This window comes from Antechinus flavipes, chromosome 4, assembly GCF_016432865.1.
Source record: "Antechinus flavipes isolate AdamAnt ecotype Samford, QLD, Australia chromosome 4, AdamAnt_v2, whole genome shotgun sequence".
Classification (NCBI taxonomy): domain Eukaryota; kingdom Metazoa; phylum Chordata; class Mammalia; order Dasyuromorphia; family Dasyuridae; genus Antechinus; species Antechinus flavipes.
In genome coordinates, this window is record NC_067401.1 from 214,553,415 (window position 1) to 214,697,593 (window position 144,179).

Here is a 144,179-nt window from a genome sequence, read left to right on the forward strand (position 1 = left end):
CTTTACTTAAAAACAAAATGTCCTGAAAATTAGAATGAGTCAGACTGAAAATAGTGTCTCATTAAGATAATTAGACCTATTAAAGCAAAATCAAAAGATCAAAAAAGTGATATAGGGACACACACACATGCACATATTTATTTATCCTCAAATTCTGGATTATATATCATAATAGATTATAAATTGTAACTTTCCTGAACTCTTAGAAACAAAAGGCAAAGTGAAAATAGAATATAGTTGTCACCTCTTGAAAGAAATCCCCAAAAGAAAATTTAGAGAACATTATAGCCAAAATCCAGAGCTTCCAAGTCAGAGAAATAAAAATGACATTTAATTGCAAAGAAAAAATTAAAGTATTAAAAAAGTCACAAAAAGAATCACAAAATTCAGTGGCTTACACTATAAATGCTCCAAGAATTCAGAATATGATATTCCAAAATACAAAAGATAAAGACAACAATAAAAGATAATATTTTTTAGCAAAACTAAGTACAATCCTACAAGAAGAAAATGAAAAAGTAGAATGAATTAAAAATAGTATACCCAACAAAACAATACTAAAAAGAACATACTTGAAATAAAATATTCACAGAGTTTAAATGAGGGACTACAGTATTTTCTATTAACCTTCAACTAAATTAAAAACAAAGGATAATAAATATGATTAAGAGAAGGCTAAATATAGGCCTAATATAAAGAGAAAAAAGGGAAATTTTATTATGTTTAAAAGTACCATTAATAATGAATTGATATCAGTACTTAATATATACACACCTGTAGTATACCATATAAATATTAAAATGAAAAGCTAAATGAATTTCAGAGAGAAATATCTTCTATAACTGTAATAGTATGTGTGTGAGAGACTAAAAAAACAAACAAAACATCTTTAGGCCTAGAAAAAATTAAGCAAGTAATTAGGGACTCTAAAAATATTAAAAAATAAAGACACAAAGATAATAGATCACTGGTGAATATTGTATTAGAAAATAAAGAATAACTTTTCAGATGACATCTTAAGGAAACACACACACACACACACACACACACACACACACACTTCCAAAATGTAGAAAAATAGATATTTTTATTTACCCAATTTAATGTAATTTATCCAATATAGTGTATTTACCCAATATAATGTAATACCCACTATGATTCACTCAATATAATATAATAGAATTGGATTCAATAAAGAGCCATAACACAATAAAAAAATAGATATTAAAATAATTTGAGAATAAATAGTATAATTATAAAGAACTTTTTGGCTAAAGAACAAAATCATTTCATCAAAGAAAATTAAAACAAGGAAATGATAAAAAAATGAGCTTAAAATAGAGCATGGGGAAATTTGTACTTTTAATGTTTTCATTAAAAATCAGACAAAAACAAATCAATGAATATTCACCTAAAATTGATACTTTTTAAAATTCAAAAATCCTCAATCAAGAAACCAAAGAAAAAATTAGAAAATCAAAAAAGACATTAAAACTGAAATTCCATAGAATCTTGATTTAATAGATAAACTTATAAGCTATATATAAAATATATAGATAGATAAATTATAAAAGATATAATCAGTTGACTAATCTGATTAAAAAAGAGAGAAGAAAACCAAACTTCATATCAAAAACCAAAGAGAGAGAAACAAAGGGAGAGAGAGAGAAAGAGAGAGAGAGAGACAGAGAGACAGAGACAGAGACATAATGACCAGGGAGGAAAGAAAGAAAATTATCAGAAACTACTATGCCAAATTACTTGCCAATAAAATGGCAACATAGAGGAAATATATGCATCACTAAAAATACAAATTATTCAGATAAAATATTATTTAAGATTTTTCTGAGAAAACACAATTCATTAACAAAAGTGAAAAAAGTTAATTAAATGTTCATTTAAAATAGGAAACTAATAATGAATAAAATGAATATAATAAGATACAATGTTGAAAATAAATAAACTGAAACTTCCTCTAAGTGGGAAAAATTTATAGCAAACACACAAATAAATAAAAGTTGGTTTTATGAAGATATTAATAAATTTATAAAAAAGCAGAATGTAGAAAATCAAATCAATAAAATAGCAAATAAGCAAGGTGAAATCACAAAAAGGGAGAAAGGTAAAGAATAATCATAATTGGAATATCAGTTCATGTAAGTCTCATGAACTGATGCTAAATGAAATGAGCAGAACCAGGAGATCATTATATACCTCAACAATGATACTGTTTGAGGATGTATTTTGATGGAAGTGGATCTCTTCGATAAAAAGAGCTAATTCAGTTTCAATTGATCAAGGATGGACAGAAGCAGTTACACCCAAAGAAAGAACACTGGGAAATGAATATAAACTGCTTGCATTTTTGTTTTTCTTCCCAGGTTATTTATACCTTCTGAATACAATTCTCCCTGTGCAACAAGAAAACTGTCCTGTTCTGCACACATATATTGTATCTAGGATATACTGTAACCTATTCAACATGTAAAGGACTGCTTGCCATCTGGAAGAGGTGGTGGAGGGAGGGAGGAGAAAAATCGGAACAGAAATGAGTGCAAGGGATAATGCTGTAAAAAATTACCCTGGCATGGGTTCTGTCAATAAAAAGTTATTAAAAAAAATAAAAGCATTTCTGAAAAAAAAAGAATAATCATAATTTATTAGACATGTATATATTAACAAAATCGAATTACAAAAGGAATACTCCTAAAATATAAAATATTTATACTAATAAATCAAATATAGTTCTAACACAATTCAGGTTTCAAAAGCAAATTGAAGTAACTATCAAAGAACTACCAAAAATAGGGTGAAGAGAAATATTAGTCCTGATAATGCCATCAACATTTTAAATAAAAAAATCAATATTTTATGCCACCCAAATTATTAAGAGGCAAAATACCAAAACCCATGAAATGTCAAGTAGACAACTGTTTCAGCCACTCCACAATTGATGGAAATCACATAAATTTCCAAATTTTGAACAGCAAGTGGAACTGATACAAATAGTTTTTTTTTTTATATATTATTTAGTTCAGTTTCCTATATATTTGAGATTTGAGACCTTTATCAGAAAAATCCACCATAAAAACATTTTCCCCATTGTCTTTCTAGTTTTGGCTACATTAGTTTTGTTTGTACAAAACCATTTTAAATTTAATGCCATCAAACTTATTTATTTCATCATACAAGAAAATCTCTATCTCTTATTTAGTTATATATTCTTCCCTTACCCATAGATCTAACAGTTATTTTTCCATGCTATCTAATTTGCTTTTGATAATCACCTTTTATGGCTAAATGTTGCACCTATTTTGAGTTTATCTTGGCATATAATGAGCTGTTGATGGATGCCTAGTTTCTGTCAGACTGTTTTCTAGCTTTTGGAACATTTTTTTAATAGTGTGTTCTCACTCCAATACCTTGGATCTTTGGGTTTATCAAACATTAACATACTCAAACATTCTCAATACTTTAATTAAAAATAACACAAAAAACTAAGTAAAATTAAGAAATCAGGAAGCAATTTAGGAAAATAAGCAAAGATGTTAATAAAACCAAAGTCTATTAGATCCTTGATTTACTAGGTAAAGTAAGCTATTAAATGGTTCCCTAGTCCTCAAGTCTGTATCCTCTCTAGTCTGTCCTCTACAGAAATCTCAGCTTGGTGAGTAAAGGATCAAATGCTAACTCTTAATTCTAATTAACTGTAATGTATCAGTAAAATACCTCCAACTTTTATACTAGAGTATATGTGTCCATATACATGCACATATATTAAACAGATAGATGAACATATATACATGCACATATATGTATACATACAGCATATAAACACAATTTTGTGCTGATGTGTGTATATATATATATATCAATAAAATTATACATATGCATATTTATACAATATAAAGGTATTATGTGTTTATAAAACAAATGTAACTAAAAATATGCTGTGTTCTCTTACTATATCACATATACTGTATAAATCTACATTTATAAATTTGTATATGTGCTATATACATATGTACATGGATATACATGTTAATGTATATATGTATATATATCTGTGTGGGTAGGTATGTATGAAAGAGAGGAAGAATAAGAGTAGCAATATCATGGTAAACACAATATTTCATTTGGCATGTACAAACATATCTAATCAGACATCAGATACATTTTCCAAGTAGTCATATGATAAAGTACTTCTCTCTGTTTTCTCCAAGTGGCATTTATTTTGATGAAAGCTGACATTCTCAAAGAAAGCTGCTTAAGATGGTACTAACTTTTGCATGAACCATTAACTATACATTCAGTGAAAATATTAAGCATTATAATCATTGGCAATATATTTAGCATATGAATAGAATGTTACTAGTGTTGATGTTAAAGGATTTACTTCACATTCACTGGTGTTTGGGTAATATCCACATTTATCTGCTTATTTCTTGTTTTCCTGAGCAGGAACTTATTGGGAATCAATAGTATCTCTAGTGCATAGATAGAATGCTACATGGAATGATCTCTAAACCCTCAATTTATACCTGTGGCAAAAGTCACATTCACATTTACTTGTTAGTTTGTGTTTTGGAGTCTCAGAATATCAAGAGTACCAACATCAAGACACGAAGTTTCATGAAGAATGCAATCTGTTACACAGTAGTTTTAATAGACAGACTAATGTTAGAGAGTAATAAGTAAATTAAAATTCATTATCTTCCCCCCAAAAAACCTCTTCTTTTATAAAATTCCTTATTAGGGTAACACCACCTTTCTAATCAACTCAGGATTCCAATGTCAATATTAATCCTCATGCTCACTCAATACTTCTAATCCACATCCAAAATATGTCTCCATTTTACCACCATACTTCCATTGTGTAACCTTTTGTTCACTCATACAGTCATAGCCCAACTTGAGGCCCTTATAATATCTTAGCATTAAATATTTCTTTAGACATTTAATTTTAAAAAATTAAGGAAAACTTTCTAAAAATAAAAATGGAAAATATATGTGGCCAAGGCAATTCGTATCTGTAATTTGTATGTGTGCAGCTATGTCTTTCCTGACTTTACTGGACATATTGCTTATATGGGATCCTTGGTTCCTTTACTTTCTGAAGCTCCACTTTGATAGAAAATCTCTCTCTATTTTTTATAGGTCACACTGCTCAGCTGAATTCTTCCTTGATGCAATTCCTTGGTTCCAGATTTCTACTACCTGTTAGATATCTGATGTGCCTACTAGTCAAGTTTTTTTTTTTTTTTTTTTTTTTTTTGTTATAAGATGCGATACCTTGTTATGGGCCAGAACTTTGAAACAAGAATTGTTACAAGGTGTTAATTACAAGGTGGAATTGATAAACACAATGGTTATCTAGTTTAGCATGGTGCTTGACAGTTCTCTAGTTCAGTACATATACTTAGTACTTAATATAGTTCCACAAGATTCACACCTATGATAATGGAGTATATAACAGCCAGCAAAGGCTGACACAGATTCATTCCATCATCCATCTTTGTGGTGAGTGGAGGGGAGGCTGAAGCACAAACCTTTGGACTCAGAGAGATTCCTTCTTTTCATCTGACACTCCCTTGGTGGCAGGTTCTCCTCCTTCACTTTTCCACTGAAACCAAGACTCCGGAAAACCTATAGAAAACTAGCTGAGCCCCAAGTGAAGGAGATAGGACTTTGAAGGAGACAGTGAACGATTTGGACTTTAACACCTGGCTGTTCTTGTGGTGATTACTTTGACTGAAATGAAGGCTATCCCAGAGAAAACCAAACCAAAGAACATTACAATACCTAACATATATGTGTGTGTGTGTGCAAAGAGAAAGCCCCAAGAGGCCAAAAAGGATTTCTTGTCAAGATCTACATTCTTCATCTACAGAAGTTTTACTTCTCACCTGCCAGATATCACTTTTCTTAGAATTATCTTTTGCTTTGAGTCTGATTGTTTTAGTAGAGTGCCTTTCCTATGTTTTAAAAGGGAATGGAAGATCTTTGGCTAAGTAAGGGGTAGATTTTTAAAAATTCAACTTTAATTTATGAACTTCTTTATACCTTATAAAAGGGTAACAAACGATGAATCCTTTTTAACTTTTTTTTAGGGTCTTAACATTTTATTCTTGTTTTTATTTTCTCCTTCTGTGAATTCATCAACTGGGTTGAGGAGAAAACCTTTGTAAAGGACCTCAATATCAACTCCCTTTCAACTACCTACTATACGAGGCTGGAGATGGCAGGTGCAAAACTCTCATCTAGCCCAAACTAGATTACTTGTAATTGGGAGATATTTAAAATAAATAAAAAATGCCTTTCCACATAGATGATATCAATTTGTAATTTTTCTAAGTCATGATATGTCTTGCAGAGATCTGCTTCTATTTGAGTTTGCTATGAATGCCACCATTAGACAAAGCTTAAGAATGCCAAAGTATGGCATGTACTGTCTCTAAAAAAGTACATTAATTGCTGACTCTATTGGTTATCCAAGAATTGATATTTTTCACCCTTGTGAGCAATCTCTCCAAGGTTCCAAACCTTTCTATTGCCCCAAATTGTACATTTATGCTTGAATTTTGTGACACACACACACACACACACACACATATATGTATATATATATTGCTATAGGTGACATTGAAATCTATGAGGGGTTTTATTTATATTATACTTGTCACAACCAATGAACATTATGTCATCAATACTGTGGACTGCTGTTATTTGGGATGGCAGGGAAAACATATTAAGTTTTTCTCAGATTGGGGTGTAATAGATAGGAAATGGGACAGTAAAGTTTTATTCCTATCCTTACCAGTGAATGGTAAACAATATGTCATGGTTTTTACCCATTACACTTAAAAAAAACATTAGCAAGATCAACGACTTTGAACCACTAATCAAATATTAGGCTTAATTGTTCTAACAATCAAAACATCATGCACATTAGGTCACATTGTACATCCAGAACTTGATTAAACATTCCATAATCTACTGTCATTCTTCAGGAAGTTTTGATTTTTTTTTTTTGCCATATTCAAAGTTAAAGGTTAAAAATGTAGGTCATAGCTTGTTCTTTACTTTACCATATTCTAAGCTGTCTTCTGAGATATAACATTGTTTTTAATTACAAGTTTCAGGAGGAAGTAATATCAAAGTCTTCTACATACCTTGCCCCACAATTTTTGGTAGCAATCTTTCCCTTACAAGTGTATTAATATGAATGTTTTGACAGTTCCTTAAAACATATGTGCTTATGCCAGGAACTAGATATATGAAAAAAGAAATTGGTATGGAGTGCCAATAAGTCCCATAGTAATTATTAGAAGAAATAGAACTCCTGTTATTATCCTTATCTCCATATGCCCCAACTTGTTTTGAAGATCTCCTAAATTTACGTAGTATGTTAAAATATACTCATACTTAGTTTCTCACCTCACTTAGCTTCTTTTCATATAATATATATTATATCATCAGATAGTAATATCCTTTAGGGCAGAGATTATCATTTTAGTTATATTTCTTTGTCTAATGCTTAACACAGTGCTTAGCACATGGAAAGCACTTTAAAAATGCTTACCAGCTAATTTATCTCCCTTGATAGAATATTTTTCTTCTCTCAGAGAAAAAAGTTATTCATGTTACCAACTACTATTTTATATCTCTCTATATCTCTATATCTCTATATCTCTATATCTATATCTATATCTATATCTATATCTATATCTATCCATATCTATCTATCTATCTATCTATCTATCTATATATGTACATATAATTCCCTCCCGTCTTTTCCTCCCAAACATCAAATTCTTTTCTCCCTCTCATTTAGAAGCTCCCTTTGCTGACCCTATCCATTCTACTGTAGCTCTTCTTCTTACTGATAGATCACCAGTTTGGTTTTTCACCCCTTTATCATTTTTATCACAGGCACATAGTAAGAACTGAACAAATACATTCTCCTTAAATAATTAATGAATTGGCTAATTCATGGTCAATAAACAAAATTAGCCCAAAGCAAAAATATTGACTGGGCGGCTACATTGAACAATGGATAGAATGCTGAAAGTGGAGTCAGAAAGATTAATCTTCCTGAGTTCAAATCTGATCTCAGAAACTTATTATCTGTGCAACTATGGACAACTCACTCAATTCAGTTTGCCTCAGTTTCCTCATATGTAAAATGAGCTGGAGAAGGAAATGGCAAAACACTACTGTATCTTTGCCAAGAAAATTCCAAATGGAGTTAGATGACTGATTGAACAACAATAAAATTATTGGCTTTGAGCATTACAAGGAAAATAGTAAAAACCATCCCCCTCATTCACATATCTTGGGCATATTATCACACAATTGCACATTGTGTGGTCAAGAAGAGTAGGCATTCACATAAAGTATATTTAAAAAGAGCTTGAAATATAGAAAATATATGTGTCCAAAGCATTTCACATCTGTAACATGGATATCTAACACTTTATGACTTCATCTGAGGTTTTCTTTGGCAAAGATACTAGTTTGCTATTTCTTTTTCCAGCTCATTTTTACAGATGAAGAACTGAGACAAATAGGGTTAAGTAACTTGTCCAGGCCAACATAGCTATTAAGTATTTCAGGCCATTTTTGAACTCAGGAACTTTCTGACTACAGACTAACCACACTTGATATTTGAATAGATATCTAATAAAGGGCTTATGGGCAGAAATACGGTAGAAGATATATAATGTGCACTCTCAATCCCCAGGACCCAACAGAGTCCCTGATTACCTTAAAAATCCAAGGAATTAGATTAAGAGTGCAGTTGAGGATTGGAGATTATTGGTGGAAGATCTTTAAAAGATCTCATTCTCTACTTCTCTGAGTCTTTCTCTCTCTTTCTCTCTCTCTCTCTCTCTCTGTCTCTGTCTCTCTGTCTTTCTCTTTCTATCTTTATCCCCCTCTTATTTCCTTCTTCCTTCTCCTTTTTAAAAATATTTACTGAGATGTATCAAGAAGAAGAGAAACAAATCACTCCTCCCAATACCTCATCTGTGAGTATATTGTCTATTATGTCAGTCCCTGAGTAGAGTAAGATCAAACCTTAAGCAGTTTCTATTTAGAATTACAAAAAAAAAAAAAAAAAAAAAAACCCAAAAAAATCACTTTCGAATTTAGTATGATCGACACATTAGTTTCAAGGGAAAAGTTGCTCTTTCTTCTTCTTTCTTAGATGCTTTAAATGCATTTCAATGCTGGTTGAATAAGTAGTAATTTATCATTAACTCCAGCTGACCTTTTAAAACTTACTAGATCACAACTTCCTCTTCTACTCTTTCAGTTTAAAGCAGAAAAAAACAAAAAGGTAAGAACAGAGAGCCCTGTATTTATGAGACACATGGTGATGGCACGAGAGAGGAAATAGCAAGGCAGTAGGGGACACTTGGCCCCATTGTGATCATATCTGTCATCAACAGTATGGCCATTTGCCCCTAGCTTTATTGTGCCTTTGAATGAGGGTAGAACAGAGATTCATTTTTCACCTGAAGGAAGAACACAATTGCTTGTACATTTTGCTCACCCCTAGAGAAAGAAAAGATTAATTCATTGATATGATCTGAAAGAACATAAATGGAATATCATGTACTTGTCACATAGAATTGTTGTTGTTGTTTGTCCTTCATTCTCAAAGAGGACCATGGATTTAACTAAGAGAGGACCTCATTTTTCTTCCACAATCATTTGGATCCAGTGGCAAAATATAAATGAGGATAACTGGAAGTGGCTCTGGATGTGATTGGAGACCTACTACAATCTGTAGTGGGTCTTTTTAAGTTAAGGTTTTCAATGAGTCTCACTTAGGAACAGCATGTTTGAATAACCACATTCAAAGATTACTGCCTCATCTAGAGTATTGGCCCTGAAGTCAGGAGGACCTGAATTCAAATCAAATGTGTGACTCAAAAGTTCAGCACTCTTTCCACTGTGACAACTATTACAGCAGCTATTTGCTACATGGAATCACTTAGTTACTTTAAGAGCTCAACTTTTTTATCCCAAATTGGACTAAATTGTGTTAAGGTCTATGCTAGCTCTAATCAAACCTTATTCTATGAATTCAGGATCTAAACTTGGAAGAAGTCTAGAAGAGTATTTTGGATTATCTCTGTTGCTCAGTTGTATAAATTTAAGATGGTACCTTTGGTTAATTCCCACAGAGAAATTAATTCTGTGTGATATAGCTTGATGATATCACTGCCTTAATAATAGGGCCAAAGGGACCAGGAAGAAAATAACTCTGCTTCCTTCTAGTGATTTTGTTTGGGAAATTTCTGTAATTCATTTTGATTATAATTTCTTGCATCCTGGATTCAGAACCCTGCAGCTCTTCTATTTCTGATGATTATCCTTATGGTAATAAGATCTTTACCCTTACCTTTAAGGTAAGGGTCATCATAGTCAGATAGCTTATATCCATATGGCAATTTGAGTTTTACATAGCCCTTATAGACAGAGGTGATATAAATATGGATACATATGCACGTATGTTACCTATATCCATTTTAATCCATATCATAATTTATGTTGCTACTTGTCCTAAATTTATACCCATTTGACTTGACTAAGCTTTAGGGAAAAAAAAAGAGGAAGAGAAAAATCAGCAAAATTGATTGATATATGGAAAATATCCAAAAACATGCAATAAAATAGGCAAAAAGTTGTGACAGGCTATACTAAAGGAATCACAATGTTGTAATGTTCTCTGGTTTGGTTTTTCTGGGGTCTCTGGGAGCAGCCTTCGTTTCAGTTCAATAATCACTACAAGAGTAGCCAGGGGTTAAAGTCCAGATTCTTTATTATCTCCTTGCCTTGGGCTGGGCAGCTTTCTTAGAGGCCTTCTAGAGTCTTAGTTTCAGTGGAGAAATGAAGGAGGAGAGCCTGTCACCAGGAGCCAGTCTGAAGATAATCTCTTGCCTTGGTTCCAAGAGCTTGAGCTCCCGCCCATAATCCTTTGTCTTCTTTGCCTCTGAATCTGGCTGAATTTGTCCAAGCTTATATGCTCTCTTATCATAAATGAATCTTGTAGAACTATATTAAGTATTAAGTACATGTACTGAACTAGAGAACCGTTAAGCACCATGCTAAACTAGATAACCATTTTCTTTATCAAATTCACTGAGTTAACACCTTGTAAGAATCCTTGTTTCAGAGTTCTGGCCCATAACACTATGTGAGTAGAGAGAAGCAATTAGATTATAGAAAATTTTTAAAAATGTTCTTTTATTTATTTTGTTACATCTTAAATTTTAAACAATTTCGCTCCCTTTTTTCTCCTACCCCATATTAGTACAGAAATGAAAGATTTAGAATCTTTTATGGAAATGTGGGATGAAGGAAAAGGAGAATTAAATGATAATACAAAGTTTCTAAATCAAAAAGAATGGAACAGTAGTGGCACTTGTGAGAGAAATAGAGAAGTTTTGGAAGAATTTAAATGTCATCACCAAACCTAATGAAAGCAGTTCATTAGTTCAGCCTAATAATATTGGGAAGGATGAAATAAATAACGTCTAAGGCATTAAAAAATTTTGTTTTGTTCTAATATAGCAAAGCAGCAAGAATGCTTAATTTTAGTGGGACAGAATCTCCACTATATCTACATGAGAATGTGTTTCTTAGGGCAGTATAGAGTGAGCCATATAGTCTCAAACATCCATACAATCTGATGGGCTCGGATTCTATGTATACAAGAATTTTTAGCCCTTTAAGTGACCATAATAGCAGAGATCAATCAGATTCCAGGAAAAGCTTTGTTGTCTTTTAGGAAGAAATACTCCTTGTTGCAATGAAATCAAGAAACCCTAGACCTATTATAAAAAAGAGTTCACACACACACACACACACACACGCACAAACACATATTATGGGAGCTGTATGAAACCAAAGTTACAAAATTAAATTCTTTCCACTATCATTTGGGTAGCATCATCAAAGAAGTAGATATATAAACTCAGATTTTAAATTCATAATAATGTTGCTTTCTTTATAGATGACAAATTAAGTGACTATCTCAGGATTATATAGTTCAATGTCAAAGGCAAGATTTGAACATAGCTCTATCACTCTATTATAGGAGCTAGCTGCCTGTCTGTGGGCCTATTTTTTCACCCACTAGCCTTATCCCTTTTATTCTATGACTTAAGAATCATATAAAGTCATGTAACTTAGAAGCAGTAGACTTTACTACTTTCTTAAAATATTCTCAGTAGTTTCTTAAGTCGTTCCTTGCCAGAAAACAAAAGGAATTAGAGAAGGTAAGGAATAGAATATGTCAGTTTTGAAGGGGATCAGAAGCAGGAAAATCTCAGGATTACTATCTTAAAGATCCAAGGGGAAGTGTAATGAATTTATGAATTGTGGATAAGGTAAAAGTAGTAGAGCTCCAAAAGGAGGAGTAACAAATGATGAAGATAATTTCTGTTCAATTAAAACATAGCATTAACATTGCACCTTATAGTTACAAAGCTCTTTATATACATAGTATGTTTTGTTAACAACCCTATGAAGTAAAATATAGTTACACCAAATTTAATGATAGGGAAACTAAATATCACAGAGGTTAAATGAATTACTCACTAACATAATCATAATGTGGTCAGAACTGTGAATCAAATTCAGGGCTTTAGATTTCAGATTTTCTACTGCAGCACAAACTATTAAAATTATGGTCCTGCCTATCAAACCTGTGAATAACATTGGTCCTGGATATGGTATCTTGTTCTCATTTAATTATGAACCACTCATGATTTTACTGTGGAACTCTGGAGACTATTCTTTTTATTTATAAACTGCTGTAATGGTTTATAAATAGAGGCAAAAGGTAGGACTAAATTTAAAATGAAACACACTGATCCACTAAAATTTAAATGTATAATGATGAATACTTGTGTGTGTATATTTTTGTTTATCTGTGTTTGAAAGGGAGAGGAAGAGATGGTAATAAGAAGGAAGGAAGGAAGCAAGAAAGTAAGGAAGGAAGAAGAGAGAGGAATAAAACAAAGAAGGAAAGAGGGGAAGAAAAAAGGATGGGAGGGAGCAAGAGGGAAGGGAGAGAGAGAGGAAGAAAGGAAGGGAGCAAGCAAAGAAGCAATCAAAGAAGAAAGGAAGCAAAGAAAAATGGAAGGAAGGAAGGAAAAAAAGAAGAAAGGAAAGAAAAAAGGGCAGAAGAATTCAACTATATAATAAAGCTTGTAATGGACTGAGATATACCCAGACATCAAATGTCTTATCAAGCCCTAAATTTTCTGACATGCTTTTTGGTGCACTAATGTGGGGTATGTTAATTCTTACTCTCAAGAAGAATTCCAAGAAAGGATGTCACGGGTCTTTTTTTTTCAAGAATAAATTATTGTGAGTATTTGTATATATACATAAATATTTTCTTTAAAAAATAAATTTATTTTTAGAATATCTCTTTTAATCCTGCATGCATTGGTTATCATGAAATTTAACTTTATCAGAATCTTCTTTATAAAAGTTAAAGTATATACTCTGATCACTGCTTAGGATAGGTTCTTCACTGGATAGTCCTATAATTGCCAAACCATGGTAACACTGTTGAGCCAGCAATATATACAAGGTTCGATAGAAAAAACTTACTGGATATCCTATGTTTAATGTAAATAAGGCAAGAAGCAAACAAAGAGTTTACAGGGCCCTATTTTACAGAGCCCTAAATGATTATCAGTTTTGTGTTAAAATATCATATTATTACCATGGCACAGGTATCTGGATTTATTGTCCAATGCAAAATACAAACACTGTGTAATCTGTGAGTTAGCCTTTCATGGTTTCTTCTATCAATGACTATGAACTTCATAATTAAATGATACAAAATTATTTTCATAATAATATAATATATATGTAATATATATGCATGTTATATACATGTATAATGAAAGAGAGAAACAAAGAAACAGAGAGATAGAGACAGAGAGAGAGAGAGAGAGAGAGAGAGAGAGAGAGAGAGCATTTCTCCCTTGAATTTAATAACTAATGATTATCTTGGGAACAAACATTTTTCCCTTTTCTACTTATTCATACAGAAAACAACCAGTAGGGGAAACCTCACATAGAAGTTTACCCAGGCCAATATCTAATCTGACATTAAAGGAAATTTGAAATTTGGGCTAGTGGACATATACCTGCTCATTGGGTATGTTCAGACAGATCTAGGAAAATGTTGATTCTCTCTTTTAATCAGACACTGATATGGATGATATATGATATGGAAAGTGATGTTTCTTTGGTCAAGATTTTGATGACCCCAAATTGCCCCAATATCTTCATTCTTATATAGCCCACCTTCCATTGTGCTAGTTAATCATAATTGATTGGCACCCTTCAGGATCACCTGCTCTTTGAAGGGCATATAAACCCAGAAGGGGTTTTTTGCTTAAGAGAAATAGTCAAATGACCACCCTTTTATTAATAAATATGATGGCCTTATTAATAAAATAATTCAATTACCCAGAAACTATTTCTTTTAGAATTTTTAAAATTGTCACCATATATATATATATATATATATATATGTATATGTATACAATATGTATGTGTGTGGATATATATATATATATTTAGAATTTTTAAAATTGTCACCATATATTGGTGACATGTACTGAATTATAGGAATATATTCTTATAATGTATATGATATATACCTATAATATAGCATATATTATATATACCCATATATTTACATATATTCCTATAATTTTCAAAGTATGATCCATGGACTCATGGTAGTATGGTGATCGCCAAGATCCATTTAGGTTTTCTGCAAGGTAAAAATCATTTATTTTCAAAATAATAAAATATATTTTAATTTATAATATAGTAGCTATTAACAGATAATGAATCATGTAAGTAAAATCTTTTGAAAATAATTTTCAAGTGTGTAAGGGGAATGTGAAACCAAAATGTTTGCACAACACTGCTAAAAATAATAATTATTCCTTAGCATATTTCTTATTGAAGCAAAACAATTAGACAATTTTTTTTGTGCAACCAAGGTCCAAATTTAATTCCTTTATACAAAATTTATTTAGTGAGATACAACTAGCAAGTATTTATTCAACTTCCACTATGTACTAGAAGTTAGAAAGTTAGTTAAGAGATGGAGTTCTAGCAGAATGTGCCTATAGAGATCTTATCCTCTATGATTTCATCAAGGAAAATAACATGAGAATATGTAAATTCTTACTGTGTGCAAAGCACTGTGACTTGTGAGACTCAGTGAGTAATTTTATCTTGTCAAGGCAAGAAAAAGAAAAAAAAGTTAGCATCTAATCCATCTGTGTATATACAAGATTAGAGTAAGCCAATCTAAATTAAAGGAAGTACCATGTTATTTTATTTCAGTTGTACACCTGCAACTAGCTTTACATTTTATAGCAACGAACTTATGATTGCAGTGAAGAAGACGTATAGCATCTGGACAGTTAACAAGGTCATCAACGTAGGGGCATGGATTGGCTGAAAGATAAACAGATTTGGATAAATTGGACATTATGTATGAAGGCAGAAAAATCCAATTCAATTTAAACCATTTTGACATAGCTACTATGTGTTAAGCATTATGCCCAGCATTGGTAGGTCCAATTAAAATTTAATAGGCAATACAATATAGTTGTATACATAATATACACATATATACATACATATAAATAAATATATACACACATGTATACACAGGGATAAGGGATATTCTGTGCAAATTAACAGAAATAAGATAATGTAGAACCCAAAGGAAATACATTCTTAATCAAATTTTGAAAAACATGGGATGAATGGAATGTTTGGAGAGGTAGGCCTCAATGAGAAGAGATATCATATCCCCTGAAAGTGGAAATAAGATAGAAAGATTAAAGATATACATAAATTTTGGGGTATAGAGAAGGTAGAAATAAACATTCAGAATAGATTCTATAAATATTTCAGTAAAATATGAAGACTATCTTATGAAATGGAAAAATAGGTGCCATGAACATAGAAAGCATGGACATGGAACATGAGTAAATTATAGATGATTAAAATGATTACTACATAGGTGGACAGAACCAATTAATAAAAATGGTAATTCTGCCTAAAGTGATCTACTTGTTCAACACCTTCCCAATTGAATTACCAAAAATTATTTTATTGAGCTAGAAAAATAATAGCAATCATTTAGAAAAATAAAAAGCCAAGAAAAATCAATGAAATTAATGAAGAAATGCAAAAGAAGGAGGTTTAAATGGTTAAAAGTGGCATATTTTAAATTATATGATAAAATAGTAATTATCAAAATAATCTGGGACTAACATATACAAAGTGAATCAGTAGAATAGAGTAGACGTGCAATACACAGTGGTAATTGATTATAGTAATCTTGTGTTTGACAAATCTAATGATTTAGGATTTGGGGATAAGAATTAATTATTTGGTAAAAAATGTTGGCAAATAACAGTTTGGCAGAATATGTCATTTACTAAGATAAGGTCAAATGAAAACAGGACTGAAAAAGAAAGAAGAAAATGGAACATATTATTTATTTGACTTAAAAAAGAATTTATGAATAAACAAGAGATAGCATTTTGAGATAGATACTTTTGATTACATTAAATTGAAAAAAAAGTTTGTTCAAATAAAACAAATGTAGGCCAGATTAGAAAAAAAAATAAAATTTTGGGAAAAATCTTTATAGACAATTTCTTATGTAGAGGTCTCATATCTCAAATGTATAGAGAATGTCAAATTTATAAAAATATAAGTAATTTCTCAATAGATAAGTAATAGATAAGTTTTCAAAGATTATGAACAGGCAGCTTTTTTAATGGAGAAATCAAATCCATATCAAAATTACAACATATACAAAGCTATGTCAAAATTATATAAATGCTCTAAATCATTACTGATCAGAGAAATACAAATTAAAACAATTTTGAGATACCATCCCACACCTATCATATTGTTTAACATGATGAAGAGGAAAATGATAAATATTGGAAGGGATATGAGAAAATTGGGGCATTAATATAGTGTGGTGGAACTGTGATCTGATCCAAACATTTTGGAGAATAATTTATTTTTGGAGAATAAACTCTATATGCCCTTTACCTACCAATACTATTATTAAGTCTGTTTCCAAAGTGATAAAAAAACAAAACAAAACAAAAAAAACCCCAAAAAATCTATATGTTCTAAAATATTTGTAACAGTTCTCTTTGTGGTAAGAAAGTACTGAAAACTGAAGGGATGCCAATCAACTGGAGAATGGCTAAGCATGTTGTAATATTGTAATGGAATATTACTGTGCTGTAAGAAATAATGATCTTATTGGTTTAAAAAAAAACATGAGTAGACTTACATGAAATAATGAAGAATAAAATGAAAAGGGAATATTGTATATACTTGCAAACAATATTGTTCTGTGAATAACAGTAAATGACTAAATTATTCTGAATATTATAAATGTTCAAATCAACTTCAGAGGACCCATGAAGCAAGGTATTATCCACCTCCAGAGAAAGAACTGATAGAGAAAAATATGCGTAGTATGACACATACACATGTGAAACGGTGGCCTTCTTTTGTGTAAGGTGGAGAAGGAGGAGGGAGATAGTTCAAAACTTAAAATGTAACAAAATAAATTAAGTTTTTTTTTCAATTGGTTAGAAGAGATGGGCATGAAAAAGGTCATTTCATGAATGGATCAAAGGATCATAGATTTAATGCTGGGAAAAAAAAAAGAAAACATTTTATAGATGAGGACCAAACTGAGTCCCCCAAATGTTAAGAGTTTTAAAAGATGAAAAAGTCCAAATTCAGAAAAATTAAATGGTGCCTATTTTCACAGAATGAACACAAGATTTGGGGGATAGAATTTGAACAAAGTATTTCCTTACTGTAAGTCTAGTACTCTGTTTACCACATACCATACTACTTTCTAACAAATTACTATAGGGACAATTTGGTGAAAGAAAAATTTTGGTTCCTTTGTGAGGAACACTAACCAAGCCAAAACCAACCAACCAATCAAATAAAAACCTTTGATTTCTTTTTTGGAAAAGATAACTAGACTGAAAATTTAGAGGATATATATACACATATATATATGTACATGTATGTGTGTGTATGTATATGTATATGTGTATGTATATGTATATGTATGTATAATTTATCTAGATTCCAGCAAAGTATTTATTTAATATTTCTTTAACAAAATGGGGATATTTTTTGAATTATTAAATCCAAGGAGGAATCACCAATAGGTTTAATAAATGAAATAAACTTTCTTGATAGAAGAAGAGAGGTAATAATCCTTTGGTAGCAAAATGGGAAATTAGATAAAGTATTGTATTGTAGTCATTAGTGCCTTATATTCAAATCCTTTTTCAGATATAGGGAGTCTTTGAGCAAAAAAAAAAAAAAAAGAGTATCTTTATCATGGAAATGACAAGATTATTAAATGGGATAGCATTGTTAAAGTGCTTTGTAATCATTAAAGCACTATTTTTGTTGTTGTTGTTTCTGATGATTTGGAAAGAAGTCTGTAGTGTAAAATTCTGATAATTTGTTTTTGTCCTTCTGCTATTCAACATTTTCTTCAAGAATTGAAGTCAAATTGAATCATATAATCAGATATTATAAAACTGGGACCCATGGCTAACATGCAAATGCCAGAATTGGATAAGAATGATTGATCAAATCTAAGATGAAATTAAATATGGATAAATGTAAACCGGTACAAAGAATCAATTGCATTAAAAAACAAACTGATCAGGGATTAATGGTGATGGATTGAAGATTAACTTGTCAGAAGTTTTTATTGAAAAGGTATGAATGGGTATAAAGAAGAATGCAAATCAATAAAGTGATATAGAAACCAAAGATATGTGTTAGGTTGCTTGAGAATGAACATTACCAGAGAATGTAAAGGATAATATTCATGTACAGATACAGGTAAGGAATCTCTGGCCATATTATTTCTTGAATATTTTCTTTATGGCAACCATGTTTTAGGAATGATGTTATAAAGCTAAAGTCTATCCATTGGAGGGTAATCATGATAATTAAGGAATTGGTTAACATACTATGTGAGACTCATTTGAAGAATTTTGGGAACTTAGCCAAAATTTTGGAAGTTTTAAGAAGGTATGATAACTTCAAGTATTTATAGATTTCTTAGGTGGAAATCAAGTTATTTTTGTTCTCCTTAGCCTGGAAAAGAAAAAAAAAACAGGTTTTGGTTCTATATAAGATGGAAAAACAAAACAAAACAAAACAAAACATTCTTAGAATGGTCACCATGATGAATGGATGTAGTATTTTCTTAATTATTACCTTTTCTCAAGGATTTTTCAGAGGGTATTCTTAATAATCTACCATTTGGACTTGAGGTTCTCTGAAGTCCTTTCCATATAAGATTCTATAAGATTATGTGATTTTGAGAAACTGAAATTCCCAGTCATTGTTTTTGGGTCAGGGTTTTATAACTCCAGGGTCCAGGGTTTTAAAGAGAGTTAGGCCAAGTGTCCACAAAGAAGAGTGGCAAACTAAATCTTTATTCTCATTAAATCTTTAGTGTTGATTATTTTATTTTATTTAATTGAGAATTCATAAATAAGAGATAAATATCATTAGAGATAGGAAAAAAAAAACAGGAAAAAAGGCTCTGATAGAAAAGTTGGAAATATGGGCTATTAATGGGAAGAACAAGAGACAGGTGTTTAAGATCAGAATACATACAATGGACAAAAGGGGGTTCAAGGAAGTGAGGAAACAGTGTTTAAAAGACATGAGAAGGAACAAAATCAACACTTATTTCATTATTGATTTTTATTAGCCTTGCTTATTAGGAACAAAAATTATAGGAAAGATGCAGGAATACAGTTCAAATTTCCAATCTATTATGGGATCATAAATAAAAAACAGAAAAAGATTTTGCAAGCCAAATGTTAAGCTTTTCTATGTTAAAGATCAAGAAAATGAGACCCATTGTATTTAAATGACTGATCAAAGGAACACAGAGAGTAGATACCAGAGTTAGGATTCTGAATCTAGATTTAGCACTCTTTCAGTAAACATATGTCTAGGAAGTAGGATGCTAGTGTTTTCCACAGACAATCCCCAAAATATGGAGAGCAAAAATGTTTAATAAGTCACAGATGTTTTGGGGGTTATCATTGACTTTATGATTAATTACTCTCTCTATTTTTCATTTGGAAAACTTACTGCAAAGTCCATCTTCACATTGGCCAGGGCAATCTCCACAAGGGATTCCTTTCTTATAAGGTGTAGTAAAAGTTACAGGATTATTTCCCCTAGAAAAATCAAATAATTAGAATGACTAAATTACAGTTACATCTAAGAGTTATGCACTGTTGATAAAAATTGCCATGTATACCAATGAGAAAAATCTATGCAATCATATGAACAATCGTTCATATAGAATGTAGGTGCTAAAATTCGCAAAATCTTATAGAGTGAGATTTCTCCAATTTTTACTATTATCCACAAATACTATTCTATATCAATGGTATGCCAAATATATTTTTCTGTTTGTGTTTTACTTTGATGCTTAGATTTCCATCCTCTGAAAACTAAGTGGATGCCCATCAGTTAGGGAATAGCTGAATAAGTTATGGTACATGAATGTAATTTATGTTTACTATGTCTACTTTATGTCATCTTGGCTCTGCCCCTTGAAACACTTTTTTAAGGTGATTTGGTATATGGTAGAACAAAAATAGCTTTACTACTTTCTATAGATAGCTTATACTTACAGGAAAAATTGCCTCTGTGGAATGAATTAAGGAACATTGATCTGCTTCTCTTGAAATAATCAACCGAAGGAGAAATTTCTGTTTCAAATTTCTTTAATAAGTATTTTTAATCCAATACACATAGGGAATTATGTATATATGTATGTATGTATAAGACTAAAAGCCATTCCCAAATAACTGATAAAAGGATATAAATGATGGCTTTAAATGAAGTATTATGAACTACTAATAACCTTATGAAAGAATGCTTTAAATCAGAAATAAAAGAATGCATATCAAAACAATCCTGAGATTTTTACCTCATACCTAATAAATCAGCAAATATTTTTAAAAGGGAAAAATATTGGTATAGAAATTCATTGCTGATGGAGTTGTGAAATCATACAATCATTCTGGAAAACAATTAAGAATTATGTAAATAAAATGGTTAGAAACTATACACGTTGGCCAAAATATTGATTTGGAAAGCATTTATTCCTGGGGAGTAATTTACAACTTAAAAAGCTCAAGATATGCCAAATTATGTATAATAGAACTTTTTTTGTATTAACACAGAAATTAAAACAAAGTAGATATCCTGTTATCAAAGAATGGCAAAACAAATTATTGTATATGAATATTATATAACATTATTCTTCTATAAGACATGATAAATATGACTATAGAGAATCATAGAAAGACTTACAAAGACAGATAGAAAATGAAATGAGATGAGCCAGAAAAATGATATATTCAATTAATATAAAAATGCAAATAAAAAACTATAAACTGAATGTTGCAAAAGTATAAAGAAAAATCCCCAAAGAAGAGATATGAAAGAAAGCTCTTGTCCTTGCAGTCCACAGATGTATGGTCCTAAATGAAAGATCTGAATTGTTAAATGTGTTGATTTTTTTTGGTGAGATTCTCCCTCTTCTTCCTCTTTTTGCCCCTATTTAGAAATTTGTTTTATGGGATTTTTTATTTGTTTGATCTGTGGGAATGAGAAAAAGGAACAGGAAAAAAGTAGTATCAAATTAAAATAGAAATAGATCTGTCTTGACTTTATATTGACTCAGAAAGCCACAAATTAACATCAATATTTTATTGTATTTTTAATTTTTAAAAACAATTCCCAATTGCATTTTAATTTAGCAATGGAAAGGAAGTAAGTTTGATATCTCTAAATTCAAAGTAACATTAAAAACAAAAGATAGCAATATCTATACTCTTTCAAAAGAAAAAAAAATTCTCCTGATCAGTCTCCTTCCCAGAATTCTTCTTATCTATCTATCTATCCATCTATCTATCTACTTATCTCTCTCTGTCCATTCATTTATTTAGTATTTTCCCAAATTACTTCTTTTTTAATTTTTTCAAATCATCGCTTTTAATTTTCAAAATATATGCAAAGATAATTTTCAACATTCACCCGTGCAAAAACCTCTTGTTCTATATTTTTCTCCCTCCTTTCCCTTCATTCCCCTCCCCTAGACAGCAAGTTATCCCATATATGTTAAACATGTACAATTCTTCTATATATTTACACTTTTATCATGCTTCATAAGAAAAATTAGGCCCAAAAGGGGGAAAAATGAGAAAGAAAACAAAATGCAAGCAAGCAACAACAAAAAAGTGAAAATTCTATGTCAGTCCCAACAATGCTTTTTCTGGATAGAAATGACTCTCTCCATCACGTCTATTGCAATTGGCTTGAATCATTCATTGTTGAAAAGAACCATGTTCATCAGAATTGATCATCATATAATCTTGTTGTTACTGTGCACAATGTTCTCCTAATTCTAATAACTTCATTTAGCATCCGTTAATGTATGTCTCTCCAGGCATTTCTGAAATCATCCTGCTAATCATTTCTTATAGAACACTAATATTCCATAACATACATATACCATAACTTATTTAGTCATTTCCCAACTGATGGCCATGCACTCAGTTTCCTGTTCCTTGTCACGACAAAAAGATTGTTATAAACATTTTTGCATATGTGGGTCATTTTCCCCTTTTTATGCTCATTTTAGGATACAGATCCAATAGACACTGATGGATCAAAGGATATGTACAGTTTGATACTCTTGATAGCCTCTTGAGTATAACTCCAAATTGCTCTCCAGGATAGTTGGATAAGTTCACAACTCCTTTAACAATATATTAGTGTACCAGTTTTCCCACATCTTTTCTAAAATGTATTATTATCTTTTCCTGTCATCTTAGTCATTTTGAGAGATGTGTAGTAGTACCTCAGAGTTGTCTTAATTTGCATTGCTTCTAGTGATTTATTTCATTTTTTTCATATGAGTAGAAATGGCTTTAATTTCTTCATCTGAAAATTGCTGTTCTTATCCTTTGACCATTTGACCAATTGACCATCAATTGGAGAATGGCGTGTATTCTTATAAATTTGTGTCAATTCTCTATATATTTTAGAAATGGAGCCTTTATTAGAACATTTGAATGTAAAATCCCACTCCCCTCCCCCAGTTTTCTGCTTCCCTTCTAATCTTGTTTGCATTTGGTTTTGTTTGCACAAAAGTTTCACAAAAGTTTTTAAATTTAATATAATCAAAATTTCTTCATTTTGCCTTTCATAATGTTCTCTAGTTCTCTATTGGCCTTAAATTCTTTCCTTCTTCACAGATCTGAGAGATAGACTATTCCTTATTCTCTTGATTCACTCATATTATCATTGTTTTTGTCTACATCATGAATCCATTTCAACTTTATCTTGATATAAGGTGTTAAGTAGTGGGTCATTGCCTAGTTTCTGCTGTACGTTTTCCAATTTTCCCATCAATTTTTGTCAAATAGTGAGTTCTTATCTCAGAAGCTGGAGTCTTTGGGTTTATCAAACATTAGATTATCAGACATAAATATTGACTATTGTGTCATGTGAATTTAATCTATTCCACTGATCAACTACTCTATTTCTTAGGCAATACCAAATAATTTTGATAATTGCTGCTTTATAATATGGTCTGGTTAGGTCTGGTACAATCTAGGCTACCTTTATTTGCATTTTTTCTTATTGATTACCTTGAAATTCTTCACCTTCTGTTCTTCCAGATATATTTTGTTATTATTTTTTCTAGATCTGTAAAATAATTTATTGGCAATTTTATTGATATGACATTGAATAAGTAGATTAATTTACATAGAATTTTAATTTTGATTATTTTATCTTGACCTATCCATTAGCACTTGTTATTCTTCAAATTGTTTAGATCTAACTTTATTTGTGTGGAAAGTGTTTTGTGATTGTGTTCTTATAGTTTCTGGCTTTGTCTCAGCAGGTAGACTCTCAAGTATTTTATATTATCTAGTTATTTTAAATTGAATTTCCCTTTGTATCTTTTACTGCTGAATTTTGTTGATAATATGTAGAAATGTTCATGATTTATGTGGAATTATTTTGTATCCTGAAACTTTGCTAAAGATGTTAATTGTTTCTAGTAGTTTTTTAGTTGAATTTCTAGGATTCTCTAAGTATACTATTTTATCATCTGCAAAGAGTCATAATTTTCTTTCTCATTACCTACTCTAAATCCTTTCATTTCTTTTTCTTCTTTTATTGCTAAAGCTAACATTTCTAGTACACTATTGAATAGTAATAATGATCCCAGACAATCTTGTTTCACTCCTGATCTTTTTTGTAATGCTTTTATTTTATCCCCATTATATATGATGCTTGCTGATGGTTTTAGATAGATGCTACTGATCATTTTAAGGAAAATTCCATTTGTTATTTTGCTCTCCAGTGATTTAATAGGAATGGGTGTTGGACTTTATCAAATACTTTTTCTTCATCTATTAAGATAATCATATAATTTCTGTTAGCTTGGTTATTGGTATAGTCAATTATGCTAATAGTTTTCCTAATATTTCTAAAAGGAGGCAAAATAATATAAATTATATTATTCAAACAAGTGCAAAAGACCTATTACAGTAAAGAGAAGGGAGGAGAGGTGAGCAATATTTGAATCTTACTCTCATCAAATTTGGCTCAAATACCAAACATTCTCAGTTGAGTATAGAAATTTATCTTACACTGTAGGCAAGTAGGTGGAGAAAGAAGGGGAAAAAAAGTGATGGGAATTGATGAAAGGGAGGTCGGATTGGTGTAGGTAGGAGCCATAAGTAAAATGTAGGTGAGAAGGGACACGGTTAAAAGAGAGAGAAAAAGCTAGATGGTGCAGTGGGTAGAGCACTGGCCCTGGACTCAGGAGGACTTGACTCAAAGTGTGCCTCAGACACTTAACACTTCTTAACTATGTGACCCTGGGCAAATCAAGTAACGCCAACTGCTTTACCACAAGATAAAAAGGAAAGAGAAAAATATATAACTGTACATGTGAATGGGATGGACTCTCCCATAAAACAGAAGCAAATAGCAGAATGGATTAAAATGATGAAATAATGTCAAAGCTAAACATATATGCCCCAAGTGGTATAGCATCCAAATTCTTACATGAGAAATTAAGTGAGCTATAGAAAGAAACAGACACTTAAACTATATTAGTGGGGGACCTCAACCTAGTGTTCTTAGAATTTAAAAAAATCTAATCACAAAATAAACAAGAAAGAAGTTAAATAGATGAATAGAATTTTAGAAAAGTTAGACATGATAGACCTCTGGAAAAAATTGAATGGGAATTAAAAAAAATATCTTTTTCTTGGTGGTATATGGCACTTACATAAAAATTGACCATATATTTGGGCATTAAAAACTTCAATGAAAAGCAGAAAGGCGGAAATATTAAAAGCATCCTTTTCAGATCATGATTCAATAAAAATTATGTGTAATAAAGGACCATGGAAATATAGAATAAAAATTAATTTCAAATTAAATAATCCAACCCTAAAGAATGAGTGAATCAAACAACAGATCACAGAAATAATCAATAATTTCATAAAAGAAAATGATAATGATGTGACAACATACCAAAATTTATGGGATGCAGCCAGAGTACTTCTTAGTGGAAATTTTACATCTTTAAATGCTTACATAAATAAAATAAAAAAAGAGGAAATCAAAAATCAAACACTTCCCAATTAAATACAAAATGAAAAAAATTTAAAATCAAAAATGAGATTAATAAAATTGAAAGTATGAAAATTATTGAAATAAGTAAAACTGAGAGCTGGTTTTATAAAAAATAAAGACATATCTTAGATTATTTGGATTAAATAAATGAAGAAATTCAAATTATTAGAATCAAAAATGAAAAGGTGAATAAACCATAAATGAAGAAGAAATTAAAAGAATAATTAGCATCTATTGCTCAACTATATGCCAATGTCTGGTAATCTGAGTGAAATTTATGAATAATTATAAAATCATAAATTTCCCAGATTAACAAAGCAGGAAATAAATACTTAAGTAATCTCATTTTAGAAAAAAAAAAAGAAATTGAACCAGCCTTCAATGGATTCCCCATCAAAAAATTCACAGGGCCTAATGAATTTACAAGTAAATTCTACCAAACAACAATCTATTTCAATACTATGTAAACTATTTGTAATATGTTTGTATTTATTATGTATGTATATATGTATTATGTAATAATTTGTAATATATGATGTCGTCCTACCAGTTTTTTGTGACACAAATATGGTGTTGACATCTAAATCAGACATAACAAGTAAAAAGAAAATTAGACTTACCTATTAATGAATATTGATGCAAAAATTTCTAATGATTTTTTTAATTTTAATAGTATTTTTCCCCAAATACACACAATGATAATTTTCAGCATTAGCATAACCATGTAATCCAAATTTTTTCTTCCAGTCTTACTCCCTCCCTCTTTCCCAAGACAGTAAGTAATCCAATATTAGTTTAACATGTGAAATCCTTCTAGGCATATTTCCACATTCATCATGTTGCACAAAAAAAAAAAGAATCGGATCAAAAGGGGAAAAATGACAGAAAAACAAGTAAAGAAGTAACAACAATAATACAAGTTAAAAATATTATGCTTTGATCAACATCCAGTCTTCATAGTTCTTTTTCTGTATGTAGATGGTACTTTACACCACAAGTCTATTAGAATTGCCTCAATTTACCTCATTGTTGAAAAAAGCCAAGTCTATCACAGTTGATCATCACATGTCCTTGTTACTGTGTAAAATGCTTTTTTTTTTTTTAAAGTTCTGATCCCTTTAGCATCAGTTCATTTAAGTCCAGGCTTTTCTGAAACCAAACTGGTCATTATTTCTTATAGAAAAATGATATTTTATTATATTCATATACCATAACTTATTCACCCATTCCCAACATTATAAAAAGTGTTTGCTACAAACATTTTTGCACATGTGAGTCTTTTGGTCCTTTTTTATGATTTCTTTAGGAAAAAGACTCAGTAGAAAGATTGCTGTATCAAAGAGCATACGCAGTTTTATAGCCCTCTAGCCATAGTTCCAAATTGTTCTTCAGAATGGCTGCATAAGATCCCAACTCCATGGACAATGCATCATTATACTAGATTTCTCACATCCTCTCCAACATTTATCATTATTGTTTCCTATCATTTTAACCAATTTGATAGATGGTACCTCAGAGTTCTTTGATTTTTCATTTCTCTAATCAATAGTGATTTCAAGCATTTTTCATAAGATTATAGATGGCTTTAATTTCCTCATCTGAAAATTGTCTGTTCAGGGGCAACTAGATAGTACAGTAGATAGAGCACTGGCCTGGAAGTCAGGAGGACCTGAGTTCAAAGCTGGCCTCAGACACCTAATACTTATTAGTTCTGTGACCATGGGCAAGTCATTTAACACAAATTGATTCACCAAAACATTACTACCACCACTACCAACAACAACAACAAAAATCATCTATAGAAAATGTCTGTTCATACCCTTTGACTATCAATTGAGGAACAACATTTATTCTTGTGAATTTGAGTCAATTCACTACATATTTTAGAAATGAGGCCTTTATCAGAAACACGAGCTATAAAAATTGTTTTCCAGCATTCTGCTTCCCTTCTAATCTTGGCTGTGTTAGTTTTGTTTGTACAAAATTTTTTTTTAACTTACTGTAATCAAAATTATCCATTTTGCATTTCATAATGTTCTCTGGTTTTTCTTTGGTCATAAATTCCTCCCTTTCCCATCAATCTTAGAAGAAGACTTCTTTTGTTCTCCCAATTTACTTATAATTTCATCCTTTATGTCTGAATGATGAACCAATTTCAATCTTATCTTGGTATAGGATGTTAGATGTTGATCAATGCCTAGTTTCTGTTGCACTATTTTTCAGGTTTCCACATAATTTTTGTCAAATAGTGAGCTCTTAGCCCAGATGCTGAAATCTTGGCTTTATCAAACACTAGATAACTATAGTTACTGATTATTGTATCTTGTGAATCAAATCTATCACACTGATCCACTACTCTATTTCTTAGCCAGTTCCAAATGATTTTGATGACCACTACTAAGTAAAATATTTTTCAGGTCTGGTAGAGGTAGTCCACCTTCCTTTGCAATTTTTTTTCATTAATTCCCTTAAAATTTTTCACCTTTTTTTTTTCCACATGAATTTTGCCATTATTTTTCTAGTTCTATAAAGTAATTTCTGCATGATTTGATTGCTATGGCTGTGAATAAATAGATATATTTAGAAAGAATTGTCATTTTTATCATATTAGGTTGGCCTATCCTTGAGCATTTGATATTCTTCAAATTGTTTAAATCTAACAATTTGTATGAAAATCGTTTTTACAATCGTGTTCATATAGTTCCTGGCTTTGTCTTAGCAAGTAAACTTCTAAATATTTTATATTATTTACAGTATTTTAAATGGGATTAAATGGGATTTCTCTTTGGTCCTGGGCATTGTTGGTAGATAATGGTAAACACTGATGATTTATGATTATGTATCATAATATAGAATATATATTATAATATCATAATATAGAATAAAGATAGAGACGATTTCTATGGATTTATTTTATTTCCTGCAACTTTGCTAGATTTATTTGTTTATAGTGGTTTTTTAGATGATTCTCTAGGATTTGCTAAATATACCATCATATCATTTGCAAAGCATGATAGATTTGGTTTTTTATTCCCAATTTCTAATTCCTTCAATTTCTTTTTTTCCTCTTATTAATAAAACTAACATTTCTAGTACAATATTGAATAATAGTGGTGATAATGGACATCCTATTTTCACTCTGATCTAAATTGGGAATGCTTCTAGCTTATCCCCATTATACATAATGCTTGCTGATGGTTTTCAATAGATGCTACTTTATAATTTTATGGAAAATTTCTATGTTTTCTAATGGTTTTAATAGGAATGAATGTTGCATTTGTCAAATTTTTTTCTGTATCTATTGAGATAATCATGATTTCTGTTAGTTTGGTCATTGATATAATATTGTATCGATAGTTTTCTGATATTGAATCAGTCTTGCATTTCTTATAAATCCTACTTCATCTTAGTATATTATACTGCAATCTTTTTGCTAGTATTTTATTTAATATTTTTGCATGGATATCTATCAGAGAAATTTATCTATAATCTTTCTTTGTATTGGCCTATCCTCCCCACCCCCCATCTTTTTCCAAAAAAATTTATATAATATTGAATTAATTGTTCTTTAAATGTTTGGTAGAATTAATTTGTAAATACATCTGGTCATAGAGATTTTTCCTTGGGGAATAGATTAATAACTTATTCAATTTCTTTTACTAAAATAGGACTATTTAAGTATTTTCTTTCCTTATATGTTAATCTAGACAATCTATATTTTTGTTAAGTTTTCATCCATTTCCCTCAGATTATCAGATTTTTTGCATATAACTGGGCAAAATAATTCCTAATTAGTACTTTAATTTCCTTTTCATTGATATTAGGTTAATCCTCTTAATTTTTGATACTTTTAATTTGTTTCTCTTTTTTCCTTTTCCTAATCATATTAACTAAATGTATTAACCTATTTTGTTGGGTTTTTCATTAAACCAACTCTTAGTTTTATTTTTAAATAGTTTTCTTACTTTAAATTTTATTAATTTCTCCTTTGATTTTCAGAATTTCTAGCTGATATTTAGTTGGGGGGGTGTTAATTTGTTCTTTTCCTAGTTTTTTAGTTGAATGCTCAATTCCTTAATCTTCTCTTTCTCTTTTATTTATGTAAGCTTCTAGAAATATATAATTTCCCCTAAAAGCTGCTTTGCTAGCGTTTGATAAATTTTTGAATGTTGTCTCATTACTGTCATTTCTGACGGTGAAATTATAGATTGTTTTCATGATTTGTTGTTTGATTTACACATTATTTAGGATTAGTCTATTTTCCAATTAATTTTTGGTTTATTTCTCCATGGCACTTTATTACATGTAATTTTTATTGCATCATGATCTGAAAATGATGCATTTTCTATTTCTGCCTTTCTGAATTTAATTATGAGGTTTTTATGCCTTAATACATGGTCAATTTTTGTGCAGATGCCATGTACCACAGAGGAAAGATACATCTCTTTCCAGAATCATTCAGTTTTTCCCCAAAGGTCTATGATATCTAATTCTTAGTATTCTACTCACTCCCTTAGATTCTTTCTTCTTTATTTTGTGGTAGGACTTATCTAATTCTGATAAAGGGAGCTTGAGATACTCCCTCTTCCCCAGTATCCTTTTGCTGAATATTTCTTTTTGCAACTTCCATAACTTCTCTGAAAATTTGGATGTGAGACCACTTCCATTGGCATTACTTCATTATCTATGGTACTTTTGCAAGATTTAATTTCCTTCCTTATCTTTTTGAATTAGAATTTAATTATAGCTTTTTATTTACAAAACATATTCATGGGTAATTTTTCAACATTGATCCTTGCAAAATCATCTGTTCCAACTTTTCTCTTCCTTTCCCCCACCTCCTTCCTTAGAGGGCAGGTAGTCCAATACTTGTTAAATACGTTAAAGTATATGTTAAATCCAATACAAGTATGCATATTTATACAGTTATCTTGCTGCATAAGAAAAATCAGATCTAGAAAGAAAGAAAAAACCTGAGAAGGAAAACAAAAATGCAAGCAAACAATAATAGAAAGAGTGAAAATGATATATTGTGGTCTACACTCATTTCCCATATTTCTCTTTCTGAGTGTAGCTGACTCTCTTCATTACTAAACAGTTGGAACTAGTTTGAATCATCTCATTGTTGAAGAGAGACACATCCATCAGATTTGATCATTGTATAATTTTGTTGTGGCTGTGTATAATGTGTATATATAATGTGTATAATGATCTTCTGATTCTGCTAATTTCTGCTAATAGAATCAATTCATATAAGTCTCTCCAGGCCTCTCTGAAATCATTCTGTTGTTATTCTGTTGGTCATTTCTTATGGGACAATAATATTCCATAACATTCATATACCACAATTTATTCAGCCATTTTCTAATTGATGGATATCCACTCAGTTTCCAGTTTCTAGCCAGGGACTGCCACAAACAGTTTTGCAGATGTAGTCCCTTTTCCTTCTTTAAGCTCTCTTTAGGATATAAGCTTAGTAGTAATATTGCTGGATCAAAGGATATATGCAGTTTGATAACTTTTTGAACATAGTTCCAAATTGTGCTCTAGAATGGCTGGATTCATTCACAATTCCACCAACAATGTATCAGTGTCCCAGTTTTCCCACATCCCCTCCAATATTTATCATTATCTTTTCCTATCATCTCAGCCAATCTGAGACGTGTGTAGTAATATCACAGAGTTGTCTTAATTTGCATTTATCTGATCAATAATGATTTGGAGTACCTTTTCATATCACTAGAAATACTTTCCATTTCTTCATCTGAAAATTGTGTGTTCATATCCTTTGATCATTTGTCAATTGGAAAATGGCTTGATTTCTTATAAATTTGAGTCAATTTCCTATATAATTTGGAAATAAGGCCTTTATCATAACCTTTGAATGCAAAAATGTTTTCCCATTCTAATCTTCTAATCTTGTTTGCATCAGTTTTGTTTGTACAAAAACCTTTTAACTTGATGTAATCAAAAGTTTCTATTTTGTGATCAATAATGATCTCAGTTCTTCTTTGGTCACAAATTCCTTCTTCCTCCACAGGGCTGAGTGGCAAACTATCCTATCTTCTAATTTATTTACAATCTCATTCTTTATGCCTATATCATGAACCTATTTTGACCTTATCTTGGTATATGGTGTAAAGGATAGGTCAATGCCTAATTTCTGCCATACTAGTTTCCAATTTTCCCAGCAGTTTTTGTCAAATAGTGAATTCTCATCCCAAAAGCTGGGGTCTTTGGGTTTGTCAAACACTAGATTGCTATAGTTATTGAGTATTTTGTCCTATAAACCTAATCTATTTCACTGATCAACTAGTCTATTTCTTAGCCAGCACCAAATGGTTTTGATGACTGTTGCTTTATAATATAGTTTTAGATCTGGTACAGCTAGGTCACATTCATTTGATTTTTTTTTTCATTAGTTCCCTTGAAATTCTTGACTTTTTGCTCTTCCAGATGAATTTTGTTGTTATTTTTCTAGGTCAGTAAAATAGTTTCTTGGGAATTTGATTGGTATAGCACTAAATAAATAAATTAGTTTGGATAGTATTGTTATCTTTATTATAATTGCTCAACCTATCCAAAAGCACTTAATATTTTTTCAATTGTTTAGATCTGACTTTATTTGTGTGGAAAGTGTTTTGTAGTTTTGTTCATATAGTTCCTGACTTTCCCTTGGCAAATAGAATCCCAAATATTTTGTACTATCAACCGTTATTTAAAATGAAATTTTTCTTTGTATCTCTTACTGTTAGATTTTGTTGGTGATGTATAAAAATGCTGATCATTTTTGTGGATTTATTTTGTATCCTGTAACTTTGAAAATGTTGTGGATTATTTCTAATAGCTTTTTGGTGCATTATCTGGGGTTCTCTAAATATACCATTATATCATCTACAAAGAGTGATAATTTGGTTTCCTCCTACTCTATTTCCTTTAATCTCTTTTTTGGCAATAATTTCTTATTGCCAAAACTTGCATTTCTAATACAATATTGAAAATATTGGATAAATTCTCCACTATTTATTCCTATATTATCTAGGGCTAGTTCAATATTAGGAAAACTATTAGCATAATTGACTAGTCAATAAGCAAATTAACAAAAACCATATGATCATCTCAGTAGATGCAGAAAAAGCATTTGATAAAATCCAACACCCATTCCTCTTAAAAACACTAGAGAGTATAGGAATAAATGTACTTTTCCTTAAAATAGTCAGTAGCATCTATCTAAAACCTTCAGTAAAAGCATCTGTAATGGGGATAAATTGGAACCATCCCCAATAAGATCAGAAGTGAAACAAGATTGCCCACTATCACCATTACTATTCAATATTATATTCGAAATGCTAGCTTTGGAAATAAGAAATTATTGCCCAAAAGGAGATTAAAGGAAATAGAGTAGGAGGAAACCAAATTATCACTCTTTGCAGATGATATGATGGTATATTTAGAGAACCCCAGATAATGTACCAAAAAGCTATTAAAAATAATCCACAATATTTTCAAAGTTACAAGAATTTCAAGGGAACTAATGAAAAAAAAATCAAATGAATGTGACCTAGCTGTACAGATCTAAAACTATATTATAAAGCAGCAGTCATCAAAACCATTTGGTGCTGATTAGTTGATCAGTGGAATAGATTAGGTTCACAGGACAAAATACTCAATAACTATAGCAATCTAGTGTTTGACAAACCCAAAGACCCCAGCTTTTGGGATAAGAATTCACTATTTGACAAAAACTGCTGGGAAAATTGGAAACTAGTATGGCAGAAATTAGGCATTGACCCATACTTTACACCATATACCAAGATAAGGTCAAAATGGGTTCATGATATAGGCAAAAAGAATGAGATTTTAAATAAATTAGAAGAAGATAGGATAGTTTGCCACTCAGCCCTGTGGAGGAAGAAGGAATTTGTGACCAAAGAAGAACTGAGATCACTATTGATCACAAAATAGAAACTTTTGATTATATCAAGTTAAAAGGTTTTTGTACATACAAAACTAATGCAAACAAGATTAGAAGAGGAGCAATAACCTGGGAAAACATTTTTGCAATTCAAAGGTTATGATAAAGGCCTCATTTCAAAATTATATAGGAAATTGACTCAAATTTGTAAGAAATCAAGCCATTTTCCAATTGACAAATGATCAAAGGATATGAACACACAATTTTCAGATGAAGAAATGGAAAGTATTTCTAGTGATATGAAAAGTTGCTCCAAATCATTATTGATCAGGTAAATGCAAATTAAGACAACTCTGTGATATTACTACACACATCTCAGATTGGCTAAGATGATAGGAAAAGATAATGATAAATATTGGAGGGGATGTGGGAAAACTGGGACACTGATACATTGTTAGTGGAATTGTGAATGAATCCAACCATTCTAGAGCACAATTTGGAACTATGCTCAAAAAAGTTATCAAACTGCACATACGCTTTGATGCAGCAGTATTACTACTGGGCTTATATCCCAAAGAGATATTAAAGAAGGGAAAGTGATTTGTATATGCAAAAATACTTGTAGCAGCCCTTTTTGTAGTGGTCAAAACTGGAAATTGAGTGGATGCCCATCAATTGGAGAATCACTGAGTAAATTGTGGCATATGAATATTATGGAATATTATTGTTCTGTAAGAAATGACCAGCAGGATGGTTTCAGGAAGGCCTGGAGAGACTTACAGGAACTGATGCTGAGTGAAATGAGCAGGACCAGGAGATCACTGTATACTTCAACAACAATACTATATGAGGAACAATTCTGATGGACATGGCTCTCTTCAACAATGTGATGAACCAAATCAATTATGAAGAGAACCTGCTACACCCAGCGAAAAAACTATGGGAAATGAGTGTGAATCACAACATAGCATTTCTACTCCCTCTGTTTTTGTTAGCTTGCATTTTTGATTTCCTTCTCAAGTAATTTTTACCTTATTTCTAACTCCTATTTTTCTTGTGCAGCAAAATAACTGTATGGATATATACATACATATATTGAATTTAACATATACTTTAATACATTTAACATGTATTAGTCTACCTGCCATCTAGGGGGTGGGAATGGGGGGCACAAGGGGAAAAGTTGTAACAGAACTTTTTGCAAGGGTCAATGTTGAAAAATTACCAATGCATATATCTTGTAAATAAAAAGGTATAATAAAAAAAAGAAAAGAAAAAGCTTCAATTAAAAAAAAAAGGTTTTGCAAAATAAAACTACTGCAACCAAAATTAGAAGGGGAACAGAAATCTGGGAAACAATTTTTACAACCAGTGTTTCTGATAAAGGTGTTATTCTAAAATATATAGAAAATGGTGTCAAATTTATAAGTATACAAATCATTTCTCAAATAATAAGTGGTCAAAGGATATGAACAGACAATTTGCAGATGAAGAAATTAAAAGCATTTCCAGTCAATGAAAAAAATCCTCCAAGTCACTATTAACTAAATAAATGCAAATTAAGACAATCCTGAAGTGCCATCTATCAGATTGGCTAAGATGACAGGAAAAGATAATGATAAATCTTGGAGAGGATGTGGAAAAACTGGTACTTATTTATTATTTATTTATTTATTATTGGTGGAGTTATTGATCTAGCCATTCTGAATATCTATTGGGAACTATGCTGTTAGGCTGTAAAACTCTGCATACCCTTTGATTCAACAATGTTTCTACTAGGTGTATGACCAAAAGAAATTACAAAAGAGACCAAAGGACCCATATATACAAAAATGTTTTTAGTGATTCTTTTTGTAGTGGCAAGGAATTGAAAATTGTGTAAATGCCCATCATTTTAGGGATAACTGGATAAGTTGTGGTATTTGAATATAATGAAATAGCATTGCTCTATAAGCAATGAATAGGCTGCTTTCAGAAAAAAAATCTTAGAAAGACTTACATGAACTGATGTTGAGCGAAGTGAGCAGAACCAGGAGAACATTGTATACAGTAACATCACATTAATGTGGTGATCAGCGATTATAGACCCAAACTCTTGTTAGAAATATAGTTATCCTACTTTAACATGTTTAACATGTATAAGACTGCCTGACATCTAGGGGAGGGAATGGAGAGAGGGAAGGGAAAAGTTGGAACAGAAGTGAGTGCAAGGGACAATGTTGTAAAAATTACTCATGCATATGTTCTATCAATAAAAAGCTATAATTAAAAAAAAAAGAAATACAGTTATCCAAGACAATTCCAATATATTCAGGATGTTAAATGCTATCCATAACCAGGCAAAGAACTACAAAGAATGAATATGGATGAAACATATTATTTTCATTTTTTGTTGTTTTTTTCCTCTCTTTTGCTTTTTCTCTTTTGTTTTTTTTACATTATTAATATGGAAATATGTTAAAAACCACTGTATATGTATAACCTATATCAGTTTGCTTTGGTTTTTTTTTTTTACATTATTAATATGGAAGTATGTGTAAAACCATTGTATATGTATAACCTATATCAGTATAACTGTCTTGGGAAGGGGTTAAGAATGGAAGGGAAGTGCAAAAACTATTTGGAACTCAAAATTTTACAAAAGTAGATGTTTAAGGCTATCACTAGATGTAATTGGGGAAAAAAGCTACTAAGTGAAAAAAGTTAATTTGGTAATGATATTTGTATGTAACTGGGAAAAATAGAATATTATTAAGAGGATAGGTAAAACGAAAAGCTATAATGGTGTTTACATACTTGCTGCAAAAGTAACATTAGTAGTGAATTTTCTTCTGGGATTTTCTCCATGGCAGAAAACAACTTGTTCATTTTTCTCCATCCTATCCTTTCCTTAAACACACTCTCCTTAGAAGAAAATAATTTAACAAATGACTTAGCCAGCTAATAGATTAGCCAGCCAATCTAACCACAAACATTGATAATGATAGAATGAAACATAAGGTATATGATTTGTGATAGAAGTGAGAATGATTTGTGGCTTGAAGTCCATAAGTTCTATGAATTAGTAGGACAGTTTGAGGACTTAGAAATTTGAGTGGACAAATGGTGAATATGGCAGTGGTACATGAGATGGAAAGAAACAAACAAACAAAATCAATCTTACTCTCTTCAAATTTTTTCACCCTCAGGTCAATTTAGCCCAAAGCAAATAGAAATAGCAAAAATTACCCTTAAGATGACTTTTTCTTTGTTATTGCAAATTTGTTCTATTTAAAGAAGTGTAAGGGTGTCATGAGAATCCTAGTAAGCTCTTAATTCCAGAACTTGTCCTATAGTTATCGCAAACTATTTAGATATAGATAATGCTTCCTTCTGTTTGGCTGTGGAAATACATCACTATATAGAAGAAAATATATTGGCCTCTCAGAGATCTGATACTATATTGTAAACAATATCTTGGTCAGCATCTTTTATATGAATCTGGCTGAATTTTTTCAGGTCTGAAGAAGCTGTCAGAAATCAAGGTGGATATTCTGAGGCATAAGGGAAAAATAAAAGGGTAGTGTCTGTTTCTCTTGACCATGGACATATCTAATTCATTATTGCTAGAGTTAATGACACACATATCTAGATGTCTTGATATGACTTTCCCTTTCTATACTATAACAGAATAACAACAAAAGTGATGATATTATTAAAAATACAATAATGGTAACCTCAGAGAATTTGTGTTCTTTATATTTCTCACAACAACCTGAATTCGAATCCAAGCTCTGATACTTGTTATTATAGGAACTTGATGAAATCATCTCTCTGTCCCTCAGTTTCATTGACTAAAAATGATTATGAAAAGTGATTATCTAAGGTACAATCCATTCCTAGCATTATGAATCTATTTAAGAGTAAATTTAATAGTCAAGAAGTTAAAGAATCATGACTAAATATTTTGAAAAATCTACCCATCAGTTATTGAATCAGCCATGAATGCTTTATGAAAATAACCTATCCTAAAATGAAATGTTGAATTGAATTTCATTTTTGCAATGATTAAGGCAGTAAACTATAATGCTTTAAGTGAATATATTTTAAATAATTTCTAAATTTGAATTTATACATACCCATGACAATAGTGGCATGTGTAGAAGTATTTAAATGTCTTCTGATTGGGGCAATGAGCGACACCACAGCCAATCATATACGAAGTGGACCAAACAGTCTGATAAGAGAAAAGCAAGGTGCTTATCAAATTTAAAAATAGCATATATGAGAAAGTCACAAAAAACTGATTTTTGCTCACATTTTTTGGCCTTATAATTAATCTGGCTGGAAGCAAAGGAAAAAGCAAAAAAAAAAAATGCCTGAGAGTCAATGAGGAATATAATTATTTATCTTGTTAAAATTTTCATTTATATTTTATGGGTATTTGATATACCTCTCTTTCAAAATTTTGAGGAAATAATGCTTGATTTTCTTCATTAACAACTATTGAAAATGGAGCAAACTCCATATATGAAAAGCTACTATACGCAAAACTCCAATTTCTTTTTGTCATCTAATAAGAGGACAATTTTTGGGGTAATTGTGACTGAATAAGCATACATTTTACTCAATAGAGAGACACATTTAATGACAACTATCCAGCATGTGAACTATCAGGGATATTTCTGCCTCAATAATGAATATGGCAGATCATTAATATGATATTAATAAGAATAATATTTCAGAGAGATGGGGATGTTATTGTTAAAGATTTCTATAAATTGAGAACCTAATATCTTTAACAATAACATCTCTATGTCTCTGAAAAGACAATGAAAATAGATTAGCAATTGATACTTATCCTGTACCCCTCAGACATAACATATAATCATCAGAGAAGGGAAAAAAGAGGAAGAAAGTGGGTATTTTGCTGAGAAATAGAAGACAGGTGGTAGTCACTTCCTTCTCTATGCCCACTAGGAAATATTAAAGGAGTCCAAATTGGTTTATATGGAAAATTACTATTTAATTTCATCATATGGAAATTCTCTGTTCATATACATTGATCATTTATCAATTGGGGAGATACTTACATTTTTTATAAATTTGACACAGTTCTTTATATATTTTAGAAATGAGACTATTATTAGAAACACTGGCTATAAAGATTCCCACCCCCCCAGATTTGTACTTCCCTTTTAATCTTGTTTCTGTTTTTTTTGTTTGTGCAAAAGTATTTCAATTTAATGTAATCAAAATTGTCCATTTTGCCTTTTATAATGTTATCTAGTTCTTCTTTGGTCATAAATTCCTCCCTTCTCCAAAGATCTGAGAGGTAAATTATGCTTTTTTCTGCTAATTTGTTTATGGTATCATCTTTTATGCCCAAATCATGTATCCATTTTGACCTCATTTTGGTTTGTTGTGTAAGATGCAGTGCTATGCTAAATTTCTGACATATTATTTTCCTCTTTTCCAGCAATGTTTGTCAAATAGTGAGTTCTTATTCTAGAAGCTGAAGTTTGGGGATTTAATCAAACACTAAATTGTTATAGATGTGGTGTCATGTATATCTAATCTGTTTCACACTGAATCCACTATTCTATTTCTTAGCAAGTACTAGATGATTTTTGACTCCTTCTGCTTTATGTTTAGTGTTAGGTTTGGTACTGATAAGCCACCATCCTTTGCATTTTTTTCATTAATTGCTTTGATACTCTTGATCTTTTGCTCTTCCAGATAAATTTGTTGTTATTTTTTCTAGTTCTATAAAATAATTTTTGGCAGTTTTATTGTTATGGCACTGAACAAGTAGACCAAGTTAGGCAGAACTGTCATTTTTATTACATTAACTTAAACTATCCATGACCAACTGAAATGTTTCCAATGGTTTAGATCTGACTTTCTTTATGTTAGAAGTGTTTTGTGATTATGTTCATACAGTTCTTGGATTTGACTTGGCAGGTAGACTCTCAAATATTTTATTTTATCTACAGTAATTTTAAATGAAATTTTTCTTTTTATCTCTTGCTGATGGGCTTTGTCAGTAATATATAGAAATGCTGATGATTTGTGTGGGTTTATTTTATATTTTGCAACTTTGTTAAAGCTGTTATTTGTTGTTAGCTAAAACTGTCAATTATTTCAAGTAGGTTTTTGGAGGAATGTTGGAATCTTTACAAACTGTTAAGTCATTAGAGTTGATAGAGACAATAATTATCTAATTTAGCATGGTTCAGTATGATTGATCTAATCCTATAAGGAGATGTTATGGGCCAGAACTTGAAACAGATATACATGGTATACATAAATCCATCAATATGGGAGGCATTACACATAATTTACATAAGCACATAGCAATATAACACAGGCTACTAGTAATGTAACAAATAACATGAATCAACCTGAGAATTTACACATGTCCATAAGTCCTAGAAATAGTCCAAAAGGAATCCATTGTCCATTAGTTCATGTGCCAGGAATCCAATAATTGCTGTAAGCTCTGAAGTACTACAATAGTCTCATCAACAATTTTTAACATCTCCTTATAGGATTAGATCAATCATATTGAACCATGCTAAATTAGATAATTATTGTCTCTATCACCTCTTTAACAGTTTGTAAAGATTCCAACATCTAAAGCACATATGTCTGTTTCTCTACGGAAAAGGAATTGGATCTAAATGAGTGGAAATTGGTAGGAGAGGATCTTTGTCAATTCTATAATAAAAATCGGCCTAACTCAATTTCCAAAGACATACTTAATACATATAATCTAATACAACTGGCTTTAGGAAATTTTATAAGTATTAAAATAAGGAAAAAGAAGAAACAGCAGGAAGGAGAAGTGCCAACTAAACTAGATGAAAAGAGTGGAGCTAAATTAGATTGAGGAGTTCAGCTGAATTTAGATTGAGAGGGGAACATCGAGTTCAGCCAGAAGCCCTCTCTGAGTGAGGAGTTTTACTTCAGAACATTGACTGGGATTGGAGAGGAGCTCTTTGGGAGATTAAGAGCCAGAAGCCCTCTCTCAGAGGCAAGAGAGATTCAACTTGGTGCTGGCTCTGGAGGCTGAAGAAAACAAAGGCAGAAGCAAAGGACAAAGCTGCAAGAGCTCTTGAAACCAAGCAGAGATAGACCTCTAAGCTAACCGGGTTATGTTGGAGACAATAAAAGATCTGAACTTTTATCACCTGGCTGCATTTGGGGTAATTATTGATCAAACTGATACTAAGGCTGTCTCCAGAAAACCTCCCCAAGAAACCAACCTGCTTTTTCTCCCAGAGAGAGCCATCATTTTATATTTATTTTAAAGGAGAAAAAGAACACCACAGAGGAAGTCTTTGAGTCTTCCTTAAGAGGGAGGAGGAAGAGCAGAAAGAAAGTGGCACTATTAGCATCACTCATGTAGCAGCTTTGTCCACCCCCATGACACAATTTCAAAAGGCACTAGTTAAAGCTAAAGAGGAAGGACAGGATACATCTGATTTGAGAATAGAAGCATATCCTATGATTGAAGAATTTGACTCTTCAGGTCAAGAAAGAAGAAGATACACTTCTTTTAATGTGGAAATTATCAAAGATCTGAAAAAGGCTTGCACTCTTTATGAGTCTACATCATCTTAGGTCAAGATGTTATTAGAGAATTTGGCTACGGAAATTTTAATCCCTAATGATTGGAAATCTATAGCAAGGACATGTTTAGAACCTGGACAAAACTTGTTGTGGCTTTCTGAGGATAGTGAACTCTGTAGAATACAAGCCCAATGAAATAGGCAACCTGAAGTTTAATATATCAGTTACCTTTGGCCAACTAACAGGTGTAGGTCCTTATGCAGATACTTTAGCACAGATTAATTACCCTTTAACAGCATATGAACAAATTGTTTCTGCTGCTATCAAAGCATGGGGCACCCTCCCAAGAAGACAAGATAGATAGGAAGTCTTCACAAGAATAGCGCAAGGTCCAAATGAACCTTTTGCTGATTTTGTGGGACATCTGCAGACAGCTATTATATGAACTATTGGTGAAAATGTAGCAACAGAAATTATGATAAGACAACTTGCTAAGGAAAATGCTAATGAAGTTTGTAAAAGAATTATACTAGGACTACACAAGAATGCTCCTTTAGATGAGATAATAAGATGCTGTGCCACAGTAGGCACAAATACCTTTTATACTCAGGCTATGATGCAGATTTCTCAAGATCTGAACACGGCAAGACAGGGTCCCTTTTGGCAAGGGACTCTTCCAGAGAGACTCATCAATGATTTCAATGTGGTAAAGTATGGCATTTGAAAGCTCAAAGTTAGCATAAAGATAGAGTGAGAAAACAGGGTGGAAGAACAAGACCCGAAACTCTATGTCCAAAATGCAACAAAGCCTTCCATTGGGCTTCAGAATTTAGACTGACTCAGGAAATGGGAAGCAAGGCTCAGCTTCAGGGCCCCAGAAAAAAAAAAAAAAAAACACTTGGAGCATGATGGCAGCCAATGTTACACCTAGAGAGTCTTTAGAAGTTCAGTACTCCAACATGATCAATCAGCCAAGAAGCAACCTGATGGGAGAAAGGGATTACAATTGGGGAGAACAGAGTTCTATGCAGCTGGGACTACTGAGATATTCCTTGGAGAGGTGAAATTTGTCCCTGCGTGGCCTATAGATCCTTTGCCTCCAGGTATAGTAGGCTTGACCATTTCACCTCCTGTGAGTGCTTACAAAACAGTGTCCATCCATAGACTGATTTGGGAAACTGAGGAATGTGTAGCTAATATCCCAGTCACTAATACAGGTAGACAATGTGTGATATCACTGAGGAGAAGTAGTACCATCAGGTTTACTGATAGACTTCTAATAAGCAATCACCAGATAGTCACTTAGATTCTGACTCCAAGCAACAAAATCCAGGAATATACTGGACAGCATCTGTGACAGCTGACTGACCTATGCTCACTATCTATATAAATGGCATACTATTAGAAGAATTGGTAGAAACTGGTACAGATCGTACAGTCATTAGAAGTGCCAACTGGCTCAGTCCTGGCCAAAGATTAAGGCAGACACCTACATGTCTGTCATAGGAGGATCAATAGCAGTTGAAGTTAGTGCTACCCCTTTGAGATGGACTTTTGAACATGAAACAAGAGTTTTTGCTCCTATTATAGTTGAAAAAATTCCCATCAATTTGTGGGGAAGAGATATTTTGTAACAATTAGGATTAAAAATGAGTACTTTGGTTTTTTAGGCAGGGCTGCTATTGAAGGCCTGCCAACACTTTCACCTGTTCCTATCCAATGGAAAACTGATACACCAGTGTGGAGAGAACAGTGGTCCTTACAAAGTGAAAAAATTCAGGCCTTATTAGATATAGTACAGGGGCAACTTGACCAAGGACACTTAACAACCTTCTCTAAGTCCTTGGAATTCTCTTGTATTTGTTGTAAAAAAGAAATCTGGAAAATGGAGGATGTTGATTGATTTAAGAAAAGTAAATGAACAGATGAAAACTATGGGAACTCTTCAGCCTGGACTTCCATCTCCTACTCAATTGCCTAGAAAATGGCCTCTTTGGGTTATAGACATTAAGGATTGTTTCTATTCTATCCCTCTAGATAAAGAGGATATGAAAAGATTTGCTTTTTAAGTGCCCAGTGGTAATTTAGCTGAGCCTTATAAAATATATGAATGGACAGTTTTGCCACAGGGAATGAAAAACAGCCCTACTATGTGTCAAATGTATGTGGCTGCGGCTCTTACTCCAGTAAGAAAAGCATTTCCAAAAGTTATGTTATTATATTACATGGATGATATCTTGGAGTGTCCACCTGAGGAGCAAATGTTACAAGCATGTCTACAAAAGATCATAGAAACATTAAGGAGTTACAAACTGCATATAGCTCCAGAAAAAAATCAAAGGCATTCTCCTTTTCAATATTTAGGATATGAAGTATATCCTAAGATGCTTACAGTACAAAAACTTTCTTTAAGAACAGAGAAGTTGAACAACTTAAATGACTTTCAGAAATTGGTAGGAAACAACCAATGGATGCATCCAGTGTTAGGCTTAACTACTTATGAATTACAACCATTATAGAATATTTTAAGGGGAGACACTGCTTTTAACTCACCACATCAGCTTGAAAAATAAGCTCAAGAGGCTTTGAAAGAAGTTGAACTGGCTTTATCCAATGTGGTTGAAAGAGTTACTCAAAAACCCTTGGAAATATCAGTTTTTGCTACAAAAGAGGTACCCATAGCAGTCCTTCATCAAGGAGACAGTGTGATAGAGTGGGTAAACCTTCCAGCACAACCAGAATAAAGCCTTACTCCTTACCTAGTGCTTGTTGCTAGAGTTTTATTAAAGGCTATTAAGGGAGTAGTACAATTATCTCGGATAAGACCTGACAAGATATACATCTTTTATACCAATGCACAAATTAATGTATGCTGTGAAACCATCCCAAAGTGGTAAGTTTTACCACAGCTCCAAATTTCACATACATGTCTCCATTAAAGATATTACTAGCCTGTGTTATATTACTATATGCTTGTGTGTAATACCTCCCATGCTGATGGATTTATATATATCTAGTTCAAGTAAGACCCTTCAGTACAGAGGGTTGAATATCTGGTTTGAATCCTCATTTCCCTTTGGTGTTTTCACCTCCCTTTTGGAGAAGTCAGGGAGAGTGTGATCACCTCCTTTTTGGTGTTTTCACCTCCCTTCCTGAGAAGTCAGGGAAGACATGACCACCTGTGTTCTAAAATAAAAGAAAATGGGAGATCTAGAGGGCCAGACTCTGGAAAGGTATACTTCAATCAAGGACATCAGGGTGTGTATAGTTAAACACCAACTCAGTGTGATTCATGGGAGAATGGTTCTCTAGTTAAACATATACTTAGTGTGATATGATGATGTAATGGCTACAGTTGGACATGCTCAGTTGCTGTAGTGATGTAATTGTAATATGGTATTTAAGGGCTGAGAGGACTGGATCAAAGAGTCTCAGACACAGACACAGAAAAGTCTCAGCCACAGATACAGAGAAGACTTTAGACTCCAAATTCTATTTTTGAACAGCCTTGTGGTAGCTCTCCTGCTTTCATCACTTCTCCATCTAAAGACCAAGGCCCATCCAGAGATCCTCCAGAAAGCTAGCACATACATTACATTTGAAAGCTAGCCTGGACATTACACTGATCTATCTGACAAGCTATTTAGATAGGCAATAATCTACTCAAAGAATGAAATAAAAAGAAACAAAAAACAGTTTGTATCGCATTTGGGAAAGTTTCTAAAACTTCAAAATCCCAATCTCATCAATATAGAATGAATATTAAGTCTATAAAACCAATATTCTTCTCATGATACTAAGTAGGGAAATCATAAAACACCACAATCTCTGCACTAAAATTAGAAATAACTAAAGCATAAAGGAAAGATATGTAATGGTCATAAATAAGCTTCATGACGTATGTTGCCAAGAATGATCTGCATATTAAAAGTATCATGAAGCATTTTATCAGGGACATATATGACAAGAAAAGGAAACAGGCCTTTCTCAATAAAATAGGCAACAAAAGACTAGAAATTTCTTCTAGTGTAAAGGAAGACACCTCTACAGTTATGGGGAAAATATCTACAAAATATTTATGTGAAAACATTGATGAGAACTGAAGCATAAAGAAGATTCAATTTTCCTCTGATGGGAGATTTTCCTCATTAATGAAATCCAGAAGTAAAATTGTTCCAATGATCTAAAACATATGTCAAAAAGTTTATGCTTATTGAGTGAGATAATAATATGTATAAACTGGACACAATGTAAAAGTAGGAAAAATATAAAATTCCAAATGAGCATTGGTTTTCTCTTTCAGTTATCTCAGGACTAGATTGAATAAAAAGCAGAAAACTAAGTAACTAACAACAATGTTGAGAGTCATCTCTGAATGTTATAGGGCCACCTTATTCACTTTCTCCTGCAGTAAATCCTATATATTTTAGTGTGTAATTGTTCTTTGAGTGTTTCATTGTATCATTTTATAAGCATAAAGATATATTTATTTTTCTGGAGGGAAGGAAAGAATCATTTTTCTCTTGTATTATACATGAAATCAAGGATTTTAGGTTTAGGGTTTTCTTGGCAGAGATACTAGAGTGGTTTGCCATTTCCTTTTCCAGCTCAATTTACAGATGAAGAAACTGAAGCAACAGGGTTAAGTGACTTGTCAGGGTCACACAGCTAAGAAGTGTCTGAAGCTACATTTGAATTCAGGAAGCAGAATCTTCCTGACTCCAGGGTTGGTAGTCTATCTGCATTGCTACCTAATTTCACCTTATATACTCTTAACCTTATATAATTAAGTATGCATCACTAATATGTGTAAAATATCAATGCAAAATATCTTACCTGAGTATAGTGGCCAACCACTGATCCTGGTTTTGTTGGTCCAAACCCGTATGTGAAGTTTTTTGACTCATCATACCACATTTGGATTACATCTGACCATGATAGAGGATGAGAGGCAAACAACAAATTTTCCCCACATGAACTGTCTAGAAGTATAAAAATCTCAGGGTCATACATTATAGTTGGAAATAGAATGTAAGCTATTGGGGAGCAAGACATTTAATTTTGTCTAATCCTTTTGACTTTGTCTAATCCTAATGACTTTTACACAGTAGGCTCTCAATTAGCCTATTTTTGTTATTGTTTTTTGAAGCAGAGCTATCATACTTTTTTCCTTTCTTCTTATTTTATAAATACTCTGTCTTACTGATATTATTGAAAAAGTGTGATCAAATCAGTCACATCACTGATAATTGGTTTACTTCTCTGTTTTTAGTGACTTATCTCTATGTGTTTCCATGTACTGACCATGTAGTGCTCTAATTTTGTAGTTGGTAACCCAGAGATCCCAATTTACCATGAAAATATGATCATGTACACATAGAAACATACACATGTATGACACATGTATCTATCTACACATATTTATGTGTATGTGTGTATATAAATATATTCTAGAAACATAAATACATAATGTGAAATATTTTATGAATGGAATATTACCATTCAGAAAATTATATTACATATACTATATATGTAACACAAATAAAGTGTATAAATTTATTTTATTATTTATTATATAGAAATGATATTTAATAATATATTAATTATATTCTATAATATTAGATATTTCTCCATTGGAATTTGAGAAAATAGATCTCCATAGCTAAATAAAAATAATAGACACAACTAAGGCTTCCAATCATAACATCTAAGATCTAAATCTGGAGAGAATTTTATATAATCTAGGCAAACCTATTTATTTTTATAGATGATGAAACTGAAAATTAGAGAAATGAGATGATTTGCTTGAAGTCACTCAGGTGATATATGACAGCATTGATTCAAACTCAGATTCTGTCACTCCAAGTTTAGTATCTTTTTTAAATTTGTTTTTTTATAAAGCTTTTTATTTTCAAAACTCATGCATAGATAGTTCTCAACATTCATCCTTACAAAACCTTGTGTTACATTGTTTTTCTTCCTCTCTTCCCTTCACCCACTCTCCAAGATGGAAAGTAATTCAATATATGTTAAATGTGCAATTTTTCCATACATATTTCCATAATTACCATGCTGCAAAAGAAAAAATAAGATTAAAAAGAAAAAAAAAATGAGAAAGAAAACAAAATGCAAGCAAATGACAACAAAAATTGTGGAAATACCATGCTGTGATCCATACTCAGTCCCCACAGTCTTCTCTCTGGGTGCAGATGGCTTTCTCCATCACAAGACCAATGGAATTGGCTTGAATCTCCAAGTTCAGTATTCTTTCCTGTCTTTTCTGAATTGCTAGTCCTGGGACTTGATGAAACTATATCTCATCTCTGTCTATATGTCTATATTTATATCTATATGTATTTATCTTTCATTCTGTCTAGTCTTTGTATACCTGTGTGCCTTATCTTGAGTTGAACTCAAGTTTTTATGTTTCATTATGTCCAAGAAAAGGCATTATTACTGTATTAGAACTTTCTTTATTACATGAATGAACCCAGTCATCACATACCTTGGAAGCACATGTTAACTGAATCTATATATCAAATTTTCTCCAAAAGTATTTTTCAACTATGTTCATTATTATTATTATTATTTGATACTTATTCTACTGTTGTTCTTATCAACTACAATAAAGAGACAGTATAATTTAATGCTACTTATCTCTTAAGCATTAATCATCCTACTTAGTTTTATGATATGTGAGTTCTTTGAAAGAAGGGACTACTCAACTTTTGCCAATTATAGTCATAGTTCTCAGCAGAGTATTTGATATATAGTAGAGATTTAGCAAATGTATAACAAATTTCATTTACTTTCAGAGTGAAAGTTTATAAAATCTGGCTATGGCTATGGAGAGTGAATATGTACTTCTGGTATATTTTGACTGTATGGTTTTCTAGAAAAAGCCAAAGAATGGCAGGTATAACTTGCCACCTCAACTTCTATGTAGTCATAGAAGAACAATAATTATCTCTTGCTGGCATGTAAATACCAGGAAGGTAATTTGTGTATTTATAAACAGTGGCATCTGCCAAAATCCTCTTGGGGCATAATCTTTTTTTATAAAATAGATCCATTTCTACTTGCTCAGCCAACAGTAACATAGAATATTCTAAGACTGTCAATTGCATATATAATATTTCACATAAGTAATATTTTTGGTGAAAAAGAAGGAAATGACGCTGAGGAATATGCATAGGATCTATTAGGTAAGTTCTTCCAGGTAAGCAATCTAATCCTTTCCTAAATGCAATATTATCTTCAAAGTGTGCTTTATATGTCTCTGTCTCTGTCTCTTTCTGTCTCTTTGTCTCTCTCTTCCTCTCTCTTCTTCTTTCATTCCATTTATCATCAATCCATACATCGTCTATCCACCCACTGCTTACCTTAGAAACAAACATATTGGTACTTATTAGGTCTTTTTATTTCCTCTCTTTGTTTAAAATTGGAATTAGAAACAGTAAATCTCCATAACAAAACAAAAATATTAGAGACAACTAAGTTTTTTGATAATAAAATATAAGAACTAAATCTGAGGAGTATTTTATAAATTACTTAGGTCAATGCATAATGAAACTAAATGGCAAAATGAAACAGTGCTCCTGAGACCATACAGGTGATGTTTGACAGAATGTAGATTCAAATACAGGTTCTTGCGACTCCAAATTCAGTGCTCTTTCCTCAATACCACACTATCCCTGCTGAACTGCTAGACCTTGGAGTTGCTAAAAGTTACTTAAGTCAACTATAACTAAATATCTACCTGTAACTCTCCTTTTGAATTGGGGACTATGGTTCTTCTTACACTCTGTTGACCAATTTCTGGCATTTTGTGCAGCATTTTCATTCCATTCCTTAAGTTGAAAAATAAGAATAAGAATAAATGGATGCAATTAGCATATATATTTTTAATAATCAAATTCAACTTTGCAAATTTATTAATTCTAAAACATGAAATGTTCTCATAGTTGTGAAATACTAAAAAAAGGTTGATAATAAATTCTTCCAGGGCAATATGTGAAGCAACATTTGAGGAAATTGAGAAATAATTTTAACATTCCCAAGCTGCTCTTCTGTGCAGATTCATCTTATTTTTAAAGAAATATATTCTCCATATTGCTATTTATTTGCATTCTTACAATTCCTTCATCTCTATGGATTCAAAGCTATATATATATATATATATATATATATATATATATATATATATATATATATATATATATATAATATACATACATACATATATATATGTATATACATACATATATATATGTATATACACACATATATATATAAATAAAACTTGAAATTAAATAGAAAGTTATATAGTGAAGTATAAGTTCTCACAAGTAATAAAACATATGCAAGAAGTAGCTGAAGATATAGAAATATATGATCAGAAAAGGAAGTACATTGTCATATGCTGAGAAAAAAAAACAATATGACATATAAAAAGACTTACATAAAGATCTCTTGTGGGGACATCTATGAATGGAGAAACATTATACAGGTGCATTATAGAAATAAATATAATATTCTATGATCTTATAAATGTGGGTTTAAATTTTGACTTTGCTACTAAGTAGCTATAAGCATTGTTGCTTCTGTAGATATGTTTTGTTTTTACTGGTACTATCATTTCACTGAGATATGGACTACTAGATGAGAAAACCCTTCCTATCAATGCAAAATACTAGCTATTCTTCAATTTGTAGTCTGAGGGAGTTATCTCAGACACCGAAAAGTACATAGCACCTGATGGCAGAGTCAGTATGGTAGAGGTCGGATTCAAATGGTTATTTTCTTGACTCCAACGCCAATTCTTTATTTACTGAGACACATTTCATCTCTGTTTATAATAGCATTAAAGGATCTTTAACAGTCCCTTCCAGATCAATTCTTTTTAATTCTAGTGACTCCCAGGAATTAATCTTAATAATCTGATATGTAGATGTAAATGTCAACTGTGCAAGGAAGGATTCCCTCCATCAGTATAGGTGGTGGCAATCCATCCATACCAACTTATTCTATGAGATTCTTGTATTGTATTGTATTGAGATTCTTGTTCTACCAAAGGACATCCAGAGGAGATCCACATAATTTACAATCTCCTAACATATTTTATCTTATCTTAATATATATTATTTTATCACAATATATTATCAATGCAAGACATTCCCCAAAATGATTTAGAGATTCCCTTTGCCAAGTGACTAAAAGACCCATTAAGATTCATTTTAGAACAAGGAACAGACATGCTAAAGCTAAAATTGTGGGCATACACTCCCATCTAGTGGTCATTTGTGTGAATTACTTTAAAGTATTCATTTTTAAAAAATGTTTAATACTATTTCATTATTGGTTTTTTTGTTTATTTTGTTTGTTTTATTTTTAAACTGGTTACTCCATCACAATATTGTCCTTGTGACATGGTTTATTAGGACACAATTATAAGAAAATAAAAATGAATGAATATCTTCTCATATCAGAGCCATTCAATTTTATTTGGATTGAAGTTATATCCCATGCAATTTGATATTTACAGATAACTGCTGTTATAGAAATATGTCCCCATTATTGGAGAAGCAACTCAAAGCATGTAGGGATCTATTACTGAGTTATTGTTGTTTAATTGTCCTGACTGCTTTGGGTCAAGAGCAAAGAGGCCTTAGCTTTAATCGTTGATTAGCCATATGATCTAAAAATAGTCATTTCTGACTATATATACCTTACTTCAGTATCCTCACTTATGAAATGAGAATGTTCAAACAGATCCATAATTCTCCTTCAAAATTCTAAAAACTTGTATGAAGCCATTAAATACTGTCTTATCTTGTGCCTTATGTGACTAAGTATATCTATTTGCAACTAGAAATTTTTATAACTACAGTAAATTCCAAAATTTATTTTACTTAACTTAAAATTTATTAAAATATATCTTATGTCCAAAATATTTCTTAACATGAAATCTCTTGGGATTAGTTATGACCCATCCTGAATATGACCATCATACTAATCTTCCTAATTTTCCCCCTTCTATTACATTCATGTTCAAGAACTTCCCAGTTTTCATTTGATCACATCTAGTTTTCTCATATTGGCATTCAAGGATCTTTATAATCTAGGCCCATCCTAATTTTGTCATTTCATTATTCAATATGAACTATCCATTCTAGGATATTTTCCACTGTTTCCTACACACAACTTTATTTTTGCCACTTCCTAACTTGAAAAATCCTCTTCTTGTTGTCTTTACATATTCAAATCTTTATTCTCCTTTCAGGCTTATCCCATTTTCTGACTCTTGTGTGAATTTGCTGGACAACTATACCTATATACCTTTTCTGGGCCAGAACTCTGTACTAGAAACAAGGATTCTTACAAGGTGCTAACTCAGTGTAATCGATAAGACAATGGTTATCTAGTTTAGCATGGTGATTAATAGTTCTCTAGTTCAGTACATGTACTTAGTACTTGATATAGTTATACAAGATTGTCACCTATTCTACAAGATTCATACCTATGATGATGTAATTATAATTATGTTAATTATAATTACTCAGAGAGGGCTCAGAGACAGACTTGGAAGGGGAGTGGAACAGACTTGAAGAAGACAGAGGGCTGCAGGCTGGAGCACAAGTTCTCGGGATTAAGACAGAATTCAAGACATAGACCACTGTGGTGGTCCTCCTGCCTCCCCCACATGAACCAAGACACATTCAGGAAGACTTCAAGAAAGCTAGCCTGGGCCCCAGGAAAGGAAACAAGACTTTGAAGGAAATAATAAAGAATTTGGACTTTATTCCTGGCTATTCTTGTGGTAATTATTTTGCTGAAATGAAGGCTGGTCCAGAGACCAAACCAATCAGAACCTTACATATACCCATATTATATTTATAATATGTACATATGTGTATTATATATGTGAATTATGTATGTCATAAGGCAGCCAGGTGGCTTAATGGATAGAGTTTGGGGACTGGAGTCAGGAAGACCTGAGTTCTAATCTAGCTTTAGATAATTACATGCTTTGTGACCCTGGGCAAATCACTTAAACATTTTTTTTTTTTGTTTGTTTGTTTGTTTGGTTTGTTTTGTTTCTGAATCTTTCATACTGAAGAAGGAAATGACAAACCATTTCCATATCTTTGCCAAGAAAAATCCATGGATATTATGGTCCATGGGGTCCTGAAGGATTAGAGTTTACTGAATGACTGAACAATTATATATGTATATACATATTCATACATACACAGAATTATCATATATGTATATGTGAATATTGAATAAGGACAAGAGGCTATCAAGTCAGGCAGCAGCGAAATAAAAAATAGTAGAAGTAGTTAATGATTCCTTGACTTGTGATACTAAGACATATATAAAAATATGTACAACATCTAATAAAAATGGATAAATCTTTTGATTTCCATCGACAAGTTTTGTCTAAGCAAAGATATCCAAACAAATGACAAACACTGTACTACTGGTGGTTAATTTAAAAAACCCGACAAGAACAAAAACACACTACCAGAAGTAACCTAAAAAGTATGGCTAATGACTATGAAGACTTAGGCAAGAAATTGAAAAAAACATGGGTTGTATTTTCATTTTTGATGCCCATTGAAGACAAGATATACCAGAGGGGAAATTTTTATAGTCAAAGTTACCAATAATATATTAATTAATCTAATGGCTTTTTCTCAGGGCTCATCCCTTTGTAACTCTTTGCAATTTTTGATTCTATTACCTTCCCTTCCTAGACAATCTTTCCTCTGTGTTTTCATGATACTTCTCTATCTTTTGTCTTCCTATCTGTTCTTTTTTTTTTTTTTTTGGCTAGATTTTTTTTCTTATTAATATTTTTAATAGTTTTCATTCTTCTTCTTTACTATTTATAGACTATTCTTCTTGGTGATTTCATTAATATCTATGACTTCAATTGTTATCTCTATGCAAATGATTCCTAGATCCTTATATCTAACCCTAACTTCTACTTTGTATCGCCAACTGCCTTTTGTACATATTGGATGTCCTTTAGGTATAACTCAACATGTTCAAAATGGAAGTCATTATTTTCCCATCAAACCTCCCCTCTTCCAAACTTGCCCAACATTTTTTATGTGACCGGATCAACTTCGTTTTCAACTTTGGTGTCATCTTGAACTATTTTCTTTCATTCATCCCAAATAAACAATTTGTTGCCAAGCCTCGTTATTTTTTCAATCACATTTTCTTTCATATTTCTCCTTTCTACTCATACAATTTCAAATTTTGTACAATTTCACATCATCTCATGCTTGTACTATTTAATATCTTTTTAGTTGTTCTTATATCTCTTCCTATTTTAATCTATTCTTCATTCAGCTATGGGAACTTAAGTTCTTAAGTCACAATCCTTACAACTCAATAAATTCCAGTGCCCTCAATTACTAAGAAGGTTAAATATGAAATTTCCTGACAGCTATAATCATTCAAAAGCTTTCCCACCTTCAGAATCTTCTTAAACTTCCTTCTATGTACCCTATGATGCAGCAATTTTGATCTTTTTAAACTTTGTATAAGACATTGTAGTATCTGTCCCTTTTAACTAGCTATATTCCCTTGCCAGAATGTCTCCTCTATTCAAATTTTTTTACTGATTTAATTTAAAAAAATTCAATTCAGATGCCATCTTTTGCAGGTGGCCTTTCCATTCTTGCCTATACTCCAACACTGCAATCTACTTCCCTCTGACATGATCTCTATTTACATTATATATATACACACATATATACATATGTATATATATATATATATATATATATATATCTTCTATGCACTTAGTTATTTACTTGCTGTCTTTCCAATTCAAATGTGAGCCCTTGGAGACCAGGGCCCAGGTTTTGTTCTTTCCTTTTGTTGTGCCATAGTTCTTTTTAATTGTCCTGACTCAGTTTCGCTAATAGGTTCTGCCTCCATTTCCCTAAATTGTTCTACCTCTGCCTCAATTGTCTTAGTTGTAACTCCCCTTCTTCCCTCCCCTTTCCGGTTCATTAAGACTGAGGGCCATTTGCTCTAAGGTTATAAATTGTCAATGTAAGACTCAAGATACGGGGGAGTTCAGACTTCCTGGCTCCTAACTCCTTCTGTCCTCAAGAATTTATGGCACTACAGCCCCTCTAAATATTCCAAAAGATACCTCATTGACATCTTTAGCTCTGTTTATTCAGACATCCTGACTCTGGCTTCCAGATTCCCCCCATCCTGCTAGAACCAAATTTATGGTTCTGAAACTTCCCACTCTCAATGTTCTGATTCTGCCCTTGCCTTGGTCTACCCCTGTAGCTGAGCCATGTGGCTATATATGTCATTGAGAATTCACATTCACCACTGTTTGAGATGAGAGTCCTGTCCAGTCAATTATCCTCTCCAATTAATAAAATATTAAAAACTCTCTAATCTCTATCTTGTTTCAGTTTCTCTGGCATTACATTTTATCTCTAGAAATTAATAGAGAAAATTGCCCATTGTAAACATTTAATAAGTTTTTATGAAGAGTGAGGCATAATGAGGGGGAAAATGTATAAGATTAAGCAGATGCAATAGAAACAGGTTATAAAAAGCTTTAAATGACAGAGTAATTTAATTGTTTCCTAGACATTGTACCCTTCAAATTTTAGCTTAAGTACTGTCTTATACCTTAAATAATTCCAGTTTGCCTAGATGCTAGTTCTTTTTTTTTTTCTTCCCCATTTTCTTTCTTTCTTTTCTTTTCTTTCTTTCTTTCTTTTTTTTTTTTTTTTTTGCCTTCAAGGCAATCTAAGTTAAGTGATCTACCCAGCATCATATGACTAGTAAATATCTAAGGCTAGATTTAAACTCAGGACCTCTTGACTTTAGAACCAATGCTGTACCTATTATACCACCTACATACATCTCACTACTTCATTATATTTAACTATTTTAAATTTTGCAAGCAGTTTTTGCATTTTCTTTGTTTTATGATTACTCTTTTCAGCAATGGAATGGAAGTTCCCTGAGAAAAGTCCTTGAATTTTTAACATTCAGTACATTGACTGATGAACAAAAGACATATAATGAGATAAGCGGATTTATCAATTGTTGAGCAAAGAGATAACAATAACTATGCTTTAAAAATTGACAAATTCTCTATCTGTGAAAGCCCTCCCTCCCCACATGGCTGGAAGAATAAAAACTAGGTGGTCAATTCTAATTGATTGAATTGAGTTTTGTTTTGTATTGCTTTTAATGAAACAAAGTTCTGAGCATCTTTTGGGATTTAGACCAAAGTTCTATTGTACTCTAGCTTGGCTTCCTTCACCCATTTATCCTATTATGATGAGAAATTAACTTCTAAACTTTCTTTGTTTCCAATTTTCTTTCTTAATGTAATTAGCCAGAACTTCAATGCCATTCCTATGTTCAATGCTCCTATTACCTGCTCCTGGAAAAGAAAAATCTGTGGTTAATAAATTTGCAACTCCTTCCAAAGTTTATCTTTGGGGAGGTCTGGGGAGAGAGGTTAATTACTCATAAACAGATAGGATAGGACGTATCTTGCCATTATTGTTTAAGAAGATATTCAATGGTCACTCAGAAAATCAGTATAAGGCACTAGGCTAAGATTCAAGCCTCATGTTCCAGGGCCTGGAACCTTAGTTAGCAGATTCCTACTGTTAGAGGATTATACTTTACTTATTTTATAGTTCATTTCTTACCATTTTCAGCATGTTTCTGGCTTTGGGAATTACTCCCCTCCTAAGGGCGTTGTGTTTGTCTACTATTTCTTCCTGGATATTCTCAACTTCAGTAGAAACTGTTTCATATGGGACAATTACTGGTTCACCCTGTTACAAGAAAGATGTGTCAGCCTTAGGTTTGTTTTTTTTTTTTAATTGTTGTTTAAATATAACAATGTCAAAAAATTACTAAACAATTGTGTAAGTAATCATATTTGAAAGGGAAATTCTTCCAAGAAATATGGTATTGTTTAATGCTTTATTTCTCTCTGTGTCTTCAGTCTCTGTCTCTTTCTTTTTCCACATAGGTGTGTGTATTACTTTATTTCTACACATATCTCTCTATCTATGTTAATTGAGGGTTGATCAATTATTGAACAGGAAAGAATATAATCAGATAGTCCTGATTATGATATTGATATGTATATATTCATATATGTCATAAGGTAGGTAGCAAACAATATTCTATGAATAGGACAGTAAAGATATTTTAATTAATAATGACTTATGACAGCAGTCACAGAAAGTAGATGTTCATCTCTGTCAGAAAATTTTAGGCTAGTGGATTTAGAGCTGGAAAGTACTTTAAAAGTCATTTATTCTGACCTGTCTTCTGCTACTCATACACAAATGAGGAAATAGAGCATGAGAGAGGGATAGTGACATGCCTGAAAAAAGTGTGACAAAACTTAATTTAAATCCAAGTCTTTTGATTCTAAATTCATCACTCTTTCTGTTGTACCATACTATCACAGTTCCTTGATATAATTTTTAAAAAGAACTGTGTGATTAGATTATAAGTACAATATAAAACCTCCCATCTATAAGTAAATCAATTACTTCTAAGATTAAATATGAATTCTTCTGGCAGTTAAAATCATTCAAAAACTAAACTTTCCTACCTTCAGAATCTTCTTAAACTTTACTCCCTTCTATGTACCCTATGATTCAGCAATTTTGATCTTATTAATCTTTGCATAAGCCATTGCATCATCTGTCCCTTTTTAGTAGCTATACCCCCTTACTAAAATGTCTCCCCTCTTCAACTTTTCTTGATGATTTAATTTTTTTAAAAATTCAATTTTAATTGCCTATTACCCCAATACTCTGCAATCCACTTCCCTCTGACATGACCTTTATTTATATTGTATATATTTTATATGTACTTAATTATTCATTTGCTGTCTTTTCAATTAGAATGTGAACCTTTGGAGATCTGAGTCTTTCTTTTTTTCCATAAAAATTAGTAGAGAAGAGAAAATCATTAATTATATACAATAAGTGCTTATGAAGAATAAAGAATGATGAGGGGGAAATATATAATAAAATTAGGCCGATGCAGTAGAGACAGGTTATAAAAAGCTTTAAATGATAGAGTAATTTTTTCCCTAGATATTGTACTTTTCAAATTTTAACTTAACTACTGTCTTATATATTAAACCATTCCAGTTTGCCTAGATGCTAGTTCTTTCCCCTCCCCCCCCAATTATGTTTTTTCCCCTTCTTGAAGGCAATCAGAGTTAAGTGACTTACCCAGTATCACCTAGTGAGTATCTCAGGCCAGATTTATATTCAGAGCCTCTCGACTCTAGGATCAGTGCTGTATCCACTATACCACTTATATACTCCTTACTCCTCCATTGTATTTGATTATTTTAATTTTGTAAGCATTTTTTGCATTTTATTTGTTTTATAATTGCTATTTTCACCAATAAAATATAAGCTCCCTGAGAAAAGTCTGAATTTTTTAGCATATAACACATAGACTGATGAACAGAAGACATTTAATAATGATACTGATTTATCAATTGTTGAGCAAAAAAAAATAATTAAACTGTGCTTAAAACAAAATATTGATGAATTGTCTACCTGTGAAAACTCCTCATCATATGGCTGGAAGAATAAATATTAGTCAACAAATTCCTTTAGATTGGATTGAATTTTGTTTTTCATTGCTTTTAGTGAAACCAACTTCATTAAACAGAACATCTTTGAGGAGGTAGGTTTTAAACTATTACACTCTAGCTTGGTCTCCTTCACCCAATTCTCCTATTGAAGTGAAATGAATTTCTGAATATTCCTTGGTTCTGATTTTCTTTCTTAGTGTAATTAACCTGAACTTCAAAGCCATTCTTTTGCTCAGTGAATCCTAATAACCACCCCTACATGAGAAAAAAAAAATCTGTGGGTAATAAATTTGCAATTACTCACAAAGTGGTTTTTTTTTTTCTTTTGTTTGTTTTGTTTTGTTGGTGAGGGTAGGAAAGGTTAATTACTCATAAACTGGTAGAATGGCTTGGCTTGCCATTTTTATTTAAGAACTTACTGGATGGTCATTCAGAAAATTTGAATAAGTAGGTAAGCTAAGATTCAAATCTCATGTTCTAGGGCCTGAAATCTTAGTTAACATTCTCATTCTTTTGTAGTATTAGACTTCACTCAATTTATAATTCATTTCTTACCACTTTTAGCATGTTTCTGGCTTTGAGAATTACTCCCCTCCTAAGGGCGTTATGTTTGTCAACAATTTCTTCCTGGATATTCTCAGCTGTAGTAGAACTGTTTCATATGGGACAATAACTGGTCATTCTATGTCTCCAGTTTATTACTATCTATCTATACATATCTACATATGTCTTCACTGATGGTCGATCAACTATTGATCAGGAAAGTAACATAATCATATTGGTCTGCTTATGATACTGATATGTATATATGCATATATGTCATAAAATATGGTATGGTAGTTCCATTCTGGTTGTCCTGCGCACTTCTGCCCTTGCAGGAGAAGTTGCCTATTGCTGAGGGCAATACAATAGTGATAGGAGCTGGGAAATTTGCCTGACCAACCTCCCTATTGCTCAACTAAGGCAACAATCAAGTGTTAAAAGTGCCAAGCAAGCATCAAATGCTGAATTTTTTTCTCATTAAAATGCTTTGAATATTGAATTCCATAAATTTTGAAATAGATGAGTGTCAAAGTCCTGTGTGTGTGTGTGTGTGTGTGTGTGTGTGTGTATGTATGTATGTATATATGTGTGTGGCATTAGCAGAAATGATCAGGTACAGAAGAGACCCATGCAGAAATGAGGCACTTCAATTAGTCAAGGATGATCCTGAGGTAATATAAAGTTGAGCTCATACCTTTAGAATCAAGATAGTCCAGGAAGTTGTAGCCATCAAGCAGAAGAAGAGGTTTCTCAGGGCCATATCTAAAAAAAAAATGTGTTTTTTTTTCAACATTAGAAGAGAGCTGATTTTTGTGAGGTAGAATACAGATTGCAAGGAGCATAGGTAGTTTTAGTTCTGATTCCAAATCTATTTGTATCTTAATCATGATTTCATTAAACCTCCATCTTTCTTACAATAACTCTCCCAAGAAGACAACATTAAAATTTTCATTTTCCTCTCAGTAAAGACAGAGGTAGAGACTTTTCAGAACATCCAATAAAAAGGTATTAGTCTATTTTCAAATTATTTTCAATCTTTTGAGCACATAGCATTAAGAGGTATGGAATGGAGTTAAAGAACAACCAAAGGATAGAAGTCTCAGTTTATTAAAAATACCTTTCCTTCTCAAGAGAAATAATTAAAATCAACTCCCCAATTCTTGGCCATAGAGGAAAAGATTATTGTGTATGAATTGGGTACTAAAGATGTTTTTCTTAAACACCAATTTTTGGTTTTCTTAAAATGAGATTAAGACATTCTCTAGATATAAACTAAGTTTATCTGTTTCAAGAGATTTCTATAAACTTTCAATGGTAACAGTGGAACTAAATGCAATGTGAAAAAGATGGGCAAAGAAAATTAAGGAATAACAAATCAATATCATGTGATTCATAAAAAATATAACTGTTCCTAAAATCCGAAATTTTATATTTTAATGATGCACCTGGGCATGATATTGAGCTATAGCAATAACTTGTCTACAGTTATATACTTTGTTCTTGTGGGAGGATTGAAACTCATGTCTCATGGATTTTGTTTTAGCATTTCCATTTGTTTATGGCATCTAGCTTCAATGAATGAATGAATGAAGTAATTGATGAACCTAATTTTATTAAGTGATTACTGTATATGAAGTTTTGTGAGAAGCACTTGATATAAAGGGGGAAAAACAAGCTGAGCAGTACTTTCATTTTTTTTTTTTAATTTGCAGATAGAAACAAGTGTATTTAAATAAAGATATATGCATTGGTGGAGGAGTAGGAGAAGACAAGCAGTTGGAAATCTTTCACATGATTTGGACTGGGTCTGAGAGTCCTCAGTCAATTCTTCAATGTGAGTCATACCTTATATTTACTCAAATAAATCCTTACTCGGTTCCTCTGGTGCCATTTTTTTTTTTTTTTCATTAGATGTGCTTCAGATCTAATTCAGTTTAAGGGGCAAGTCTTCCACTTTCACAAAGTCCTCTTCATCAGATTTTTCACTTAAATGACTAGCTCCTTGTTCATAGCACCCATAATTCAGTGTCATAACTTCTAACCACAGAGATTTCAGGAGTTTATGAAGCAAATTTTACTTTATAATACTTTCATCTTAACTTTTTTGCTACATTGAGTATATACTCCTTTAACATTCCATTGAGGCCTATTACTCTCTTCTCAGAATCTTTTCAAATGCATAAAATAAAATATGTGTGGATTCATACAATTTCTCCCAGTAGTGAAAGAGTCAAAATCCCCAAAGAGAATCAAGGTACTCAGATTGGTGTAAACATTTCTCAAGCCATTTCCTAGGTTGAGATAGCACTTCTGTGATGGACCTCATTTAATGTAAACAAACTCAGTGATGTCTATACTAGCAAAGTTATCTCAATCCATGTGCAGATTTATCATATACATGTTATATAACTATTTTCCTTTTCTAGAGTGCTAATGATTTGCCACTTTTGTATGATTCTCAATAAAGATGCCATCAGACTAAGATGGAAGGGCAAGCAATGAGAAGAAAGCATAGGGGAAAACAGCAGAGATGCCATAAGACAAAAGTGGCAGATAGAAATTAAGGGAAGTTAGAGAGAACTGCCATTGAATATAGTTAATGTTTCAAGTTACAGACAATGAATTATAGGGCAATAAATCAATTAGGTCCTTCTTTAAAGCAGCTAGTTAGGAGCTGAAAGCTGCCAGCTGCTGATAAAAGGTGGATATGGGACTCCTAGCAGCTACTCCTTTGCAGGGGTCCTCAAACTTTTAAAATAGGGGGCCAGTTCACTGTCCCTCAGACTGTTGGAGGGCCGGACTATAGTAAAAACAAAAACTTTGTTTTGTGGGTCTTTAAATAAAGAAACTTCATAGCCTTGGGTGAGGGGGATAATCGTCCTCAGCTGCCGCATCTGTCATGTGGGCTGTAGTTTGAGGACCCCTGCAAGGAATTTTCTTAATCTGCCTTCCCAGATCTTAATGCTATTTGGTTATGAAAAGACTGGACTTGCTCCCTTTTAAATTCTTTGTTCTATATGAAATGAACTTGATAAGGAGGAGAAATCAGTCACCCCCCCAGGACACATAAAAACACTGGTTTGGTTGGCAGAATACCAAAGAGGAAACAAGGCAAATATGACTCTTCCCAGTGTTACCCCCATAGACTGGGCTCCCATATACATGTGAAAAGGGGTAGCAGAGTAGTTAGAATGATAGTTTTCACACCAGGGAAAAAATTCTGGAGAATATCCTAGTATCTCTGCTGAAACTTTGGAACACAGGGAAAAGGAGCTAAGGAAAGAGAAGACCTTGTCCGCTGCTGTGAAAAAAGGATGATATTTTTGTGCCTCTTTAAGGAAACAATTCAGAATGCCCTAGATCAAAATGATCAGCTACATAGTTTGAAGAAGAAGGAGCAGTCCCTCTGAGGGCATCTTTGGATCAGTACCCAAGAAAGCTGGCAGCCCTGATGGAGAGGAGGAGGATGAGAGAGAAGGAGTAAACATCCATACTCACCCAGTGGTTACTCATAAGATGAATCATAGATAAAATATAGGACCAGAAGAAAATTCTGTGAGTCAATCTAATGTAACTGAGCAGGCAGCTTATTGTCCTGGACACAAATTGAGCTAGAGGAGTTGGGGAAGCAGTTCTGGCAGAAACTGGGTGAATCCTTAATAGCCTGGCTGTTGTGCCTATAGGACTGAGGGATAGATGATATCTTATGCTCTGGGGCAGAGATGGAAAAGCTGGCCTCAGTAACAGCACACCCTCTGTTGAGGCAGAGATTGTAGAACAGTTGGCAGAATGTACAGGGAGATCCTAACTATTTCTGATGGAATGAGTGATTGCTGCAGGTGTAGTTAGAGATAAGATACATAACAAACCTGATGATTACCTCTTGGATTTGTGGTGGCAGTTGCACCCTAAGCAAAGGGAAGGAAAGAAAATAGTTCCAGATGCCCGAAGTAAAGCTGGAGGACTACAGGAATATGAACCAGTTTCACTGGATTGTTTTGCTATGACTTGGCAGAAGTGGCCAAGGTACCTGGGTGTCTGGGGACAATGGGGATCAGAGGCATTTCTGTCACTATAAAGGAACTGCATAAAGTGGACATCATCCAGGAAACCTGGAGTCTATACAATGCCCCAATCTAGCCAGTTCATAAGCCAAATGGGACTGTTGATTACTGGGAGCTGAACAAAGAAATCCTACTTTTGCATGATGCAGTTCATTCTGTTTGGGAATTATTGGATTAATTAACTCTGACTTTGGGAACTTACTATATTTTGGATTTGATTAATGCTTTTTTTCTCTGTGCTGATACATGAATCTTCACAGGATCAGTTTGCCTTTATGTGGGAAGGATGGCAGTTCATTTTTACAGTATTGCCAATAGAGTATATATGTATATAGTCCCACCATAAACCATGACTTGATGGCCAAGGATTTGGAGGGGGGGTCTAAATCGAAGAGTATAAAAATATTTATTATTTATATATTATATATATCATAATTATATTAATGATATATTGCTAAACTTTGATTCTCTGTCAAAACTAAAGCTCACGGCACTATTACTGCATTTGCAATCATGTGGCTGGGCAGTGAATACTGTGAAGACCTAGGGACCTGGATTGTCTGTCAATTTCTTTAGTTATTTGGTCAGCGTTGTACCCAAGGCTGTAATTGATAAGATACAGACATATCCCTGTCCAATTTATTTGGATCTGTTAGGATATTGGAGGGTGTTTATTTTCCATTTGGCCTAATTGTTCAGACTCTTGTATAATCTGATAAAGAAAGAAATTGCCTGGGATTGAACAAAGGAAATAGAGCAGACTTTCTTGATGACTAAGAGATCCATTAAGTAATTTCATGTCCTGATAGTAATTGGTCCAAGAAGGTCTTTTGAATTAGATGTACATGTGACTTCAGAAGGTGGGGTTTGTGGTAGCCCTCAGAGCTACTAAGCAACATTCACTTGCCTTTTGGAGCCAGTTGTGGAAAGGAGCTAAGCTATGTTATAGTTAGATTTAGAAGCAGCTGGCAGTTGTAAATTCTGTGGCCTAGGCCACAGAGTGAATCATATAGCAGGCACCTGTGATGGGTTACAATACCTCGTAGTGAGGTAGCTTAGATTCCCACTATGGGAAAGTGGGGTACTTATCTTGAGTGATATAGCAAATTGTCTAGTAGTATGTTGAGTACAAAGTTGCAGAATAAACTAGGACCTTTGGAGTTTCAGGACTTCTAAGCTCTGCAGGAGCTACCTTCAAAAAAGTTCTCTCCTAGGGAAAAAGCCTTATATAGAGAAGGAAAAGGAGTAATAGCTGAATCTGTTTAGTACATAGATGGGTCTAGTTCTAATGTAAATGCCTTGTGGATAGCTTCTTGCAATCCATCCCTATACTAATATGTTGTGGTATGAAGCAGGAGTAGAGCAAAGCAATTAATGAACTGTTATAAGCAGTGTGGCTCATAGTGTGCAGGGAAGAGAGCCATTTGATCTTGTATCCCGGTAGCTGTTTATAGAGGACTCACATTGTGGGTAAGCAGATAGCAGATCAACCGATGGGTGGTTGAGCATCATCCATGTGGGGACAAGCTATGTTACAAAATTTATGGTCATGAGAGCAGAGCGAGGAAGTTAATTTTGTTTTATGTAAGTGTCCACTGCCTGTTGCAGAGACAAGTATGATGAGGCTGCCATGATTTGTAAAGTCAGCAGGGTGGAAAATCCCCATGAAGGAAATGTAGACAGCTTGTTTAAAGTCTAGTGAGTGTGTCCATGAAGGAGAGATAGCTCCTTGGTTGTTTTGTAAGCTTTTGCATACTGGACCATGTACAGTATTGCTAGTGGCCCATAAAGCAATACTGTCTGACAAGTATTAAAGCTCAGGAAACAGTGCAGCTGCTTGTTCCATCATATGTGCCAAAGCCCTACCACATAGTTCAGGTCAGTTGGTACAGGACTAGGTACCTTTGACATGGCAACAGGTAGATTATATAGGACCAAAATTGGCAGTATGAGTTCACTGTAGTAGACACAGCCACATTTTTTAATATGGATATCCAGTGTCAATTCCCACACAATGCACTATGGTCCAGGCACTATGGTCAGGATCACCTGAGTACCCTGTATGGATGACAGCATGCTACTGAAAGTGTAAAGGGAACCCATTTTACTGGTCATGAGGTTGGATAGTGGGCTGTTGTTCAGAATGTATAATGACAATTTCATGTCCTGTGTATTCCAAAGGTTGATGGCATGATGGAATGTTATAATGGTTTGTTCAAAGCTGGTTTGAAAGCCATAACTAATGAAATGCCAACTTAAAGAAGTTGGGGTGAAAGATTATGGACAGTGGTCCAGATATTGAATGACAGACCCAGAAAAGGGGGACTTGCCTTTATTGCAGTTTTGCTCCAGAAGGCTGCTGCCCCTCTGCAGTTAATAGTTTCTTCACTAGATGCCCTGATAAAGCCTAATATGGGCACCCAAGATAGCATGCTCCTACCAGTATCCTGTGTTTCATTGTCAGGCATGAGAGTTTGGTTGGTGTGGCCCTGGAAGATGATAGCCCCTCATATTTGGTGGCTTAGTTTTATAACCCCTTATGGACCAGGTTTAAAATAGAATTTGACAGTGACTCCTTGGATTCACAAATGTATGGTCTTTAAAGGTACAAATGTATATGTTTTCTACCAGTCAATCCCTTTTGAGAGGGATATATTCTTTTTCTATAGGCAATTATGAGTGAATTCTCAAGTGCTTCTTTATCCATATGAGGAGTGGGCTACTACTTTTGCTATGTTGATGAATTGCACTTAGTTCAGGTTCTATACTGCTATTCCTTTAGCTGCTGGAAATGGACTACCTTAACATTTGTAACCTTCCAACTATGGACAATTGGACTTGTTATAAAACATCACTTGTGTTCTTTGAGGAATAAAAAGTATCCAAGACTGTAATGATACAAGCAGAGCTGAAACAATGTAATCATCCTTGTTCTTTGTTGTGTGCTAATATTCGGGATGGTTATTCTTGGTTGACTATTCAGACCTTAGAGGTTCCTTTCGATGCTCCTTTGTGTTGGAAAAGCCCCCATGGTTGACACGAGATGGGTGGCTTACTGAAACTGTATGTCAAAAGATTATTAGGATTAATTTCCCTGTTAGTAGGACAAATACTTCTGTTATCATTTTACTCTGTGGAGCTTAAAGGACATGTGATAACAATGGGTGAACATACATAGTAGGGTTTTGGAAAGGAAGATGAATTGGGTGATGTGACAACCATGCTAGCACCCAGGATACCTTAGAATCAGCCAGAGTCAGGATAAGCAAAAGTCCTTAGTCTTTATTCTTGGTCTTTAGGGGTAGAAATGAATAGAATGGAAGCAGAATCTCCATGACCACCTTCTTCCTCGTCTACTGCAGAAAGTTAATCTGGCTAGTCTAGTCCCTCCTACAATCCTCTATATACACCAATCATTGAGCCAGCACAGGATAGTGGGAAAGGCCCCACTTGTGTGTGGGTTCATGCAATTTCTCCCAGTAGTAAAAGAGTTAAAACTGTCCAAAAGAATCAAAGTCCCTAGGCTGGAGCAAAAATTTCTTAAGCCTTTTCCTAGGTCCAGATGGTCCTTCTCTGATGTAAACAGGATTTCTTGTAAAGTAAATTAATTTAGTGGTGTATATCCTAGCAAGGTTATCTCAACTCATGTATATAACTAGTTTCCTTTTCACATGTGTACTGTAGGTACTCTGTTTTGATAATTTGCCACTTTTGTGTGATTCTTAACAAAGATGCTAATAGACTAAAGTGGAAGAGCAAGCAACGAGAAGAAGGCAGAGGGGAAAGACAGCAGAGATGGCATAAGGTAAAATTGGCAGATAGAAATTAAAGGAAGTTAGGGAGAACTGCCATTGAATATAGTTAGTATCTCAAGCTACAGACAAGTTATAGGGCAATAAACCAGTAATGATTATAAAGTAAACTATTAATATTAAAATAGTTGTTAAATATATATATATATATACATACATATATATAAAATTTTGTGAAATGCATATTGATCTAAAATATGTAAATTATGCAACTGCAATTTGTTCATTTCTTTTTTTTTTTTTTCATCTACACAGTTACTTTTACATATATTCAGGTGCATCTGGTATGGCTAGAATATGGTAGACGATGAAGTCTACTGACTTTATTTCTGACATACTCTGGGGCTTCCCTGAGGCTTTGTATCTGGCTAGAAAAGTCTGGGAAAACCACAATGACTGTGTGGGACCTTGGCCAAGTCTGGCGTAGCTTCTGGAGCATATCTACATGCTAAATTTAGTAATATAGGACTGTGTTTTGTAGATCTCTGATAAAGTTTGAGTTTGCTAAGGAGAATGTTAATAGTTTCTAAAATTGTTTATCTCTAAAATACTTATATAAAATTATATATGCATCAAAGTGGTTTTTAATGCTATCACACTCAGTTGATACAAAACTAAAGTTTTGACCTTTTTTCTTTTTAAAAATTTGAAATATTTGAAAATTTGTGCAAAAACAATACATAAAACTAATTTCATGCATTACTTTAATTATATAAAATAAATTTAATTTCTTTTACTTCAAAATTTCTCTGATTTTTTTTTTATCCTGGCAGAATTCTCTTACTCCAAGTCTTTCAGATCAGTATATGGGTTTTATTAACATAGTTCAAGTCTTGTGTTACAAGACCAAATTAATTTGGAAAATACTTTATTACTGTATTTCCTCTAGCCTCCTTTAGGTATGCCAAGATAGTCTAAAAGTCCCTTCTGTAATCTCCAGATTCGTTCAATAATTGAGCTACTCAATGAATGCAAAGATTTACAATGTCTCCAGGGAGAAGATAACGCAGCTATTTCCTGGTTCATATAATCAATACAAGGCACAGCAAAAGATGTACTTTTGGACATGACCACTGTATAGATTCATTTTCTTAAATGTACTTATTAATTGAAATGTGGTTTCTTCCCACCTTCTCTCAGGTTTTATGTTGTGTGACCATGAGAAAGTTACCTAACCCATCATAGCCTCAGTTCCCTATTCTTTAAAATGGGAATAATAGCACTTCCTCCACATGGCTGTTGTGAGGATCAGGTATAACAATATATGTAAAGCATGTTAAAAACTACAAATGTTACATAAATGTTAGTTATTTTTATTATTATCCTTTCAATTAAACAAAAGATCTGAACTGTTCTTTGTGGTTTTTCAAGAGAAAGAAAATTGATCTTGAGATCAATTCAAATCCCTGATTAGATACTTATATGACATGGAACATAATTCATCAAATAAAAATAATAGCATTTATATGCTTCAAACACTGTGTTACAGTGATACAGTGTTACACCTTACAAATATTCTCTTGTCTGATCCTCACAACAACCTTATGAAGTAGGTGCTCTTGTTTTTTTTCCATTTTACAGTTAAGGAAACTGAGATGAACAGAAGTTAATTGATATGCCCAAGATCACATAGTAAGTATCTAAATATAGATTTTAACTGAGATGTTCATGAATACCGGCTAAGCACTCTACTACTTAGAATGCTATATACCACATATGTGTGTATGTATGTATACATAAATATATGCATATCTTATGTCTTAAAAATAGAAATGGATAAGGAGATAGAGAAGAGATAGAATAATAAAAGAGGGAAGAAATACAAAAACAGACATACAGGAGCCAGAGACAGATACAGAGGAAAACACAAACATTCATGAAGATATATAAATTAAGGCCAGGATGGTTGCAGAAAAAAAAGAAAAAAAATATAAACAAATGAAATTGTAACAAAAATTTAAAATAAAATATCCTCATGCACTTTTACAAAATAGGATTTATACCAGGGATGGTTCAATATTAGGAAAACTATTAGCATAATAGACCATATCAATTACAAAAGATGAATTACAATTGTAAAGCTTCATTGGCTCTCCTATCTGTAATTCAAAGAAAAATCTAAAGTAATTATTTTAGTGGTACTATACTACCATATATTTTTTTTTCAGTTAAAAGTCTTCAATATGGTTTGTCCCTTATGTTTATTACAATATTAGATCTATTTGATTTCATGTATGAGTCATAGGCAGCCAATTGTATGCTTATCCAGACTCAGAATTAACCATGTGAAAGAATGATTTATATCAGAAATTGAGTCAAGAAGGTCCTTTCCTTAATTTTTTTATGTCCACCTACCTCTCATCTATTCTTCAGGCACATATATCTAGTGTTAGAAGTTCACAAATACTACTCCCATTGAATTGTTGACATTTTTTAAAAGTCATTAGACTTTATGAAATGTCAGACACGTATTTGAAATAAAATCTTTTCTTCATTGAAATGTTTATTATTCATCACATCAAACATCATGCAAAATATGTTAACATAGAAAGCTTTGTATATGAGAAATTTCACAATTATAAAAGTTAATAAGCAAAACTTTTGAAAGCATTGGATTACACATTTTAAAAATGACTGCTTATGAACATTCACTCCTAATTTTTATCAACTGACCACCTTGTGAATAAATATATAAAATCAAGCAATCTGACTCCAACTTTTTCCATAAGTAACCTAATAGAAGATGCATTATTGCTTAAGATCAATTTGAAATCTTTGTTAAATTAAATTTATTTTTAATAATCTCAATGAAATTATCATTCTTTTCAGCATGGCAAAACATCATTTGGGTTAATTCTTTTTTAAAATAATAACTTTTTATTTTCAAAAATATATGAAAAAATAGTTTTTAGCATTTACTCTTGCAAAATCTTGTGTTCCAAATTTTTTCTCCCTCTTTTACTTACATAGCAAACAATCCAATATATGTTAAACATGTGCAATTCTTCTGAAATAAAATCTTAGAAGTACATTAAATTAAAGTCCCAAAAGATTCTGCTTTAAATAGCAAAACTTCACTAATCTTATATAGCTAGGTTATAATTATTGTGTTCAAGTGACAATAAACATGAGCAATATTAATTCAAATTCATATAATATTCATTAACAGATGAAGTTTTTAAAAATTCAACACACTTGGGGAGGTGTAGGCAAAATTAACATGTACATATGTCCCACTGTAGATCTAAATAAATATTTGAGAACTTTTAAAACTCCTCCCATTGGTCTGCTTTGTAGATGGAATAAAAGAAGGGGAAGTACTCTGTCACTTTAGGTGGGTTTCAGAGTACATTGCCAATTGGAATTAGAGGTTCACTTAGTAAGTTGAGGGGAAAAATATCAAAGGAAATGATGGAGAGGCAAGCTGATTGTATGTTGGATAAGTTAGACAAGCCGCACAAGTGCTACATTCTGGAATTTTATATGAATATAGTGAATATTCATTTATACACAGTAAATAGTTCAAAAATATATTATCATCTACTAATTATTAACAACTATAACTTCATGATTTCCTAAATGATATCAAATAAAATACATTTATAATTTAAAGTTTTATTCATAAATTTCCTACTTTGACTAGGAGAGGCCCTTGTATTTTGAATTGCTTCACATCAGAGTTTCAGAATACTGACAGCAAGACTGATTAAGATCTTATAGCAGATCAAGTAGTCCAAAAAAAAAAAAACCTCACAAAAAATCTCTGAAGAGGATTTTGGTATTTCTTAACAGTGTTTCTCTTATCAGTAAGTCATTTAACATTATGATTATTTTTCTTAATTCAAAACAAAAAATGTCTCATTAAATATTTCACATTTTATAACAGATACATTTATGATATTCAGATAGATTCAGATCAAAGGTTAAATAACCCATCTTAACAACTTCTTTTAAAAAATTTAAATACAAGAGAAATTCTTTACTTATCAAATGATAATAATTCATTGTAAAATATTTTGAAATTATGTTATATTGTAAATTATCTATCCTATCTGCTTTAATATTTTAATCGCACCCAATGACATTTAAAACCCAATACAATGTTTTTGGAATGGCGTAATTTCAATCAATTACTGAGGTAATAATAGTTTATCATAGAGTGATAATGGGTTTGCATGCATTAATATATACAATCTATACATACACACATGCACATGTATATGTATATATGTGTGTATATTTATCACACACCAGTTGGATTTTTTCCAGTTATTAATGATTACTTTAAAGAATTTCAGAGGCCTGATTTCTATATTATTTTAAAATATTTTGCATTGTATTTCTCAAATATTGCTTGAACAACTTGCTAAAATATGTTTATATGATAGATATAGAAAGATTAAAGTCTTTCCCTTTAGAAGACTAGTTTAGAAGGCAATATAAACTAGTGTATATTTATTAAGCTTTGTTGTTGTTTTTAGCAATTGTAGTATATTGGAAAATTTGGTCAGTCTTTGAATGTATAAAGGGCTAAAAGCAACAATAGCATCTATTTCCCAGAGTTGTTGAAGGAAATAAATGTTTGTAAAATGTTTAGCATAATGAAAAATGAGTATCAGTTATTGTCACTAGTAATTTTAAAATTGATTAATTTAAAATTTTATTTTCTCATTTTTTCACAAAATTCCATTATTTTTAATTGGTTTATATTGGATTAAAAAAACCTTCTTTACTAAAGCATATGGAGATATTTTTAAAGAAAGTCACATTCATTTTTTTTTTCTTTTTGACTTAAAAAAAATCTCTTTTCTTCCCTACTAGTGCTAGGGGGTATTTTTTGTATTTTTCTTCTAAAAAGTTTTTCCTTCTTCACTAGTGTGTGGGGGAACTTCCTGTAATGATTTTTTTTTTCTAAAAAGCTCTTTTTCCCTCTTGTATATGGGGAAAACTTCTTACTAAAAAAGATTTTTATCCTTCAAAGTGGAAGTTAACTTTAAACTTGAAAGAAAAACAATTGCTGAAGAGTAATAAAATATTTTGGTGATTTCCTTCTCAAAGTAGGAACTTACCTTAGCTTGGAAGAGATGATTAGGTTTCTAAGGCTGTCCTTTCCCTTGATGTGAGAGCTCTCAGGAAAATTCTTTAAAGAGGGACACTTATGGAAGTCTGAGTCAATCTCTCAGGTCCCGTCTGGGTGCCAACTGTTAAAATTAAATATCTGTAATATAAAACAATTCCGAGGTACAAAGCTTCTGAGTAAATAATGATTTAATAGTAATGATCAAAAGATTACCATTGAATCAGGTCAATTAATCACTCAGTAATTTATGACAAAAGAGTGATTTACAAAGGAGTGTATTTTTATAACAGAAAAGAAGCATAAGATTTACAGAAATAGTGAAATATAAGAACAGGGAAGTAGGTTGATTTGCAATATTTGGCTGCTGGGAGTGTTGGGGGTATACAGATAGTTTCTAAGGTGGGACTACTATTAAATCTGAAATGCTATTGGGTTAAGATCTGTATCTTTCAATCTGTTTGTCAAAATGAAATCACCTTAGAAACTTCTGTCCTGCACTTGTAGAATTTTGCAAAGAAAAATTTTACATTAAAGGGGCCTCTAGTTTGAATATACTTCATGGAGTTGAGCAAAAGGAGAACAAAGATGTAAAGAATTTTTTTTTTTTAATTTAGCAGTTACTACTTGTCCTCCAAATGTCAGCTTCTACCTTAGATGATTATATTACTCCACTTATATTTAAACACTAGCTCAAAGGAAAAAAAATAATAAAAAAGAACTTATTCACCAAGATTGAAAAAGAATTAACTTTTTAAAAAATTAGCTCTTCTTGGACAGAGTGAAAGGAGAGAAAGAATAAATGTGGGAAGGGGGAGATACAGTTAACAACAGTAAGTATAAAAAAGAATGTCACACACCAAGTTTTCTGATGAGGCCTCATTTCTTAAACACAGAACAGAGGTAATTGAATCAAATTTCCAAAAAAATAAGAGCCATATCCCAATTGATAAATGATAAGAAAATGTGATCTTTGCCCAAAGGACTATAAATTTATATATATGTATATATATTTGTTTTTTAATGTAACTGGGAATAAAACTATTGAATCAATCAATAAAGGAAGAAAAATAATAAAACTAACCCTCTTTTTTCCATTTCCCAGAAAGAACTTAATCTTCTAAATGTCTTATAATGCTAGGATCATTTTATTCCTACAAAAATATGTCTTACTCTAAATTATTGCTAAATGAAAAAGTCTTATCAATCTATCTATTCCCTAAATCTACAGGTTTTATACAGGCTAAAGAGAATGTCTATGCTGTCTAAGTTTAGCTATTAGAGGCAACTTTTCCTAAAGAAGGACAATCAATTCTCCAAACTAAAAATAAATCAAAATAGTCAATATTAAGTGATTTAGAGGGAATTCCTTTTCAATACTAACCAGACTATCATAAATCATTGAATGTAGTTAGAATAAAAAATAAAATTTATGTATATAGGTATATACATGTACACATATATGTGAATATATGTATATGTGTGTTTATGTGTCTGTGGTATATACACATATTTGTGTGCTTTGTGAAAGAATGTACTGTACAGCCAAACAATAAAAAGCAAAGTAAAAACTGCTTTTAAAACTGCCATTTTCAATAGAATGAAGTTCTTAATTCTGTAACAAATTGTAGTATTCAAAACCTATGAGAAGTAAATCTTGATGAAAGAGAAAAAATAACTCTTCCCAAAACTGGAAATAAATAGAAGGTCCCATAAATATAGATGAATTGCATTGATATAAAGATCTTATGGCTCAGACCAAAGATATATTTACCTTTGGGAGAATCAATTAAGCACTTCTAAATGATGATGATAATATTTATGTAGTACTTTAAGATCTGTAATGGGATTCACATATCATAACTCATTTAATAAGCAGCCAAAGAGAATAACACAATGTGTGAGTAAGGGTTTGAAGGAGGCTTATGGCTCCCTTCAAATTCTGTCTGCCAGAGCAAACCATGTCTTTCCATGAGATGAATAATGCTCTAATACAGCAGTTCAGTGGCTTCCTTGATCATACCTGGTACAAATAAAGAAATTTACTCTAACACAGCTTTTAGATATGCCTTCTTTGAAGATAGGGCAAGGGGAGTGGTGCTGGAATTCCAGGTTTTAAGCTCAGACTCTGTCACATGCTTTATGGATGCTGGTAGATCATTTAGTTACTTTATGGACAGTGTCCTTGCCAGGAAAAACAAAGAAAACAAAGGTAGAAGGAATGGGGGGAGATTGTTGTGTTATATTTATTTCTGACATCGTATGATTTTAAGTCTATTATCATTAAAATACTTCATATCATAAAATCAAAAATTAGTCTCAAAAACTTATAATGTGTACCTCAATAAATAAAATGCCAATTGTACGTAGAATTATTTGCTGAAATTGCCCTGTCTTTACATTGTATATTTCACAATACATAACTTCAATAAGTAGTTTATAAACTATTATGCAAAATATTCCTATTTCATGTTGCCATCTACTGATGAAAATAAAATACACAATGGAGGAAATTTTTAATTAAATTCATAGTGTGAACTTAGCTGAGGAGTCATAGAAAAGAATTATATACATTTATTTTATTGATAATATGTACATATGTATGTATATGTGTACATATGCATGTAGGTTCACATCTAGAATGGCATGTAATCTATATGAATATATGTCTATATGTATGTGTGTGTGTGTGTGTGTGCATTTCTGATATTGTACATAGGGAATGGGTGAAATAAACCTGTGTGTACATTGCTAAAGGAAACTTCCTATAAGTAATTCCCTATGCCAATTAAGATCAACATCTTTTATGAAATTTATAGTCTGAAAACTACCCAATACAAACTGAAAGGATGGGAGACTTATCTAGATTCACAGTTAGTATGTATCAAATATGGAGCTGGAGATGTAGATCTTACTAACTCCAAACCTAAGTCTGTTTATCGTACATGTATTGGCATTGCATAAATTTGTTTCAAATAAAAATAGTGGTAGTTGTAGGTATAGGTATAAATGTAGATGCAGATACAGGTGTAGATGAAGACACATATGCAGAGGTAGGCATAGGTATAGATACAGTTGTAAATGTAGATGTAGATAGCAATGTAGATGTAGGCATAAATGTAGGTGTAAAAGAGACAGGTACAGATATAAATGCAGATACAGGGGAAGATGTATACATAAATGAAGTATAGGTATAAATGTAGATTTAGATAAAAATATAGCTATAATAAAATATAGATTCGATATAGCTTCATAGAGATTACATATATAATTATAAGGGCACACACATACACACACACACACACACACACACACACACACACACATATATATATATATGAATTAGGGAATTTGATATCTTGCTTCTAGCAGAGGGTAACTTTCCTTACTTTTTCCAGGAAACAGTCTTATTTCCCAAAATTTGCCTCCTGAACTTGTACACTGGGGTTTGTTCTACTGGATTTTGCAAGGATTGTGGATTTTAGTTGCTGATCTGCTATGATTAAGAGCCTCTCATTGACTTTCCTTGACTACATCTGAGCTGGGCTGGACATCCTTTCATCCCAATGAGACTGACATTTCTTGAAGTCCTTTCAATCTATTTTGAACTAGATAGTGTTTTCATTCCATCAGACTCTGTTTAGAGGCTTGATTTTATGTGGTTTTTGGAAGGAAACTGGGAGTGCTCAAGCAGCTACTTTGCTTCAGTCTCTCCTCTTCGTTTCATCCCTGAAACTCCTCCTTCAAGAAAGGAAGTCTTGATGAACTACTTCTATAGAAAATACCAAGTTTGTCATGGTGGGAAAAGTATTGGAAGCTTGGTTCTAATTTTAGTCCTGGTTTTACTTAGCTTTGTGAGCTTCAGCAAGATATTTGATCCTTTATGGGATTCAAATTCCTCTTTGGTGAAATGAAGGAGGATGACTCAAATGGTTTTCAATGTCCTCTCCATGTTTAATGTTCTATTGTTCTTTGAAAAACATGCAGCCAAAAAGTTTTCCTCTCTGTTAAGTTATTAATGACCTCAACCAATGAATGAATTAAAAAGTGTTTACTAATCTAGTCTTGTATTGTAGGCATTTTACCAAATACTGAATATAACAAACTGTCTCTGCTCTCATGGAGACTCTTTTCTATTGAAGAAGATATAAACATTAGTAAAATATAAAAATACATAAAATAAATACACAATAATTTTGCAGAAAAATAATTAGACATTAGGAGGATCAGAAAATGTTTCATATGGAAGTTTTTAAGGAAATAAGAGACTGAATATTGGAGGTGAGGAATGAGTGTTTTCTAGGAAAGGGGGAAAACAATTCAAAAAGACTGGGATGAAATATCATGAAGAAAGAACAATTAATGTAGAGCATAGATGATAAGAAGGGTACTACTGCATACTAAAGGTAGAAAGTTAGTTTAGAGACTGTGAGGGACTTTAGCATCTAAACAAAGGAATATTTTGACCTGAGAGTCAATAAGGAGCAATTGGAGAAAATATGAGTTTTTAAAAATAACAACAATAATATTCAGGAAGACAGTGATTTCTCAAATAATAATCTAGCAGATGGCGGAGATGACACAGAAGATGGTGGAAATGACACAGAAGATGGTGGAGACAACACTCATTTCTCTCTGATCTTCTCCACAACTCTCACACTAATTACAAAATCCAGCCTCTGAATTAGCTCTGGACTGATAGAATCCACAAATATTGGGAGTGCAACAAATTATCAGCAGAAGATAATTTCAAAGATCACCAGAAAAGGTCTGTTTCAATTGGAAATGGGAGGGAGATAGCCAGTGCAAGCAGCTTGAAGTCCTTTTTATCTATTTTGATGTGGATAATGTTTTCATTCCATCAGATTCTGTTCAGCAGCTTGATTTTATGTGGTTTTTGAAGGAAACTGGGACTGTATTAGGATTCTTACAAGGTGCTAAGTAAGAGTAATTGAGGAGACAGTGGTTAAATCTATTTTAGCATTGATTTACTCATATAACAAATAATGGTTTTCTAGTGATATAATGATTGATTCATACTCAGTGTACAGCATATAAGCAAGAAGCTCTCAGGGCCAGACACACAAGCCCACTAGATGGTCTTGGAAGAGGAGACAGATTCATTCCATCTTCCACCATTGTGCTGGCAAGAGGTTGAAGCTGGCAAAGGCAAAGAACTAGCGGCAAGAGCTCTCGGAACCAAGGAGAGAGATAGGCCTCTAAGAAAGCTAACCAAGCCCCAGGAAAAGAGACAAGACTTTGAAGGAGACAATAAAGGCTTTGGGCTTTAACTCCTGGCTGCATTTGGGGTGATTACACTGAACTGAAACGAAGCTGCTTCCAGAAGCCCCCCAAGAAACCTGAACCAGAGAACATTATATTTTAGAGAAGAGTTTTCCAGGAGTGTTCAAGCAACTTCTTAGCTTCAGTCTGTCCTCTTGGTTTTATCCCTGAAACTCCTCCTTCAAGAAAGAAAGTCTTGATGATATTTTAGAAAATGCCAAGTTTGCCATGGTAGGAAAAGTACTGGGATTCAAATTCCTTTAAAAAAAAAGTCAAAATGTGTAGTCAGAGCAGAGTCCTAGGGAAGTGTGAACTCCGTGAGGTGGTGCAGACTACACATGGCAGAGAATCTAGGGGGAGGAATTTACAGCAGTAAGGGCCACTCTGCCCTGTTTGCAAGCCAGTATACCAGCAGAGAAATTATAAAACATCAAACACAAACACAAAAGATCAATAGTGAACCCCAAAATCCCAGAATCTCATGGAACCTGGCCATGTCCACCTAGCACTGGGAGTGAATCAGCACTGACCCAGTGCAGTTGTGGCCTGCTTAGAAAACCTCCTTAAAGGCAGACCATAATTTTTTTTTTTTAATGAGTAAAAAAATTAAAGAGGACTCTGATGATAGACAGCTTTTATGGTAAAAGAGAAGAACAGATTTCAAACCCTGAGGAGATTAAAGGCAGATTGTCTCCAGATGAAGCCCCAAAAGGCAATATAACCTGGTCCCCATCACACAAAGCTCTCATAGAAGAAATAAAAATTGATCTTAAAAGAGAGCTAGAAGAAAAATGAGAAAAGCAAATTAAAAATTTGCAAGAGAGTTTGGAAAAAGCAACACAGAAACTATCTGAAGAAAATTCATTACAAAATAGACTTAGTGAAATGGAAAAAAGCATATAACTCATTAAAAGAAAGATTTGATAAAATCGAAAAAGAAAACAACTCCCAGAAAAACAGAATTTTTGAAACAGAAAAAGAAAATAAAGCCTTAAAAAACAGAATTTGTGAAATGGGAAAAATTCCATAGAACAAAACAACTCGTTTAAAAATTCAATTGGAAAAATACACAAAGAAGTAAAAGAGGAAATGAAGAAAATAACTCACTAAAATTCAGAATTGAATGAATAGAAATGAATGACTCAATAAGACAACAAGAATCAGTCAAGCAAAACAAAAAAAAAATGACAAAATGGGGAAAAATGTAAAATACCTAATTGGGAACCTGAAAAATAGATCTAGAAGAGACAATCTAAGGATTCTTGGACTCCCTGAAATACATTATGGAAAAAAGAGCCTAGACACCATCTCACAGGAAATCATCAAAGAGAACTGCCCAGATTTCATAGAATCAGAAGGTAAAATGACCATTGAAAGAATTCACCTTATGTTTCCTGAAAGAGACCCCAAAATTAAAACCCTAAGGAATATTGTGGCTAAATTTGAGAACTATTGGACCAAGGAAAAAATATTATAAGCAGCCAGAAAGAAAAAAAAAATCAAATCCCAAGGAGCCACAATAAGGATTACTCAGGACCTAGCAGCTTCCACTTTAAAAACTCGAAGGCCCTGAAATCTGATATTCCAAAAGGTGAAGGACCTTGGAATGCAGCAAGAGAAAAACTACTCTGCTAAACTGTGCATTTTCTTTCATGGAATAAGTGGACATTCAAGGAAACTGGTGAATTCCATTTATTTTTGATGAAAAGACTAGAGCTTAACAAAAATTTTGACCTCCAAATATAGAACTCAAGAGAAGCATAAAAAGATAAAAAGAAAAAAAAATTGAAAACTGTATTTCTGTTATGGATATACATTGAGAGTACATGTATAATCTGATTTTATAGTTATAATATAAAAAAGAAACTAGAGATAGAAAGGAGATTGTAATGGAAAAAGAGGGGAAAGTAGAGGTAAAATGAGGGAAATTATATTTCAGGAAGAGGCAAAGAAAACATAATATAATAGAGGGAAAGAAGGGAGGGCGACTAAGATTGTGTGACTCTTACCCTCATCAGATTTGGACCAAAGAAAGAATACTAGATATATTTGGTTTCACTGAGAAATATCTCTCATCTTATAGAAAAGTGGGAGGGGAAAGGGAAAAAGGGAAGGGGTAGGGTAAATAGAAGGGAAAACAAAAATAGTAGGGGAAAGGTATAAAAAAGGGGGAGGACTGCTTGAGGCAAGTAATTCTCACAAATAAAATACTGGGGAGGAGGGAAAGAGGAAAAGGAAAGAGGAAAGTATAATTTGGAGTTAATAAGATGGCAGGAAAAACAATTGATATTTATAATTGTAAATGTGAATTGGGTAAACTCTCCCATAAAATGTAAGTGGATAGCAGACTGGATTAAAAACCAGAATCCTACAATATGTTGTTTACAAGAAACACATTTAAAGCAGAGCAATATATACAGAATAAAGGTAATAGGCTGGAGCAGAATCTATTATGCTTCAGGTGAAGGAAATAAAGCAGGGGTAGCCATCCTGATCTCAGATCAAGCAAAAGTTGATCAAATTAAAAGAGATAAGGAAGGAAACTATATTTTACTAAAGGATACCATAGATAATGAAGCAATATCACTATTAAACATATATGCACCAAGTGGTAGCAGCTAAATTCCTAAAGGAGAAGTTGAGAATTGTATGAAGAAATAGACAGTAAAACTATAATAGTGGGAGATCTCAAACTTGCCGTCTCATAACTAGATAAATCAAACCACAAAATAAATGAGAAAGAAGGTAAAGAAATAAATAGAATACTATAAAAACTAGATATGATAGATCTTTGGAGAAAATTGAATGGAGACAGAAAGGAGTACACATTCTTCTTGGCAGTTCATGGAACCTATACAAAAATTGACCATATATTAGGACATAAAGACCTCAAAATCAAAATCATAAAGGCAAAAATAGTAAATGCGTTGTTTTTAGATCACAATGCAATAAAAATTACATTCAATAAAGGGCCAGGGGAAAAACAGGCCAAACAGAAATTGGAAACTAAATAAACTTGTCCTAAAGAATGAATGGGTGAAACAGCAAATTCTAGATACAATCAATAATTTCATCCAAGAGAATGACAATAACGAGACAACATACCAAAATTTGTGGGATGCAGGCAAAGTATTAATAAGGGGAAATTATATATCTCTAGAGGCTTACTTGCATAAAATAGACAAAGAGAAGATCAATAAATTGAACTTGCAACTAAAAAAGTTAGAAAAAGAATGAATGAAAACCCCCCAATCAAATACCAAACTTGAAATTCTAAAAACAAAAGGAGAGATCAATAAAATTGAAATTTTAAAAAGTTGGTTTTATGAAAAAGCCAACAAAGTAAATATTTAGTTAATTTGATTGGAATAAGGAAAGAGGAAAATCAAATTGTTAGTTTCAAAAATGAAAAGGGAGAACTATCAACCAATGAAAAAGAAACTAGAACAATTATCAGGAGTTACTTTGCCCAACTTTATGCCAATTAATGTGAAAACCTAAGTGAAAGGGAGGAATATCTACAAAATATAGATTGCCCAGATTAACAGAAGAGGGAATAAATTACTTAAATAGTACCATTTTAGAAAAAAGAAATAGAACAAGCTATTAATCAACTCCCTAAGAAAAAATCCCCAGGACCAGATGGATTTACATGTGAATTCTACCAAATATTTAAGGAACAATTAACTCCACTACTATATAAACTATTTGAAAAAATAGGGAATGAAGGACTCCTACCAAATTCCTTTTATGATACAGACATGATATTGATACCTAAACCAGATAGAATGCAACCAGAGAAAAAAAATTATAAACCAATTTCCCTAATGAATATTGATGCAAAAATCTTAAATGAAATATTACCAAAGAGATTACAGAAAATAACCCCCAGGATAATACACCACAACGAAGTAGGATTTATACCAAGAATGCAGGACTAGTTCAATATTAGGAAAACTATTAGCATAATTTACTGTATCAATAACCAAATTAACAAAAACCATGTGATTATCTCAACAGATGCAGAAAAAGCACTTAATGTAATCTAACACCATTCCTATTAAAAACACTAGGAATAAATAGGACATTTATAGAAATACATGGACTTTTCTTTAAAATGGTCAGTTGCATCTATTAAAAACCATCAGCAAACATCATATGTAATGGGGATAAATTAGAACCATTCCCAATAAGATCAGGAGTGAAACAAGGTTGCCCCCTATCACCATTTCTATTCAAGATTGTAGTAGAAATGTTAACTTTGGCAATAAGAGAAGAAAAAGAGACTAAAGGAATTAAAGTAGGTAATGAGGAAACCAAATTATCACTCTGCAGATGATGCGGTGGTATATTTAGAGAACTCCAGAGAATCAACTGAAAAGCTATTAGAAGTAATCCCCAACTTTAGCAAAGTTTCAGGAAACAAAATAAACACATAAATCATCAGCATTTTTATACATCACTAACAAAATCCAATAGCAAGAGATAGAAAGAGAAATTCCATTTAAAATAACTATTGATAATATAAAATATTTGAGAATTTATCTGCTAAGGGAAAGTCAGGAACTATATAACTAAAACTACAAAACACTTTCCAACCAAATAAAGTCAGATCTAAGCAATTGGAAAAATATCAAGTGCTTGTTCATATGTAAAGCAATTATAATAAAGATGACAATACTCCCTAAACAAATCTATTTATTTAGTACTATACCAATCAAACTCCCAAGAAACTATTTTTACTGAACTGGAAAAAATAACAACAAAATTCATCTGGAAGAGCAACAAGTCAAGAATTTCAAAAGAATTAGTGAATTAATGAGGAGAAAAGCAAATGAAGGTGGACTAGCTGTGCCAGATCTAAAACTATATTATAAAGCAGTGCTCATCAAAACTATCTGGTACTGGCTAAGAAATAGAGAAGTTAATCAATGGGATAGGTTAGGTTCAAAGAATAAATTAGCCAATGATTATAACAATCTAGTTTTTAAAACTCAGCTTTTGGGATAAAAATTCACTATTTGACAAAAACTGCTGGGAAAATTGGAAACTAGTATGGCAGTAAGTAGGCACAGACCCACACCTAACACTGTATACCAAGATAAGGTCAAAATGGATTCATGATCTAGACATAAAGTGTGATATCATAAACAAATTAGAAGAATATAGGATAGTTCACCTCTCAGATTAGTGGAGGAGGAAGGAATTTGTGAACAAAAAAGAACTACAACTCATTATTGATCATAAAATAGATAATTTTGATTATATTAAGTTAAAAAGTTTTTGTACAAACAAAACTTAGGCAAACAAGATTAGAAGGGAAGCAATAAACTAGGAAGACATTTTTACATCCAAAGGACCTGATAAAGGCCTCATTTCTAAAATATATAGAGAATTGACTCAATTTTATAATAATTCAAGTAATTCTCCAATTGATAAATGGCTAAAAGATATGAACACACAATTTTCAGATGAAGAAATTGAAACTATATGTAGCCACATGAAAAGATGCTCCAAGTCACTACTGATCAGAGAAATGGAAATTAAGACAACTCTGGGATACCACGACACACCTGTCAGATTGGCTAATATGACAGGAAAAGATAATGACAAATGTTGGAGGGTATGTGGGAAAACTGGGTCACTGATACATTGTTGGTAGGACTGTGAACAGATCCAACCATTCTGGAGAGCAGTTTAGAACTATGCTCAAAAAGTTATCAAACTGTACATATGCTTTGATCCAGCAGTGTTTCTACTGGGCTTATATCCCAAAGAGATCGTAAAGGAGGGAAAGGGGTCCACATGTGCAAAAATGTTTGTGGCAGCCCTCTTTGTAGTGGCAAGAAACTGGAGACTGAGTGGATGTCCATCAATTGGAGAATGGCTGAATAACTTATGGTATATTAATGCTATGAAATACTATTGTTTTGTAATCAACCACCAGTAGGATTATTTCAGAGAGAATTGGAGAAACTACATGAACTGATGCTAAGTGAAATGAGCAGAACCAGGACATCATTATACATGGCAACAAGAAGACTATACAAATATCAATTCTTATGGATGGGGCTCTCTTCAACATTGAGATCATTCAAACCAGTTCCACTTGTGCAGTGATAAAGAGAGTCATCTATATCCAGAGTGAGAACCACGGGAACAGAGTATGGAATACAACATAGCATTCTCACTCTCTCTGTTATTTGCTTGCATTTTGTTTTCTTTCTCAGTCTTTTTCTTTCTTCTTGATCTGATTTTTTTTTGTGCAACAAGATAACTGTATAAATATGTATACATCTATTGGATCTAACATGTATTTCAACATATTTAACATGAATTGGATTACCTGCTAGATAGGGGAGGGATTGGGGGAAAGGAGGGGAAAATTTGGAAGAAAAGGTTATGCAAGAGTCAATCTTGGAAAAATTACCCATGCATTTGCTTTGTAAATAAAAGAGCTTTAATAATAATAAAAAAAGATAATCTAAATATTTTTGATAACCTCTCCCCTCAAAAAATAATGAAAATGGACTTAAAATATTGATCATTATTCCCAAGATTCATATTCAGAAAATCAAAGCAGTACAATCTTTGAAATTTAAAGAAAACAAAAGAAACCGAACAAAGATAAATGTTTAAAAAAATTCAAAAATATAGATTGATGAACAGAATTAGAAAACAATTTACACAGACTCAACTGTATGGAGAACAACTAGTGAAGAAGTAGTGAAGAAGACTGAAATTGAAGATGTCACTTTCTTCTTGCCAGAGAGATGATGAATTTTAAATAACAGAATGAGGACAGTTTTGGGGGCAGAGCCAAGATGGTGGAGAGAAACTAAGAAGCTTCTCAAGCTTTCCTAGTTTCCCTCAAAAACCACCTGAAACCCAGCCTCTGAATAGAGTCTGATGGAATGAAATTACTCTCCAGCTCAAAATAGAATAAAAGTCCTCAAGAAAAGTCAGTCCCACTGGGGTGAAACGTGTTTAGCCCAGCTCAGTAAGGAACAATCAGTGAAGGGTCTCAATCACAGCAGATCAGGAACTGAGACTCTCCATCCTGGCTCTATAGCAGAGCAGACCGGGGCAGCCTCCAGTTCTAGTGCAAAAGACAAATTGTTAGTCTGGGAAACCAGACTGTTACTTGGAGAGAGCAGGTAGGGCTATCCCCGCTTTAGCAATACACCAAACAAAAGGTGTTTGTGCTCAAGCCTGTGCTCAAAATCAAGGTTCAAAGCAACACAACTCTGTGAACATTTCTCTCCAAACAATGTTAAAATAGTGTCTCAAATCAAATCTCAAAGGAGATGAACTAGCAAAAAGTTAAAGTGAGTATAAAACAAATTAGGAGGTCTTCTGGAGAAGCATATTATATGGAAATAGGCTCAGACAGAAAGCATGTCAGGAGCATTAGCAGTGAGCTTCAGAGACAGCTAGAACAGCAATAGCAGCTTTGGGAACAGTTAACTTTTAGATGGTAAGGAGTTAACTGATCAGAAAGAGATTACAGGAGACCCTTTGCTGATATTGAGTACAGCTGTCATTGATTAGCAACTCATAAACAATTCTGGATCACAGTTCCACAGTAAAAGAGTGGAAGGGAGAGTTTGTGGGAGGAGGAGCCCTAGTAATAGTTTCAGGGACATGAGAAGTACTATTACTTATAGTTTCAGATAAGCAAGACTCATTGCCAGATAAAAACAGAGCACAAAAAAGGGGTTGCAGTAATCACATCTCTTGCAGGATAATACCATCTTAGAAGCACTGAAAACTTTCAGACCTCCAGAGTTAGTGCTGAAAATAACAGTGTAAAAAAGTCTGAGGTTTGATATAGTGGGAACCAACTCCCAGTTCAGGAAAGCTCAACTATAATATAAGGTTCAAAGTGAAGATATATTCTCAGAGAATGAGTGAACAACAACAAATGTGAGCTTAAATAAACTACCATGACAGCAGAAATCCACTTAGAAGAAGGTAAAAGTGTGAAAACAGTGACAATAAACAAAGTCTCAAAGAAAATGTTAATTATACCCAAGACCAGCAACATTTCTTGGAAGCTTTAAAGAAAAGTGATGAATGGTAAAGAAAAAAAAAGGAAAATAAATGGGAGTAAGGCAAGAAATCCATGAAAAGAGAATTAGCAGTTCCGTTAAAAGAAACACAAAAAATACTGAAAAAAAATACCTTAAGAAATCAGAAATGGCTTAATTGTGAAAGAGACTTAAAAATTGTGAAGAGAACTCCTTAAAAAACAGAACTGGACAAATGGGGGGAAAAAAGAAGTACAGAAGCTTACTAAAGAAGATAATTCAGGGCAACTAGGTAGAGCTGTGGATAGAGCACCAGCCCTGAATTCAGGAGTATCTGAATTCAAATCTGGTTTCAGACACTAAACACTTCCTAGCAGTGTGATCCTGGGCAAGTCATTTAACTCCAATTGCCTCACCCCCCCCCAAAAAAAAAAGAAAGAAAATATTTCCTTAAAAATTAAAATTCAGAAAGTAGAACCTAACGATTTCATGAGACATCAAGGAACTACAAAACAAAAACAAAACAATGAGAGAAAATAGAAAAGAAATGTGGAATATCCCATTAAAAAGCAACCAGCCTGAAAAATTGATCAAAAAGAGATGACTAATTGGACTACTTGCAAACCATGATCAGCAAAAGAGGTTATAAATGACTTTAGCAGCTATATGTTATCTTGCCTACCCCCAAAACACATTCCATTAATCTGGCACCTGAATTCCCACAATAAAACTCACTATTTTGTGTGGAAATATTTTTCTTTAGAGAGCTTTATAAAGATATAATATTATCATGACCAGGTAAATAGCATCTTCCCACTAGTCTGTTGATAGCAAAATATATGCAATAATAAATTAAGGCTCCCGGCAGTTATGACTGCACCTATGCAGTAGAAGTTGTATCTACTATATAGGATTAGACAACCAGCAGTGCATAGAAATAAAGATCCAAAGTAAGTATCTCTCCTCCTCTTTGTGACACACAGACACAGACACAGACACACACACACACACACACACACACACACACACACACACCACACACACATGCCTCTTAACTCCACTTAAATTTGTTACTATTTTTATTGTTCAGTCATTTCAGTTGTGTCCAATTCTTTGTGACTCCATTTGTGTTTTCTTGGCAAAGATACTGAAGTGATTTAGTGTTTCCTTTATCAGTTCATTCTACAAATAAAATCAAACACAAAAACAAAAACAGAGGCAAGTGACTTGCCCAGAGTCACACAGTAAGTGTTTGAGACTGGATTTGAACTCAGATCTTTCTGCCTCCATCTGGTGCTTTATCCCTTGCATCATTTAGCTGCCCCAGCTAGATTTCTGGTGGCTAAATTTATCATTTGAGAGATTCACTTGTTTGCCCTAATTTACAATGAAAATCCTCTTTATGAATGTGTATGAATAAAGTTTCTCAGTTAAATAGAATTATTAGTTCTTTTCTTAATAGAATCAAATATCAGAGGGGGAAGAAATTGAATAATTTTAGAGTCCCTATCCATAGTGCACTGGATAGAGATCTGGCCTTGTTGTTAAGAACATCAGAATTCAAATCCTATCTCTTACATATATTGGCTATGTGACACTAAGTCACAGCTTCTCAGGGTTGTAAGCAGCTAAGACTTTAAGTATCAAAGTAAGTATCAATCCATGTTAATTGAAAATAGTTTTCTCTTCAGAAATTTTTTACACTAATAAAATTACATAGAAAAAGAGAAAGGAGATAAAGAGAAATATAGACAGAAACAGAAATAGAGCCAGATACAACAGAGACAGAGGGAGTAAAATAAAGAGAAAGAGAGTGGGTCTATCTTAAATGAAGTTCTCTTATTTCATTTACAGGACATCTGATATCCCTGAAATGCTTTGCCTGAAAGCTGTTCCTCCTCCTCTGTGTCTCCTGGCTTCCTTCAAGTTCCAACTAAAATTCCAAATTCTATAGGAAGTCTTTCCAGCTGCTCCCTTAATTCCAATGCCATCATTATGTTTATTATTTCTAATTAATTAATCTTATCTATAACTTATTTGTATATAGTTGTTTACATATTGTCTCTCCTAAAAGACAATGAGCTTCTTTTATCTTTTGCCTTTCTTTGTATCCATGATACTTCACACTATGAATGGCACATAGGTACTTAATATTTTTATTATTGCAGCTAATAGAATAACTATAATTCATGATTCTGAATGTAGTGCACTATCCATTAATTTATTTTACCTGGTCAAAGGGCTTGCTCTATGGTCCCACCCCCAAAATAAATACACAATTTGCCCTCAATAATATCTTCAAAAAAGGTTATGGTCACAATTTGTTCAGCCGAAAGCAAGAGGGGAAAAAAAAGGAAGGAGTTTTAAAGGGGCATGGAAAACAGGAAGCGTGCCAGAACTCATCTGTAAAGCATTTGGCATTAAGCAATAAAGACAATTCACATGATATTTCAAGTAAAAATAACAGGATTGCTCTGCAATTTGTTCCCACTTTTTAGGAGCTTAAAAAAGCAAGTCTTTACTGAGCCAAACCAATATGGTTTGTCTACTGGAAACTTACGATGTGTGATTTATTGCCTGCAACACTGTTGTCTGCAACCAAAGACTGTTGATTCAACCCAAGTCAAGTGTTTATGGAAACTTGATTACTTGGATTTTATCTGTTGGTTCATGTCATTTCCTGGCATTGCTCTCCCCAACACAATGCTGTCCATATTTATACTTGTGACGCTTTCACTTAAAATTGCTATCCAGTTTCAAAGACAATTTTACAAGTTCTTGGAAGCTGTCTGGAAGTAAAAAAAAAAAAAAAAAAAAAAAAAAAAAGCCAACAACAACAAAAAAAAAAAAAACCAAAAACGGATTTGCATATAAACAGCATTAGTGACTGCCAAGTGGGCAACATTTACTCTCTAGGATTCTTTGAAGACAGCCCAGAGTCTGAGAACACTGCAAAGATCATAATCCTATTCATAGATTGAGAGGTAAAAGGGATCCTTGAGGTCATTTAGCTTTAAGGGGGTGTGGGAAGCAGCTCCCTAGCATTTCGTTGTAGATGATGCTTTAGCAAATTGAAGGTGTCTTTATATACACTTCCCTCCCCATTTTATTCCTTCACTTAAGAGATGAGAAAACTGAGGCTGAATGAAGGAAAATGACTTGTCCAAGTTTTTATAACTAGTAAGTGGTAGTCTCTATGTTTGAAGCAAGGTCATTTAATTTCAAATACAGTATATTTTCCCCTATATTATTTTGCCTTCTGATCTTCCATTTTATTGAAGTCCAAAGAGATTAAAATGATTAAATTACTCATTGGTGGCAGAGCCAATACTAAAGTAGAAGTTTTCTAGCTTAGTGTTTTTCAAGGAATCACCCCCCATCTGCCTATACTCCCCCACACCACTCTGGTCAGTTTTCCTTACCATAATGCCAGTCATCACATTATATCATCAATGATATGATCTTAAAAATAGTCTGAAGCCATCTTTATCTTCTACAGAATTACTGAACACTCACAAATGGCACTTTTTCATTTTTTTCTCCCTTTATAATTAAAACCAGTGTTTGTGAAGGAAGTTGCATGGTCAAGATTATGATATATTGTTCACATCTGGATTTGAAGAAGAGTAGTTGTAAAACTGTTACTTTGAATATTGATTTCTTTTTCTATTTTTTCTATTTATAGGATAGAGGAATTAAAATATTTTCCCAAATATTTATTAATATCTTAAAATATAAAGAGAACAACATTAAGCCATATTAAGCATTTGTCTCTTGCCTTCAGAAGTTTACAAGAGAGTAAAGAGTTAAAAGCACAAATGAACATAATATGGAAAGCAACTAAAGAAAAAAATAATCTATGAGATGTTTATTGAATTGAATATATGAATTAGGATGAAAGTCTTGATGGCTTTATACATGATTTGATATTTGAGTTTTACCCTGGAAGATAGTAATTTTTAAGGAGGTCCAAAGAGCTGGGTATATGTAGGCAGGGCAATGGTTTTGGTTCAGAGTAGAATCTTCAATCCAGAGTATAATGTGTACAAAAGCAAAGAGTTAAAAAAAAATTAGAACATGTTGGTAGAATTGATTTGCAAGAATTTACTAGTTGTGTACTATGCCTCAGGCACTGAACTAGGCACCAGGAACACAAAGATAGAAGTAGAAAAATCTTTGCTGTCAGTGAGGCAGAATTCTATTGGGGGAGACATCATATACATATATATACAAAAAATTATAAAATAAATAAAAATTTCAGGAAGATATATTTACAGTTGGGGCTTATAGATAGGCATTATGTAGAAAGTGATACTTAATGGAAAGTAGGGATTTTCAGAGGCAAAAAGTAAGATGAAATATATTGCAAATATGGGGAGCAGTCAATATAAAAAAAAACATAAGAAGGAAAGATGTGTTACTAATGAGGAAAAATAAAAATAATATCAGAGTGATCATGACGAGGAATGGTATAGGCTATGGAAGTAGGTTTGTACTAGTTTGTATATGACTTCAAATGACAGAGGGATTATAATTGTTTTTGAGGTGACAGCCTTTGAAGTTTATTAGGTAAGGAAATGACATGACCAAACCTACACTTTAGGGAAATCACTTTGGCATTTTTATAAAGATTGGGGAAACTTAAGAATGGGAATCTATTTAACAAGTATAATTATAATTCAGGGAAGAGTGAATGAGTACCTGAACTAGGATAGAGAATATGTGAGTATAGCAAAGGGATAGATAAGAGGACTATTGAAGAAGAAAAAAATAACAAAAAATTGACACCTGACTGGTGAGATAGTGAGGAGTTGAAGATGATGGCTATATTTCTACCCTAGATTAATAAAAAGTATGGTGGTCCCCAATATAGGAATAAGTAAATTGTATTTTGGAAAAAAACCTAATGAATTCTGTTTTTAACTTGCATGTGAGATACCTAGAGAACAAGAGAGTAATCATTTATATAGTGCTTACTATATGCCAGTCACTGCACTAAATGCTTTACATTTTTTCCATTTTATCCTCACAAGAATTCTATCAAATAGATTAATTGAGGGAAACAGAGAATAACTGATTTACCCAGGACACACAACTAGTTAATTTTTGACACTAGACACATTAGCACATTAAATATAAATTTTCAAAAAGACATTTGGTGATGCTGAACTGGGGTGGAAGAGAGACAAAGGTAGACACTATGGCATAATGGAAACAACACTAGCACTGGAGTAATACAATTTGGTTTATCTTAAAGAAGACTACCTGTATGAATTGGGGCAATTATGTAACCTTTCTAGCACTTATTTTCCTCATCTCCAAAACTTGGGACTAGACTAGATGGCCTCTGAGGTTCTTTCCAGCTCTAACTTTAAGATCCTGTAATAATATTACATAAAGGTTTTATGATTCAATGAAAGCTATTTATAAGCCAAAGATCTATGGTGTATCTCAATTACTCAGTGTTGACAGAGTCACACTGATTAGTGATAATTAGTGATTAGAGAGAAGGAATGAACATTTCCAGAGTGTGGGGAATGGCAAACAGATGAAAAGGATGGGTATGGCTTGGAAAATTGGTTATTGATACAACATCTCATTGTATCCTGGCGATAGTAAAACAAAGACAATTCTAGATAAAGATATCAAATCATCTTTTTTGTTCTTATGAATAGAGTTGCTTTTGTGTTATTTTTCTTGAACATGTAAAATAGTCATTTACAATGCTAAGCTCTTTTCTTGCCAACAGGGGACAGCATTTACCTGAATGTCATTTCCTTTTCTTTTCCATATATCTTGCCATTTAACAATAGAAATGATCAAAAGGCAGACTTCAGAAGAAAAGAGGGACAGCCCTTATTAGATCAGTACAGTGGATAATCAAGACCTGAATAATAGAAAGTTGAATATGGAATTACTTCAAATAGACTTTTAAACCAACCTGAACATCTAAAATGCCAATTAATAGGGAGGGTGAACAATTCTAGGAAAACCCTAGCAGAAGTTCATAACTGGAAACTAAAAGTATTGATCACTCAATACTTGTTAAAATAATTTCCTTCTAAGCTAAAGTTCCCAGTAAAACCTGTGATGGCTCCATATAGCCATGAAAATCCAGAAATGACACAGCATATTTTGAAATCTATACCAGACTGATTATCATACTTATCTTTTTGCAAATTCCTTCTGCTGAGAACAACTTTCTATATAGACTTAGTTGCTGGATCATCTATTTTATCTGTCACCTTCTGCTCTGACTTACGAAAGTGACACAGTGACAAAAAGAATCATTTTTGGAAACATCTAAAAACTGGTCTTGTTAACTATCATTTCATTAAGCACATGCTTTCCTTGTTCAGTTATCCTATCATTACTTTCTAGAATTGCTTATTGTTCTATATATAACCTCTCTCTTGTTTGTTTCATTGTCAATTTAGAGTTATTCCTCAACATTGAAAGACTGATGGTATAATAATCTTAATAAATCATAAATTCTTTCTATATAATGTCACTCTAGTTCATGACCAAAAGATTCTTAGAGAGATAAGATACAATACAGAATTTAATTACTCTAGCAAATTAGAAATCGAATTGAGGTATCTATTTCTTAATTTAATGATATTAATAACAAATACAATTGTCTTAGCTATAGGTTATGTAGTGCATATTAATTTTGAGATTAATGTCAGTGCTTTAACATTTAACATTACAAACTATGTAGTATGGTGAAAATAGCTCTGAAAATCGTGACATGTATTTTTTAAAAAAACTCATTTTATATCATGTATTCTTGGAAGAATATCTGTATAGTGGACCCAGACTTCAAAAAGTCTTAAAAGTCATTTTTTTTGAGTCCCTCATTTTACAGAATACAAACTGAGGACCAGAGAAGTCACATGATTTGCTAAAGTTAACATAGGTTGTGTCAGAGGAGGCATTTGAACTCAGGTTCAATGACTCTAATTTTTGTCACTCTTCTCAGCAACATTCAGTAGTGAGAGAATTAAAGTGACTTCCTTTTGTATCAAAATTGGCATTTTGTGCATTTTAGAAGTAAGTCATATTTTCCCAAGTTAAGTTTAGTTTTTTTTTAAAAAATCTCATAATTTTGGAGAACTCATTCCTTATTATGTTGTTCCCTGTTTTGCATGGCTCTGATTGATGCAACTAATAAGAATCCCAAATTCTGAAAAACCTCTAAATCTAAAAATAGAGATACTTTAAAAAGTGATTGTATTTCAGTTTAAAAAAAATCTTTGTAAATCTCATTTTAGGGTCTTGACTGCTGAGGCATCCTTGACTCAATTTTACTAATACTAATAAATTTCATAACTTGGATTTTATTTTCTCAGTTACAGTAAGTTTATTCAAGATAGTTGTGGCAAGACCAGTAAGATTGTTGAGAAGGGACCCTGGTCCATGAAAATGGTTTTTCCAAGGAACTCTTTAGAGAATTCTAGGTGATTTTTTTAAATTGAAGTTATTTCTCCACAGAAGGGTACGGAAGAAGTTGGTCTCCCTTTGATCTCATTTCCTGTGCTAAGGTATTTTCCCACACCATTAGGAAAGTCCTTTAAAGATAATAATAGGATTTGTAAGAACATCCTGGACGGATCCCCCATTGAAAAATTTTATTACCAGCATGGGACTATGGAAAACCATCATCAATTGAGTCAAAAATTGTTATGGGCAATAGTATAGAGGAGAAACAGAGATATCAAGACACTCCTCCAAAAACAAAAAAAAAAGGGGGGGAAAGCCACAGGTAACCCTAGAGAACTTCTAAATGTAGTTCTCTATACAATTAATTTTTTAAAATTTTCAATAAAGATGCACTAGCTCCTGCAGACAGGTTTTATAACCTACCGGAAGGGCGGTGTCCAGTGTGAGCAGCTCCATTGTCTTTAGATAATCACCAGGTGATGTAGGGAGATACAGAAAGTGGTGAATGGAAGAGATCAGATAGGTTGATTGCTTGGGCAAGAGGGTTTGCTTGTATCTCTACAGGTGGAGAAGGAATCAGATGGGTGCCAAAGAGCCGTATTCACCTTGTCCATTGGAGAGAGACAGAAACAGAGAAAAATCTCGACACTGAAAGAGCAAGGCTGATAATGAGACTGTTATAGAACTTCAAAACCAGCAAGAATCATTTTATTTCCTGCGATGAAAAATTGTTCATAAGACTATTGCAGAACTTCAAAACCGGGAGGAATCATTGGATTCCCTGAGACATGATAAGACTGTTGCAGGACTTCAAAATCTGCAGGAATTATTGGATTCTCTGACACATGATGAGACCATTGAAAGACTTCAAAACTTGCCAGAATTATTGGATTCCTGAGACATGAAGTAATGGACAATAGATTGGTTTTGGACTATTTCTAGGACTTATGGACATGCATAATTCCTCATGTTGATTTATGTTATTTGTTACATCACTATTAGTCTATGTGACTATGTGCTTGTGTAACAACTCCCATGTTGATGTATTTATGTATATCTGTTTCAAGTGAAACTCACTAATCTGATTTGATTCCCCATTTCCTTTGGTGTTTTCATCTCCCTTCCTGAGACATCAGGGAGGGTGTGATCACCTCCTTTTTTGGTGTTTTTACTCCTTGTTTGAGGAGTCAGGGAAAGTGTGATACCTCCTTTTGGGGGGTTCTCACCTCTTTGAGAAGTCAGGGAGAGTGTGACTACCTTATTAAACAAAATAAAGTAGGAGATGTTATGGGCCAGAACTCTGAATTTGAAACAAGGATTCTTACAAGGTACTAAGTGGAATTGATGAGACAATGATTATCTAGTTTACCATGGTGCTTAATAGCTCTCTAAATTCAGTATGATTGATTTAATCTTACAACAAATAATGCTTTCCTAGTGATAGGATAATTGGTTTATACTCAGTGTAGAGCATATAAGCCAAGGTCTCAGAGCCAAGGAGAGAGATTCATTTCCACTTTCAGTCAGGCTCCTAGTGGCTCTCCTGGGGGACTGAGAGAGCTTGGATTCAGAACTAGGGAAGATAAGTAGACTGGAGGCTGAAGCACAAGTCCTTGGACTCTTCATCCCATCTCAAACCCTATGGTGGCAGGCTCTCCTCCTTAGCTTCTGCACTGAAACCAAGACTCTGGAAGGCCTTTAAGAAAGCTAACTGGGCCCCAGGAAAGGAGACAAGACTTTGAAAGAGATAACAAAGCATTTGGACTTTAACCCTGGCTACTCTTGTGGTAATTTTACTTAACTGAAAAGAAAACTGAACCAAGAACATTACAAGAAATAACTAAGAAGAAGGTTAGTAGGTTATATGAAATTTGGTTTAAAACCTTGAAAGATTCATCTACTAATTTATTTTAGTCTCAAATTAGTGGCAGTGAATATTGTAAATTAAAGGCAAGCCATGAAAGAAAAAATCCAAACAAGATGATATTTTGCTTCTGTTGGCTGCCCTTTTAAGGGGGTATGATTAATATATATTCAGAGACCTTCTCCATGATCATATCTTGTCTACACTTTCTCCACTGTTTTGTAACTCCTTTCCACTACTTCTTTTATGCCGCTGCCTACTCCTTTTTCTGATTCTTCATCAGAACCTTCTATTCTTCATCCTCTGTATCCACTATTTTATTCTTCTGAATTAACTGAAGATTTAATTTGTTTTGAGTAAGAGGTACCCATAACTGATATTTTCCCTCTTCAAGAAAAACTTATACATAACCTAATATAGGCTTCTCAGATGGTCATGATTAGGAATCATCAGCATCCCAATCCTTTTGATCTTTCTACCTTGAGAAAAGAAACTTCCAAACTTGACAAAAATCCAGGAGTGATTACAAGTCAATTACAGACCATTTTAGAGATTATATTCCGAATTGTGAGATGTGGTTGACTTTATGGAAACCTTACTCTCTCCCAGTGAAAGAACTGTCATTGTTAATGCTGCTAATTGGCAAAGTCCAGCGGGTAGTGAGAACAAATTAAACAAATGGGTCATTATAAAAATCAAAATTGGAACCCTAACAATCACATTAATTATACTAGCTTCCTTCAATATGAGTCCTTAATTAAAGGCATGGAGGTTAGTACAATCCATTCTGAAAATGGGAGAAATTTTCAGAGACAATTAAAAAAACCTAACCACTTTTATGACAGGCTATATAAAAATGCTTAAATTGCACTCAGGATTAGATCCACTTCAACCAATGAGATACAAGTAGTATTAATACCATCTAAATCAATCCTACCTAGAAATACAAAAGTTTTTCATCTGGGTTGCCTTGGATGACATGAAAATATTATAGAACAACTAACGAGTATTATCAAATGCATTTGTTAGGAAGGAAAAGATAAGGAAAAAGAGAAATCTAAGTTAAAGGGCTAAACCACCATCATTGACCTTACATAGGCAGTATCAGGAACTCATAAATCATGCATATGTTTTTTATTGATACAAGAAGGGACATATTGCCTGAGAATGCAGGGGAAAAAAGGTCTATAATAATAGTGATGTGAAAATACTCAAGGGAATTCTGCTGCACATGAGGGAGGGTAAGAACTATAGTTCTGTGGAGAACTCTTGTTTTCCTTTATCCTGATATTCTTGTCCCAGTCTTCTTGATCTTTGCCTCTCCCTACCCAGATGGATGTTTAAATGCCACTATTAAAGTCAGTAACACAATCTAGTAGTGCTTACTACATACTGGAACTTTTATTTCAATTTTAACACATAAACTAAATTATAATTTTATGAGTATTGGGCCTCTGAATGTCATAGAAGTTTAAGTAAACATCTCAGTGTTCCAAAATTACTTCCAAAATTACCTCCACATATGATGTCTAATAGTCTTCTTTCTTTCTCTCTCTCTTTTTTTACTTAATATTTTATTTTTCTATAATTATATGCAAAAACAACTTTAACATTCATTCAAAATTTTTTTGAGTTCAAAATTCTTTCCTTCCTGTCCCGCCCCACCCCCCACTCATCATTGAGGAAGCAAGCAATTTGATAAAGGTTGTACATATGCAAACATGCAAAACATATTTCCAAATTAGTTATGTTGTGGGCAAAAAAAGAAACAGCAAAAAAAGAGAAAAAAAATAAAGTTATTTTTTAAAGTTTGCTTTAATTTGCACTTGGATTCCATCAATTCTTTTTCTGATGATGGATAGCATTTTCATAAGTCCTTCAGAATTATCTTGGATCTTTGAACTGATGAGAATAGCTGATTCATTAACAATTGATCATTGTACAATTTTGCTGTTGATCATTGTACAATCTTCTAGATCTGATCATTTTACTTTGAATCAGGTTATGTAAGTCTTTAAATATTTTTCTGATAGTATCTGTTCTTCATTTTTGATGGCACAGCAGGATCCCATCACAATCATATATAACAATTTGTCCAGCCATTCTCCAATTGAGGGATATCCCCTCAACTTCATTTTTGCCATCTTAAAAGAGCTATTATAAATATTTTTGTATATATATAACCTTTTCCTTTTATCTCTTTAGGGGATAGAGCTAGTAACAGTAGTACTGGGTCAAAAAGCATGCATGGTTTCATAGCTTTAGGTTTATTTCCAAATTATTCTACAAAATGTTTGATTTAGATTTGATATTAATGTCTAATTTTTTCCACATTCCTTTCAATATATGTCATTTTCCTTTTCTGTTATATTAGCTATTCTCAGAGGTATGGAATGGTATTTCAGAGTTGCTATGGATTTCTCTAATTAATAGTCATTTAATTTTATATGACTAAAATAGCTGTGATTGAAAACTGTTTATATCCTGTGACCATTTATTAATTGGGGAGTGAATTTAAATCTTATAAATTTTATTCAGTTCTCTGTACATTTGAGACATAATGCATTTATCAGAGATATTTGCTGTACATTTTCCCCACAGTTGTGTATTATTTAGCTCCCTTTATACTATTTCCCCTATTTATAGTACTCTTTTTCCTTTCACCCTGTTCATCCTTAAGTTTCTTGCTTCTGACTACCATTTCCCCAGTACACCCTCCCTTTTATTAGACATATAACCTTCTCTTGTCCCTTAAACTCCTGCTCTCCTGTAGTGTAAGATAGAGTTGTATATGCAACTGATTGCATATGTTATTCCATCTTGTAGTCAATTTGATGACAATAAGGTTCAAACATTCTCCTCTACCTTTCCTAATTCCCATTCATTGTAAAAGTAATTTCATGCCTCTTTTATGAGAGATAATTTATCCTATTCTCTCTCTCTCTTTCTCAGGACTTGTTCTAAAGCCTTAATTTAATTTTATATTTTTATATAATTATCCCATCATATTCAACTCACATCCATGTCCTCTGTCAATATAAATTCCTTCTAACTGCTCTAATAATCTAAGGAGATATATGTTTACTTGTCTCTTGACTTCTTCTCCAGTCTGAGTAAATACAATCAATTCTTCCTTCCCTGGAAATAGGATTAAAGTTCTAGCTTCCTGGCATGCAAAAGTGTTGTTGTACTAGTGCTCCTCCTGAAAATGCATGCCTTAGGACTGTGAACATATTTTCTACATTCTTTATACATGTTAAGTTGAAAGAAAGGATTAATGATACTTTCTCCTTGGGTGAAGTAATGAATTATAATGGAACTATCCACTTCCCCTAATATCACTGAAGGAGATCCTTTTCTTTGTGCCACTGTATTGGTATATATTCCAACCACCAATAAGACCATTACAAATTATGTTTTTCTAGTCAACATGACCTTCAGTGTCCCCATAATTGTCACCTTTAATGAAGACACTTAGGATGTCAGATATCACTCTGCTAAAACACCACTAGATGAGCATAACTTATTAAACTATTTGCAAAATGGTCATTTGTTCAAAATTCTCATAAATCTTTCTTCAGGGTCCTTGTGGCAGTGGCAATCATATGCCTTGCCAATGAATAGATCACATAGCTCAAACTTTATCTCCTAAGTTATTATAAAATTACTTGCAACAGTAGGCTCTTTGAACATAGGGACCATTATTCATCCTATCTTCATATCCCTAGCACAGTATATCTACCCAGTTAAAATTAAACATTTAGTAAATTATTGTTTGGTTTTATTGGTTTGTGTTGGATTTGGAGGCAGAATAACTAAACTCAAAATACAGGTTTTCAACTTTCTTGAATCTCAGAATTTTAAAAGAACATCAGAAACTTTTTTGTTGAATCAATACCTGAACAGGAAGTACCATTGTAACAGTTATTCTTAATCTTTTTGGTCTAAAGTCAAGCTCCCTTTACACTTTTAAAATGATTGAACACCCCAAAGACTTCTTGTTTATGTGAGTTATCTCTATTAATATTCACCATATTTGAAATTAAAAGTGGTAAATTTTATTAACTCCATTTAAAGTAATAACAATAACAAATCACCTAAATGTTAACATAAATATAAATGGCATTTTAATGATAATGATATTTTTTTAAATTAGGGAGGAGTGATATTATTTTACACATTTTTACAAATTTTTAAAAATATATGTATTTTTTTAATTTTTTTAATTTAATTTTATTTAATAATAATTTTGTATTGACAGAATCCATACCAGGGTAATTTTTTACAACATTATCCCTTGCACTCGCTTATGTTTTGTTAAAATATATGTCTTAAAAAATTCTCATTTATGCCTTAAGAATCACTCATTCCACTAGGCATTGACCCACACTTAACAACGTATACCAAGATAAGGTCAAAATGGGTTCATGACCTAGGCATAAAGAATGAGATTATTAATAAATTGGAAGAGCATAGGATAGTTTACCTCTCAGACCTGTGGAAGAGGAAGGAATTTATGACCAAAGAAGAACTAGAGATCACTATTGACCACAAAATAGAAAATTTTGATTATATCAAATTGAAAAATTTTTGTACAAACAAAACAAATGCAGACAAGATTAGAAGGGAAACAATAAATTGGGAAAACATTTTTACAATCAAAGGTTCTGATAAAGGCCTCATTTCCAAAATATATAGAGAATGTACTCTAATTTATAAGAAATCAAACCATTCTCCAATTGATAAATGGTCAAAGAATATGAACAGACAATTCTCAAAGAAATTGAAACTATTTACAGACATATGAAAATATGCTCCAAATCATTATTAATCAGAGAAATGCAAATTAAGACAACTCTGAGATACCACTACACACCTGTCAGATTGGCTAGAGTGACAGGGAAAGATAATGCGGAATGTTGGAGGGGATGAAGGAAAACAGGGACACTGATGCATTGTTGGTGGAATTGTGAACACATCCAGCCATTATGGAGAGCAATTTGGAACTATGCTCAAAAAGTTATCAAACTGTGCATACCCTTTGATCCAGCAGTGTTTCTACTGGGCTTATACCCCAAAGAGATACTAAAGAAGGGAAAGGGACCTGTATGTGCCAAAATGTTTGTGGCAGCTCTGTTTGTAGTAGCTAGAAGCTGGAAAATGAATGGATGCCCATCAGTTGGAGAATGGTTGAGTAAATTGTGATATATGAACATTATGGAATATTATTGTTCTGTAATGAATGACCAGTAGGATGGATACAGAGAGGACTGGTGAGACTTACATGAACTGATGCTGAGTGAAATGAGCAGAACCAGGAGATCATTATATACCTCAACAAGATACTGTTTGAGGATGTATTCTGATGGAAGTGGATCTCTTCGATAAAGAGAGCTAATTCAGTTTCAATTGATCAAAGATGGGCAGAAGCAGCTACACTCAAAGAAAGAAAACTGGGAGATGAATATAAACTGCTTGCATTTTGGTTTTTCTTCCCGGATTAGTTATACCTTCTGAATTCAATTCTCCCTGTGCAATAAGAAAACTGTTCAGTTCTGCACACGTATATTGTATCCAGGATATACTGTAATGTATTCAACATGTAAAGGATTGCTTGCCATCTGGGGGAGGGGGTGGAGGGAGGGAGGGGAAAAATCAGAACAGAAGTGAATGCAAAGGATAATGTTGTAAAAAATTACCCTGGCATGAGTTCTATCAATAAAAAGTTATTTTAAAAAAAAAGAATCACTCATTCCAGACCTTCAAAATTAGCCTTTTTAGGGGTTCACTGGGACAAAGTAGATCATTCTCCTTGTTTTTATTTCTTGCTAAACTTCATTAAAACATTTCCCCCCATTTACTCCTAGAAATCACACAATTATTATGCTATCTCCAAGTCTACTCCAAATTCATGCTGTTAACTCTTTAATAAGACTTCACTGAAATATGACAATGCTTTTGCTTCCATATAATTGATTCTTAATGCTCCACAATAAAAATAATTATTCCAAACTTTTCTACTCAAGATTCCTATATCATCTTTATTCTGATTCTCTTAGCTAAGTAATTAATTTATACATTACCAAAAAAAATCCTGAAAGTATTTGTTGTGGTAGTGCTTTTCTACGTTTTCTTTCTCTCAAAACCCATTGACTTCATGCCCCACAATATATTTATTCTCTTCAGTCTTTGATGAAAAGGGGCTCATTCATCTTACCCAGATTATACCCGCTTTAATGTCATTCTTTTCTATTTTGTTGAATAAATTGTCCTCACTAGTATTGCCCCTTTCTCTCTACCCTTGATGTCTACCTTATTTCTTTCAAACATGCCCAAGTATCTCCATCCAAAAAATATAGTTAGATCTTACCATCCCCTCTGGCTAACATCCTATATTTATACTTCTTTGCATAGCCAAACTCTTTGAAAAGCTGTCTACTTTTTGTGTCCATTTCCTCTCTTCTCACTTTTCTAAACCATCTGTAGTCTGCCTTGAGACCTCATCACTCATTTAAAACTGTTATCTCTGAAATTAGCAATGATTTCTTAATTGCCAAATTTGATGGTCTATACTCAATCCATTTAATTTTCTATGATCTTTTCTAACTTATGTTCGTTCAAAAGCTCTCCCTTTGTCCCCAGATTCAAAAGGTAATATTTCTTATGCCCCATTATTTTCTTTATAATGTTACCTATTATATCTCTACTATATATTCATTTGTAACTTATCCTTGTGTGTGATGGGTGATTTTGGTCTAAAGAGAATTCATTCCATATTATTTTCCATTTTTTAAAATTTGGGCATGCTGAAGTAAATCCTAATGCCAGTAGTTGTGGTTTTAGGATTATCAAACAAATGATGTTAAGATAACATGTTCATTTAGGTCTATATGTTGTGTAGCTTATATGTTCCACTAATTTATCTCTGTAATAAGCTTCACTGGTCTAAAATACCCCAACCCTGATGGGTTTCCCCTCTCCCTTCAGATTTCCAGTTGAGAAACAATTTATTCTGCCAGCCTTAAGTCAATTTTTAATTGTTTATTTTATTTTTAGAAATGCTTATGTACTAAGGTGATACAAAATAGTTAGCTGGAAATCTGAGAAGAGAGGGGAACTCAGGGTGGGAGCCTTGAGCCAATAACATTAGAGAAAAAAATATTTCTCTCTCAGAGATATTCTTATAACCCTAAGGAAAAATATGTATCTAGTCTAAGACTTAATAATAAATTCAATTGGAGTAGGACACAGAATAAGAATATTTAGAGTTTATATGTACTATATGTCTTTTTGTCTTTTTCATTTCTAGGGGAAGGAATTAGGGAATAATATATAGAATTATTGATTTATTTAGATTTATTTTATCTACTAACATCTTTCTAGAGTGTTTAATATTTTACTTTTATTGGATCAGCTCTTCTATGGTTCTCTAAACAAATCACCATATAGTCCCCAAAAAGTAATAATTTTGTTACTTCATTCTTATTTCAACATTTTTATGTATTATTGCTATACAAATAGCTTGCAGCAGAATATATAATACTGGCAGTGATAGTGAATGACTCATATTATATTATAAAAATCTTATGAAAGATCTTACTAAAATTTATCTAGTTTATCCCTATTAAATATAATAGATTTCTCTTCATTTTAGTATTTTTTAAAAATAGAATTGAGAATTAAATTTTGCCAAAGGTTTTTTTAAAGTATTAATTATTTGATATCATATAATTTTTTGTTATGGCTAATTATTTACTAATATAATATAATATAATATAATTATATAACATATAATTATATAATCTAATTAATAATAATTTTTATAACATTCCTAATATTAAACTGAACCAGAATTGTAGGCATAAATTCAATCCAATTCTTGTTCATAATCTTTTCATATATTAATATAAACTTATTGCTAATCATTTTGCCAAGTGTTTTAGCATTGATATTCTTTAGGAATATTGGCCTATACTTTCCTTTATTTAATTTTTCTGGGACAATCACAGTTAAATGGCTTGCCTCGAATCATACAGCTAGTAATTTTTTTTTAGTTCCATGCTCAATTCATTGACATTTTAAAAAAAATTTGTTGATGTAAATATTTAGAGAAATAAAAATTTCTCTAAGTACTGCTTTTGTTGCATCTCATGTATTTTGTATGTTGTTGATTGTCATTCTCTTTGATGAAATTTTTTTATTGTTTCTATGATTTGTTCATTGAGCAACTTATTCTTTAGGATTAGGTTGTTTTGTTTCCAATTGATTTTCAACCTATCTTTTTGCTGTTTTGTTAAATATTTTATTGTATTATGATTTGAGAATACACTGAATGCTTCTGCCTTTTTAAATTTTATTCTGAGGGATTTGTGTACTATTTTTGTGAAGGTACCATGTGTTGGAGAGAAAAAGGTATATTCCTTTATGTTCCAATTCGGTTTTTTTCTATCTGTCATATCTAACTTTTCGAATATTCTAATTATCTCCTTAGATTCTTTCTCATTCATTATTTGGTTAGACTAATTGAATTATGAGAAGGGACAACTGAGATCCCCCGTTAGCCTGGTTTTGCTGTCTATTTCTTCCTATAAATCATTTTACTTCTTTAAAAATTTGGATGCTAGTGTTACTACTGGACTTATATCCCAAAGAGATATTAAAGAAAGGAAAGGGACCTGTATGTGCAAAAATGTTTGTGGCAGCACTTTTTGTAGTGGCTAGAAACTAGAAAATCAATGGATGTCCATCAATTGAAGAATGGCTGGGTAAACTGTGGTATATGAATGTTACGGAATATTATTGTTCTGTAAGAAATAACCAGCAGGATGAATACAGAGAGGCTTGGAGAGACTTACATGAACTGATGCTAAGTGAAATGAGCAGAACCAGGAGGTCGTTATACACTTCAACAACAATACTGTCTGAGGATATATTCTGTTGGAAGTGGATATCCTTGACAAAGAGATCTAATTCAGTTCCAATTGATCAATGACGGACAGAATCAGCTACACCCAGAGAAGGAATACTGGGAAATGAATGTGGACCACTTGTATTTTTGTTTTTCTTCCCAGGTTATTTTTACCTTCTGAATCCAATTTTTCTTGTGCAACAAGAGAACTGTACGGATCTGCACACATATATTGTATCTAGGATATATTTTAACATGTTTAACATGTATAAGACTGCCTGCCATTTAGGGGAGAAGGTGGAGGGAGGGAAGGAAAATATTGGTAAAGAAGTGAGTGCAAGGGACAATGTTGTAAAAATTACCTATGCATATGTTCTATCAATAAAAATCTATAATTAAAAAAAGAATTTGGATGCTATATCACTTGGTACATATATGAGTGGTCCTAATATCAATTCATTGTCTATGGCATCTTTTAGCAAGATGTAATTAACTTCTTTATATCTTTTAATTAGCTCTGTTTTTGCTTTTACTTTGAGATCAGGACTGCTACCCTGTTTCTTTCTTTCTTTCTTTCTTTCTTTCTTTCTTTCTTTCTTTCTTTCTTTCTTTCTTTCTTTCTTTCTTTCTTTCTTTCTTTCTTTTTTTAACTTTAATTGAAGTATAATAGTTTCTGTTCCAGGTTCTTATCTGTACTTTCTGTGTATCTCTGTTTCAGGTGTGTATCTTGTAAGAAACATTGTAGAATTCTGGTTTTGGATCTACTATTCTAACTGCTATTGTTTTATGGAAGAATTCATCCTATTTACATTCACATAATGATTACTGATTGTATTTCTCTCTGTTCTATTATTCCTTTTGTTTATCCTCTTTCTCCTTTCACCCTTTCCTCCTCATCAGTGTTTTTCTTCTGTCTACCACCTCCCCTGATTTCCTTTCTCTTTTGTCAGTCCCCCTACTTCTTACTTAGTCTCTTCTCCTACATCCCTGTCTGGTAAAACAGAACTCTACATTTATTTATTTATCTATCTATCTATTTATTTATTTTTAAATAACTTTTTATTGATAGAACCCATGCCAGGGTAATTTTTTACAGCATTATCCCTTGCATTCACTTCTGTACCGATTTTTCCCCTCCCTCCTTCCACTCCCTCCCCCAGATGGCAAGCAGTCCTTTACATGTTGAATAGGTTACAGTATATCCTAGATACAATATATGTGTGCAGAACCGAACAGTTTTCTTGTTGCACAGGGAGAATTTGAATTCAGAAGGTATAAATAACCCGGGTAGAAAAACAAAAATGCAAGCAGTTTATATTCATTTCCCAGTGTAGAACTCTAAATTTAATTAATTGTGTATATTCCCTCTTTGTGCTGATACTTGTTGGAATCCTTACTAACTGCTAACTAATTAGAGTTGATCTAATCTTACAAGAAGATTTTGGGCCACGGGTAACCCTAGAGAACTTCTAAATTTAGTTCTCTATACCATTAATTTTTTAATCTTTGATAATGATGCACTGGCTCCAGCAGACAGGTTTTATAACCCACCAGAAGAGCAGTGTCCAGTGCGAGCAGCTCCACTATCTTTAGATAATCGCCAGGTGATGTGGAGAGATCCAGAAAGTGGTGAATGGAAGGGACCAGATAGGCTAACTGCTTGGGGGAGAGGATTTGCTTGCATCTCTACATGTGGAGAAGGAATCAGATGGGTGCCGACGAGCCGCATTCACCTTGTCCATCACAGAAAGATGGAGCAGATGTTGGAATCCTTACTAACTGCTAACTAATTAGAGTTGATCTAATCTTACAAGAAGATTTTGGCCAGAACCTGAAACAAGGTACTAAGTAGAACTAATTAATACAAGGTTTGTGTTCACACCTTTACTCATTGGAGTCCACAAGTATGCTAGCTTCACAAAGTACACTTTCTAACTTCAAGGGAGTTCACACCTCCCTTGAAGCAGCAACAGAACCACCCGATATTTCTTGGGTCTTCTCCTTTGTTTCAAGGGTCTGCTCCATCTCTCTGCAATGGACAAGGCGAATTCCTTCTCCACATGTAGAGATGCAAGCAAATCCTCTCCCCCAAGCAGTTAGCCTATCTGGTCCCTTCCATTCACCACTTTCTGGGTCTCTCCACATCACCTGGCGATTATCTAAAGATAGTGGAGCTGCTCGCACTGGACACTGCTCTTCTGGTGGGTTATAAAACCTGTCTGCTGGAGCCAGTGCATCATTATCAAAGATTAAAAAATTAATGGTATAGAGAACTAAATTTAGAAGTTCTCTAGGGTTACCCGTGGCTCCCCCTTTCTTTTGTTTTTGGAGGAGTGTCTTAATGTCCCTGTTTCTTCTTTCTACTATTGCTTGACCTTGAGGATTAAAGAGTATGCCAGTAGTGTGTAAAATCTTATACTGTGCACAAAAGTGTTCAAAATGTTTGGAGGTATATGCCGGTCCATTATCTGTTTTTATTTCTTGTGGCACACCCATAATTGCGAATGCTTGAATGAGGAATTCCGTGACCACTCGGGCTGTCTCTTTTGCTGCTGGTATGGCAAAAGTGAATCCTGAAAAGGTGTCTACCACAACGTGGATAAAAGACAGACGACCAAAAGATTTATAATGGGTCACATCCATTTGCCAGATTTCATTGGGTCTCAAACCACGAGGGTTCTTCCCTGAAGGCAGTGTAGGAGCGTGGAAGGGACTTCCATAGTGCTCTCTGGCCCAAAGAGCTTCAAGGGAGGTGTGAACTCCCTTGAAGTTAGAAAGTGTACTTTGTGAAGCTAGCATACTTGTGGACTCCAATGAGTAAAGATGTGAACACAAGCCTTGTATTAATTAGTTCTACTTAGTACCTTGTTTCAGGTTCTGGCCAAAATCTTCTTGTAAGATTAGATCAACTCTAATTAGTTAGCAGTTAGTAAGGATTCCAACAAATACTGATGAGAATAAGGTTCAAGTAATGATCATTGCTCACCCTCCCATCTTCCCTTCTATCTCAATGGGTCTTTTTGTACCTTTTCATGTGACAGACTTAGTACTACCATCTCTCTGTATCTATTAAACTCCTCTTTCTCATACCTTAATTTATTTCTCATTCCCCCAAATTCACACTCTCTATGTATATAATATTTCTTGAAAATTTTTTTGGGGGATCTCTTTCTTGAGGTAATCAGGGGATTCTTTCAAAATTTATTTTGCCCTATGATTCTAAGATATCAGGCCAGTTTTCCTTGATAATTTCTTGAAAGTTGCAGTCCAGGTATTCCTTTTGACTATGACTTTCAGGTATTTCAGTGATTCAGATATTATCTCTCCCGGGGTTTTCAGGCTAGTTATTTTTCTTTTGCCATATTTTCTTCCATTCTTTTTTATTCTTTTGAATTTGTTTGATTGGTTTTTGGTGTTTCATAAAGTCATTAACTTTCACTTCTCCAATTCTAATGTCTAAGGTGCTGTTTTTCTCAATTGTCTTTTGTATTTTTTTTTTCCATTTGGCCAATTATATTTTTCTAAGGAGTCATTTTCTTTAGTGGTTTTTGTATCTTCTTCTCCATTTGTCCAATTCTACTTTTAAGTAGTTTTCCAAGCTAATCTTTTTTTTATATATATTTCTCTAACATCACTCTCATTTCTCTTCCCCATTTTTCTTCTCTATATGATTTTTGAGCTCCTTTTCAAGCTTTTCCATGAGTTCTTTCTGAGCATGATTTCACTTCCCATTTTTCTTTGGAGTTTTAGTCATAAATGTTTTGAAATTGTTATCCTATCCTGAGTTTGTGTCTTGGTCTTCCCTGTCACAATAATGACTTTGTATCTTCAGATTCCTTTTGTTACTATTTGATTGTTTTTTGCTACTTTCTTTTTTTTCCTTTTTGGTCTTTTTCCTTTCTTTGAAACTTGAATTCTGCTTCTAGTATGGAAGGAGTACTGTCTCAGGCTTCTTGTGCCAGTGGCTATGGGGCCTGGGATGTTTACCTGGTACATACTAATGTTAATCTGAGGCCCATGGGGGACCCTTGTATCTAGTGCTGGGCTGAGAGAGTTTATAGGATTTTGATTCTGGCAGTTTACCTGATTCTGAGCTGGTGTTCTAATGATGGGGTCTGACGTGTGCTAAGGCTTGGTTGAGTCTTTCTGCATTTCTATGGGAGTACACTGAAGTATATGGAGATCTGGCCTGTGGGCTTTGCCTGGGGGTATGCCAAAGCATGGTGGGTCTATAATGGTGGCTGCCTGTTTGCTTAAGTACCTGTAGGATTTGCACCTACCTATTTGCTTGGGAATTATATTGAAACACATGTTTGTCTGGCCACTGAAGGGTGTCTGTTTGTCCCGAGATACATTAAAGCATGAGGTGATCTGGCCTTTAGAAAATGATTATTTGTCTGGAGTTGTGCTGAAGTGGATGAGGTGTGGCTGATGGAAGCTGCCTATTTGACTGGTGCTATACCAAACCATGTGGTGGTTTTTTGATATGGAGTCTGCTTGCTCCCCTGGATATGTTAAGCCATATTGGGGGATGGGTCCTGGCATTGGAGTTTTCCTGCTCTACCACACCAGGTCTCAAGATCTTCTGCTGGTTTGCTGAGATGGGACTTGTTGCTGGCTTGATAGGAAGTTTCTTATTTGTGTTCCCTTTTTATCCAAGTTAGATGAACCTTTCTTGCTGATTTTCCAAGTTTCTTAGGCTAAAAGATTGTTTCTCCCAAAATTTTTGCTCCTTCTATTGTCCTAGCATTTATTGAAGGTACTAAACTATAGTTGCTTAGAAGTGAATATAGGAGAGTCATAACAATTATTGATCATTTGGCTCTTGAGAGTGAAATACCCAGAGTCATTTTAATTTATATTTATCTTATCAATAGTTACTTAGAATGTTTTATATGACAAGAGATAAGTTTCATTTCTTCATCTGAAAATTTCCTATTCATATACTTGGAACTTTTTTTGTATATTTATAAAATTGACTTAGTTTTCTATATATTTGTGAAAGAAGGCCTTTATCTTAGAAACTTGTTGTAGTGGAGAGAAGATGATGGAGTAAAGATAGGGATCCATATGAGCTCTCTTCCAAATTACTATAAATACCTTAAATAATGACTAAAATATTCTAAAGTAGCAGAACCTACAAAAAAAAGATAAATGAGATATTTTCCCACATTAACACAATTTAGAAGGTAGGCAGGAAAGGTCTATGGAGCACAGGCCAGCACAGGCCATGCCAGCACATCCCTAGTCCCAGAAAACCAGAATTAGGTCTTGGTAATCATTGAATTAGCATCAGAAATGATGATTTATTGATCTTTCAGCCCACATATAGTTGAACAACATGTCAGAAAGAGATTACGAAGGCTCTCTTTGCTATCACTGAAGAAGATCTCTATCACTTTGCCCATATTTGGATCTGGATAACAGTACTTGAATTAGGTAGTCTCAGGGTAAGAAGGAACACCAGTGCACATAAGAACTTGCAGCAACAATGGAGTAAGGACACTTGTCACAATTCTAGCCAAGAAGAAATGGATGTGGTCACTCACAAACTAGAGTACAGGCCAGGAGAGTAACAAACACTTTTCCTTAGAAAAATACCACTTGGGAAGAATTGGAAACTTACAGATCCCTCGATGTATCTCTGAAAACAGTAACACAAAAGCCCTGGAAGTTGGGAAATGCTAAATTCACCCTGGAAACAGAGCAACTTTAATAAGAAATTAAAAGCTAATTTATAGTCTGGAGAAATAAGCAAACAACAAAAAAGATACTAATCATGGTTATTATAGTGATAGGAGGCATCAAAACACACACTCAGAAGAATAAAGTAAGATCTTCTACATCTAAAGCCTCTAAGAAAAATATTAATTGGTCTCATGGACCAATTCCTATCTCATGGAATAGGAAAGCTCAAAAAAGATTTTGAAAATCAATTAAGATCAATAGAGAGGAAAAATGGGTAAAGAAATAAGAGTGATACAAGAAAATAATGAAAAAGGTGTCAAGAATTTGGTAAAGAAGGTACAAAAAATGAAGAAAATAGCACCTTAAAACCAGTCTAATGGCAAATAAAGGAAAAAATTCATTGAAGAGAATGCCTTAAAAAGCAGAGTTGGCCAAATAGAAGTAGAGGCTCAAAAATTCACCGAAGAAAAGAAAATTTCCTTAAAAAGTAGAATTGGACAAATGGAAAAGAAGGTAAAAATGCTCAAGAAAATTATTCCTTAAAAATTAGAATTGAGCAAATGGAACCTAATGACTTCATGAGAAATTAAGAAAAAACTAAAAACCAAAAGAATGGAAAAAATTAAGTTAATATGCAATATCTCATTGGAAAAACAGCTGACATAGAAAATAGATCCAGGAGAGAGCACATAAAATTGATTTGATGAACTCCTACTTTATAAATAGTCTGAGAGGTGAAAGTTTCTATGGTTCTTGCTGAGGCTGCACCAAACCAGCTAACCCTCCGAGGTCCCCACTTGATGTTTCTGCAGAGCTAACTCAAGGTGTTTGCACTTCAGACAGGTTAATCTTGGCCTGGAGTCTGCAGATCTTGTCGGGTTGTACCAGGAGGACCCCTGGTCTGCCCCAAGTCTTCTTCATTTTTCTCCAATCTATGTTTGCCCTAAGGCACAAATTTGTTCTATTTGTATGGAAAATCGGGAGAGTTTGAAATTTATCAGCCTACTCTGCCATCCTCCCAGAATCCTTCTGATAACATAAGATTCAGCAGCATCTACATCGAAGGATCAGAGGCCTTGGAATATGACATTCTAGAGAGTAAAGGAGCTAAGATTACAACCAAGAATTACTACCCAGCAAAACTCAACATAATCCTTTAGGGAGAAATACATATATATATTTATATACAGGGACTTTCAAGCATTTTTCATGAAAAAATCTGAACTGAAAAGAAAATTTGACTTTGAAGTACAAGACTTAAGAGAAGCATAAAAATGTAAACAAGAAAGTTAAATCATAAAGGAATTAATAAAACAAAATGGTTTATATTCCTACATGATAAGATGATTCTTGAGTTGATTGTTAAAGGAAGACATACATACATACATGTTGGAATCCTTACAAACTGCTAACTAGAGTTGATCTAATCTTACAAGAAGATGTTTTGGGCAGAACCTGAAACAAGGTACTAAGTAGGACTAATTAATACAAGTCTTGTGTTTACACCTTTACTCATTGGAGTTCACAAGTATGCCAGCTTCACAAAGTAAACTTTGTACCTTTATGAGTTCACACCTCCCTTGAAGCTCTTTGGGCCAGAGAGTACTATGGGAGAAAACCCATAATCCCTCTCTCTCGTATCCCACAATTCCTCCCTCTTGGATAAAAGAAACAGACAGAGGCTCTCGGTCAGATTTCAGCTGAATCACTCCAGAAGCCCTCTCTCCGAGGCAAGGAGAATATTTTCCATTTGACTGGCTGGTGGCAGAAGAAGAGTTTTCAGAGGAAGAAGCTACGAGTCGAGAGTTCAGTGGACAACCAGATTCATCTTCATCTCACACCACTGTGGTAGGTGGCTGAGCTCCTGCACTTCCTCCACTGAGACCAAGCTGGTCTGAAAGACTCACCAGAAAGCTAGCCGAGCCCCAAGTGAAGGAAACAAGAGATTCATTCCATTTCTGTGCTGGTTGGAGGCAGAAGAAAGCAGAGGCAGAGGCTGGAGGACCAGACCTTTGGATTTGGTGACATTCGGAGGGAGCTCTTGGAACCAAGCAGAGAGATAGGCCTCTAAGCTAACCAGGCAATATTGGAGATAATAAAAGATCTGAACTTTTATCACCTGGCTGTGCTTTGAGAAGAAAAAGCTCACCACATACTGGCGCCCGAACAGGGACAGACAAAATCCTGATTCCAGGGAAGGCACCCAGAGAGAACTTTTATAATATTTTAAAGAAGAACATTAGAACTCACAACACATACATACATACATACATGTATATATATATACATATAATATATATTTGAAAGTTTTGGGAAAACAGGATGATCAAAGAGGATTTGTGATAAAAGGGTGACCATATTGGGGGACAGGTTAGTCAGAAGCAAAACAATTTTGAGTAGGGACAGGGTGAAAGAAGAGAGAATAGTATAAACAATGGGGCAGTACAGTTAGCAAAGAACAATAAAAATTGTGAAAAAAAATTGAATAAGTTTCTCTTGTAAAGGATTAATTTCTCAAACATAGAGAACTAAATCAAATTTATAAAACTAAGAGCCTTCCCCAACTGATAAATCAGAAGATATGAACTGTTTTCTGATGAAGTAATCAAAACTAGCTATAGCCATATGAAAAAAAAAACATGCTGTAAACATTATAAATTGGAGAAAGGCAAATTGAAACAATTCCATGTTATTATTTCAACCTATTAAATTGGCTAATAGGAAAGAAAAGGAAAAGGACAAAAGTTGAAAGGGATGTGGGGGGGATGAGATTTTAATGCATTGCTGGTAGAGTTATGAATTGATTTAACCATTCTACAGAAAAATTTGGAACTTATCCAAAATGCTGAAAACAAAACAATACAACAACAAAAATGTGTATACCCTTTGATCCAGCAATACCACTACTAGGTTTGTATCCCCCAAAAGACTTAAAAAACCAAAGGGTCTGTATGTAGAAAAAATATTTATAACAGCTCTATTTCTGAGTACAAAGAACTGGAAATCGAAAAGACACCCATAAATTGGGGGATGGCTGAATAAATTGTGGTATGCAATTAGATTACTATTTTCCTATAAGAAATGATGAGCAGACTACTCTCAGAAAACCCTGGATGACTTCCATGAGCTAATGCAAAATGATACTGTGTACAAAGCAACAGCAATATTGTTTATTTAATGTTTTAAAATTTTTTATTATAGCTTTTTATTTATAAGACATATGCACAGATAATTTTTCAGCACTGACCCTTGCAAAACCTTCTGTTCCAACTTTTTCCCTCCCCCCCCAAGATTGGAGGTAGACCAATATAAGTTAAATATGTTAAAGTATATGTTAAATGCAAGATATGTATACATATTTATACAGTTATCTTGGTAATAGCAATATTGTAAAATGACCAATTGTAAATGCTATAACTCTTCTCAGTAATACAATGACCAAAAACAAATCTGAAAGACTTATGATGAAAAATGCTATCCATTCCCATATAAATAATTGATAGTATCTATAAAAAAGGAAGCATACTTTTTAAAAATAATATTTTTCTTGAATTTTTTTTTCTGCCTGTTTTGTTTTACAACATGACTACTATTATGGAAACGTTTAGAATGACTATGTTTTTACAACCTATATAAAATTGCTTGCTTTTTCAATGAAGGGAATGTGACAGAAAGCAAAGAAAATGATGTATAACTCAAAATTTTTTAATGAATGTTGAAAAATTGTAACTGGAGAAAAAGTTAAATACTAAATAAAAGGGGAAAAAAGATGCAAAAGCTACAAACTGCCATAAATCAAAGTGATATAAAAAGGGGGGATAATAAGAAAAAAAAGTCTGCTGTAATGTTTTTCCTGTTTCTAGTTTTCTTCTATTTTTGTTGTCATGTTGATTTTGTTCCTGAAAAACTTTTTAAAAATTGTAATGTGATCAAAATTATCCATTTTACTTGCAGTAATGTTATCTATCTCTCATTTAGTCATAAAGAGAGGGATTAATTCCTCTCTTCTTGTTAGATCTAAAAATTATACTATTTCATGATATCCTGATTTGCTTAAGGCACCACTTTTTAAATCTAAGTAATGTCTCCATGTTGACCTTTTGGTATATGGTGTGAAATGTGAATCTATAATTAATTTATGAAATCTTTTTTTTTTTTTTACCAGCATTTTCCTCTTAAACAGTGAGTTTTTGTCACCAAAGTTATAACTTTTAAAAAAATCTAACACTTGATTAGTATGGTAATTTTCTATTGTGTTTTGTGTACTTTATTTCATTAATGCACACCTCTCTTTTTTAGCCATTACCAGATTATTTTGATGATTACCCCTGTTATAAGACTTGTTATATACTTTGAGGCTTGTTGCTAAGTTTCCTTTACAAATCTTTTTAAAAAAAATTAATTTCCTTAATATTATCAACATTTTAATTTTTCTAGATGAATTTTGTTATAATTTTTAAAACTCAATCAAATATCTCTGTTGGTTTTATTGATATAACACTGGATAAGTAAATTTATTTAAGTAGAATTGCAATTGTTAATATATACTGACTATTCCTACCAATAAGCAAATAAGATTTTTTCAATTATATAGATCTAACTTCATTTGGGTGAAGAGTATTTTATAATTGTGTTTATATAATTTCTGGGTTTGTCCTAGAAAGTAGACTCTCCAATTTGGAAGTATGCTAAAAAATTATCAAATTATGCATATGCTTTGATACAGCAATGTTGCTTCTGGGCTTTTATCCCAAAGAGTTCTTAAAGGAGGGGAAGAGACCCACATGTGATGACCATGTATTTAAAATCAGCCGGTGTCAGGAATTCAGGTTAAGGGGAAAATCTTCAATCTTTATTGAAGTGAAGAGGTGAAAAAGGATTGCGATAGCAATATGGACAAGAAGGATTGCGATAGCAATATGGGCAGCTGCAACAGGAAACCATCTAGCAGAGGGGGATTGGAGATGAAGAGCCGTCGCAATGGCAATGTGAGCAGCTGCGTCAAGATGCCAGCCAGCAGTCTCTCTTTTCGCTTCCCTTCCCACTCGCTTGCCTCCACCCACCAAAAACGTCATTTCCTATACAACACATCAGGACTTCTACAAAGAGTGGGCAGGGGCCATTCTTTCTCCAAGCATATATATTAATAGAGTATGGTCCAATTACTATTTAGCCTCATATACTTGGGACCTCAGTGCATCAACTCAAGCCTCAGCCCATTACACCCACATGTGTGAAAATGTTTGTGGCAGCCTTTTTTGTAGTGTCTAGAAACTGGAAACTGAATGAATACCCATCAATTAGAGAATAATTGAATAAATTATGGTATATGAATGGTATGAATATTATTGTTCTGTAAGAAATGACCACAGATGATTTCAGAAAGGCCTGAAGAGACTTACACAAATTGATGCTAAGTGAAATGAGCAGAATTAGGAGATCATTACACATGTCAATAAGACTATGCAATAATAAATTCTGATGGACATGGCTCTCTTCAACAATGAGATAATTCAAACCAGTTCCAATTGTTCAGTAATGAAGAGAGCCATCTACACTTAGAGAGAGGACTATGGGAATTGAGTGTGGACCACAGAATAGCATTTTCATTCTTTCTATTATTGTTTGCTTGCATTTTTGTTTTCCTTCTCAGGTTATTTTTTCTTTCTAGATCTGATTTTTCTTGTGCAGCAAGATAACTGTATAAATATGTATAAATATATTGGATTTAACATATATTTTAACATATTTAACATGTATTGGACTATCTGCCCTCTAGGGATGGGGGTGGGGGAAAGGAGGGGAGAATTTGGAATAGAAGGTTTTACAAGGGTCAATGTTGAAAAAATTACCCATGCATATATTTTGTAAATAAAAAACTATATTAAAAACAATAATAAAAAAGAAAATAAAAAAGAAAGTAGACTTTGAAGCATTTTGTATTGCCTACAGTTATTTTAAATTGAATTTCTATTTCTATTTTTTGCTACTGAACTTTGTTAATTATATATAGAAATCTGATTATTTTTTTTAAAAGTTTGGTAGAATTCACTTGTGAATCCATCTGGTCCTTGGGAATTTTCTAAATATGTAGTTTATTGATAGTTTGTTCAATTTTATCTCTTCTTTTTCTTTCTTTTTAGGCTATATTTATGTAAATATTTAATTTTCTCTTAACTTATTCAACTAATTGTATTTTTATAAATATTCATTTTGGTTAGATTGTTTGCTATCTTGGTATACCAAGATAAGGTTGAAATGGGTTCATGATTTAGACATAAAAAGTGATATAAGCAAATTAGCAGAGCAAAGGATTGTCTGCCTTTCAAATCTGTGGAGAAGGAAGGAATTTGTGGCCAAAGAAGAACTAGAATGAATAAAATTAATTATATTAAATTGAAAAGTTTTCATGCAAGTGAAACCAATGCAGACAAGATTAGAAGGGAAGCAGTAAACTGAAAAAAAATATATATATCCAAGGGTACTGATAAAGGCTTCATTTCTAAAATATATAGAGAATTGACTCAAATTTATGAGTACAAGCCATTCTCTAATTGACAAATAGTATATCCTTTGATATGAACAGATGATTTTCCAGTGAACAAATTAAAACCATTTCTGGTCATATGAAAAATACTCTAAATCATTGTTGATCATAGAAAGGCAAATTAAAACTCTGAGGTAGCACTACACACCTCTCAGATGGGCTAAGGAATACTGGAGGGAATATAGGAAAGCTGGGACACTAATACAGTGTTGGAGGAGTTGTGAATAATCCAACCATTCTGGGGAAAAATATGGAACTATGCCTAAAGGGCTATCAAACTGTGCATACCCTTTGATCCAGCAGTGTCTCTATTGGGCCTGTTTCCTGAAGAGATCATAAAAAAGGGACAAAGACCCACGTGTGCAAGAATGTTTATAGCAATCCAGTAGTGCCATTATTGGGTCTGTATCCCAAGGAAATCGTAAAGCAGGGAAAAGGACTCACATGTGCAAAAATGTTTGTAGCAGCTCTTTTTGTGGTAACAAAAAATTGGAAAACAAGTGGATGCTCATTAATTGGAGAATGCCTGAACAAGTTGTGTACATGAAGGTAATGGAATATTATTGTTATATGAAAATGATGAACAAGCTAATTATAGAAAGGCCTGAAAAGATGAAATGATGCTTAGTGAAACAAACAGAACCAGGAATGCATTATACAGCAATAATAGCAAGAATATGTGATGATCAATTATGAAAGACTTGGTTCTTCTCAATGGTTCAGGTATCCAAACAATCCCAATAGACTTTGGATAGACAAGAATTAAGGAGACTGAATGTAAATCAACACATGCTATATTCACTTCTTTTTTCTGTTTTTTTTTAATCTCTCCCATGACCTTTTTACTTTGATTTTTCTCTACCAACATGATTCATAAAGCAAGGTATATTAAAAAATAAACTTACTACAATAAAAATTTAAAAAATGTATGTAGTAGCCCTTTTTGTAGTGGCAAGGAACTAGAAATTGAGGGGATGCCTATCAGGTGGAGAATGGCTGAATAAGTTATGATATATGAATATTATGGAATATTATTGTTCCATAAGAAATGATCAGCAGGATGATTTCAGAAAGGTCTAGGGAGATTTACATGAACTGATACTAAGTGAAATGAGTAGAACCAGAAAAACATTGTACACAGAACAATAAGATGATAAGATGATTAATTCTGATGGATGTGGCTTTTTTCCACAGTGAGGTGATTCAGCAAGTTCCAATGGTCTTATGATAGAGAGAGCCATATACACCCAGAGAGGGGATCGTAGGCACTAAATGTGGAGCACCACATAGTATTTTTACTTTTTTAAAAAATTTTTATTTAATAATTACTTTATATTGACACTCGTTTCTGTTCCGATTTTTTTTCCCTCCCTCCCTCCACCCCCTCCCCTAGATGGCAAGCAGTCCTTTATATGTTGGATATGTTGCAGTATATCCTAGATACAATATATGTTTGCAGAACCGAACTGTTCTCTTGTTGCATAGGGAGAATTGGATTCAGAAGGTATAAATAACCCGGGAAGAAAAACAAACATGCAGATAGTTCACATTCGTTTCCCAGTGTTCTTTCTTTGGGTGTAGCTGCTTTTGTCCGTCATTTATCAATTGAAACTCAGGTCTCTTTGTCAAAGAAATCCACTTCCATCAAAATATGTCCTCATACAATATCGTTGTTGAAGTGTTTAATGATCTCCTGGATCTGCTCATTTCACTTAGCATCAGTTCATGTAAGTCTCGCCAGTCCTCTCTGTATTCATCCTGCTGGTCATTTCTTACAGAACAATAATATTCCATAACATTCATATACCACAATTTACCCAGCCATTCTCCAATTGATGGGCATCCATTCATTTTCCAGTTTCTAGCCACTACAAACATGGCTGCTACAAACATTTTGGCACATACAGGTCCCTTTCCCTTCTTTAGTATTTCTTTGGGATATAAGCCCAATAGAAACACTGCTGGATCAAAGGGTATGCACAATTTGATAATTTTTTGGGCATAATTCCAGATTGCTCTCCAGAATGGTTGGATTCGTTCACAACTCCACCAACAATGCATTAGTGTCCCAGGTTTCCCGCATCCCCTCCAACATTCATCATTATTTTTTCCTGTCATCTTAGCCAATCTGACAGGTGTGTAGTGGTATCTCAGAGTTGTCTTAATTTGCATTTCTCTGATCAATAATGATTTGGAACACTCTTTCGCATGGGTGGTAATAGTTTCAATTTCATCCTCTGAAAATTGTCTGTTCATATCCTTTGACCATTTATCAATTGGAGAATGGCTTGATTTCTTATAAATTTGAGTCAGTTCTCTATATATTTTGGAAATGAGGCCTTTATCAGAACCTTTAACTGTGAAGATGTTTTCCCAGTTTGTTGCTTCCCTTCTAATCTTGTTTGCATTAGTTTTATTTGTACAAAGGCTTTTTAATTTAATGTAATCAAAATTTTCTATTTTGTGATCAGTAATGGTCTCTAGTTCATCTTTGGTCACAAATTTCTTTCTCCTCCACAAGTCTGAGAGATAAACTATTCTATGTTCCTCTAATTTATTTATAATCTCGTTCTTTATGCCTAGGTCATGGACCCATTTTGATCTTATCTTGGTATATGGTGTTAAGTGTGGGTCCATACCTAATTTCTGCCATACTAATTTCCAATTATCCCAGCAGTTTTTATCAAATAATGAATTCTTTTCCCAGAAGTTAGGGGCTTTGGTTTGTCAAACACTAGATTGCTATAGTTGACTATTCTGTCTTGTGAACCTAGCCTTTTCCACTGATCCACTAATCTATTTCTTAGCCAATACCAAATGGTTTTGGTGACTGCTGCTTTATAATATAATTTTAGATCAGGTACAGCTAGGCCACCTTCATTTGATTTTTTTTTTTCATTAATTCCCTTGAGATTCTCGACTTTTTATTGTTCCATATGAATTTTGTTGTTATTTTTTCTAGATCATTAAAATATTTTCTTGGAAGTCTGATTGGTATAGCACTAAATAAATAGATTAGTTTAGGGAGTATTGTCATCTTTATTATGTTCGCTCGGCCGATCCAAGAGCACTTAATATTTTTCCAATTATTTAAGTCTGACTTTATTTGTGTGGAGACTTTTTTTATAATTTTGCTCATATAATTCCTAACTTTCCTTTGGTAGATAGATTCCCAAATATTTTATGGTATCAACAGTTATTCTGAATGGAATTTCTCTTTGTATCTCTTGCTGTTGGGTTTTGTTGGTGATGTATAAAAATGCTGAGGATTTATGGGGATTTATTTTGTAGCCAGCTACTTTGCTAAAATTATGAATTATTTCCAATAGCTTTTTAGTAGAATCTCTGGGGTTCTCTAGGTATACCATCATATCATCTGCAAAGAGTGATAGTTTGGTTTCCTCATTGCCTACTCTAATTCCTTTAATATCTTTCTCGACTCTTATTGCCGAGGCTAGTGTTTCTAATATGATATTAAATAATAATGGTGATAGTGGGCAACCTTGCTTCACTCCAGATCTTACTGGGAAAGGTTCCAGTTTTTCCCCATTGCATATGATGCTTACTCATAGTTTTAAATATATGCTCCTGATTATTTTAAGGAAAAGTCCATTTATTCCTATGCTCTCAAGTGTTTTTATTAGGAATGGATGTTGGATTTTATCAAATGCTTTTTCTATTGAGATGATCATATAGTTTTTGTTTGTTTGGTTATTGATATAGTCAATTATGCTAATAGTTTTCCTAATATTGAACCAGCCCTGCATTCCTGGTATAAATCCTACTTGGTCATAGTGTATTATCCTGGGGATGATTTTCTGTAATCTTTTTGCTAATATTTTATTTAAGATTTTAGCATCAATATTCATCAGGGAGATTGGTCTATAATTTTCTTTCTCTGTTTTCAGCTGACCTGGTTTAGGTATCAGTACCATGTCTGTGTCATAAAAGGAGTTTGGTAGGATTCCTTCAATCCCTATTTTTTCAAATAGTTTATATAACATTGGAGTTAATTGTTCTTTAAATGTTTGGTAGAATTCACATGTAAATCCATCTGGTCCTGGGGATTTTTTCTTAGGGAGTTGATTGATAGTTTGTTCTATTTCTTTTTCTGAGGTGGGACTGTTTAGGATATTTACTTCTTCCTCTGTTAGTTTGGGCAAGCTATATTTTTGGAGTTATTTTTCTATTTCTTTTAAGTTGTCGAATTTATTGGCATAAAGTTGGGCAAAGTAACTCCTAATTATTGCTCTAATTTCCTCTTCGTTAGTGGCGAGTTCTCCCTTTTCATTTTTAAGACTAACAATTTGATTTTCCTCTTTCCTTTTTTTAATCAGATTTACTAAGGGTTTGTCTATTTTGTTGGTTTTTTCATAGAACCAACTCTTAGTTTTATTAATCAATTCAATAGTTTTTTTACTTTCAATTTTATTGATCTCTCCTTTTATTTTTAGAATTTCAAGTTTAGTGTTTGACTGGGGGTTTTTAATTTGTTCCTTTTCTAGCATTTTTAGTTGCAAACCCAATTCATTGACCTTCTCTTTCTCTATTTTATACAAATAGGCCTCTAGAGATATGAGATTTCCCCTTATTACCGCTTTGGCTGCATCCCATACATTTTGGTATGATGTCTCATTATTATCGTTTTCTTGGGTGAAGTTATTAATTATGTCTATGATTTGCTGTTTCACCCAATCATTCTTTAGTATGAGATTATTTAGTTTCCAATTATTTTTTGGTCTACTTCCCCCTGGTTTTTTGTTGAATGTAATTTTCATTGCATCGTGGTCTGAAAGGATGCATTTACTATTTCTGCCTTACTGCATTTGAGTTTGAGGTTTTTATGTCCTAATATATGGTCAATTTTTGTATAGGTTCCATGAACTGCTGAAAAGAAAGTGTATTCCTTTCTGCCTCCATTACATTTTCTCCAGAGATCTATCATATCTAACTTTTCTAATATTCTATTTACCTCTTTGACTTTTTTCTTATTTATTTTGTGGTTTGATTTATCTAATTCTGAGAGTGCAAGGTTAAGATCTCCCACTATTATAGTTTTACTGTCTATTTCTTCTTGCAGCTCTCTTAATTTCTCTTTTAAGAATTTAGATGCTACCCCACTTGGTGCATATATGTTTAATATAGATAGTGCTTCATTATCCATGCTACCCTTTAGCAAGATATAGTGCCCTTCCTTATCTCTTTTAATTAGATCCATTTTTGCTTTAGCTTGATCTGAGATCAGGATGGCTACCCCTTCTTTTTTGGCTTCACCTGAAGCATAGTAGATTTTGCTCCAACCTTTTACCTTTAACCTGCATGTATCTCCCCGCTTCAGGTGTGTTTCCTGTAAACAACATATTGTAGGATTCTGGCTTTTAATCCATTCTGCTAATCGCTTCCTCTTTATGGGGGAGTTTACCCCATTCACATTTATGGTTAGAATGACCAATTCTGTATTACTTGCCATCTTGTTAACCCCGGTTTACACTTTTCTCCCTTCTTTCCCCTTTCCCCCCTTCCCAGTATTAAGCTTGTGAGCACCACTTGCTTCTCACAGCTCTCCCTTTTTAGTATCCCTACCCCCACCTTAGAGTTCCTCCTCCTATCTTACCCCTTTCCCTCCCAGTTTCCGTATTCCCTTCTGCTTAGCTTATTCCTTCCTTTTTCACTTTTCCCTTCTCACTTTTCAATGAGGTGGGAGAAGTTTCACCATAGATTGAATATGTCTTAAGATTTTTCACTTAAAGCCAATTCTGAAGGCAGTAAGATACCCACTATATTCATCCCCCTCCATTCTTTCTCTCAGATATAATAGGTTTCCTATGCCTCTTCATGAGATGTACTACCCCCACTTTATCCTTTTTCTGGTACAATGTCCTTTCCACATCAATTTCTAGAACAAGGTATACATGTATTCTTTATACATCTATATAGTCAAAATATAGTTCCCAAGATTAATCTTTACCTTTTTAGATTTCTCTTGAGTTCTATATTTGTAGATCAAACTTTTTGTTAAGTTCTGGCTTTTTCATCAGAAATAGATGAAATTCGCTTACTTCGTTGAATGTCCATCTTCTTCCCTGGAAAAAGATGCTCATTCTCGCTGGGTAAGTTATTTTTGGTTGCATACCAAGTTCCTTAGCCTTTCAGAATATCATATTCCAGGCCCTTCGATCTTTTAATGTGGATGCTGCCAGATCCTGGGTGATCCTTATTGTGGCTCCTTGATACTTCAATTGGGTTTTTCTAGCCGCTTGCAATATTTTTTCCTTTGTCTGAAGGTTCTGGCATTTGGCCACTATATTCCTTGGTGTTTTGATTTTAGGATCCCTTTCAGTGGGTGATCGATGAATCCTTTCAATCTTTATTTTTTCCTCTGTTCCTATGACTTCTGGGCAGTTCTCTTTGATAATTTCCTGGAAAATAGTGTCCAGGCTCTTTTTTTTAATCATGTTTTTCTGGAAGTCCAATGATTCTCAGATTGTCTCTCCTGGATCTGTTTTCCAGGTCTGTTGTCTTCCCCAGAAGGTATTTCACATTCTTTTCCATTGTTTGATTTTTTTGGATTTGCTTGACTGATTCTTCTTGTCTCCTCGAGTCATTCAATTCCACTTGTTCAATTCTGATTTTCAGTGAAGTATTTTCTTCACTCACTTTTTAAAAATCTTTTTCTACTGGTCCCATTGAGTTCTTTTGTTCTGTGGAATTTTTTTCCATTTCGCCAATTTTGTTTTCCAGTTCACCAATCCTATTTTTCAAGGATTTGGTTTCTTTATCCACTCTCTCTTTAACTTTCTCCAGGCTCTTTTGCCAAGCCTCCCTCTCCTTTTCCCAAGCTTCCCTCTCCTTTTTCCCAAGCCTCACTCTGCTTTCCCCATTTTTCTTCTAGCTCCCTTGTGAGAGCCTTTTTAATCACTTCTATGAGGTTCATCTGTGCTGAGGAACAGATGATCTCCTCCTTTGGGGATTCACCTGGGGACTGTCTGTTTTTAGTTTCCTCAGGATTTAGAGTTTGCTCTCTATCTGTATAGAAGCTGTCAAGGGTTAAAGTCCTCTTCAGTGTCTTGCTCATTCTGTCTAATAATCAAAGACAAACTAGCAAAGAAAAACAGAAAAAACTGGAGTCTTTCTTTGGGGGAGGGGCTGGGTATGTTACCGAGCTTCCTCTCCAGACTGCAGGGGGCAGCAGTGAGGCATTAGCAGGATTGTGCTGCGCCTGCGCTCTGAGATCCCAGAGCGTGCTGAGTCACTGTGGGGGGGGAAGGAGGGGAGGCGGCCAGGTCCTGAGAGACTCCAGCTGTTTGGGGTTGTATTTTTCACCCCCGGTGTTTTTAGCTTCTCTGCTGGGCTGCTGACTTGCTGCCGGAGCAAAGTATCTAATCCTGTAGTGAAGCTCTCCCCACAGAGATGGCTGCGATCACTCCCCAACCCCTCTCCAGTCTGCTCCCGTGCTCTCACTGCCGCTGCCCGCCGCCTGCGCCCGATCTAAAACCATCCCAGCCCTCCAGTAAAGACAGACCTTTCTTGGCGAATCTCAAGGATGGCTTCTCTTGGTAACTATTTGTGGTTTTTTTTTTCAATCAAGCATTAATTCAGAGGCTTGTAATGAAATGGATAGTGAGAGAAAGCGCGGAGCTTATGCAGCTGTGAGCCTCCTCTCCGCCATCTTAACCGGAAGTCTCCTATTTTTACTTTTTTGTTGTTGATTACTTGCTTTTTGTTTTTTCTCTCTCTCTTTTTCCTTTTTGATCTTTTGATCTTTCTTGTGTATCATGATAACTGTGAAATATATATAAAAGAATCATCCATGTTTAATTCATATATATGAATTACTTGCTTTGTAAGGCAGGGGGTGAGGGGAAGGGAGAGAGAAAAAATTTGTAACACAAGGTATTGCAAGGGTGAATGTTGAAAAGTATTTATGCATACATTTAGAAGAGTAAAAACTTTAAAAATACAATTGGACAAAATCTTTAAATAATTGCTTTAATTTCATTTTCATTGTTGTTAATTAAGCTTTTCCATTTTATACTGGTAATTTGGTTTTCTTCTTTCTAATTTTAAATCCAATTGACCTTTGGTTTATTTATGTAATCACCATCTTCTCCTCTACCCCTTCCCCAATAAAACCTGTTTCTAGTTTTATTTATTACCTCAATGGTTTTCTTACTTTCAATTTTACTAATATTTTGATTTTGAGGATCTCTAACTTGGTCTTTAATTGTGCCTTTTAAAATTATTCTTCCCCCCTCTATTTTTTAGTTGAATTCCCAAATCAATGATTTTCTCTTTCTCTGTTTTAGTGATGTCAATGCTTAGAGACATCAATTTTCTCTTTGTATTCATTGGCTATAGCTCATAAAATTTGATATGCTATTTCATTGTATTCCTTAATTGTATCATGAAATTATTGTTTCTATGATTTGTTCTTGGTTCTTTGGCATTATATTATTTAGTTTCCAATAAACTAAATTATTTTTGTCATATCAAATTAAAAAAGATTTTATACAAAAAAAAAAAAAAAAACAAATGCAGAAGGAACTGCAAACTGGGAAAATATTTTTACATTTCTAAACTACATAGAGAATTGACTCAAATTTATGAGAATTCAAGCCATTCTCCAGTTGAGAGATGATCAAAGTATATGAACACACAATTTTCAGATGAAGAAATTAAAACCATTATCAATCATAGAATAATAATAAACTGGGGAAATATTTTTACATTCAAAAATTTTGATAAAGACCCCATTTCTAAACTACATAGAGAATTGATTCAAATTTATGAGAATTCAAGCCATTCTCCAGTTGAGAGATGATCAAAGTATATGAACACACAATTTTCAGATGAAGAAATTAAAACCATTTCTAATCATAGAATAATAATAAACTGGGGAAATATTTTTACATTCAAAAATTTTGATAAAGACCCCATTTCTAAACTACATAGAGAATTGACTCAAATTTATGAGAATTCAAGCCATTCTCCAGTTGAGAGATGATCAAAGTATATGAACACAATATTTTCAGATGAAGAAATTAAAACCATTTCTAGTCATATGAAAAGGTGTTCTAAATTGCTATTGATTAGAGAAATGCAAATTAAGACAATTCTGAGATACCACTACACATATCTCAGATTGTTATTGAATGAAATTTGACCTCAGTCTGATCTGAAAAGTATATGTTTTATATTTTTTTGCTTTTTTTTCTATTTGATTGTGAAGTTTTTAAGCCAAGTTGCCAATTTTTGTATGTGTCATGTACACTGAATAAAAGGCATACTCTTTTGATTTCCCATTTAATTTAATTTTTTTTTATTAGAGCCTTTTAATTTTCAAAACACATGCATGGTTAATTTTTCACCATTAAACATTGCAAAACTTTGTGTTTCAATTTTTCCCTATCTTCTTCCCTCCCCTTCCCCTAAATGTCAAGTAATACAATATTTTCTTTTATTATTTTAATAGCTTTTTATTTATAAGTTATATGCATGGGTAATTTTACAGCATTGACAATTGCCAAATCTTTTGTTCCAATTTTTTCTCTCCTTCCCCCCACCCACTCCCCTAGATGGCAGGATGACCAAAACATGTTAAATATATTAAAGTATAAATTAAATACAAAATAAGTATACATGACCAAACTGTTATTTTGCTGTACAAAAAGAATCGGACTCTGAAATATTGTACAATTAGCCTGTGGAGGAAATAGAAAATGCAGGCAGGCAAAAATAAAGGGACTGGGAATTCAATGTAATGGTTCTTAGTCATCTCCAAGAGTTCTTTTGCTGGGTGTAGCTGGTTCAGTTCATTACTACTCCATTGGAACTGATTTGGTTCATCTCATTGCTGATCGGCCAGGTCCATCAGAATTGATCATCATATAGTATTGTTGTTGAAGTATATAATAATCTCCTGGCCCTGCTCATTTCACTCAGCATCAGTTTGTGTAAGTCTCTCCAGACCTCTCTGAAATCATCCTGCTGATCATTTCTTATGGAACAATAATATTCCATAACATTCACATATCATAACTTATTTAGCCATTCTCCACTTGATGGACATCTACTCAGTTTTCAATTTTTTGCTACTACAAAAAGGGCTGCCACAAACATTTTTGCATATATAGGTACCTTTCTCTCCTTTAAGATCTCTCTGGGATATAAGCCCATTAGAAACCCTGCTGAATCAAAGGGAATGTACATTTTGATAGCCCTTTGAGCATAATTCCAAATTACTCTCCAGAATAGTTGTAGCAGTTCACAACTCCACCAACAATATATTAGTGTCCCAGCTTTCCCATATCCCCTCCAACATTTATCATTATCTTTTCCTGTCATCTTAGCCAATCTGAGATATGTGTAGTGGTATCTCAGAATTGTCTTAATTTGCATTTCTATAATCAATAGCAATTTAGAACACCTTTTCATATGACTAGAAATAGTTTTAATTTCTTCATCTGAAAATTGCGTGTTCATATACTTTGATCATGTCTCAACTGGAGAATGGCTTGGATTCTCATAAATTTGAGTCAATTCTCTATGTAGTTTAGAAATGGGGTCTTTATCAGAATTTTTGAATGTAAAAATATTTCCCCAGTTTAGTGCTTTCCTTCTGCATTTGTTTTTTTGCTTGTTTGTTTGTTTGTTTGTATAAAATCTTTTTTTAATTTAATATAACAAAAAATCTATTTTGTGTTCAATGATGAACTTAAGTTCTTCTTTGGCCACAAATTCCTTCTTTTCCCACAGATCTGAGAGGTAAACTATCCTTTGTTTTTCTAATTTGCTTGTAAGATCACTCTTTATTTCTAAACCATGAACCCTTATCTTTGTATATGGTGTTAGTTGACTAGTTTCTCCATACTAGTTTCTAATTTTCCCAGAATTTTTGGTGAAATAGTGAATTTTTATGCCCAAAACTGGGATCTGTTGGTTTGTTAAATACTAATTATAGCCATCCCATTTAATTTTCTTGAAAGATTTTATCTTATTTTTCTAAAATTTCATTAATCTTAATTTTTTGTTGTTTGTTTATTTTTGATTAGACTTATCTAGTTCTGAGATGGGAAAGTTGAGCTCCCCACTACTATAATTTTACTGTTTATCTGCTATAATTCATTTTTTTTCCTTTAAGAATTGGATGCTATACCATTGGGTACATACATTTCAGAACTAAAAACAGTACTTTTTTTTTTTAGCAAAATGTTGTTTTTCTCACTTATATAATTTATTTCTATATTAGCTTTTGTTTTATAAGAAATCATAATTGCTATTTCTTATTTTTTTAATGTTAGCATAAGCATGATAGACTTTGCTCCAGCTCTTTTCTTTCACTCTGTGTATGCTTCCCTGCTTCTCTTGTGTTTCTTGTAAACAACATATGTAGGATTATGGTTTTTAATCTGTTCTCCTATTTCCTTCTATTTTATGTTCATTCCATTCATTCAAAATTATCATTGTTGACTGTATATTTACCTCCATACTGTTTTTTTTTCTCACCTCTTTATCCCTTCTCTCTTTCTTTTTATCCCTTTACTCTTCAAAAGTGTTTTGTTTTGACTAGTGGGCTCCCCACCTCAATCAATTTTCCCTTCTATTTCTATCTTCTTCTCTTATCTTACACTACTGTTTTGTAGAATAAGACAAATTTCTATAATCAATTAAAGGGGTATTATATACTTTCATGATTTCATGGAAGTGAATGAAACAAAGTTATGTGTTTATTCCCATGCTTTTAAGCCTCATGTTTTCAGCATGTTATTAAACACCTTCAATTAAGATAAACATGGTATCAAAGTTAGCTACCATACTGATAGTAAGTTCTTTTGTTTACAGATAATTATGTGCTTAATGTAGCCTTTGAATGTGAAATGCAACTAAATTTGGATGAATTATCTGTCTCTTGAGCTAATTTTGGCCTAATATTAACACCAAGAAAACACAGGTGTTTTTTTCAGCCAGCACCATACCATCAATATGTGGAATCATCAATTATAGCAAATGGAGAAGTTTGGAATACAGTGGGTAAGTTCATTGACAATGGCTAAATACTTTGCAGAGATATACACATTGATAATGAGGTTGACACAAGTATTACAAAAACTAGCTCAGTGTTTGGGAGACTCCAAAGGAAAATGTGAGAGAAATGAAACAATAGACTAATTATCAAACTGCAGATCTACAGAGCTGTCATGCTGATTTTATTGTTGTATAACTGTGAACAGTTGTATGCCTGGATAGTATACCAGTTTCATGCCAGAAAACTAAATTGCTTCCATTTGAATTATCTTTATAAGATCCTGAAGATCATCTGGCAGGATAAGATACCAACATTGAGGTTTTTCTCAAACTAAACTGTCAGGCACACAATTCAAACTCTAGTGCAGAGAACCCAATCATGATGCGCTGGCTACATTATTCAAATACCAAACATATGCTTGCCAAAAGCCTATTTTATCGAGAACTCACACAGAGTATGCACTCATATGGTAGTCAGAAAAAATAATATAAGGACACTCAAAGTTTCTCAAGAATTTTTGAATAAATGTGACATGGGAGAGACTTGTACAAGACTGCTCAGAATGGCATGACTTCATCAGAGAAGGTGCTGTACTCTATAAACAAAGCAGAATCAAAGTAGCTCAAAAAAAAGTGCACAAATTTAGAGAATACACTCCAAATGTTCACATGGACTATTTTTACCTGATCTTAATAGAGTGTTCTGAGCTCATATTGTACTGATTATACAAACTTATTATAAAGTGACTCTTACATAGTGAGGTTATTTTGGTTCCTTTCAAGAATGAAAGACAACAATCAAAGGTGATATTTCTCTATCTATCATCGGTCTATATATATGTATACATAAACATATGAATATATACATACATGTGTCTACATATGCACATGTACATATATGTATGTGTGTGTGTGTATACACACACATCATCTATGTGTATTTCCAATGAGGAATAAATTTCTAGAATGTTGTTCATCAATATTAGTCTTTTTCACATAATTAGTATTTTAATGAATTGTTGTTTGACCTATTCATTATTTAGATTTAGATACTGATTTTCTATTTGGACTTTTATATCATAAAATGTCTATTATTTGCTCTCAGAATTGATTACTATAGCAATTGCTTTATGATCTATCAAGAATGTGTTTAATTTTTCTTCTTATATTAAATATATATTTGCAATATCTTTATGCACTAATACATGATAATTTCTAAAAATTCCTTATAGTATTGAGAAATGTATTTTTTAAATGCTGAAATTTTTTTCTTATGTCTCTATTCATTTGTTCAATTCTATATAGTCCCTTTAAATTATTCACCAGTCAAATTTCTTCAAATTTGAGACAAGTTCATTATAGTCTTTTATATTATTGTATTGCTCTGTGTTTCTTCTTGTAATTAAATCAATATTTCCTTCATGAATTTACATGCTAAGGGATTTAGAGAATATAAGTTATATAGTGATTTGATATTAGTTTTCTGTTTCTTTTTAGCATAATGTGGTTTCCTTGTTTATTTTTTAATGTTGTGAATTTTTATTTTTGGCTTTCCTCATACTTTGATTGGAAATCCTGCTTTTTTAAATCATCTAATACAAAAGAAATTATTTCCTAGTTACAAAATCTCATACTATATAGATCTTTGCTTTTTAAGACATTTCTTGTAAGCAAGAGATGGTGGTTTCTTTGTCCAGTTTTTCTTTTGAGTTTTTATATTTGTTTTTATTATTTTTCTGTCCTCTTATTAGGTATATATTTTTATTCATTATCCATTTACAATTTCTAATTTACTTTGTGCAATATTTTATATGGAAAGTAAATCACATTGTTATGCTTATTAAAATTGTATGTGTGGAGAGGTGAGCAATCGGAGTGGGCAGTGACAACATGAACTTGCACCAGGTCCTAACCGGGGCCGTGAACCCCGGGGCCCACTGCTTCTCCATAGGAGCATCGGGGACCAGCAGTTCACAGCTTATGCTTCTGGATGTGATGTTTTAATACTTGGAAGTAACTTTGAAAGAGTAAAGAAAATCCCTGGAGTTAAGCATGGGAACACTCAAGTAGGATGTGTTGATTGTTCAATGCAACAAGGCAAAATTGCATCATTATAGGAAATATTATTTGTGTTTTTGAGCCAGTTAACCTACTAAAACAAAACAACACTTCTCATGTGGAATTATATAATCAGTGGCAGAAAAGTGGCCAATTTTTTTTAGGTTCCATAGAACAAAATATAACTTGGGATCCCACAGGTAGTCATCTTTTAATTGGTTCTAGCTGTTTGCAATTTTGGTCAAATAATAACTCAGAAAAGCAGTGTGAAGGTGAAAATTCTGAAAAAATAGATCTCAAATTTTGGGGACTGGCGATGTATCTGGCACTGCAGAACTGCTTTTCAAGTTCACGTTCATTTAATGAGGTTTTCACCTGTTGGAGAATTTTTTGCTACTGCAGGAAAGGATGACTGCCTTTTGAAAGTGTGGTATAATACAGACAGCTGGCAGTCCACAGTTATTTCTCAAGATAAAGGTCCAGAAAAACAAACACAAGGAGGAGAAGTTGACTTTTCATTTGTTTACCTGGCACATCTTAGAGCTGTTAATGGATTTTCCTGGCAGAAGACCAGCAAATATATGCCTAGGGCTTCTGTATGTAATGTATTGTCGATTTGCTGCAAAGATAATGTGTGCCACTTATGGGTAGAGACTTTTTTTTTACCAAATGATAGTCTCTTATATGAAGGAAACTACAATCATTGGACTGATTCAGTTAATTTAACAAATAACTTCAAGAGGAATGCTTCCAGTAAGAAAAGAGTTCAAAATGCTTTGGAAGTAAGCCTGAGGCATTTTTGTAGAGGATGAAGAAGATCACTTGCACTTGTAGCACATACTGGCTACCTACCATGTCAGCAGAATCCTTGTCAGATCCATAGGAATACTCTTCTGCAAGCCAATGCTCTTTGTCACTTTCATATTGCAGCCAACATCAATCCAGCCACAGACATTCCATTAGTTCCTTCTATTACATCTCTCAGCCTTGGTGAAAATGAAGAAAAGAGTAGGCCTTTTGTTGTACACTGGTTTAACAATAAAGAATTGCATTTTACTTTATCAATGGAAGTCTTTTTACAGTAGCTTCGAAAGAGTTTTGAACAGCTACCTTCAGAAGCTAGTATGGAAGAATCTAATCAAGTTAATGAAAAATCTGATGAAGAAACAGATGATGCTGTTGATGATCCGAAAGCAATTCCTGAAGAGAGTTGAGCAGTGAAAAAAATTATATTCAATTCAGGCTGTGTATCCTTGCATCTGCTATTATTGATCATCATATTGAAGTGCTTCTGTCTGAATGGAGTAAGAATGCTTACATGCTTTTCAGTATTCATCCAGTGGATGGTTCTTTGCTGATATGGCATGTGGATTGGCTGGATAATATCAGCCTGGTATGTTTTGCCAGATGCAGGTGTCATTTGTTTCCAGAATTCCAGTAGCTTTTCCTATGGGTGATGCAAATTCTCTCTGCAGAAGCATAGTTATGTATGTTTGTACCAAGAATGTTGACTTGGCTATTCAGCAAGCAAACAAAAATCCTCTGGTCTCACATGTTCTATATCAATGCTCATCTCTTCTGGTCACAGTCAATCAACTAATAGTTTAAAATTAAGTATCTTCACTCCTAATGTCATGATGATTTCAAAGCATACAGATGAATCTTTGAATCAATGATTAGTCAGCTTTGCAGAAGAATCTGCTTTTTCTATAGTGCTCAGTATTTCCCATAAATCTAGATATTATGGTCATTGCTTTCATCTTGATGATTTAGCTTGCCATTCAGTATTACCATTGCTACTAATAACATCCCATCATAATGCATTGAGAATACCAGACATTGACAATCTGAAACAGCCTTATAATGCTTTAAACTCTGAGGAAATTTCATTAGGAAAGCCTGGTAGAAGTACTGTAGATGTAACGTTCCAGGATACAAATGCAGTTTATAGTGAACTTATTCTTTGGAGGGGCCATTGGGCCATTGTCTTTATCTGCAGGTGTTTCAGAACTTGCAAGGATTAATTCTCTTTAAGTTTCAGCCTTTTCCAATGTGGCATGACCACCTACCCTCATACCTAGTTATTGTCTAGGTAAGCATCATGTTTTCTTTTTTATTCAAGATAAGAATTTAAACACTATCTTTTATTGCTAAATTTAAAATGTTCATCAATCTTTTTAGGTGCTTATTGCAACTCTCCTAGTACTAGCTTTGTGGCAAGTGATGGGCAATATTTGAGATTGTATGAAGCTGTCACTGATGCCAAAAAACTTTTATATGAACTATCCAACCCTGAAATTTCTGTAGGTGAAAGGTTTCTCTATAAATCCTATAAAACCTGTGTTACTTTTAATCTGAAATTATTAATCCCACAAAATAAAGCATTGATTAAATTTTTGATTTCTATGTAACTAATGCCTGGAGCATAAGAGAAACTTAATATACTTTTTTGTTTGATTAAAACAAAAGGAATGTTTATATGTAAGTTATATAAACCTGTTTGAATTTTTAATCTCAAATAATATATATAGTATAAATTATTAGATAGAATATGCTTATTTTCAGGATTTGGTTTTGGTGTTTTGTTTTGTTTTGATCCAGTTGTTATTCTATTCAACCCAGAAATTTCTTTGTATTTATTTAATATATATACTGTATTAACTTATCAAGGAACATGTATCTTGTAATGCCTGACACATATATGTGCTTAATAAATATTTAATTCATTAAAAAAAATTGTATGTGTAGAAAAAAGAGTAAGCAGGCATTAATTACAGTGGAGAGATGATCTAGCAATTAAGCACATGAATTTTGTCATATGACCTCAGTTGCTTTTATTTTTTTTTATTTTTGGAAAACATTTTTACTTTTTCATTTTTAAGTATGCTGTATTTGGTGAGGAAGTCATATGTGTGTAGATTTCTATAATGTGTTTGTGTATATATGTATTACTTTTATCTACATGCTTTTAGAGACATATCTGGCATAGTGAAAAGAGTATAGGATTTAGATTCCAAAAAACATGGGATCATGTCCCAATTTTGATATTTACTAACCATGTGATAGTGTAGTTTTTGAGTTTCTATAAGGAAGAAATATTAATACCCCCATTACCTATCTCAAAAGATTATTATACTAAACTTTTAAAACATTACAACTAAATAAAAAATATGCATTCTGTAATTATTGAAATCAAAACAGGTCAATGTATGAAAAATAATTATATATCCAGCTTGAAACAAATTATAGCTAGGTATAAGTGTAAGTGATAATTGATAAACTAAAGACTACACTATTAGTCTAGGGACATAGCACATAGTACTTTACTCATAAAATCAACGTACTGAGAAATAAAAGGGCTATTAATGCTCAGTCTCTAATTTTCCAGATGAAGAAATCATGAAATATTAAACAATTTGCCCAAGTCCAAACATATTGTGAATTAATGCTGAAGATGTTTTCTTAGTAATTCATCATTCTCATTTCTTCATTAGTTGGAGATAATCATCCAGATAGGGAATCTCTTTGGGTATCTGCTAGTACAGTTGTATCCAACAGTTGAATAATCAAAACATTCCAGTGGCAAATCACTGTTTGTCATGATCCCAGTCAAGAAATTCCCACTATAATTTTCTAAAAAAAAATGTAGATAAGAGTGGGCATGAGCGAAATTGTTAGCAATTATCTTGTGTTGATCAAAATAGTTAGCCAGTATTTTATATATGTCAAGTAGTTAGGAAGTATAGTTGTGTTGTGGTTACTACAAAATATCCAAGGAAAACATGTATCTAATAGTATTAAAATAAGATTTATAATTTCACATACAATTCTAAATCTTTGATCTAAGAGTGATTTTTGTATCCAAAATGAAGTTCATAGGATTTGTAATTGCTAGTTTCCCCAGTATCCTCATTCATGGCTTATATTTTTGGTCTATTTTGGCCTAAGATTTCACTGGAATAAGGAATTTGCAGTTATTAAACTACCCAGACCAATTCATAACAATAATTGCAATGCAGATAAAAGTATTGAACTTACAATCAGGAAATTCAAAGTGAGTGTTTTCTCAGACTGTGTGAAGCTTTTAATTCCTGTAGCCTTTTTAAGCCTATCTTTCTCTCTTCTACTAATTGATGGCTTGGAATCAATGACTTCTAAAGTTTCTTCCACTCTATGATCTTATGAATACAGTCTTAGAGAATTCCCTAAGACACTGAAAGTTTAAGTTACTTTCTAACACAATAAAGTCACTATGTCCTAAATTTGACACTTGAGCCCAAGTCTTCTTGAATGAGAAAACGGCTGTCTATGTACTCCACTCTATCTTTCTTCATGGCTAATTAGAGATAAAAGGAATCTCAGCAGCTTGGAATTTGGATAATTTTGGTTGTAAAGTTGTTTGTTAGGTAAGTATATTGTTATTGTAAAAATACTGCAACGGACCAAACTTTTCTAAATATTGTTCTTTATGAGAGGCCAAGATTTATGATTATGTAATCAGAAGAAAACATATCAAAAAGAATCATAGACAATGATAAAAGTGTAAAGGATTTTAGATTTGGAGTCAAAGTCTGTGCTTTCAGATTTCGAATTTTCAATTTATTAAAGGTGTTACATTGAGGAATAATTTAACATTGCATAGAATCTGTTTCTTCATATTAAAAAGAAGTGAGGGCATGGATTAAATGACTCAATTTCCTTCTAGCTCTAAATCTACAATTCATAAAAATTTTAAATCATTTACTGAATTCATAAAGGTCCTTCTGCCACAAACATAATCTAACAATTTAGGTCAATACAACTAGTACCCACAATCATTACCAGTAGAATTTTTTTTTTCTTTTCTATTTTCCCAAATGATAGTAAGGATTGTCTTAGCATTTCCAGTAAATGAGAATAGTCCTAGATAATCTTAGAATAACCTAAAGAAAAAATTAAACTAATCAGATTAGAGAATATCGCAATCAAGGAAGAAGGAGATTCTGGTCTATTCTGCACTGCCTTTATGGTTTGATTGAAGATCCAATGGAGCAACTAATTTAAAAGATCATTTTAACATTTTTCAATCATGGCTTAGGACTTGATCTGAAGAAAACAGAAATAGTGTACACCTTGAATTAAATACTTGTAATAGGATTTTAAAGTGATTCATTTGGTTCATTCAACCTAATTATTTGTTTCTCTATGGAGCAAGTCAAGTGTTTATTATATGTTTGTGAAAACAATCATTCATTCATTTAAAATAGGGATCATTGCAACAACTAATCTTTCATTGTTGACCTACTGAAGATTTCTTAACAGAGAAGCATCTTGAGTATTATTTTTTAAGGAAAATGAATGATAGCTTAATAAATCTTTAATTCTAAACATGCCTCATAAGGAAAATTTTATAATAGAAATAATTGGGAAGGCTAAAACATACTCCCAACCATATTCTAAACTATTAGAGAGTATGTTGTATTAAAATAATTTAAAGTATAACTATTCTTAGTTATAGTATTCTTTCACACTAACTTCTTATGGATCACATTAATCATATATTTAAATTTCTAATATCCTTTTAAACTGAGAAAAGTACTTTTATCTAAATGAGAGGCAGTAGAAGAGGGAAGAAGACTTTTGAACTGTAGTACTTATGAGAAGACCTGACTAGAATGGTGTTTCTCATTTCTCATTGTATGTCCTTAATAAAATGAGTCTGCAGAATGGAATCCCCAGATGACTAAAGCATGCTAAAAAATACCCAGTGGAATGGTGGGCAAAAAGCCCAGAAAGCAACATGGGCAGGTGCCAAAGATGTGCTTCATTGGCTTTGCAATTTTTCCAGGGGATATAAAGAGGTAATTCCAGTATTACCAAAATCAGCTCATATGCTAACTTTTGTAAACCTTAAATATAAGAGGACTCACCATGTTTTTCTGAGATCATTCTACTTATCATTTCTCATGGAACCATACTATTGCATCATAATCTCATACCACAATGTATCCAGCCATCCCTCAATGAAGGGGCATCTCCTCAATTTCCAATTCTTTGCCCTGAGAAGAGCTGCTATAAATATCTTTGTACAAAAAGGTAATTTTCCTTTATTAAAAATATTTTTTGACCCTGCCTTTGGTCAAAAGGTATGTGTAATTAATTTTATAGCCTTTTTGACATGGTTCCAGACTTCTCTTTGGAATGGCTAAATCTGTTCACAATTCCACAACAATGTATTGATGTCTCATTTCCCCCACATTCCCTACAACATTTATCATTTTTCCCCTCTGGCCCATGAACCAATATAACAGATATAAGAATTGTCTCAATTTTCATTTCTCCTTGAAGTTAAGAAGATAAATAGATTTTTAGAAAAGTTAGATATACTAGAACTTTGGACAAAATTGAATGGGGATAGAAAGGAATATACTGGGGCAGCTAGATGATGCAATGAATAGAGCACCAGCCCTGAAATCAGGAGGACCTGAATTCAAATCTGGCCTTAGACATTTAACACTTCCTAGCTATGTGACCCTAGGTAAATCACTTTACCCCAGTTGCCTCAGCGAAAGAAAGAAAGAAAGAAAGAAAGAAAGAAAGAAAGAAAGAAAGAAAGAAAGGAGAGGAATATACTTTTTTTCAATGATATATGAGACTCACACAAAAATTGACCACATATTAGGGCATAAAAACATCACAATCAAATGCAGAAAGGCAGAAATAGTAAATGCGTCCTTTTCAGATCATGATTCAGTAAAAATTATATGTAACAAGGGGCCATGAAAAAATAGATCAATAATTATTTGGAAACTAAATAATCTAATCTCAAAGAATGAGTGGGCAAAACAACAAACTATGGAACTACCAATAATTTCATCTAAGAAAATGACAATAATGAGACAACATACCAAAATTGATGGGATCCAACCAAAGGAGTTTTTAGGGGAAATTTTATATCTGTGGATATTTACATGAATAAAATAGAGAAAGAAAGATCAATGGATAGGGCATGAAACTAAAAAAGCTAGAAAAAGAACAAATTAAAAAAAATAAATGCCAAATTAGAAATTCTAAAAATAAGAGATTGATAAAATTGAAAGAAAACTATTGAACTAATAAACAAAACTAAAAGTTGTTTTTATGACAAAACCCAACAAAATAGATAAACCTTTGATTAATTTGACTAGAAAAAGGAAAGAAGAAAGCCAAATCACCAGTATCAAAAATGAAAAGGGTAAACTTACCACCAATGAAGAGGAAATTGAAGTAATAATTAGAAGCTATTTTGACCAGTTTTATGCTAATAAATCTGATACCTTTGTGAAATGGATGAATTCTTAACAAAAAATATAGAATGCCCAGATTAATAGAGGAGTAATAGTTCTATTTTAGAAAAAGAAGTTGAACAAACTTTAATGAACTCCATAAAAAAAATTCTCCACACCCAGATGGATATAGAAGAGCCAAACATTTAAGGAACAATTAATTCAAATGCTATAATGTCTGGGCTAGCTTTTTCGAGTGTTAAGGGACAGGTCAATTCTCTGAGAGCCTCCACAGCTATGAATCATAACATCTGATTAGCAAGGCAGCCTTTGCTGATACAGGTGTTATGGATTGGAAATGAGATAAATTGGAGGCAGAGGGAAGAGTAGAGAGGTCAGACAATGCAACGGCCTCTCAGTCAGAGAGGTCAGAGAACAACAACTGCCTCTCAGTCTCCTTATATCATCCTCTTAAAAGAGGAGCTCCATTCTGCAGGTCTGGGTTGGATCTCCAGCAGCCATTGTTAGGTGGCTCCTATGTATTCCAACAGCTCCCATGAATTCCAACACTCGAGAATCTCTCTGAAGTCTGGAGTCTGAAACTGAGCTTCAGCACACTCTCCCTGAAGTTTCTCTGGAGTCTGCTTATTTCAACTCCTTTCAGCCCTTATATACCTAGTACAATTACATCACTATAGCATACTGAGCATGTGTCAACTGCAGAACCATTATATCACACTAAGTATTGAGTATATGTGAACTAGAAATCCATTATCTCTTCAACCACACTGAATTAACACCCTGCTGTAAATATCTTTGCTTCAAATATATTTTTCTCAGAGTTCTCCAATATCTGTGCTCCTCTACACAATACTATACAAACTATTTAAAAAAAATAGAGGAAAAAGGGGTTCTACCAAATTCCTTTTATGACACAGATATGGTGCTGATTTTTCAACCCCAGGTATAGACAAAACAGAGAAAGAAAATAATAGACCAATTTCCCTAATACATATTAAGGCAAAATTTTAAAATAAAATATTAGCAAAGAGATCACAGCAACTTATCACCAGGTTAATACACTATGACCAAATAGGATTTATACCAGGAATGTAAGATTGATTTAATATCAGAAAAACTATTAGCATAATTGACTATACCAATAACTGTTGGAATCTTTACAAACTGCTAACTAATTAGAGTTGATCTGATCTTACAAGAAGATGTTTTGGGCCAGAACCTGAAACAAGGTACTAAGTAGAACTAATTAGTACAATGCTTGTATTTACACCTTTACTCATCGGAGTTCACACGTTTGCCAGATTCACAAAGTAAACTTTGTACCTTTGTGAATTCACATCTCCCTTAAAGCTCCTAGGGCCAGAGAGCACCATGGGAGAAAACCCATAATCCCATTCTCTCAGAAGAGTCAGATATAAGGCCAGTGATGAGAGATCTATTCCAGAATATATTCCACTTGGCTGGCTGGTCGCAGAAGAGAGTTCAGCTGCATTGGAGAGGAGCACTCTGGTGCAGACACAGAGCACTTTGGGAGAATTCAGTGGAATTACGCCAGAAGCCCTCTCTCCGAGGCAAGAAAGAATATTTTCCATTTGGCTGGCTGGTGGCAGAAGAAGAGTTTTCAGAGGAAAAAGCTACGAGTCAAGAATTCAGTGGACAACCAGATTCATCTTCACCTCACACCATTGTAGTTGGTGGCTGGGCTCCTGCACTTCCCCCACTGAGACCAAGCTGGTCTGAAAGACTCGCCAAAAAGCTAGCCGAGCCCCAAGTGAAGCAGACAAGAGATTCATTCCATCTCTGTGCTGGTTGGAGGCTGAAGAAAGCAGAGGCAGAGGCTAAAGGACAGAACCCTTGGATTTGGAGACATTCGGAGGGCTCTAAGCTAAACCGGCTGTGTTTTGAGAAGAACAAGAACTCCAACATTTGAACTCCAACAAATAACCAAGCTAACAGAAATCGTATGAAAAAGTTTTTGATGAAATCCAACTTCCATTCTGATTAAAAACACTAGAGAACATAGAAATAAATTGAATTTTCCTTACAATGATAAGTAACATGTATCTAAAACTATCAGCAAGAATTATATGTAATGGGGACAAACTAAAAGCATTCTCAATAAGATTAGGGGTGAAACAAAATTGTCCACTATCACTAGTATTATTCAATATTGTACTAGAAATGTTACCTTTAGCAATAAAAGAAGAAAAAGAAATTGAAGGAATTAGAATAGTGAACGAGAAAACAAAAGTATCATCCTTTGCAGATAATATGATGGTACACTTCAGAGAATCATAGAGAATCAACTAAAAATAACTAGAAACAATAACTTTACAAAGTTGCAGGATATAAAATAAAATCATCTAAATCAATAGTATTTCTATACATTACCAACAAAGTACAGAAGCAAGAGATACAAAGAGAAATCCCATTTAAATTAACTAGATAATATAAAATATTTGGAGTCTATTTGCAAGACAGAATCAGGAACTATATGAATACAATTACAAAACACTTTTCACACCAATAAAGTTAGATTTAAATAATTGGAAGAATATCAAGTGTTCATGGTTAGGTCAAACTTATTTGTAAAATAAACAACAATTCCACCTAAATTAATCTACTTATTCAATACCATACCAATCAAACTGCCAAAAAATTACTTTATAGAGCTAGAACAAATAATAACAAAATTCATCTGGAAGAAAAAAAGGTCAAGAATTCCAAGGGAAATCAGACCTAAAATAATATTATAAAGCAGTGATTATCAAAATCATTTGGTACTAGCTAAGACATAGAATAGTTGATCAATGGAATAGGTTAGGTTTACAAGACACAATAGTCAATGACTATGGTAATCTAGTGTTTGATAAATTTCCAGCTTCTGGAAAGACAATTTGCTATTTGACAAAAATCGCTGGGAAAATTGGAAAATAGTGCAACAGAAACTAGCCATTGGCCAACATCTAATATCCAAAACAGGATAAAGTCAAAATGGGTTCATGATGTAAACATAAAGGGTGATACTATAAGCAAATTAGAAGAACAAAGGATAATTTATTCATCGGATGTTTGAAAAAGAAGGATGGCCAAAGAAGAACAAGAGAACAGTGTGAAATGCAAAATGGATAATTTGATTATATTAAATTTAAAAAGGGGTTTTCACAAACAAAATTAATGTAGCCAAGATTAGAAAGCAAGCAGAAAACTGAGAAAAAAGTTACATCCAATGTTTCTGATAAAAGCCTCATTTCTAAAATAGAGAATGGATTAAAATTTATAAAAATGCAAGCTATTTCCAGTTGATAAATAGTCAAAGGATATGAACAGATAATTTTCAGATAAATAAGTTAAAGCCATTTCTAGTCATATGAAAAATGTTCTAAATAACTATTGATTAGAGAAATGCAAATTAAAACAACTCTAATGTATCACTTCAGCCCTCTCTGATTGTCTAAGATAATAGAAAAAAATAATGACAAATTTTGGAGGGCATGTTTGAAAACTGGGATCCTCATATATTATTGGTGGATTTGTGAATTGATTCAACATTCTCAAGAGCAATTTGGAATTATGCCCAAAAGGCTATCAAAGCGTGTGTACCCTTTGATCCATCAGTGTCTCTATTAGATCCCTATCCCAAAGAGAAAATAAAAAAGGGGAAAGAAGCCACATGTGCAAAAATGTTTATAGCAGTCTTTTTTTGTAGTGACAAGAAACTGGAAACTGAGTGTTTGCCTATCAGTTAGGGAATGGCTGAATAAGTTATGATATATGAATGTAATAGAATGTTAACGTTCTATGAGAAATGATGAACAAGCTGATTTCTGAAAAGCCTGAAAGAGACTTACATGAAATGATGCTAAGTGAAGTGAGCAGAACCAAGAGTACATTATACACAGCAACAACAAAATTATGTGATGGACTAGTATCTTTTCAACAATGAGATGATTCAAGATAATTCCAATAAATGAAAATTTAAAAAAATCTGTATCCAGAGAGATTATTAAGACTGATTGTGGTTTATAGTATATTATTTTTACCTTTTTGTTGTTTATTTTTTCTTTCTCTTTTCTTTCCACTTTGATCTCACTTTTCTTGTGCAGCATGATAAATGTGGAAATATGTTTCAAATTGCACATGTTTAATCTATATGAATTACTTGCTGCTCAGGAAAGGGGGAAGATAAGGAGTCGGGGAGAAAAATTGGAACATGAGGTTTTGCAAGGATGAATGTTAAAAACCGTCTTGGCATGTATTTTGGAAAATAAAAAGCCATTATTATTTTTTAAAATTTCTCCAATCAATAGTGACAGAGCATTTTTTCATATATCTGTAAATAGTTTTGTTAGTTCATCTCAAAATTGTTTATATGTTTTCATAATTTTATCAATTGGGAAATAGCTCTTCTTAAAATATATATATATATATATATATATATATATATATATATATATATATATATATATATATATATATTTGACTCAATTCGCTATATGTTTGAGAAACGAAACTTTCATCTGAGAAATTTATTTCAAAATTCTTTTCACGATTGCTACTGCTAATTGTATATTACTCTATTCTTTCTCCTTTCACCCTGTCCCTCCTCAAAAGTTTTGCTTCTGACCACGCCCTCCCCAATATGCCCTTATTCTATGACCCTTCCTACTTCTCTATTCCCTTCCCCTCCTATTTTTTTTTGCAGAATAACATAAATTTCTATACCTATACTGAGTGTGTATGTTATTTCCTTGTTGAGCCGATTCTGATGAATATGGTATATGCACTCTATCTTCATTCTCCCTTTCCCCCTCTTCTGTAAAAGTTTTTTTCTTGCCTTTTACGGAAGAAAATTTATGCCATTCTACCTCTTCATTTCCTTCATTTCCCTTTATTCGATGACATTTCTCTCTTACCCTTTAATTTTATTTTATATATATGACTCACATCTGTTCTCTCTGCCTAGATATATTAATTCTAGCTGTTCTAATAATGAGAAGTGCTTATGAATTACATGTATCATCTTTCCATGTAGGAATATAAACAGATTAACCTTATTATATTATGATTTCCCTTTTCTGATACCTCCTTATGTTTCAACTGAGGTATTTATTTGAAATTCAGATTTTTCTATTCAGCTCTGGTCTTTTCATCCCAAGTACTTGAAAGTCCTCTATTTCTTAGAATATCCACCTCTTTCCCTGAAAGATTATACTCATTTGCTCAATAGCTGATTCTAGGATGTGATCCTACATCCTTTGCTCTCTGGAATATCATATTTCAAACCTTCTGGTTCTTTACCATAGAAACTGCTAAATCTTATGTTAACCTGATTGTGGCTCCACTATACTTGAATTGTTTCTTTCTGGATACTTGCATTATTTTCTCCTTGACCTGGAAGTTTTAGAATTTGGCTATAATATTCTGGGGAGTTTTCATCTTGGAATTTCTTTCAGGAGGTAATAAGTAGATTCTTTTAAAGTTTTTTCTGGTTATACATGTATGTTGACTTTTAAAATACACATTTCTTTATGAATCATGCTGGGGGAGAAAAATCAGAACAAAAAGGAAAAACCGTGAGAGAGAGAAAAAAAAAGAAGTGAACATAGCATGTGTTGATTTACAAGCAGTCTCTATAGTTCTCTTTTTGGATGTAGATAGCATTATTTATTTATTTATTTGTTTATTTTAATAATTATGACTTTTTATTGACAGAACCCAAGCCTGGGTAATTTTTTACAACATTATCCCTTGCACTCACTTCTGTTCCGACTTTTCCCCTCCCTCCCTCCACCCCCTCTCCCAGATGGCAAGCAGTCCTATGCATGTTAAATATGGTACAGTAAATCCTAGATACAATATATATGTGTGTAGAACCAAACAGTTCTCTTGTTGCACAGGAAGAATTGGATTCAGAAGGCAAAAATAATCCGGGAAGAAAAACAAAAATGCAAACAGTTTACATTCATTTCCCAGTGTTCTTTCTTTGGGTGTAGCTGCTTCTGTTCATCATTGATCAACTGAAACTGAGTTAGTAGATAACATTTTCTACCAAAGTTTATTGCGACTGAATTGTTGAGAAGAACCAAGTCTTTCACAGTTGATCATCAAACAATTTTGTTGCTAATGAGTACAATGTATTACTGGTTCTGCTTGTTTCACTCAGCATCAGGTCATGTAAATCTTTCCAGGACTTTCTAAAACCAGTTTGTTCATCATTTTTATAAAACAATAATAATCCATTAACTTTACACACCACGATTTTTTCAGCCATTCCCTGATTGATGGACATCTTCTCATTTTTTGAATTCTTTGCTACCACAAAAAGAGCTGTTATAAACAGTTTTGCATATATGAGTTCTTTTTCCTTCTTTATGTTTTCCTTGGAATATAAACCCAGTAGTGGCATTGCTGGTCAAAGGGTATGCACAGTTTTTTATAGCTCTTTGGGCACAGTTTCAGATTTATCTCCAGAGTGCTTGGATCATTTCACAACTCAATCAACAATTCATTAATATCCCAGTTTTCCTTCATCCCCTCCAATATTTGTCATTATCTTTTCCTGTCATTTTAGCCAATCTGAGAGATGTGAGATTGTACCTCAGGGTTGTTTTAATTTGCATTTCTCTAATCAATAGTGATTTAGAACATTTTTTCATATGACTATCGATGGTTTTAATTTCATCATCTAAAATTGTATATTCATATCCTTTGACCATTTATTTATTGAGGAATGATTCTTGTATTCTTATAAATTTGACACAGATCTTTATATATTTTAGAAATGAGATCTTTATAAGAAACACATCAGAAAAAAAATTTTTCCCCAGCTTTTATTCTTGTTTGTGTTGGTTTTGTTTGTGTAAAACTTTTTAATTTAATGTAATCAAAATTGTCCTTTTTGCATTTCATAATGTTCTCTAGTTCATTTTTGGTTATGTCATTTCCTTCTCCAAAGATTTGATGAGTAAATTATTTCTTGCTCTCCTAATCTGTGTATGGCATTACCTTTTACACCCAAATCATGTGCCCATTCTGACCTTATTTTGGTATGGGGTGTGAGATGCAGGTCTACAGTGTGTTTCTGGTATATTGTTTTCCAGTTTTCCTAGCAATTCCATCGAATGGTGAGTTCTTATGTCAGAAGCTGGAGTTTAGGGGGTTTATCAAATATTAGATTACTATAGTCATTGATTATTGTGTCACATGTATCTAGCCCATTTTACTGATCCATCATACTATTTCTTAGCTATTATCAAATAGTTTTGATGACTGCTGCTTTGTAATATAGTTTTAGGTCTGGTTCTGCAAGGCTACCATCCTTTGTATTTTATTTTTTAAATTAATTTTCTTGTTATTCATGCTCTTTTGTTCTTTCAGATGAATTTTGTTATATTTTTAATCTGTATAAATTAATTTTTTGGCAGTTTAATTGGTATGTCACTGAACAAGTAGACCAACTTAGGAAAAATTGTCATTTGTATTATATTAGCTAGGACTACCTATGATCAATTGATATTTTCCCCATTGTTTAGATATAACTTTATTTGATTGAGAGATATTTTGTAATTTTTTCATATAGTTCCTGGTTGTCAGGCCAGGTAGATATCCAAAATA

General features: G+C 32.9%; 1 protein-coding gene across 6 annotated transcripts; it reads right to left on the bottom strand.

Moving 5' to 3' along the window:
• Positions 1–15,031: 15,031 nt before the first annotated feature.
• On the bottom strand, positions 15,032–62,256 carry LOC127561837 (serotriflin-like). Of its 6 annotated transcripts, XR_007953547.1 has the most exons (9): positions 61,998–62,232; positions 59,194–59,261; positions 56,029–56,157; positions 49,071–49,161; positions 46,148–46,293; positions 37,876–37,973; positions 20,254–20,342; positions 19,113–19,239; positions 15,365–15,513 (listed from the first exon to the last, which is right to left on the bottom strand). XR_007953547.1 is itself a non-coding variant. In XM_051997130.1 (8 exons), the coding sequence occupies exons 2-8, from the start codon at positions 59,257–59,259 to the stop codon at positions 15,386–15,388; spliced, it is 747 nt and encodes a 248-aa protein (XP_051853090.1). In that variant the 5' UTR covers positions 59,260–59,261; positions 61,998–62,236; the 3' UTR covers positions 15,032–15,385. The 6 variants fall into 6 exon arrangements, 5 of the variants coding, with proteins under 5 accessions (XP_051853090.1, XP_051853091.1, XP_051853093.1 ...); XM_051997130.1 differs by lacking the exon at positions 19,113–19,239 and having other exon boundaries at positions 15,032–15,513; positions 61,998–62,236; XM_051997131.1 differs by lacking the exon at positions 19,113–19,239 and having other exon boundaries at positions 15,032–15,513; positions 46,148–46,239; positions 61,998–62,235.
• Positions 62,257–144,179: the final 81,923 nt, after the last annotated feature.

Bases quoted from the DNA above. Each gene is read 5' to 3' on its own strand.
- LOC127561837 (XM_051997130.1), bottom strand. From the start codon at position 59,259: ATGGCCCTGAGAAACCTCTTCTTCTGCTTGATGGCTACAACTTCCTGG. The intron at 46,294-49,070 runs GTAGATATTTAG...TTATACTTCTAG, and splicing joins ATTCAAAAGGAGAGTTACAG to ACAGTTCATGTGGGGAAAAT. The intron at 37,974-46,147 runs GTAAGATATTTT...TTCTCTTATCAG, and splicing joins TGGTTGGCCACTATACTCAG to ACTGTTTGGTCCACTTCGTA.